Raw genomic sequence first — 144179 nt, forward strand, 5'->3', positions numbered from 1 at the left:
ATTCTGAGCAGGCGCACCTCTTGCTTTCAGATCTTCTTTCCTCCCAGAGAACCACTTTTGAGGCAAAATCAATTTGGTACATAGTTACAGCCTCCTTATTCAGAAGGAATCATCCCCTAATTCTCTGATCTTCTCCAAATCTGCTCTGGTCATCCTGGCTTCCTTGCTATTTCTTGCCTTTCCCCCCCTCAACAAACCACCCCCAAAACTTTGCACTGTTTCCTCAATCTGGAATTTTCTTCTTCCAAATATCCCACAGCAGATCTTTTCTCTTTTTCAAGTATTTGATCAAAGATTGTCCCCTCTATAGGCTTCCTGACCTTCCTATCCAAATGACAACTTTCTACCAGCTCTTCTGATGCCCCTTATTTATATTACTTTTCTATAGCATACATCACATTCTATCATATTACTTATTTATTATAAGTTTACTGGTCATTTCTTGGTTCTCACCCTTCTTCTCCACCATCAGTAGAAGACAGTAATGGCAGAGATCATAAATATTGCCACGCTGTTGGAAAAATTCCTATCCCATGGCTGGGTTTTGTAAATGAATGAATGCATATAAATTCAGGTATCACTTCAGAGAGGTCTGTAACTGTTCTAATAAAAGAAGCACTCACTCCAAACTTCTGTCCTCACCACTCTTTATTATAATAGCCTATTACATTTCTTTATTTTATATCCCTTATTCCCTCCCTCTCTCTTCATCAATCTCTCTTTTTCCTTGCTCCCACATATACACATATATAATTTTTCTTTGTTTTTGAGTTTATTATCAGAATATAAATTCTTTAAGGATAGTGGTAGTTTTTCAGAGGTACATACTAAGCAAACATAACATTCCTAGCACAGACTAGATGGGTAATAAATATTTTCTGACCCTTTAAAAAAATAGAGGTGGGGGGAGTTTAAAGATATTTTAGCTTTTCTGCATTGCTATACTGTAACAAATAATTTCCATTTTACATTTCTCTGGATAGAAAAAACATTGACCAGTGTTCATGGCTGATTGAGTGCTCTTTTAACCAAGTGAGCAAGGGCAAACGAATCAGTTAGGCATTTATTCCCAACATTTATATGATGATCTTTTCACTAGGTATGTTTGGAGTATGATTGTGTCCAACTGGTTTGCTTGTTAAAAAACACCCAGGTTTTGAGATTCCTCCTCTCCTGCCTCCAATTTTCTTCTCTCTCCTTCCTTCCTTCCTTCCTTCCTTCCTTCCTTCCTTCCTTCCTTCCTTCCTTCCTTTCTTTCTTTCTTTCTTTCTTTCTTTCTTTCTTTCTTTTTCTTTCTTTTTCTTCCTTCCTTTTCTTTCTTTCTCTTTCTTTCTTTCTTTTTCCTCACTCCAAAAGATGTGTACCTAGAGTTCTGCTTATGAGAAATTAGCACTGTGGAATTCTAGCTCAGCTCAAGGCAAATTCACACAGCTGGCTCAAGTAATCACATAGTGGGATGCTGTTTTTATACTTAAATACACTTGCGGTCCATCAGGAGCTCACTATTTCATAGTTGCTTACTTTTGATCCAACGAGGTTTATATTTTCCTTTATATAGCATTTCAGCAACTGACGAGAGCTGACAAGATTGCCCACACTGCCATGGCCGGATGATCATTGATGCAAAGATTTGCTAAACAGACTTGAAACTGGTGTCTGTGTGTTGTTTCCTGACCTAGTTCATCTGGTTGTGTTGATTTATTTCCATAGTCTGTGGCACAGGGGACCATGCTCAGAAGATCCAAAGATAGATGTGCACTTCTTTCTGTTGATTCAGCTACAAAAACAAGTAGGTATATGAAAGAAAAAAGGGCTGCAATTTCAACTTTGAAACCTCATCGTATTATGTTCTAAAATTATAGTAATGATTAAATCAAAGCAGTCATTTCAAAGTTGACAAGACAAGAGACAAATGCAGGTCGTTTGGGGTCTCTTGCTAAGTCTCTTGCCTAACATGTAGAAGTTACTTTATTCAGTCATTTGTCTGTTAATTCACTCAAGAGTTAGTACTGAATCCTGCAATGTATACAGTGTTGTGCAAGGCACTTAGGGACAAATTTTCAACAGTCTAGTTATGCAAAATACGAAAAAAAATGCAGAAGGAAGAAAAAACCATGGAGGCAATGATTTTAATGAATTAAAATCCAGTTCAAGAAATATTTATTAAGGTATCTATTTGTGCTCAAAATGTAACACTTGGACATACACACGAATTGTTATTAGCTGGTTTGATGCATGCACATGAGTTTAAAAGCTATCAACAGTTTGGATGGAGAAAAACCCCAGAATTTTAGGGAGAAACAATGCTATAAAGTCACACTCTATAGCATCATTCCTTTGCAAAGGAGAATAAATGATGAAAAGAGAGAGAGCAAGAGAAAGCTAGGGTAGAATCAGTTTCAAAAACAAATGTATTTGGCATCTACTCTTGGCCAGAGTGTGTTAGGATTTTGTGGCGGTTGTGGTGGTAACAGTGGGATTACAAGGATAAATTATCATTTGGTTTTCAAAGAATTCATAATCCTTATGAAGAGAGGACTTAGTTATATCCCACATCCAGGGTCTCAATGTACTCAGCTTCTCACTCTCCTCCCAGAGGCAGATATGGGAACTGCCCCCCCCCCCCACTGGAATCAAATGGCTAGATATCAAGGAGCCCTTTTTAGGCAGACATGCGTTCTGATATATTAAGGAAATCGGTACTCAAGGGTAGCCAGACAGACATCACAGTTAAATCTCCAGGCACACTTGCTTCACTGGGGCAGTTGGCAAGTGAGATAGTGGTTTAGAAGAGTAGTTGAGCTTTGGTGGTCAGCCTGGCTGAAGAAAATCAGGTGTCTTATATCCCGGGTCCTTTGGACAGCAGGTCAGAAAAACCTTAACCTTTAAATTTTAAGTGAACAAACGAATGAATGTTTCATTCAGTCAGCACATCCCCAGCAGTGAGATTCCATGTTTTTCCCTTCTGTACTGAATCTTAATTTGGAACGCTGTGCTTGGGTTCTGTCCCACATTCTTTTTACTCCTCCGTAAGAATACTTTGGAAACAGACCTTACTGGTCCATTAAACAATTGTCTAAGTAATTAGTTCCTAGAGAAGGAAGGGGCCAGTCTTCAAGCACTTTCTGGTCACTAAGAAATACTTGCAGGGGCGCTTGGGTGGCTTAGTCATTAAGCATCTGCCTTTGGCTCAGGTCATGATGCCAGGATCCTGGGATTGAGCCCCACACAGAGCCTTGCATTGGACTCCCTGCTCAGCCGGAAGCCTGCTTTTCCCTTTCCCACTCCCCCTGCTTCTCTTCCCTCTCTCTCTCTTTCTCTGTCAAATACATACGTACATACATACATACATACATTCTGAATGGTGATGGTGTTGTTGGGGTGTTTCTTCCAGAGTAAAATTAATCTTAATATAAGGTCTTCAGAAAATCAGATTAGCTGCTGAGAACCAAACAGGAATTAGAGCTTTTGTGGAGTAGGTTTCTGGTTGTCCCTATCACTTTTCTCTGCTAGCATTCGGGGCCTTCCATCAGAGAGCTAGAAGTCCTGGAATGGTGGGGAGAGTTTCATGCAAAACACAATTTCACTGTGTCCTTATGACTTCTAAACAGGTACATAGTCAATTTTGCAGATGAAAAACTCATTTATAATTGCTCGAGACTAGCACCTCCCCTATATGTTACATATAAACACAAAAGAGGTTTTTTTCGTTATTTTAACTTACACTGAATTTTGTGGAAATGGAACTATTGTAAAAATCAAGGAAGAAGCACATACTATTCTGTTTTGGAGTTTACCAAGAGTATTTCATACTGTGGGCCATAAAATAAATAATAATGGGTCAAATAATAATATTTAAGATAATATATACACTATAGGTCAACATCTGTGGTTATGAGTCCACTGTTACTCTACATATAGACTCAACTCTTTTACCATTTCATATATATCATTTAATGTAGACTGCCATCTTATGTAGCATTAACATAAGGAAAGAAAGCAGTGTTTTGGTATAAACTTTTATTTTAAATTATTTTATTTTTATTTTGCAAATGCCAAAATACACACATTATATTATTTTTATAGGTAAGTGGTTATTTATCTATGAATTTAATTTCAGGAAAGTAATGGGGTATTAGAAAGTTATAACAAGAAACTTTTACATATCTGAAAAACTTGAAAACTATAGTACAGAGTCAATAAAAATATTTTTAAAAGTTACATTTATTTTTAATTGAAATTATTTCAAAATCCACATCCTGCTACATATAAAATCTGGTAAAGAATACATAAAAATGTATACAGGTAGCAATAAATTATGACAAAATACAATATGTGGCTTCATAAAGAAGAAAAAAAAAAGCTGGTAAGAGAAGGAGAAGCAGGCTTTGACAGGGGAGTAGAATTAACCAGCAGAGCTTTGGAGAAAATGAGAGAACTGTGAGGAAATGTCACACGTAAGACAAAGTATAGGACATATTTAGGAAGAGGTAAATGGTCCCAATTTTGGGGGGAAATTGTCTTGGTAGATAAACACTCAATTTTTTTCACTGTTATATTTCTTGAAGAACACAGACAGGAATAATATTTGGAGTTTCTCATGTAGAAAAGAAATAAATGAATGCACAGAAAAGAGAAAAGGCTGCTAGAAACAAGTTACACCAAAGCCAGTAAGACTAAAGAAGTAGAAAATGAACCCACTATCAGATTTTTAAAAAATTAAGAATATTTGCATATTTTGAAAATACAGAAGTAATAAAGCTGTGTTTTAAATAATTGCATATGATTCAAATTCCAGACCAAGGGAATGAGTAGCATCCTTGCCGCTATATTTCAACTCAGTACCTATTGAATTTATGACTAGACTCAAAACATATTTCTGAAACCCAAGTTCGTCTGGCTTCAATCATCCTGGTCTGGACTATGTAGAGGCTATGAGACAGTCTGGCTGACCCAAACAGAAACCATCTATGTTCTGGCCGCATTTATAAGGGTTGAGTCATTAGTGGTGAAAGTACAGATTTGGAGCCTGTGGGAGGCAGAAATATGCCCCCTGCAAAGATGTTGATGTCCTAAACCCCAGAACTTGTGAAGATGTTACATGGCGAAGGGGAAATAAGTTTGCAGATGGAATTCAGGGTGCTAATCAACGGGCTTTAAAATAGGGAGATTATCCTGAGTTTTCCAGGTGGGCCCAGGTTAATCACAAAGACCCTTAAAACTGTAAAAGAAAGGCAGAGAAGACCGAATTAGAAGCTGTGGTTAGGGCCCAGGTCAAATGAGATGTGACATGAGAAAGACTGGAGACTAACACAAATTCAAAACATTTGGATTTAAATCCAAGAAATGCCTCCACAGTAACTGTGGGACTTTGGACAAGTTGCTAAACTTCTCTTCTTCCTTTTCTCCTCTATGAAATAGAGATGATGATGGGGCGCCTGGGTGGCTCAGTTGGTTAAGGGTCTGTCTTGGGCTCAGGTCATGATCTCAGGGTCCTGGGGTCAAGCTCCATGTCAGGCTCCTTTCTCAGTGCAGACACGACACACCTTATAGGGTTGGGGTGAAGATGCAGTGAGTTACTTGAGTATATTTCTGTAAATCTCTCTAAGAACAGTGCCTAGCACTACCTGAATCATCATTATGACTATTCTTTTGTGTTACTCATCTACATAGTCTCCGGACTCAAGACAAAAGCTCAGGGGTCAGGATGTTGAATGTTTCTTTCCTCTGCTTGGAACATACTTCTCTAAGAACCCTTGCCCCTTCTCACACCCCTCTTTGGGACCCCTGTTTAAATGCCACAGTGTCAGTAGAGCACGCTTAACTGCCCACTCCCAGAATTTTGGGGCCCCCACTTTTCTCTAGAGCACTTACCCTTCATCTGCCATACCTATGATTTATTTGCTTTTATAAATCTTCTCCAATAGAAGGAAGACTATACTTTTGTTCACTGTTGTATCCCTAATGTCTAGAATAGTGCCTGGAAGAGAGTGGAACTCAACCAATATTTGTAAACTGCTTAATAAAAACATTAATCCAGTTAATGCTGGAGCTTTTATATTGCCGTGATTTCATATTTCAACACAATTTCTTTAGCATCAGGTTGCCGCAGTCCAAGGGCCTGCTGAATCAATCCCCGAAATCCCTCCCCGCCCATCCCTGAGTCTTGTGTTACTGCTGCTTCTGGGTGCTTGGCCTCTTCACTGTGAACATTGCATTGCTTTTGCTTGACTGTAATTGCCTCCCTCTTCATTCGACATCTGCCATGTAATACACTTTACTTTTTGACCACCTGGTCTCCTAAAATCTGTCAGGCTCCATGCTTTTCCTTTTATTTTTGGCACCGGGTTTATAAGGCTCGGGGGAGGGGGGGACAAGTTTCCATATAGAAATCCACAAGGAATGGTTTCTCCCCAGATAAATCCCTGTTGGTTTTCTATAGTCTCTTTCAACATTTCATTTTCAAGATGAAGGAGAATGACCATAAATTTCGGGTCCATCATGGTGGATTAGAACTCAGGCTCTAGCAGGTGTTAGATCAGACCATTAGAGCTTATCTTCCTTGGAGCTAAAAGAGTTTTCTTGGGCTGGTCCTGCTTTTCCTACCCCCACTTGCCATCTCTCTTTACTAGTTAATTCTTGATGATGGTTTGCTTTCCAGCTCAGTCATCATTTATTCAGGAATATCTTCCTTAAATGCCCAACCACCCTTGTTCACTTAACCCCTTACATACTCTTACATGAGCCACCATACTTTTCCTTTGTGGCCTGTGTCAGTTTGCATACTTGTGTGTTTGATTGGTGTATCTTCCTCAGCTGTGAAGGCAGGCAGCCAACCTGCTTCACTTACTATTGTATCTGAGCACAAATAACAACAAAAACAAGGTAGAGACTGAAGAACTACTAGTTTTCTTTATTTTCCCTTTCTATCACAGAACTTAACACAATGTATAAATACACTTTGTCTGACTCCTCTTCTAAACTATAAATTCTTGGAACACAGACTCTTGTTCCATTTCCTAAGGGTTAGTGTAGTTTCACAAACTTAACAAGCACTCAAAACCATTTGTTAAATGACTGGTTAAATGAAATCTATGAATTTTCCTCAGTAAATTTCCTTTACTAACACCAAAATTCTTTCCAAGTGCTACTTCAATCTATTCAAAAGAAACATTTACTTCTCTCCTTCTTCACTCTGTTGAGATTCCCATGACTGTTGCTTCTAAAGTCCCCTAGAACCCAGGGGAGAAGATTATCTCACAATGTTGGGCTCAAAGAAGCCTCTCCACATTTAGGTCTTAGTTCCTAATTAAACCCTACCCTCAAGCAAGCCTACTTTGAAAGTTGCCTTCTATTTTTTTTTTTTTTGCCTTCTATTATTTTTAATAATATAGAGCTTAGACATTCTTCCCAGTGATTTTCAGGCTTTCTCCTCAGTGAGTCAGAGGACAGGAACTGTACTTCGTACTTCTTAGTTTTGCCAAGTACATAATAGGCTCACAAATTATTTTGTTGAATGAATAGATGAAGGACCCATACATAACCACATAAATAGACCCAAAATAGACAGATAACCAAATGGAATTAACATTTTGGCAGCCATTACATACATTAGGGGAGGCTAACACTACTTTAGTTATGGTTAGTTCCAGGCAAAAATACACTTGCTACAGGTTGGGAAAATCATAACTTGCATCTAAACACACAGGATTTTTACTTAGTAATATCTATTAGTGCATGGAGTAGATATTAAACAGAATTTCTGAATCCCTGATCAAGGTTAAAGATTCCATTTAACGAGGCTTCTAAATACATAGAAAAGATGACCTGCTATAATACTCAATGTACACTGACAGTTAGTTGCACAAGTTACTTATAAGAAGGATGACCCAAATTTATTGTGAATTATTTTTAGAACAGAAAACCATGTTTAAATATTACTAATAGCATTTTTAAGAAGAGAGCATATGTACCCACTCTTTTTTAAATTTTATTTTATTTAAATGCAATTAATCAACTATAGTATACTATTAGTTTCAGAGGTAGTATACTATTAGTTTCAGTGATTCATCAGTCTTATCTAATGCCCAGTGCTCATTACATCACATGCCCTCCTTAATGTCCCTCACCCAATTACCCCATCCCCCACCCACCTCCCTTCTAGCAGCCTTCAGTTTGTTTCCTATAGTTAAGAGTCTCTTATGGTTTGTCTTCCTCTGTTTTTATCTTATTTTATTTTTCCCTCTTTTCCCTTGTGATCCTCTATTTTTTTTCTTAAATTCCACATATGAGTGAAATCATATGATCATTGGCTTTCTTTGACTTATTTTGCTTAGAATAATACCTTCTAGTTCCATTCACATCAAAACCACAATGAGATACCTCTTCACACCAGCCAGAATGGCTAAAATTAATAAGTCAGGGAACAACAAATGTTGGTGACAATGTGGAACCCTCTTACTGCTGGTGGGAATGCTAGCTGGTACAGCCACTGTGGGAAACAGTACGGAGGCTCCTCAAAAAATTAAAAATAAAGCTTCACTGCAACCCAGCAACCGCACTACTAGATATTTACCCCAAAGAAACAAACATAGCGACCTGAAGGGACATCTGCAGCCCAATGTTTATAACAGTATTGTCCACAATAGCCAAACTATGGAAAGAGCCCAGATGTCCAATGACAGATGAATGTATAAAGAAGATACACACACACACACACACACACACACACACACACACACATGGATTATTATTCAGCCATCAAAAATGAAATCTTACTATTTGCCACGACATGGTTATGTACCCACTCTTAATCATATCTTTAGTCACAGATTTTCAAGTTTTCAACTTTTTTGCTGCTAAAAACTTTTGTTTTCCTTTTCTTAGAGCAAGCACAAAATACCATACCAATAATCATTAAGTACTGACTAATCTTTTTTGATTTTTTTTTTTTTATTTCCAGCATAACAGTATTCTTTTTTAAAAAATCAAAAAAGAATTCCAGAGGAGGTGATTCTTTTTTGATTTTTTTAAAAAAGATATATGTATTTATTTTAAAGTGAGGAAGAGCATGAGTGAGAGCGGCAGAAGGAGAGAGGATCTCAAGCAAAGTTCATGCTAAGCATGGAGACTGATGCAGGGCTTGACCCAGGCTTGATCCCAGGAGCCTGAGATCAGGAGCTGAGCTGAAGCCAAGAGTTGTTTGCTCAATGGACTGCACCACCCAGGTGCACCAAATATATACATATATATATATATATGTTTTAATCTAAAGCTCAAGTGTCTACTTTGATCTAGAATGGAATGTAAAGGAAAAATGCTTGCTGTTTTTGTCAATGATGAAGAGTCACAGGGTTCTGAAATATTATAATGTAAATGAAACTCTGATGAAGCAAAAGACACAGAGAAGGGTATGAGCTATTAAATTCTTCTTCTCCTTGCCTCTCTAGAGGAGAGAAAAACGGGAAAGTTGCAAAATCTTGTTCTTCTGGACTACCTGTTAAGAAATAGGAAAGGAAGGTTGCAATGATTAGTATCAGACAGTCTCTGTGGTGAGTCATTCTGGAATCTATATCCTAGAAAAATGGATCTCAAAGGTTGGGAATGAAAAGGTGACACACAGAACTTACCTCTCCTCTCAACTTCCCCTCCGTCCTGAAATTTTAATCCAGCAGGTTTTATATGACTTCTAGGCAGGTGTATTTTGAAAACAAAACAAAATAAAACAAAACCCCCCTTGATTCTGGCATTTCTCCACATGCCTTATCCTTATCTGTCTTGGTTTCAAAGATCACATACTGATAAGACCAGAAAAGGCTGATAAGTAAATACTCAATAATTTATAATATTCACAATTTTAGATTTCAATTCCACTTGTTTGTGTGTTATATACAAATAATTGTAGGAGTAATAATACAGGAAGCACTGCTGTAATAAGCACTTCACACACACGAACTTCATGATAAACCTCTGAGATAACATTATCCCCACCGCATAGATAAAAAGCTGTGACATAAGGAAGTTAAATGATTTGCAGAAGCATTTGGAGACAGGATTTGAACTCAGGATGTCTGGCCTCGGAACTTGCCATCTTTAGCAGCACTGTATATTACATAGATACACTGCCCATGCCATATATCTATTAGTCTAGTTTACAGCACAGCGACTTTTTCTGATTTGCAATAACAGTGATAACATTCCAGTTACTATAAAAGAGAGAACAAATATTTAGAAAAAATACAGTTACCTTCATTTTTGTTTTTGAAAGTTTTTACCCCATCATTTTTCTTTGCTCTATTGTTCTTATCTAAAAATACTGAAGAATGAAGCTAAAATCATTTATTACCTAGTTTATCTACCTTAGGTAATGGAATCTAGGGCAGGTCCATAAATCAAATGTAGACAGTAGTTGGTTGGAAATTTTAGGAGCATGTAAATGCCAAGATTGTGTGTGTGTGTGTGTGTGTGTGTGTGTGTGAACCAAATCTCTCTATAGGTCTTTCAAAATGGAACACTTTTTTAAAATTATTTTTTATGTTTTTGTTATTTGGTTAGGGTTATTCATTTTTATACATTTAAGATAGAAAATTCCATTCTTCAATTCTCTTAGGATTCGGAATGAAGACTTCTTTAACATCATAGGCTTAAAAAAATTACATTCTATCATAACTTCATTCCAAATCTATCTAAACAACAAGTTCTTATAGAAAAAAGGAACAAACAAGAGTCTGTTTTTTATTTAAGTTACATATATGAGGCCAGGGAAGTAAATATGTTATAATAAAATTGAAGTTTGGAAAGCAATGAATGTCAAATGATATTCTTTCCTCTCTCTAGTGAGAGCATATCTTTACACTGTCAACTTCCAAGCTGTATTTTTTGGAAGGGGTGTATTTCAAGCACCATTTATTTCATCTTGTTATAGACCATTTACCTCTGTTTTCATTTGGTGCATATCTTTTAAAATTATATTCTAACCAATTTAGTCCTAATTATTTTTTCCAGTTTTAACTGCAGTTAGCTATCTGTTTAACGAAGCACTTATATCAACTGGACATTACATTCAAGTGCCCTGTGATGGGCCTTTACTTCTTTATAAGTGAGTTCTGTAATGTTCTTTTCCCCTCATAAGTTGTATTTGATTTCATTGTGGCAAAGCTGGTTCTTATTTGGTTTTCATTTATTTGCATTTCATTATTTTTTACCTTTTAAACTTTTTAATCTCATAACATTCTTTCCTGTTTTCTAATTCTTTCCAAATGCCAGTCTTAATCTTTTTTTTTTTTTTTTAAAGGGCACTTGTGGTTTTCTTTCTTATGGTTGTGCTCTCTTTTTCCGTGTCTCTGTGTCTATCATTCTTCACTTTTAAAAACTTTTAGTAATCCTTCTCTGTATAAATTCTTGCCTGCACAGCTGGGTACTCGAAAAAATTGACTGCTTGGTGGAATTGCTGTAAAGACTAATCCAAAACAAATTTTACATAATATGTTAAAACATTTAGATACTTCTTTAGCTATATTTGGCTAATTTTTGGTAAAATTTATACAGATGTATAAATTTGATAGGTTCACTCTTGTTCAGATGTTTTGGCATTAGGTATATAAAAGCAATAACGGTGGGGAATTGAACGATGTTAAAGAGCACACACTTGCAACGAGATGAGGAAGTTCTGAGGTGTAATGGACAGGATAGTGATTACGGGAACTACACTGTATGAAAGACTTCAAAATTGCTAAGAGAACAGATCAATACTTTCGTAATGTGTATACATATCAGATCTCTATGTTGTACACCTGAAACTAATATCATATTGTATGTCAGCTATACTTAAATAAAAAATAACTTATTATGGCAGATTCGTTGACTTTTGTAATATTTATTTTACTGTACTAATATTCTACTGTTCCCCTGTTAAGTTTATAGAAAGTTACAGATTTACATATGAAAGGGCTTAAAGGAACCATTTTGTATTTAGAAGTATTCAAGAAGCAAAAACGTTTTTCAGTCATAATTTTTTGACACTTTTGGTATCTTTTTCTTAAGGCATTGGCCTTAAAGTGGCTATCTCTCAGATAACTGAGAAATTTTTAAAGTACATATAACCTATTAGGCATGGGAAATATGTCCAGTTCCAAGAAAGAAAAGAACAAAGAATAGTCTTGTTTTTTGGATTTTTCACACATTTGGCAAAAACTTATCAAACGAAACAAAACAACACAACATCTTTTCTTTCTGAAAATACTTCAATCTTTCCACTACTGGTTCATATTCTGTTAACCTCGTCTTTTCTATTAGATTTATGAAAACAGGAAAATTATTACTAATCCTATTGAAAAATCAGGGTGTATCACAATGTGTTTTATTGGTGAAAGAAGTTAATTACATAGAAGTGTTTGTAAGAAACGAATGTATGAGTTCCAGTTCAGCTATGATTGCACAGCTTCTGTTGGAATACCATAGATAATAACAACAAACCCTGGTAGAAAATATATAAAATAACGACCTGCAGGGGGAGAGGGAACCAAAGTAGGTAGAATCTGAAAAACACACGATACTTGGAAAAAGAGAATGATGCTGGCTGAATTTTTTATTTTTATAGCTTTTACCTGAAGGGTGGGTCCCAGACTATACATGCGGTCCGTTAAAACTTTAATGGACATTGGGGAGGGTATGTGCTTTGGTGAGGGCTGTGAAGTGTGTAAACCTGGCAAGTCACAGACCTGTACCCCTGGGGATAAAAATACATGTTTATAAAAAAAATTAAAAAATTAATTAAAAAAACAAAAACAAACAAACAAAAACTTTAATGGAAAACCCTCTGTCTTGCTGTGTTGAAGAAAAGGACAGGGTTTGGGCCAAACTTACTTGAAAGCTAGAGGTAAAATCTTAGGTAAAAGGAAAGTCGGAGAAAGGAACCGAAGTTCTGGGTACAAACACTGCCAATATGTCCACTGACCCCCAGGTATGTCTGCGTGGGAAAGACTCCAAGCAGCCCAGGAAAGGCCGAATGAATTGATCCAAGATTTAATCTATCTTCCGCTAAAAGGGAAACAAGAATTTTCAATTTTAATGGTCAAGTTGAGTCAAGTCCCTGGTTAAAAACAAAAACAAAAACAAAAAACAACAAAACATTAAACACTTTGGAGGAGGGGCACCTGGAGTCCTTAGGCATCTGCTTTCCACTTGGGTCATGGTTCCAGAGTCCTGGGATGGAGCCCTGCTTTGGGCTCCCTGCTGGGCAGGAGGCCTGCTTCTCCCTCTCCTACTCCCCTTGCTTGTGTTCTCTTTCTCACTGTGTCTCTGTCAAAAAAATAAATAAATAAAATCTTAAAAAAAAAACAAAAACTTTGGAGGAATATAGAAGGTAAAACTTCTACAATGTATCATTTGTAATGTCCAAGATAGTCTGAAAATACCATATAATGAATCACAGAAACATGGGGAGGGAGACTTGTAGGCTAGCTTTGTCAGGATATTAAAAAACAATTACCATAAAAGAGTAAGATGACAAATTAGACCTCATCAAATAAAACTTTTGTTTATTAAAAATATATCATCAAAGAAATAGATATGTAAGCTATATGTATGAAAAAAAATTGAAATATTTGCCAAATTTATACCTGACAAAGGACTGGTATCCAGAAAATATGAATTTTTAAAAAAGATTTTATTTATTTACTTGACACAGAGAGAGGGAGCATAAGCAGGGGGAGCCGCAGGCAGAGGGAAAGAGAGAAGCTGAGTCCCTGCTGAGCAGGGAGCTTGACTGGGGGCTCTATCCCAGGACGCTGAGATCATGACCTAAGCCGAAGGCAGAGGCTTCACTGACTGAGCCACCCAGGAACCTGAAGATCTTCAACTGCTCAAAAATAAAAAGATGAACAACAATATAAATTAGCAAAACATTTTAATAGATGCTTCAAAAATAAAACATGTAAGAATGAGCAATAAGCATATGCAAAAGTGTGCAATATACTTAGTCTTCATGAAAAATCAGACTAACACTACCATGAGAAACGTCTGCATATGGCCTGAATGGCGAAAATGAGAAAGACTAACAACACTGACTATTGGCAAGATTGTGGAGAAACTGGAACTCTTGTATTGGTGGTGGGAGTTTAAAATGTTATAATTATTTTGGAAAATATGTGTGTTTATTGTAAAACCAAACATATATTTACCCAGAAATCCCAATCCCAGATATTTGTCCTACAGAATTAAAAGCATCATTTACTGACTACAGCAACAACAGAGCAGCTATAAGAATATGTAAACCCTTTATATTTATAACGGCCTAAATTTTCTGGAAATATTTCAGCTATCTATTAGTAAGAGAATAAATAAACAAATTGTGATTTATTTATAAATTGAATGTTACTCAGCAATAAAAAGAATGAACTATCGGTACATGTAATAACATGGATGAATCTCAAAACATTGAAAGAGAAGTTGCACAGAAGAGTAAATACTACAGGATTACATTTATTTACTTATTTGCTTTAGATTATTTATTTATTTGAGAGAGAGAGAGAGAGTGTGCACGCATGAGTAGAGGGAAGAGCAGATGGACAGGGACAGAATCCCAAGGAGACACCCCCTTGAGCAGGGAGCCTGACACAGGGCTGGATCCCACGACCTTGAGATCATGAACTGAGCCCAAACTAAGTCCGACACTTAACTGACTGTGTCACCCAGGTGCCCCTGCATGATTACACTTATAAGAGAGACTAGAATAAGTAAATTAAAAAAAAAATTTCAAAATACTATTTGTCTCTGGAGAGTTGGTGCAGTATTGATTTACTGTGCAGAGACATGAGAGGACTTTCTGGGGTGCGGTAATATTTCATATCTTGATTGAATCATACAAGTATACGCATTTGTGAGAACTCATTGAATGGTACACTAAATATTTATGCATTTCATTGCTTATAAATTTTATCTCGAAAGAAACCAAGCTCAAAGTCTAGGTAATTACATTCACCCTGAAGTCTTAAAAGGAAGTGTACTGATGTCTGTTACTAACTTTGTAGTCCATCAAAAATAACATGGGCTGACAGATAGAGAGATGAATTGGGCGGGTATGTGATGAAGGAAGTATAATAAAATATTACCTGGTACTAGGTATATGGGTATACCTATACCCATCTTTCACTTTTCTGTTTTTCAACATCTTTCAACTTTTCTGTAGGTTAAATAGTTTTTATTATAATATGTCAGAAAAAAAAAATGAATCTAGAATGTAAGTTTTATTTTACTTAGTCATTTTGAACATACTTAAGCCTAATGAATGTGCTACTGTGTTATTCTTGGTAATACAATGAACAACTGTAAACAATTGTTATTTTCATCAATAGACATTTAAGTGGGATGCCTGGGTGGTTCAGTCATTAAGCATCTGCCTTTGGCTCTGGTCATGATCCCAGGGTCCTGGGATCGAGCCTCGGCATCAGGCTCTTTGCTCATTGGGAGACCTGCTTCTTCCTCTCCCACTCCCCCTGCTTGTGTTCCCTCTCTCGCCGCGTCTATCTCTCTGTCAAATAAATAGATAAAATCTTAAAAAAAAATAAACATTTAAATACTGTTTGAAGGTGGCATGAAAGTCTTTGATCTATTAAGATCAAGAAACCCCAGTAGAAAAACATGCAGAATGCATGTCCACAGTTTGAAAGAAAATTCTGAATAGTTGTGAACCCTTTAAAAAAATGCTGCATCATGGATGTTGGTCATGGCATAGAGGCTGATATTGTATGGAAAATATAGATACCAATCTATTTAAGTTGAGAAATGATTCTGAAAAGTCAGACTTGATTCAAAGATGTTTTAGGAATATGTGATAAAGACTATAAAGAAGTATAAAATAAGAATTCTAATTGCTAGGGTTATTATTTTCCTTCTTAGTGATATGTAATATAATGATACATCTCATGTCAGATGACATTTTAGAGTTAATGAAATACGGTATTTATGAGTTACTACTATGTTCTATATATCATGCTATGAATAAAACACAATCCCTGCCATTGAAAAGTGCAAATTTAGGGGAGGAACTATACCAGGTACAATCAATAATACAATACAATACAATACAATATACAATATAAAAAATAAAATAATACAGTTAATACTAATTGTGCCTTGTGAATCCACTCTGTAGGAATCTAAACTTACCTAGTCTTATCTGGGAAAATTCCCAAGAAGAAGTAGCATATACTTAGTTAAGAAGGGTGATTATCAATTTGCCTGATTAAAAAAAAAAGAAGAAGGCTGGAAGACAGGAAAGAGCTGTGTAAACAAAAGAAAGCATAAGAACGTAAAGGCAAGAAGAACAGAGTTCTTATTTTTTATTTTTATTTTTTTTAAAGATTTGATTTATTTGTCAGAGAGAGTGCACACATGTAGGGGGAGCAGCAGGCAGAGGGAGAAGCAGACTCCCCGCTGAGCAAGGAGCCTGATGTAGGACTCAACTGCGGGACTCTGGGGTCATGACCTGAGCTGAAGGCAGATGCTTAACCGACTGAGCCATCCAGGTGTCCCAGGAAGAGAATTTTTTAAAGGTGATGAAATCTTTCATATGTGAGAGCCTGAGAGTTGTGGGAAGTAGTGTACCAGAAAGGGAAGTTAGATTAGCCTTTTTGCAATATGTCCTATGTCATGGTAAGTATGTTATTATTATAGGACAAATGTTGCTAACTGTGGAGTTGGAGTATCTGCATCATGGTGAGGAGCTGATGGAAATAAGACTATTCTCAGGACCCCTGCGTGGCTCAGTCAGTTAAACATCTGACTCTTGATCTCAGTTCAGGTCTTGATGTTAGGGTTGTGAGGTGTTAAGCATGAAGACTAATTAAAAAAAAAAAAGAGAGAGAGAGAGAATGAGAGAGAGAGAGAGAGAGAGAGAAACTGTTTTCTTATTTAGTTCTTACAGTCAAATGATACATTATCCCATTGCCCTTTATTTTTAGGTACAAGCAATAATTTCCTGCAAGTAATCAATGAAGTCTTTGAGAGTTACTCACTTTGCCATTTATACATTGAAATTACAATAATGCAGTGTTTCTGAGAGCAAAAATCCCATATTCTTCTGTATATAGAAGTATCATTTCATTATTGTCAGCCCTCTGCGTTTCCCAGGACACAGGCATACATACAAGCATAGAGTTGTCATTCCTACAGGCAGAAGAAAGACTGTATCTATCTGCCCGTTGGACATCTCCTTTTTACTGACTAGTATGTTTTCACTCTAGCATCCCAAGTTTTCTGTAGGTAATAAACCTACGTCCAGGATCAGTTTGTGATGATTTAGTTGCTTTGTCTTAAATTCTAGGTCCAGAATCGGCATGCAGATTAGACCAGGCCAGGCAGAGCATCCCATTGTGCTGGGCACATTGATGGGGGCAAGATGGTTTTATAACAATTTATAACAATTTTATAACAGAGACAGGCTTGGATTTCTGCCTAAGCACCTTGCTGGGTTAACTATGCCTTCCATTGTCTTTGATGACTTTTACTGCTTCAAGTTATAGAAAATTGATTAAAAAGTAAATCATTTATGTCCATAAGAATATAAATGGATTCTGTCAGCTGGATGAAATTGACTATTGCCCTATGGATATTGAAGTTCTGCATTCTGAAAAATTTACTTAGCATTCTTGGTTGTCTATATATTGTGTATTCTTTTTTTTTTTTAATATTATGTATTCTTTGAACTGGGTATAACATCTTACTTACTTCATTAGCTAATGAGAAAAGAAAACCTTTAACATATTTTAATTTATATGGTAGTGAAATTTGTATTTCAAAAACAATATCTTTTGACACTATTGATGGCTTGACCTATTCCATTATTTTTATGAAGATGCTATTCTGTGATCCCACCCAATATCTGGTCTAATTTGGACTGCAAAACTGTCATGTTGGAATTTTAATGTTTTTTCCTTAAATGGGTTTTGCTTATTTTTTGGTGGGAGGGTAGGTAACCACTGATTTTTAATTTCTTGTTTTGGTGCATTATTTTATCTGAAAATGAGATTAAGTACATTATTTGTCAGGAAAAAAATTTATTTTCATGTCCTAACTTGATAGTTACACTGAATAGACTATCTGGTCCAAAACTCATTTTCCCTTTGTTCTGATGTCCTCAACCATCTGGTATTCTACTGAGAAGGATAATGTCAATTTGATTCTCATTCCTTTATAGTCAGCATTTTCTTTTTTCTCTTTTTGATAGCTTATAGGATTCTCTATGTTTTCTTTATATACTGAAATTTCACTATGATATATCTTTTATTCACCCTTCTTGGCACTGTATGGACCGTTAAACTCTTTAGACTTGCAATATTCTTAAGTCTGGGATATTTTCTTCAATTATTTTTGATAGTTTTCCCTATTGTATCCATTCTTTCTTGTTAGAATTTATTATTCCCAAATTGTTGCTTTAAAGTAATATCCTGTTGCTGTTTTATGAGAACAAAATATTCTGGCCTGAGTATCCCTGAGGATGCTTGATTTAAAAAAAAAAAAAAAAAGTTGTTTTGTTCCCTGAATTGTCTGTATTGTGTAGTGTGAATTGCTATATTATTTTGGTCTTCTCATAATTCTGATTTTCTTCATATGTCTAGTGATTTTTAATACTTTCATCATGTTTTAAAAGAACTTAAGCTAATTATTCTTGGTGACTGGCATAGGTTTCCTTTGTGGGTATGTATATGGTACTCTAATTTTCTCTGGAGTTCTTTCCTCCAGAAGATTGGGACTGCCTGGGAAAATAGCTGAATATCATGTGCTGATCTACTTCTGGGCTTCACCCTAGGTTATGCAATGCAGAGCTGGTCTTCAGTGAACCACAGACCCAAACCAGATTGGAAAGGCTTTGCCCTGACCATGAATAATACCCTGATCTGATTTTTCCCCAGTGGTTTGTCCCATTCCTCCAGAGAATACTTTGTTCTTTTTGACTGAGAGCAAAAACTTAGCTACTTATACCTAGGAAACAAGGTGGTTTCTACCACTAGGGAAGACGAAGAAGTAGAAACACCACTTGCCTTTTACACATGCTCTTTATTCACCCTCTTAATTTTTTTATTTCTTCTTTTACTTCTCCAATGATTGCAAGCTCAGAGTTCTTTCAGGGTGACCTATTCACTCTTGTTTTTTTTTTTCTAAAGACTCTGTACTTTCTTTGTGCCTTCATTCACTCTATTAAACTGTTAATAAGATCCTTTTTGCTTTTCTTTCCCAGAATTAAAAAAAGAGAAATCTCCCAGTTCTATGAATGATCTCTTCCTTTCTCTTTACTATGATAGAAGTAACAGTCTCTATACATACGCAGAAGAGGGAGTCATTCTCATGGTGGTTAAGTAACTTGTTCAAGGTTATTATGCAAAGTTATCTATGCCTTTTTAATTGTCTATGATATTTCCCTTTTGGGAACTGCCCCCTTAACCAGCTGGAGTTGTCATTCTGGTATCTGGATGTATGTTACACACCTTTCTTGTCATCCAACTATTGTGATTCACTTCAAAGAGGAATATATAGAAAGTTCCAAGCCATTCAGAGTCATTCACAAGAAATGTTTTTCCCTGAGTTATAGGAATAGTGCAGGCTTGAAGAGACCAGTGGCCATCTTTGATAGCATGAGGAGTGGAACTGTCTGAAAATAAAAGCTGTATAGGAGGATGAAAAGCTGGGGCATGGAGCATGACAGAGTTCTGGTGACTTTGTGTCCCTGGATACACTCTGTCTCTTTCAGTTATAGAAGTCAATGAATGTTCTTTCTCTGTACAATACTAGGTTGGGTTTTGTCATTTGTGTCATGCCAGTTCTGATTTACACAACTATGCAGTACAAAATAAGCATTAAGACCCAGGCGACCTGCCTAAAGAACCTGTATTCTCATTCACCACTAGATACAGCTTCCCCTGCACAGGTAAAGACTAAGAGATAGAGAAGAATTAAGAAAGCCGATTTGTTGAATTAGCTTAAAAATTTCAATTAATCAAACAAAAATTTGTTGTATATGTAAATATATTCAAGTGAGACAGAAAAGAAGCCTACTAATTACTTGATTTATCCATACTTTTTTTAATGCACTCAAGATATTCATCTCTACATCCTAACCTAATAAAAAAATCAACCAGGATTCAAAGTAGGTTATGCATTCCATAACTGGGTACAGATGATCTGATAGAAAGCAGCTAAGCACTTGTCTGATAGCAGAGTGTTCCCATAGGGAAATTGTAGTAGAAAATCATTCCATCTCTCACACACACACACACACACACACACACACACACACACTTGCCCTCCAATGATTCAATTTAAAACTAAAATGAAAAAATTTCTAGCTAACTATAATAACTTGGAGAAAAAAAGGAAAATTGGGTATCTTGCCATGGAATAAATACATAAATGTTTGGCAGTCTTTCTCAGTATGTTGAAGGGTAATGAAAACTACATGTAAAATCTCTAACTTTTCATTTCGTTAGACTTTTCCTCATTTATTGACTCAGAACATTATAAATAAAAAGAAAAAAATAAATAAATGCCTTAGGTACCAGCAGGGAAAAAGAAAGCTATAAAACCTAGTGATTAATGAAATAAACCTTCTGTAGGGAGCAGTTGATTTCTAAACTGCAGACGTAGAGCAAATCAGATGAAGATACTTTCTTAGACTTTTGAAGGTATTAACTTTTGGCATGGAAGATATCTCCTGGAGAAATATACCACTAAGTTAACCAAATTACCAAAAGAAAGAAAATTAATTTTCAAAAATTTTTGTGAACTAGAGGAACAAACTAACCATCAGTTCTGTACCATCCTAAGAAACTGTAAAATTGCTTCTGCTTTACTGACTTAGAATAAGTGTTTGTATAATTATACGTAGCTCAACTTATTGCAAATTAATGCTCTAGGTTTATGCTCAATTTATATGACTGAGTCTTATATCATATTGTGCAATAAAATTCTCATTTGATTCCTCATCAAGTTTAAAGACGTTCTAGCTTAGAGCAAATGTAAAAATCATGTTGTCAAAAGCTGAGCCCATCTGTTACCACCGGAGGTCATCTGGTTTCATTATTTATTCTGCTGGAATGTGTAGGCAAAAATGTATGTTTTAGGACCTAAAATGTTCCATATATATTTATGGTTGGGACTATATTTATAGTTTTTCATTGTTTTTACATTAAAACACAACCTTAATGCTAGTAACAAAAGAGTTTCTTTTCTCTGAAGTACAGATGTATATTTTTAATATTTCCAGAAAAAGAAGTTAACTCAGAGAGGTATCAAGAGGACATGTGATATATGATCCAAGATTTTGTTTTCTTCTTTCATTTTTTTCCTTTAAAAAGGCTGTGTCTTTAAGTAAAACATCCCCCTCCATCCTCTCTACATAGCTCTCAAACAAATGTGATGAGTCTGTAGAGGCAAGAGTACAGTTTGTAAGCTAGGTTTCAGTAAATGGCTATATTATTAGATGGCTATAGCTTTTTATATTCATTAATTTATGAATATGTCACAATGAAATATATCCTAGGCCATATACAGTCATCAAATTTTGGCATTTCTGCAGTGACTTTCCATGATTCCAGTGATAGCATTTAAACTCACAAGTTCAGAAATTATCCTGGGATAGCATTTACTAAGCAAGTCTGAGATAGTCATGAAAGGACATTAATCTTACTCCACAAGTGAAGTGTGAAAGAAATATTACTTTGTATATACCATTAAATCAATTTAGATTTATCTCAGAGTTGTACTTCTCCTATGCTGGATGGGAATTTCATCCCAGTCATTTTAAGGGTATCTTCTTTGACTTACACTCAGAAATCAGGAGATCTAGACACTACCTCCAAAAATGAGATAATGACTTGTAAGCTCCTGTTGACTATTTGCTACTAGCATCTTTTTTTGTCTAAGTCGGCAGTGTTCTTTTGATGTCCAGCCATGCTATGTTTTCATGCTAGATATGGGATATAGAAATCTTTGCACCCAGAATCTATTTATTCTTTCTGGAATCCATTTTTGCTTTAAAAACTATCGCTTCTTTCAATCTTACTCTATGTGTTTTGGTGAAGCTGATTTTATCCTCCAGACCCATAAATATACCTATTACTATAGTCTGGGCAATCAGCAGAGCACATTTCTTTGATTTACAGTGATTGGTTCATAGATGAACATGGGACACGTTCAATGTTAATAAAATGCATGAAAAGCCTTATTTGGAGCCTAAGAGACTCTCACTCTTTCCTTTAAAATATGAAGTTCAGAGCCTGTGCAATTTGAAGCTAATTAAGCTGTTTTAAAACCAAGAGAGGAGGGCTTGCTGGAGAACAGTACTGAAGTTATGGTGCACAGAACTGAAAGAGAATAGGTAACTGAATCCAGGGATATTATTTCATTTACTGATCAAGTGATACCTAAACTTTTCCATCATGTAAGTGGATAGATTATCTTTTTGTTCAAGATTTGGATCTGTCTTTCTATAACAGAAATAGCACCATAAACAATTCTGTAAAGATTGTCATAAACCATTCTGTAAAGATTAAGTCACCTCCCCTGGTCCAGCTTGGAGCAGTCCTTGGATAACCATTACCTGTGACTTAAAATCTTCTCTTCGATTCCATAATCCATTTTCTCTGCCTCCTTGATTCTTAAAGACACTTTTTCTTCCAAACCCTGCACTATCATCTAACATCATCTTTTTTATTGGCTTAGGGCCCAGAAATTTTGAGCTGACTTATCTCCTGGAATCAGACTGAATATATTAGGGAATGGTGAAGCTGTTGTGGACTTCGTATTTTTAACTATATCAACACTCCCATTGGCCAGTTTCAGCCCCCAGATTTTCAGAAACAGCAACGAAAGTTTTTCATTCAAAAGATAAAAAGTATCTGTGATATCACTTTACTTCTGAGAATTTCCATGCATCAAAAATCTCTAGACTTTTAAACTTTGGTTATCTACTTTGATGGAAGACAGTAAAGGTGATAGAGCAACAAAACAAGAAATGGAAGAACAGAAGACACTACTGTTTTAATAAGATACCTTCATTCATTTTTCTGGGGTGCCAACCAACTAATTTACAATAGGAAATTTTTACTGACATATATAATTGAATAATTACTTTTGATGTGGAATTTTATTATATCTGAAAAGGTTAACCTATATATTGATTTAATAAGGTCACGCTAGGGGTGCCTGCGTGGTTCAGTTGGTTAAGGGTCCAATTCTAGATTTAGGCTCAGGTCATGATCTCAGTGTTGTGAGATCAAGTTCCCTATTGAGCTCCCTGCTCAGCAGGGAGTCTGCTATTTTCTCTCTCTCCCTCTGGTCTCCCCCCGCCCCCACCCCACATACACACTCTCTCTCTCAAATAAACAAATAAATCTTTTTAAAAAATAAAAATGTGAGTAACTCCCATGAGTTCTTGTTCCAACACTCAATAGTCAAATGTGTCTACCTTAAGATGAGGAATATTATAGAAAAATTCCCCAAGAAACAAGAATAGTTAATGATTGGTTCCAAAATAACACAGAAAGAATTTTAAATTAGGACCCTCAAAAGATCAGGAACAATTTATGCCACAAATAACCTTTTGAAGACCTACGATTCTTGGAGACCAGATCAGAGTCCTCTTGTCAAGAAGGAGGTAACAGTGGCACAGGATGACCTTGGAGGAAGTGAGACATCCATTTCTTCTCTCTCCTGCTCCTTCTTTATCTCTCCATATTAGTTTAATAAGGGTGCCATAGCAAAGTACCTCAGATTGAATGAGTTAAACATTTATTTTCTTGGGGCGCCTGGCTGGCTTAGTCAGAAGAGCACATGAAGCTTGATCTCAAGGTCATGAGTTTGAGCCCCATGTGGGGTGTGGAGATTACTTCAGTAAATAAAGCTTAAAAAACAAAACATTTATTTTCTCATAGATCTGGAGGCTAGAAGTCTGTCAAGATATCTGTGTCTGCAAGGTTGATTTCTTTTGAAGCCTTTCTCCTTAACTTGCAAACGATGGCCGTCTTTTCTCTTTGTCTTCATATGGTCTTTCCTCTTTGGGTGTGCATGTCTGTGTCCAAATTTCTTCTTAGAAAAATAACAGTCATGCTGGATTAGGACCTTCCCTAAAGATCTCATTTTAACTTAATTCATTCTATAAAGACTTTATCTCTGAATATTATTGAGTCTGGGGTACTAGGGGTTAGGACTTCAACATATGAAGGTGGGGGACACATTTAGCCTCTAACACTCTTTTACTCTGTTCTTTGCCTCATTTGTTATGGCACAAACCTAAACCTCAGTCCTGGACTTTCTCATTTTATTCTCTATAGCTAGTTTTAGAAATCAAAAAGGGTGAGCAACAGAAGATCATTGCTTTATTAAGACTTTTCTTTTACTTCTAGCACTTGGTGATTGATCAGACTCAATACCCTCCCATCCTCACTCCATTTCCCCACATTTATTATTGACACCTTACCCCTAAAGCTTCATTAATACTTTGCATCTGGATAAACTCAAGATTCTTGCATGTTTCAAATAGAATTTTTTTTGACTGCTAATATGGAAGTAGGAGAAATTGTTTTTATTTTTATTTAATCAATATAGCTTCTTGAACCAATAAAGCTACAATTTATGGAGAAAATGCAAAATCAAATAAGGACTCAGCTGTATCTTTCGGAAGTCAATCTATTTGTCGAACTAGTGCTCTACTAATCTTTCCAATTAATTTGTGGCTGCTGATGACATTGCATTTCTAGTGTCACTAGGGATGATAAACGATCAGACACCAGGGGAACTGCTGTCAAAATAACACTGTTTCTTTGACGAAAAATATCACCTTAATATTATATTGCTGAAAATACTTCTTTTCATAGAATTCATTAGCTACACATTAAGAAATTACAATGAAGGGGATGCTTGCTATCTGTGAATTAGGGGAAAATGTGTCAGAAAACACAGCATGCAGAAGAGAGTGTTACTCAAAGAGGCAATTTGAGCAGATCTTCAAAATTAATAACAAAATTTTCTGGTCATGAGTCAGTTAATAGCAAACTGTTATAAATTAGGCCATTTGGGGCGCCTGGGTGGCTCAGTGGGTTAAGCCTCTGCCTTCGGCTCAGGTCATGATCCCGGGGCCTGGGATCGAGTCCCGCATCGGGCTCTCTGCTCAGCAGGGAGCCTGCTTCTCCTCATCTCTCTCTCTGTCTGTCTCTCTGCCTATTTGTGATCTCTCTCTCTGTCAAATAAATAAATAAAATCTTTAAAAAAAATAAAAAAAAATAAATTAGGCCATATTTTTTAGGAGAAAGGAAACAATTTTGTGTGATGTTTAAAATGCTGTCCATAATACTTTAATTGTGCCCTTATGCCTCACCTCTACCTTGTTACATTCATGTTCCAATAAAAGCTGTAATTATTTATTGAAAGGTAATATGCACTTTACTAGCACTTTACATACATTATTTAATAAAGCCCCTACATAAATGTGATAGGTATTATTATATACTAATTTTAAAAATGGAAAAAACTGAGGCTTGAGGAGTTTAATAGCCTGACCAAAGTCACATGCTAGCTAGTAAGTGGCAGTAACTAAATTTGAAGCCAGTCTGCTTGTCTTTAAGCTCTAAACATTATCTTGTTGCCTATTAAGTTTTATTTGATACCTTAGCACAGCTGTATTTAAAAATAAATTAGCTACTGTGTAAGTGAAGTGTTTCTTAATAGAATGACATGTAATATTGCCAGAGCTCATTATACCGTAACCTAGTCTAAAATTAACACTGCCTTACAATGGATTGCACTATAGTGTCAAAAGAAATTATAGTTTTGCAGTTCATATGCTTTGTATTTTGCTCTGCTTTTCAAATTTTCAGCTGAATGAAAAACAATGAACAGTTTGTTTTGTTTTGTTTTAAGTTGTCTATTTACAAGGTGCTGTGGTGACTGGGGCTTCAAAACAGTCTCAACCATTTTTCCAGCAAGAAGCTTCACTTCAAACAAGTTGTATGTGACTCTGTAGGAGCCAATAAATGTTCTCTTATCATAAGATGTAACATTTGAGAATCTTACAGTTAACATACAATTCTCAATCTCAAGATGTTGATTGCTTTTCTAATAATGGAAAAAGGGAAAAGTATCTTTAATTAGAAGACTATAATGGATCTAGTGAAAGAAAGCAGATAAAATTTATAGAGAGCTCATTGTTTGGTAATTACCAGATACCAATTGCTACTACGATTTCAAGTTTGGAAAATAAATTTTGTATTGATCACTGGTGAACTTTTTGTGACTTAAATAAGTTGATGCTTCAATGCCAATTGCCCTTAAATTCCTGGTCAATAAAAAAAATTACCATTTTTTTGTCTTATCCCCTCAAAACTGTCTTGCTGATGATTTCAGGACTCAAACAGGTAATCTAGTGAGTTCTGCTATCAATATCGTATTTATTTACAACTTGGGCTAATTCAAAGTATAACTTCATTAAGAATAATTTCAGGCAGTGAAATGGGGAGCATCTGAAGACTGATGTCCTCACTCTACCAGCCATGCCAGGGGCTAACCTTCAAGTAGGTGTCATTGCTCCCCAGCCTGTGGAGTGGGTGATTTATTCATGTCTAAAATAAATTTCCGTGGACCCTGCCAAGCACTTCTAGTCATCAGTCCTCTTCCATGTTCTAAAGTTCAAAGTTTTTTGCCTTTGCTCTATCACTAATTCATTTGCAACTGATTACCACTGATTACCTCTTTTATAATTGGGTGTGTGCTCCATCACCCTAGTTTCACAGTCGATAAATTTCAAACACTTCAACTCTTGGCAGGACACATCCTTTATCTTTTTAATTTGTCTGAAATTTGGATCTCCACCTGGGTACTGCATAAGGATTTCATAATTTACCTTATCCTAAATGATCTGTTTTTCACTCCTCAAAATAATTGCTCTTCCCAGGAGCTTGCATAATTTGGAGGCTATATTAAGGGGAAGCTCATTGTTCCAAGCAACACATCACAAATTTTATAACATACAAGATAATTGATTTTTCATGTATGGCAAGTCCCAAACAGGTGTTACTGTATAGATTGTGTCTAGAATCCATGAGGTAACATAGAGACCCAAGTTTCCTATGTCAGAAAAAAAAAAAAGATTGCATCAGAAAAGCTAAATTAAGGCAAGGACGTCTATTCAAGAGTATAATAATAGGTGTCAAGACTATTACAAGACTCACCTGACCTCCTTAAATAAAAAGAAAAAAGGACCAGAAAGTTTTTTAAGAACAACAGTGAGCTAGTGGAGGAGAATTGGAAGAAATTAGTCTATGTGATCAATGCTATTAGGCCATCTTTGTTTGCTAATTGATGCTTATAAAAGTTAGGCTTCTGGGACCCTAGATGGTTCAGTAGGTTAAGCATCTGACTCTTGATTTTGGCTCAGGTCATAATCTCAGTGTCATGAGATGGAGCCCTGCCTTGGGCTCTGTGTTTGGCATGGAGCCTGCTTAAGACTCTCTCTCTCTCTCCCTTCCACTGCCCCTCCCCCCCCACAAGTGCACATGCTCTCTCTCTAAAATTAAAAAAAAAAAATAGGCTTTTAGTCTCCTACAGAGAATGGGATGTAGAGTCTCCATCTTTCTCGATTATTACATTTCAAAGGGATGGCTCACAGGTTCCTGACAAACACATTCTTGAGTTGGAATGGATTTATATCTGAAAGAGATAGAGGAAGAATTTATAATTACAAATATTCTAAAGCAAATGCTCCAAGGAAAGGGAAGTCAAGGGGTTATAGTCAGGAAACAAATTCTCCAAAGTTTGTCAAGCAGAAGGAAACCTTAAAGGGATTTTGTATTATCTATGCATATCTTTGAAATTTTCATTGTTTTTCTGTATCAAAATGGTGCATGAGGAAAGACCACAAAGGATGCCCACAGGAAGTTTCATGGTCTAGTTCTGAAAGTTTCAAAGTCTAGTTCCGCTGGCTTAATCTCAGGCACGTGACCGCATTCCCCTGCAAATGGGTCAGGGAAACGAGGGGTAGCTGTGAGCCCAAGAGGAGTACAAAACTGGTTTGATAAACAGAAAAGAAATCTCTGCCATTGTAAGACAAACATCTAATATATAATTATACAATTGAACCACATTACATGCTCTTTCGTTATAGACATTAATCAGGTTGCTTTGTTTGAATGTTTGCTTTCCACACTAGAGCATAATGAGAGCTGTGTTTGTGTCATTTCTATTTTTTGTTTTCTTAGATCCAAGAAAAATGTCACGCACATGGAAACCATGTTGCCCAGCAAATATTTCTTAAATGAATCATTGTTGGTGAGAGGTGATATTTTGAGTTGACACTGAAAGTTGCTGCCTTTAATCACAGTTCACTCTACCACATCTAGTCCCTAAAATCTTTAAAGTTAGTCTTGCTTGTATAAATTCCAGTTAAAAAAGAAATGATATATATAGTCACCCCATGTCCTTATTTTAGAATGATTTGCACTTACTTATTTAGACACAATTTTTTAAAATAAGTTGCTTTATAGCTCAGCCAAAATTATTTTTAAAGCATAATTGAATTTTATTTTGAACATTATTAATGCTTTTCTTCCTATCATTTTTCACTAAGCTAATGGCAATGCAGTAAGAAAATATAGTCTCCTGTTTATTTTAAGCAGGTACCCATACTGATCCAGGATCCTACTCTCTGAGTTTCTCAGTTAAATAGCATTTGTCACATTTTTCTGGAATATGAATCACTAGAAAACATCTTTAGTGAAATCCAGAATTAAATAGGGCTATCATCAGAACTCATAGGCAGAGAAAAAAGACAAATCTAACACTCCCGATATGCTCAAAGGAATAAGATATCCTGCGGGGAAATCCGATCACTATTTCATGCTTCCACGTGGCATTGTCAGGCCTACCTCAGAATCAAATTCCAACTGTATCTCTATGACAGAATGTATTTACCATTGCTGTTGATGTCATTCTAAATGTAATCTAATTGATTATTTAACAAAATGTCTGTAACAAAGTATTAGTATTTTAATTCTACTATGAAGGCAACTGAAGCATAAAAAGGCATATGTCAAAGCACCAAGTATTTCATTAGAAAAATTAAAATTGAAAGCTCTCCATATTTTGACAGTTGCATCGTATACGGAGGCATTTTCTTAGCATAAATAAAACATTTTCATTCTTCTGACAATTTGTTTTCAAATATGCACATATAAAGTATTTTTCAGAATCAACTTGATAGGGCTTGATTCTTTCTGTTTTAATATTGGGATAATTTCATTGTATGTCCCATATGGACAATTCATTGCCAAAGTAGAAAGTAATGACTCCAGACAAGTAGTTGGGATCTATGCTCTCAATCCATTTCTCTTCTCCCTTGTCACGTCGTTTAGAAAACATTTATATCCTAATAACAACTTTCATTTATACTATGTTTGAAAATCTATTACTCTTGGGGCACCTGAGTGGCTTTGTTAAGCATCTGCCCTCTGCTCAGGTCATCATCCCAGGGTCCTCGGATCAAGCCCCAGGTCAGGCTCTCTGTTCAGTGGGGGGTCTGCCAGTCCCTCTCCCTCTGCCTGCTGCTCCCCCTGCTTCTGCTTATGCTCATTCTCTCTCTGTCAAATAAATAAATAAAATCTTAAAAAAAAAAAAAGAACATTTATTACCATTTCTCTTATAAATCTAAATAGCTGTTTTCGTAACTCCAGGGTGAAATTAATCATGCAGTTAACATTTCCATTTTACAAGTTGGAGAATGAAAGCACCAAGGGATTCACAAACTTGATCAAGATAACATAGCCAGTATGGTGGATTGTGTTTTCTAAGATGACTGTAACAAGGCGTTCCATTCCACACCCTCTCCTTACACATTGACATTGAGAACTTCAAGTGTCTGTGTTCACTCCTCTTGACTCTGGGCAGGCCCTTGGCTATAGTGGAATTGAAGCTATACGGCTTCTGAGGTTAGGTTTTAAAAGGTAATCACCTTTCTGTCTGATCCTTGGAATTCACCTATCATGATGTGAGGAAGCTTAAGCCTTATTAAAATGTCTCCTGCAGGTGTTACAACCAATAGCTAGCATCAATCAACAGATGCATGAAGGAAGACGCGCTTGAGATTACTTCGTCCTCATCTACCACCTGATAGTGAACGTATGAAGAATCCCAAATGAGAGCCCAATCAACCATGAGAACGGGGGGTAATAGTGATCAATGATGGCTGTGTGTTTTTTTTTTTTAAATTTTATTTATTTATTTATTTGACAGAGAGAGATCACAAGTAAGCAGAGAGGCAGGCAGAGAGAGGGGGGAAGCAGGCTCCCTGCTGAGCAGAGAACCCTATGCGGGGCTTGATCCCAGGACCCTGAGATTATGACCTTAGCCGAAAGCAGAGGTTTTAAACCACTGAGCCACCCAGGCGCCCCAATAACAGCTGTTGTTTTAAGTCACTAAATATTGACATAGGTTCTGTCGCAACACTGAGTGGGAAAGCTAGTAAAGGTAGCTGAGGCTTTAACCAAATTCTTCTGATTACTTGTCGCAACTCCTTGTGATCTTTCCAGTACGCTACATTAGGTGGTGATTTGGGATCATTGAGCCCAACCGTTGAGAAAGAATTCTTGAGACGTTTTTCAATGCAAAAGGTATATTTATTGCAGCATGGGGAGAAATCCCTGGGCGGAAAGAGCTGCATTGAGAGTGTGAAGGGTGACTGATTATGTAGGGTTTTCTATCCTCTGGAGGGGAAGGTGACATTAGAGCTCCAGGAAATTGAGTCTATGGGTTCCTGGAAGTCTGACTATGACTAAGATTATGTTTTTCTTGGAAATCATTAAGACAGTTACAAACTATAGTGGAGTTTCATGACTGTGGTCTTTATCAGTTGATCATTTGTCTTTCCCCAGACTTTGTTCTTATCCCGGCTTACGATATGTATCCCCCCCCTTAAACTGGGGGTGGGAGGTAGTGGGTGGGAATGGGAGGGTGGGGGAGGGTCATTGCGTGGTGTCAGTGGCTGTTTCGCCCTCAGCTTGTCTTTTGTCCTCCCATCAGGTAGCGTGCCAAATCTGCATAGGAATAGTCACGTAAAAAGTGAAAAATTCAGTTCTGTAATTATGTATGGCGATGGTTATTAACTAAACTCACCGTGGTGATCATTTTGCAATTTATATACTGATTCTGAATCATTAGGCTGTATACCTAAAACTTACATAATATTGAATGTCAACTATGTCCCGATGTTTAAAAAAAATGAAAAATTCAGATACCTATCAGAAAGGTTTATTACACTTTTCACAGCTTCATGACCAAATGACATAGATCATTGATGTAGTGAAAGATGAAGCTAGATTTTTTTTCTCAGTTCTTGTAGTGACAATTGATGACCATGGGCAGATCATTTCACTTCTCTTTAGCATTAAAATCAAACACTATGGCACGCTTCTAACTACCCCCTCAGGCAAGATTTTACAAGAAAATTAACTGAAAACAACTCTGGTTTACTTCTGAAATATTCATTTTGTGCCCCCGCTGTGTGCTGACTAAACCAAAAACCTCAAAACCAACCAAACAAACAAAAAAACACAAGCAAAGCAAAACAAAACACCCCCCTCCCAAACTAAAATATACTTAGGGCTGTAGAGATTTAGTAAAATTCTTAGGAGTTTAAAAATTTTATCTTTATTCTCATTACTTAAATCTGTTATGAATTTAACCTAAATAATCAAATCTTTAATAAAAAACTACTGTATTATGATATAAATACTTGCTGTTTTCTAGCAAAAAAATACCTCAAGGATAGTTTACACCCTTACTATATTTATTACATTTTGAAATCGTTAAGGCTAAATCATATTTGGGGTACAGTTTTAAATAAACAAACAAACAAACAAAAACAGTACAAGAAAGGGTACCTGGTAGCTCAGTCATTAGGCATCTGCCTTGGGCTCGGGTCATAATCCTTGGGTCCTAGAATGAAGCCCCTCAGCCGGAAGCCCTGCTTCTCCCTCTCCCACTCGCTCTGCTTGTGTTTCCTCTCTCGCTGTGTCTCTCTCTGTCAAATAAATAAATAAAATCTTTAAAAAAACAGTACAAGAAGAAAATACATTTCGAGGTTCATTGACATTAAATTTGAATGGGAAGTTGAAGGTCTGATTCTATGCGCAAGATGTGTTCCAAATTATGTTGGTGGGCACTTAGGTCTGTTCAAAGTGAGAGGCTCCTTTCTCCCACCCAACAAAATAGTTAACAAACACGATTGTACATACTGGCCTGCATTTCTGTCAGAGATAGATATTCACAGTGACTTCCACAAATGAGTGACACAAATATTCTTTTATTATTTTTTTAAAGATTCTATTTATCTATTAGAGAGAAAGAGTGAGCAAGAAAGAGAGCAAGCACAAGAACAGGCAGAGGGAGAGGAAGAAGCAGGCTCTCTGCTGAGCAGGGAGCCCGATGCAGGGCTCAATCCCAAGACCCTGGGATCATGACCTGAGCCAAAGGCAGGTGTTTAACCAACTGAGCCACCCAGGGGCGCTGCAAAATATTCTTTTAAATACATAAATCAAGTAGAGTCAACCCCTGTTTGAAGATGTTCAGTGGCTTTCTATTACAATTAGAATTTTTTTTAGCCTGTTATACAAATTCCTCCATGACCCACTCTTTGTCTCCTTCTAGAACCTCACTTCATCTCTGCCCCTTGCTCACTGTGCTCTGTCCACGCTTGTCTCCTTGTTATTAGGTCTTGAATAGATCACAACATTTCTTTCACTTCAGGCCATGGCTGAAGTGCTTCTCCCCCTACCTGTAACCCAACCCTCTGTGTCTACTCAGAGAGTCTCCAAAATAACATGTCCCTGACCTCTCTGTGTTATTACCCTGTTGTAGAGGAAAAAACAAAAATAAACAAACAAAAAACTCCAAAAAACCACTTCCTCCACCTTTTGAAATTGACTCTCTGGGACCTGCAAATTAAATTGACAAAAGTCAAGTTAACAAGAGGGGGCAGGGAAAGCACGCAACTTTAGAATGATTTTTTGTTTTATCTTCACAGGGACTTCATAGAAAAGAAGTAAAAAAATCCAGAGAAGTGGGCAGACTTAAAACTTATACATCATTTTCACAGGAAGCGCTACCTTTATAGAGAAGGGTCTAGGCAAAGGAAAGGGAGTTTGGGCTTCTGAGGCCAGCACATTGTGGGAAAGTGACTAGGAGACATATGGGGGGACTAATAATGGCAGATACAGGTTATTTTAGTAAGGTCTGTTTCTGCAGACTCATCTTGGCATCTACTCTTTGTCTTTGGTGATTGAGTGCTTGCTTCTCTTGGTCCAGGGAGGGCACCTTTCTAACAGGAGATATATGACCTGCCTTTAGGCAGATAGGGGGATGACAGAGAGGTTTTCCTGGAGCTGCTGTTTCTCAGTTGCCTTCAGCTCAAAAGGATCAATATACCAAAGTGGCGTATTTTGGGGTGGCATATTCTGATTCCTTTCATCTGGTTTATCTACTTATTACTCATTTAACATGTATCGATTCTTTAATTTTGTCATCATTCCTTTGCGTGATTCCTCTGGAATCATTGCAAACTGCACAGAGGCAGACTTCTCAGCTCCCTTGCCTGCTCCCATATGGGCAGTTCTTAAAACAGCCTAAGTGCCCACTGCTGTGATTTATACATCCCTCTGTTTCTTTCTCCTGCCTCTCTTGCCCATCTGAACATTTCCTTCGATTCTTTCATGCTTGATTGCTTTCTCTCTCCTCTGCAAAGATAAAGATGTGGAAGGAATAGACTGTCAGAGGCAATACTTTTCAGAGGGTATAATTTGGACAGAAAAAAAACAAAAACAAAAAAACATGGAAAAAAACATGGAAGTCATATCATCCAGAACAGTCTAGAGGCCACATAATACAGGAATTAAGACTGAAAGTTCTAGAGCTCCCATACCTGCCTTGAATCCTGTTTGAACCATTTACTAGGGGTATATTGTGGGCAGATTGTTCAACCCAGTTGAAGCTCCATTCTTGTAACTCTGAAGTGAGGATGATAATGGTTTCTGCCTCATAGAGGTGGTCATAATGATTAAATCAGTCAATACATTACTTGTAAAAGTAAAGCTGTTGAAAGATTGCCTGGTGGTCAAAAAGTGTTAGTTTTCTTCTCCTTTTAAAGAAATTATTAATAATTTCATAAGGAATACAGAGCACTAGATGGATAATTTAGCTAAACTGACAAGAAATTTAGCAACTGGTCTGCTAAAACAATAGCTTACGCCTAGGTAGTGCATATGAGATTGTTTCTAATAGAGCTCTGACGGCCTTAAGTGTATTACCTCCTATAATTCTCCTACCAAGCTCTGAAGAAGCTGCTAATATTGTCTCCATTTTGACATTCTGGAATCAGACACAGGTCATACGATGAAGTGATAGACCCAGAATTTGAACCTTAATTGATTGAACTCCAGAGTTTTTGTTCTGAACTAGTAGGTCATACTAGTCTTTCAAACAAACAAACAAACAAACAAATCTAAAAAACCTCTCTTTAATAAATATGGATCATGGAAATGTGATAAAACTGATGAACTTCTTAATATTTTTATATATGGGTATGTCTAATTTGTATTTAGTGACAACGTGTTTAGCATTTTTCCTCCCACTTATTACAGGTGTATCATTTAACAAGTAGATATAGGTTATTAATCATTTATAAAGATAAATAATTAAAATTTAACATTAAATTGTTTTTTAAGACATAAAATTATAGAAAACTATTTAGCACTCAAAAAAAAACTATTTAGCACTCATTGGAACTTTTAAAAATTTCCATTTTATTTGATATGTAACATTTCATATTAAAATGGTCTCAGATCAGGATGGGGTTAGAAGCAATTTAGAATAACCAAATATAAAACAGTGCCTTATATATTACAGGTACTCTTAATAGTATGAGTTCTTCAGAAAAATTCTCTTTCTTGTATAATCCCTTTTTATGTCTACTCCTTTGAGTTAAATTACTTTAACCTCGTAAATAAATATGTGGGTATATATATATGCTTATATAACTTGCATATATATATATATATATATATATATATGCTTATATAAGTTGTTTATAATATGGCTGTCTGGATTTTATAAAGACTATACTAAATAAGAAGGAATGTAATTGGATTTTACAATATAATGTGAAAGGACTTGGTAGGCTATGTGTGCTCTGAGAGTTTAACCTCAAAGTCATGGAGCTATGTTTCAGTTATCCAATTACCGATAAAAAGAAGAGACTAGTATTTCTCTTGTGCGCGCGCTCTCTCTCTCTCAATCCTCTCTGGTGAAGCCCAAGGTCAAAGTGATGAGGGAACAGAAGGCAAGCTGAGGACAAAGCAGGAGCTGACACCCCACAAACCCTCCCCTGTATGGAATATATGTGACATTCCTCAGGCACTCCAGGCTGCCCTAAAGGAAAAACAAATAGTTAACTTGTTGAGATCACAATTCTGCAAGACTTGAGTCTCCTTCAGTTTATAAATGTTTTAGCAAGCTACAAGAATGAAGCATTTCTATTAATGGCCTAGCTCCCAGAAGGAAATGTAGATGCAATTAAATGTCCTTATAACCTGTAGCCCGTGGACAGATACTGGAAGTGGGTTAGAATGTAATGTTCCTCCAGGAAGCTCCCCCGACAATTTTCTTGTTAATTCCTTGCTAGAGGGAAAATAAAGGCAAGGCCTCTGGTATCCTATGAGTCATCTTTAACGGATGAAAGTCCTTTTGAAACCTCCCTTTTCCTTACTTCCCTCAACCCCATAGAATGTTATCAGCCACCCCTCACAACCCTGGGGCAGCAGCTCTTTCTGCCCACAGGTCCTGTCCCCATGCTTTAATACAGCACCATTTTGCACCAAAGACATCTCAAGAATTCTTTCTTGGTCCTCAACTCCGGACCACACCCCCCTGAACCTCATCCATATTCCAGATTCGCATCAGTTGGATTTTACTCTTCATTACTTGTTGTTGCTTTTGCCTCTGCGGATACTTGATTATTTCCCAGATTTCTCAGTGATTTCCAGTCCTTCACCAGCCTGCATTATACTGTTGTTTTGGTTATTTATTTCTCTTTCTGTTATTTATTTATTTATTTTGGTTATTTATAAACAATCCCAAACTGTGGTGACTTAAAATAGCAACCACTTTACTTGATCCAAAATTTTATAGTCAGAAATGTGGGCAGGGAAGGACAGGAGTAACTAATCTACTCCACGATATTGGAGATCTCAGGTGGGCTGCCTTGAATAGGTGGGGGCTGGCTGCCATAGCTTAGTTGAGCCCAGATGTTTAAGGATTTAGTTTTAGTAAAATACCTGGGTTCTTCAGCTCTCCTATATGTAGCTAGCTAGCTTGTACCTTCTTGTAGAAGGGTGGTCTTACAGTTGCAAGAGAGGGCATTACATGAGGACTAAACCCAGTATGTATGTGCTTATCAAGTTTCTGCTGGTGTCATACTCTCTAATGTCCTACTGGCCAAAGAAAGTTACATAGTTGACACCAGAGCCAATGGGAGGAGACTTTATAAGGGTGTGAAAACTGGAGGGCATGGGTTTGTGGCAGCAACCGATTTAACCATGCACCTCAGTCCATCCTTCGAAGTCTAATAATACACAGCCCTTCCATATGCAAAATACATTCTCCCATCCCAAGACCCTTGACATCATATTTTCATGTGGTATGAATATCATACTTGCTTATGGTTATCAGGCTTAGGCTCCCATCATCTGAATTAGGTTCAGGTAAAAATGAAGATCCTCAGGTGTGGTTCCTTGGGGGCAGCTGCTCACGTGTGACTCCCTCCAATCCAGACAACTGTGAACTGAACAGGGAAGCTATCTAAAATTTTTTTAAAAGTCTAAAAAAAGGAAGTTTTCTGCCTCCACACACCCCATATTCTTTTTTTAAAAGATTATATTTATTTATTTGACAGACAGAGATCACAAGTGGGCAGATAGGCAGGCAGAGAGATATGGGGAAGCAGACTCCCTGCTGAGCAGAGATCCCAATGTGGGGCTCCATCCCAGGACCCTAGATCATGACCTGAGCTGATGGCAGAAGCTTAACCCACTGAGCCACCCAGGCGCCCCCCACACCCCATATTTAATGCTGAAATAGTAATAGGAAAATGGTAGAAGACGTTCCTAGTTTAAAAAAAAAAAAAAAAAAGTGAGGGAACATGAAAAACATAGTAGTCACCGGTCCACAATATTTCCAAATTCATCTTGTTCCATATTGTCAGATGGATATTATTTAGGAGGTAGAAAATTGTCCTTGACTAGAGACTGGTTCTACCAATGGGGTGGTTCTCTCTGGGTTTTTTCCACTCCTTCCAATCTGTCTTTGTTTTGCATTAGAAATGATATACATATAAAAGTCTGCCTGCTTCCCAGACCCAAGGCCAATCCATGCTTTAGGTTTTTGTTATAATAGCACCACACTTCTGGCATCCATTTCTCTTAAAGTTTTCTATTGTCATATACCATACCAACCCAAAGCTTAGTATATCAAAGCAAGAAATAATTTAAGTAAAGATAATAATTCTGTGAGTCAGAATTCTAACCCATTAGGGCTTGAATGACTGGAGCTGATTAAAAGGATTGACTTACAAAAGAAAACTGGCATCTGGGTTCTGAAGTCTGGAAGTCCATTTGATTTCCTGGTTGCTCTTTATTGGCTCTTCCATGTGGCTAGCTTGATTTTTCTCATAGATAGTGGTCTCAGATATCCAAAAGGTAAATTTCAAGAGGATAAATCCTGTACAAGCACTTACCAAGCCTCTGCTTGCATCAGCTTATCAATGTCCCATTGTTATGCAAACCACATGGCCAACCTCAGAGTCACCACTGATGAGAAACAAGAGTATAAACAACATTAAGTGAGGTTTATCAATGTAATAGTTCACTGTACCTACCTGAGCAACCACCTAAAGCTGCATTGAACTGTAATTTCACCTGTTAATTAATTCATTTTTAAAAAAGATTTTATTTATTTATTTGACAGAAAGATCACAAGTAGGCAGAACAGCAGGCAGAAAGAGAGAGGGGGAAATAGGCTCCCTGCTGAGCAGAGAGCCTGATGCAGGGCTCCATCCCAGGACCCTGAGATCATGATCTGAGCAGAAGGCAGAGACTTAACCCACTGAGCCACCCAGGTGTCCCATTACCTGTTAATTTAGAAAGACCCACATCTTGAAGATAAAGAACACATCAATTCACCTAATGTACCAAAAGTTTAGTTGTTAACTTGACTCAAATAGTGCTCAATTCATATTTATTGGATAAATCGAATGTATAAAATCATTATACATTAGCATTTCTAAAATGTGAGTTGCAACTTTGATCTTGGAAGACATGAAAAAAGGGTTTCCCAGTCAAATTCTATAGTAAATTGGTTGTAATATTTTTTCCCATAATCCATTCTCTGTATATCCATCCTTTATGATATAACTTTTATCAAGAAATGTTTTTATTGAGAAGTGGGATCTATTCCTCTATCTCTTGAATCTTTGCTGCACTTGTGATTTACTTTGGCCAATAGAATATGGTGGAAGTGATATTTTGCCATTTTTACATGTAGGCCGTAAAGGCTTAGTCTTCTTTCTTTCTCTTTTTCGTAATCTACCTCTGTTAGCACAGCAAGCTCAGGCCTGCTTGCTGGAGGATGAAAGACAGGAAGCAGAGTTAAGTCGCAGCTGAGAATACTAGACTATCTAGTCTCTCAACAACATGCTGCTGATGGGAAGCATGGCGAGCCCAGAGATCAGTAGAGCTTGATGCAGATGAGCAGAACTGTTCAAAAATCCATAGATTCAAAGTTTTGGGTTGGTTTGCTGACATCAATAAATAATTGATATAAATATCCTAAGAATTTACGACAGCCATAAACATAATATTAATTATAAGAAAAGAAAGTAGAGACTGAAAACAACAGTTAAAAGAACATGATGCCGGCAGGCTAGGTCTGAGGATCCAGATGGGGTCCTGCAGAATCAGCTAAGAGGGTGCCTGGCTGTGCATAGAGTGGAGACCAAACACAAACCTGCAGGAAGTGAAAGCAGTTTATTGGAGATCTAGAGAGAGTAGAGAACAGACAGAATGTCCTGCAGACACAGAAAGGAAAGGAGAAAATCTGTGAGTTTTTGTTGAGGATGGTGGTCTCCTATGCATGATCCCTCAGACCTCCAGGAACTGGTAAGAACAAAGATGAGGGCTCAGGTGTAATTGGAGCCAGGGGGCCTTGGCATTGAGATGTCTAGTCCCAGTGGTATAGAATACACATGTGATAGTTTCTCCAGTCATTCTCACCTGGTCCTTCCTTAGATATTATCTTTCCTGGAAAGACCATTAACTCATTGTCCTTTCCAAGGAGGACATATGCTATTTGCATTCTGATGCATGTGTAGAGTGGGGTTGGGGTGTAGGTCCTAGCGAGAATGGAAGCAGGTGGGGTCCCTGGGTGGCTCAGTCATTAAGCGTCTGCCTTTGGCTCAGGTCATGACCCCGTGGTCATGGGATCGAGCCCCACATCGGGCTCCCTGCTCCATGGGAGGCCTGCTTCTCCTTCTCCTACTCCCTCGGCTGTGTTCCCTCTCTTGCTGTGTCTCTGCCAAATAAATAAATAAAATCTTAAAAAAAAAAAAAGAATAGAAACAGGAAAAGGAGCAAAAGAGAGATTTTTATAGACTCTTTCAGTTTCCCTGTCTCAAACCTAATTTTTCTTAGTCAACTTTCCTCAAAATTGTTGGCTACAGAACTTCAACAATCCTTCCTTGTTTTTGTTTTGTTTCGCTTTAAAATAGTAAAAGGCTACTTTTCTGCTTTAATAGTCTATAGAGCAAACTTTGGAAACTTCTGTAGAATTCAAAGAACTATTATAACATTGAAAAGATAGTTTACCAGATAATATAAAGTGGTGATTTTGGGGTGTTTCCACTTGCTTTTAAATGATTAAATAAATTAAATTAAAAATTAATTTAATTAGTAAAAATAATTTAACTGAACTTCATCAGGTTTATTATACATATTTTTTTCAAGTATTTATGTCTCCCTTTTCTTTGTTACAAATGCCTTCAATTCTCAAAGGTTTAATACGAAAAATTTTAAAAGGCCATTTTATGCCAGACATACGTGAGGATTAATCATTCACACTAAGTCATGGACATATCTGGTTAAAGTGTTCAATAGTAGATGACTTATGGGTCAATATTAAATTATACATATAAGACATTCTCAAAATGCTTCACACAACTGAAGAGATAAGAAACCAAGCAAATGGAATAGAAAATAATACTTTAGCTATCAGCTGAGGGTTACAGTGCAAACTTTAATTTTCTTGCCATGCAAAAAATGATCACTTTGTGCTTCTAATATATAAAAGCTAATGTACCTTTAGTGAATATAGTATTTCCTGAGATGAAATCTTGCTTCATTTTATAATAATTTCTAGGGTTAAAAAAAAGTGACTAAAAGCACTACTTTTAAGTTTAAAGAACTTTTTAAAAAGAACTTTAAGATATTACTATCTGGTTGAATGTTACAACAAGAATTTAAAAATGGGTTTATTCTTGCAGGTTCTCTTTAAAATTGTCATCTTTGCCATCTATCTGGGAAGCTATCAGGCTTTTCATAGATTTGGAATTTAAGAACTCTTGATTTTGCAAGATTTTAGAGTTGTAAAATTTGATTTTGGGTCAAAAGTCAGGTCTAAAATAGTTTAACAATAAATAATTACAATAAACGTGGACAGATAGTTATGAAGAGATTAAAACCTCTGAACAGAGGTTTGTTACTCTTCACAAAACAATAACATTTGATCATAACCATTAAATCCCATTTATTTAGTTTTTATTAAGTATTAATGCCTATACATCTAAGTTTTGCCAATATACCGGGATTGTTTTACTGATTAAAGTAAAGTTAAATAGGCAATTCTCTATGACTTTGAAATCTACATTTAATGATTAGTGAGTTGGTAGTCATTCAGTTTAATAATAATAATAGATTCCAAATGTAGAAATTGATTCCTAAATATAATTAGATACATGCTCACGTATTTACATATAAGAATATATATATATACATTGTTATTTACAAAAATCAATAAAAGAAATAGTAGGAATTACAAAAGTCAGATTTATTGTCATATATTCTTAGAATGGAATGTTATATATCTCAAAACCCAGTTTTCAAGTAATATTTAATGGCATGTGGAAATTCTGATGGTACACTACTAAGAGAAGAAAGAATACAGTAAAACAATGCAATGCTATAAACCCAATGTATTTATTGAAAAAATTTTTTAAAGATGTTATTTATTTATTTGACAGAGACAGACACAGCAAAAGAGGGAAGACAAGCAGGGGAAGTGGGAGAGGGAGAAGAGGCTCCCCGCTGAGCAGGGAGCCCCATGTGGGGCTCAATCCCAGGACCCCAGGATCATGACCTGAGCCGAAGACAGACACTTAACGACTGAGTCACCCAGGCACCCCTATTTATTGAAATTTAATTACATTCATACAATGGATGCTGGATGTACAGATATTGAATGTTTAAGAGTGATTACGCCTGGATGATGCATTGGAAGCTCTTTTTCAATTTTGTATTTCTACCTTCTTTTATTATATATATTTTCTTCAGAAAATAGTATCTTTATAATAAATCACAAAATGTTATTTTTTAAAGAGAAGTTGGAAGTCAGGTCCAGATATTGAAATGATGAATTGGTGTCTTTGGTATCTAGGCACTTAAAAAATAAATCGCATTATTTTTTTCTCTAGCCACTTGTTAATGTTAACACATTTTCTACATAAGTAAACTATTACAGGGGAAATTTTGTATTTGCCAATATGAGTTATTTGATTAAAAGAGACTGCACTTCCATATTTTGGATCATTAATGCTTCATTAATTTGTTTAATTATGTGTTAACTTAAAAATACTTTCAAGCACTTACTAAGTGATTTAATTTTAGGCATGGTGGATACAGCTGTCACATAGAAGACATGAATCGCTGCCTGTCTTTATTGAGGTTACATTCACAACAGAATAAAAAATATTGACTTCTGGAACATTTCTGTGTGGGCTTATCAATTTGGATTCATCATTGAATTAATTTTTTTCATTTGTGATAAAGCTGTTACCACAAATATGTATGATACTACTTCACGGAACACAGTGGAGTGTATCAAAGTTCAGTAATGGCACAGATCTACCATAGAGGATTATATGTGGATCTGAACTCTGACTGCCACTGTTTAGAAGGTGTTTACTAGTGTATAAATTCTGCTCTAAATTTGGTTCCTTGCTTTTACTTCAGTTTTCTCATATATAAAACGAAGACATGATGGTATTTACCTCATAAAGTTGTAGTGAGTGTTAAATGAGTCAACACATTTAAAGTGCTTAGAATGATGACTCGCAGGTACTAAATAAAACTTACTTATTGACGTCTATTCATTTGACTTTAAAGTCCTTTCTTAACTACAGAAATGCTTTTAGTCTGAGCTCCCTTTTCAATATCCGTGTGACTACATCACTGTAAGATCATCATGCCATTAGTTAGAAACATTGAAATAGATTCCTGGCCAATGTTCGGACTAATAACTGTCCCTTCATGGCTTCTGGAAAGAGTCATATTTCCTTGAGTATAGTTAGACAGGTATGTTCTATGTATATGTGGTTATATGAATTATTGTAAATCTGGAAAGTGCTTAAGTAATTTATTAAATATTTCTGACTTTACATTTGTAAGAAATGTACAGTATGAGATTTCATGGATTAGATGCATAATAAATGAATAGAGATTGCATATTGGTGATGGTTTAGTTTTTATTTTCACATTTGTTATACATTATATATGTATATATATTTACATTATAATGTATGATGTTAATAGTTTCGCGATATATAAGAACATTTACTGATGAATCAAATTATTAGGAGTTTCACCTTGTGATGTTAATTACTATATATACACCAACAACTAACTTCTTTATCTCCAATCAGTATCTCCATCTTCTGTCCCCAGAACCAACCCTATATGTCTAAATTTCTGATTTCATAGGTCCATCAGTTACCTCAGATGTAACATATCCAGAACTAAACACACTACCTTTCTTCAAATCTATCATTTTCAGTGTGAATCAACAGCACACAACTCACCTTATGTTATAAGCTAGAAGCTTGAAATCATCACAAACTCTTCTGTCCTTGCAATTCTTTTCATGCAAATGTTTAAATCATAAATGACATCTTTATTTTCTTCAACCTCTTCTGATACATAACTTGTCTGCCTTAAGCTCCTCTTTCCTGGGCTTTCGTTAACTTGGGACGGATGTTTCTTCTACCTCTAGTGCCATCCTTTTCAAAATTCCTCAATGACTCCCCGTTATCTACAAAATCAAATTGAAATTCCTTGGCATAGCATCTAAGGCCATTTAAAATTAAGGACCCCCTTTCTTATCCTGTTTTATATCTTGATTTTATAAGTTTTCTGTTTACACTTCAGAAATACTAAGTTGGGGGCGCCTGGGTGGCTCAGTGGGTTAAGGCCTCTGCCTTCAACTCGGGTCATGATACCAGGGTCCTGGGATGGAGCCCTGCATCGAACTCTCTGCTCTGCGGAGAGCCTGCTTCCTCCTCTCTCTTCCTGCCTGCCTCTCTGCCTACTTGTGATCTGTCAAATAAATGAATAAAATCTTAAAAAAAAAAAAAAAGGAAAAAAGAAATACTAAGTTGTTTTGGCCCCTTAAACATGCTACACAGACCCCGGTCTTTTTTTTTTTTTTTTAGATTTTATTTACTTGACAGACAGAGATTACAAGTAGGCAGAGATACAGACAGAGAGAGAGGGGAAGGGAAGCAGGTTTCCTGCTGAGCAGAGAACCCGATGTGGGGCTCCATCCCAGGACCCTGAGATCATGACCTGAGCCGAAGGCAGAGGCTTTAACCCACTGAGCCACCCAGGTGCCCCAACCCCAGTCTTTTTATCATGGCTCCTACAGTTCTTCCTGCTAGGGATGTCTTTCTCATTATTTTAGCAAATTTCCATTCATTTATCAAAAGTGAGCTCAGATATTACCTCCTGTACATTTTCTATTCTACTAAACTGTCAATGTTGCCAGTGTATCTTGTCCATATTCTCCTCCACCACATAAGATTTATCACTTAATTTTGTAAATGGTGGCTTATACATGTACAGTATGCACTAGACTTAGGGGTTAGGACCATCCTTTTACCTCCACGTATCAGCAGAGTGTATATTCCAGACCCTGACACAGTTATTCAATTCCAGGCTTAATGAGGGGCTGCCTTTCCAAAGTATATTAGGGAAGATGTTAAACTCCCTAAAAGATGCCTTATACATTCTGCCGGAATTCCAATGAGACTTATCTTCAGGAAGTTCATTTGGCATTTTTGGTAAATTACACACCAGCTTTGCAACAATTACAATGATTACAATGGTAAACTGAAAACAATGAATTTAGGAAGGTATGTATATTTATACACATATAAATATATCTATTCACACTAAAATTTACATTTCAACTCTTGCATTCAAGAATAAAGTCCTGCAGAAGATAAATGTATTCACGATTTTGATGGGCTTATGGCTCTCATGGCTCTCTATATAGCTTTCTGATTTGGGTCACATTTGCTAGTGGTAATGTTGAAAGAGCTGTGGGAGCTGACTCTCAGTACTGAATCCCTTAATCCTGTTGCAAAGCCAGGTCTTTTAGCAATGCAGCTAAGTCAGCTCAAAAACCTATGGTCAACCCAGTTCTCCTGGGAATTGCTGCTTTTATTGAGATAGAGTTGGTGTTCATGCAAGTCAAAACTATTTTGACTTTTGTTATTTCGTTAGGAAATCTTAACTGCACAGATGTGAGAAATACTTTGGAAATAAAAGCTAGTGATTTTGAATTTCAAAGTTATGGACAGAAAAAAAATAGTTGCAAGACTGACATAAAAATGTTACTTATGTTGACTATAATGAAGACAGAATTGACGGAGGCCAGAGTATGGATTTATTGGGTGAACAATGGCACCTTAATCATGAAGTATTATAATTAAATGGAATTGTTACTTAATAACTATTCTAGTTTTGCTGTGTATATTTAAATCAAGAATTTTCTCTTATGATTATTTGTAACTCTACTTTTCCTTCTCATATAAAGATATATTTTTACCAGATCTTTTTATAGTACAGTGATTGAGTCTTATACTTAAAATATAAAATAATTTTTACTCCATTTTATAATGATATATATATATTATAATAATGCATTATAGATGCTGAGAATTAGTCTGAGAGCCTCCTGAATCAACAGTCATTAAAAATTACTTTTCCCAGGGTGCCTGGGTGGCTGACCTGCCTTGGGCTCAGGTCAAGATCCCAGGTCCTGGAGCCCCACGTTGGCTCTCTGCTCAGCAGGGAGTCTGCTTCTCCCTTTCCCTCTACTTCTCCCTCTCCCTCTGCTGCTGCTCTCTCTCTGTCAATAAATTAATAAAATCTTTTTTTTAAAAATTACTTACCACAGGGTACCTGGGTAGCTCAGTCTGTTAAGTGTCTGCCTTCAGCTCAGGTCATGATACTGCTGTCCTGAGATCCCAGGATTGAGCCCCACATCTGGGCTCCCTATAAAGCAGGGGACCTGCTTCTCCATCAGCCCCTCACCCTGCTCATGCTCTCTCTCTAATTCTCTCTCTCTCAAATAAATAAACAAAATCTTAAAAATCTTATCCCAAAGGCAAGTATAAAATATTTTCTGTCAGAATATTCCATTGCTTAAATTTCTTTCTTTTTAAAAATTTATACACTAAAGTATTTAAGGAATTGCTGGGAATTAAATACATTGATTTTCAAGCATTATTCACAAATGCTTTGTTGATTAAATGGAATCCTTGTTAAATGAAAAAAAAATAAACTATTGACAAACTTCATCTTTGAATAGAATCTTGAATTAACTCCTTTTATCTTTTGAAAGATGAGTTATTTGAAAAGTTCTTATTCTGAAAAATGATAGGATTAAGGCATTAATTTTGTACTCCATTTGTTTACAAAAGCTTTACTCACCTGACTGGCTAATAGACACATTGCCTTTTTCCCTTCATAAAAGATCATCATCATTATTGTTAACAAGATCTATAAATGAAGTCTTATGGAGGGCACTGGGCATGCAGTGATAAGATACATTGTTCATAATTCATCTAGAGTTACATTTTTCTTTATATTTAGTATAAGTGTGATATCCATTGTGCATAAACTCAGTTATTTAGTAATTGTCCAATACAAAGAATACTGTGTAACATATTCCAAGTCTAATTTCATAACTGTCTCTGACAGGATGATCAAATAATATTCCTTTTATTATTAAAATCTTAAAAAGAACCATCACATCCATCTCATGCAACTTATAATATTATTGGGACCTAAAGGATCCTTTAATTAGTAAAAGTAAAACATAACAGCAGGAAATTCTTCTAACATAAAACTGTTTCTCTTTAATGTGATCTGTTAATTCTTCTGATGTTTCATTTCATTGAATCTTCTTCACTTTGCATCATAATCTGCTTACAGTTATAGGATTTGGTTAATGAATGGAATGAATGGTCACATTAGTAATAGCTTACCCTGTATCTATTTAGCTTTTACTTTTTAAAATCATAAATCTTTAAAACAGCAAGTATCCCCCACCCAAAGGGACAGAGTAAAAAGAAATGGCCATTTAGGATGTAGATTTTCCACTTATCTATCCATACTAATACTCTGAGGGATTCTTTACTCTTGTATTTTATAAAAACCACAAATAAATATTTGACGATGGCTGAAGTCCTATTAGAAACTGGAAAGTAGTTATTCAGTTAATGAGCATATATACAAGATTGAGCCAATGACAAATGCAAGGTTTTGATATTAATTTTTAATTCCTTCTTAACAATATATTTGAGTGGAGAAAATAACTTTCCTATCCTAGTTTCATCCTTTAGAGGTTTAATTTTTATCAGTGTTGCTGTGACACTAAGAAGTCGAATTTTTAGTTGACTTTCCCTCTGTTTTGGTCTTCTCTGTCCATCCTCTTAGCCAGCTCTCTTGGGTGTCAGTGTATGTCTTCTGTATTTCATTAGTAACCCTCTCTGGTGTAATCTCCTGCAAGGCATTCATCTCGTCATACAAAGGATATGTGGAGACATCCTATTATCAAATTCTTGTCAGGCTTTTCTTCCCCCCTCATTTTTCCTTACCCCACAATCCTTTAGCCACTATAATTTGTAGTCTGAATGACAATCCCATTACTGCCACTAATCTGCATTACACAGAATGCTGAATTGTCAAGCAGATACACACATAATAGATCTCTCACACCAAAATTGACTAGTGCTTATTGCTTAGTTTCCTAAGGCTACCTTAATAAATTACCACACACGGGGTTGCTTAAAACAAGAGAAATTTAGTCTCTCACAGTTCTGGAGGCTAGATGTTTGAAATTACTACCTGCAGGGCTATTCTCCCCCAAAAGGCTCTAGGGAAGGATTTGTTCCACACCTTTCTTGTAGCTTCTGGTGTTGTCAGTGATGTTCGATGTCCCTCGGCTTGCAACTGAATAATGCCAATAACTGCTTCCATCATCACATGGCATTCTCCCCCTGGATCCTTACATCATCATCTTATAGACACCTGTCATTGTATTAGGGGCCCATCCTCTTCCAGTGTGATGTCATCTTAAGTATTTACTTTTGCGATGTTTCTATTTCCAAATATGTTCACATTCTGTATTACTGCATGTTAGGATTCCAACATATCTTTCTGGTGGACACAATGCAACCTGTAATATATATCAAATGATACAAACAGAAACTGAGCAAATCTTCAGCATTCTTTCTGGAGGGATCGCCAAACTCATTAACATAACTTTTTTTTTTTTAAGATTTTATTTATTTATTTGAGAGAGAGAGAGACAGTGAGAAAGGGAACACAAGCAGAGAGACAGAGGGAGAAGTAGGCTTCCGCTGAGCAGAGAGCCTGATAGGGGGCTCGATCCCATACCCTGGGATCATGACCTGAGCCAAAGGCAGACACTTAATGACTGAGCCATCCAGGTGCCCCAGATGTAACTTTTTAATGATGTCTTTTACCACAGTAGGTCATGGTTTAATTTCAGAGTAATAGATGAATGTTATCAAAGCCTATAGTATATCTAAATTCAGAAGAGGATGTTTAAGTTTGGAGCTTTTGAGTTTTTATGTTTAATGAGTCATGAAGGACTAGGGAAAACTGTGTGTTACCTTCAATTTTCTAGCCAGATACATTGCAATTGATAAATTCCAGAATTGTTTTGTTTTGTTTTCTTTCTTTTAAGAGAGGGTAGGGGATGAGTAAGGGCAGAGCGAGAGGGAGAGAGAAAGATTCTTAAGCAGACTCCAAGCCCAGCACTGAGCCTGATATGGGACTCGATATCACAACCTGAGATCATGACCTGAGCCTAAATCAAAAGTAGCAACATTAACGCACCCTCCCCCCTTTTTTCAGACTTATTTTCAACAATCGATCTAGACAGACACAGCCGGCTAAAGTAATCTTAGATGAGAACACACCCACATATCTCCCAGGTAGTAAAATATCATTACCACATTTAAAAAGGGCTCTGGTTTATGACAACGCCACCTCAGGTTTCCCTTAGGAAGGTGAAAGTGAATTATCAACTCTCCATGTGATAACTAGATTTCAAGATGACTCCAACAATCTCTGTCTCCGGCTATTCATGTCTTAGTGTAGTTCCTTCTTACATTGTAACATTGTATTAGGATTGGTCTGTTTGGCCAAAAACAAAACAAAACAAAACAAAAAACAACAACAGAAGTTGTTATATGTGATTTCAGAGACTGGTCTATACAAGATGGTGTAACTTCTGTCACACGCCAGATGCCATGTCATATAAACATTCAAAGAACCTTATGAACTCTATATGTTCAGCAGCTATGGCCTTTTTCTCACAACCAGCAAAGAACTGAGGCTTTAAGCCAAAAGTCCTATGAGTGAGCCATCTTCAAGACAGATTTTTTTTTAGCTCCATTCAAGTCTTGTGGTGATAACAGTTGTTGGAGAGGAAAATTTTTTCTTCACCCTGTAAGATTCTCCTAGCTAGTCTAAGAATTAAACTGACATGAAACAGATTACCAAGAGAAAATGAATTCACTTATGTAGGTATGGGGAATCCACATAGACATGAACTTCCCAAGAGTTGGGCAAAATGAGGCATATATGTCATCCTGAACTAATGAGAAGAAGTTAGAAGTCTGGAATTTTAAAGAAGGGGAAGCAATTTATAGAAAGATGACAAAGTAAATGTTTGGTAAATAAATGTTTGCTGGGCCACACAGAAAGGATGGAAATCAGGGAGGAATTTTAACACACTTTGCTAGGTTCTTCCCTATTTACCATACCTCATTGATATTATAATGTGGTTATCTATCTATAGTGATAGCCCTTTTCTTGGAGCTGGTCCTCTCTCTAGATCCTTTTAGGCAATAAGAAGGTAAGTCAAAGTTTCTTCCTGAGTCAGCTGGGCCTTGATTGTTTTCAGCTAGAAATAACCTGCATGCTGAAGTGGCACATCTTGCCGCAGCCTGCACTTGGTCTCTACACAGTCCTAACCTTGACTGCAGTCTCATAGGAGACCCTGAGTCTGAACTATGCAGTTAAGCCACATCTCAAACCCTGACCTACAGAAATGCAATAATAAATGTTGCTTTACTGCTGAATTTAGGGTAATTTTTTTTTTGTGCAGCAATATATAACTTAACACATGTTGTTAACCTCTCCAATATCTTAGAATAGTTTTCCCTAATTTTAAATGTGTTGGGAATCTGTCTCTCTACTTCCAGAATGCATTTAAAATTTGTAGGACATTCTCAAGCTTCATAGCTGTAATTGAAATATGCCTCCTCTAGCTTCTTACTGCTTTGGGAAGACCTCTCTCTGGACTCAAGACCCTTCAACTTTTTGTGTCTATTTTCTGAGTACTATGTTGTCTGGCTCAACTGCCTCTGAATTTACCTCAGTAAACACTGTGTTTTATATGTGTTAATGTGACTAATGAATTACCCAAGGTTTTTTTTTGTTTTGTTACATTTGTTGTTGTTTTATGGGGTGAGTGAGGAGTTACAGAAGAAATTCCTGAGTGGAACTGGAAGTACTAGTGATTTTCTTCATTTGGAAGAAACACGGACATCGCACACTTCCTGTATTTATGTTCTTAAACATGCCATGAAGCGTTACTTTTAAATAATTTTATATTTAATATTTATGCCATTTCCATGTATATATAGTCTAACTAAAACTTTGACTAATATGCTTACTCATTTCTCAGTTTCCTTCAGGAATTAATGCATATAAACAATGCTTAATTGGTAATTCCTCATGGGTGCACATTTTAAGACCGGAGCTTGTTGACACACCAGGTCTTTTTAATTTCTGTGCTCTAGTTTTGGAGTCATTAGGGATGCTCTCTTCCCTTAAGATTAAAATAAATCTTTTGATATTAAGAAAGAAGATTCTAAACTCCAAAAAGCAATTAAAGCCAATGGTATTCATATGAAGAAATGTTTATTTTTACAGAGATGACAACTTATACTAGATACTTACTCCATAGCTCACATTTTGAGTTTAAAATTCTGCACCACTTTAACCTGCTCTCATTGGAATTGTTCTTTCCATTATGCAGTTTTCATTATATTTTCCATTAGTGAAGAAAAGCAATGACCCAAAGAAACCATGTGTCTAAGACATATAATTTCAGAAAGCAGCAACTACATCATTGATTTTTCCCTCCCAAATGATGTGAGGTTAAAGAGAGAAGAGGATATAGAGATTTGGTATAAAATAAGAACATGTTTCTGCAGTATGAAACAATTTGATCTCAGGTTCCCACTGAATATAGCTTATTCATTTTAAAACAAATTTACTCCAACATCACCTCTTTCTTGGTCTGTCTTTCTCTAGCTTTCCTCTCTTTCTCTGCCTTTGGCGGTAGTTTTGTTTTTTCATGCATATACATTGTTTATTCTTATCAACAGGAGCGAGGTTTCTTCTTAAAATCCTATATTCCCTCAATTCATAGATTCTTTCAATTCCCCTAAAACTAGCCATTTTCTTTGTGCTCATCTCTTTTTTGGGGGGTGGGGGGAGAGAAAGAAACCAATATAGTAAAAGCTTTCTATTTCCAATCTCTTCCCTTAGAGTTGAAACATAGTATCTTCTAAGCTTCCTCAGGTATCGGAGTTTACCAAATGCTTTGCCTCTAAAGGACATAGAACACTATCTTCCCAGTCTTTGATAAGTTTCCTGTGACCAAGTGACTACTAACTCCATCTGGATTCTAAGCTTTTATTCTGTAGCACTGAACTTCTTAATACTAATTTCTAGACTAATCAAAATGAGTTAGGTTAAGCTGTAGCAAAGGAACCCCCAAATCTTGGTAGCTACATGCACACACATTCACAAACACACACACATGCACACACAAACACATACATACAACTTTATTTTATTTATTTATTTATTTATTTATTTAATTTCTTGCTCCATGTAGACCAAAGGGGTCTCTGTCATTATAGTCACTTAAGGACTCAGGCTGAGAGAAGTTTCTTTTCTCTTCATGCTTTATGACAGTTACCGTAACAATAGGAAAGGAATATAGTGAACCAAACACAACTAGAAGTTTTCTTCCAAAGTGAGGCATTTATGTCTGTTTACATTTCATTTGCAAAAGCAAGTCACATAGGTGGGTATATCTTACAAAGAGGTCAGGGAAATGCAAATCCATTATGTGGCAGGAAGAAGAAAAACTGAAAACACTTAGTGAAAAACATTTTTAAAAACTTCAAAATAGTGTTTTAAGGAGTTTTAACTTTGTTCTAAATTCTAAGTGAAAGCGTGTAGAGAATGTTAAACAAATGTGTAAAATTATCTGATTTTTTTTCTAATAAAATTATCTTAGTATACTAATATATAACATAAAATCTAACATCCTCTCCTTATTCTAAATATTATAGATAGATAGATAGATAGATAGTTGACCACATATGCCAGCTGACCACCCATGCACGAGACAACCACCATGGGATCATCATCCATGATATATTCCCTCTGGGACACAAGGGGAAGCAACCCCCCTTATCTGGGCCTACCAATTGCCACAGCAGAAGGAAGAAAACAAGAGAGCCATACACTGGTTTGAAAAATACAGCCGTATTGTATATGCAGTTTACTCTACCACATGTGTTGTCTATTGGTGTATGTTAGTATTTGCAATTCAACAAGTAAGAAATAAAACAAAGGACCTTTTTCTCACCTAACCATTTTGGTAGCTGTTCTTGGATGGGGTCATCCGGTACCTAAGGCAGGAAATTGGTGGTGCAAAGAAGACAAAAGAGTCACTGGAGTTGATCCACTCTAGTCTCCAACTCTTATGAAAGGTGCAATGAATCTGCTGGGGTACAAGAAGACTCTGAAAGTGATCAGACACGGCAAAATGAAACTGGTCATCCTCACCAACAACTGCACAGCCTTGTGGAAATCTGAAATAGAATATTACAGCATGTTGGCCAAAATTGGTGCCCATCACTACAGTGGTGGTAATATTGAATTGGGCATAGACTGTGGGAAATAGTACAGAGTATGCACACTGGCTATCATTGGTCCAGGTGATTCTGATACCATTAGAAGTATGTGAGAAGTAAATCATACATAATTTTTCCTTAATAAAATAAGCCAGAGCTTTTTTTTTTTTTTAATAAAATACATGATAAAACAAAGGGGCCTGATTGGAAGAAAGTGTTCAATATAGGGCTAAAAATCATACTCCCTAATATATATCCCTGAATTAATATCTTTCCCTAAGTTATAGGTCTTCTTATTGAAGAGATGGTCTTCCCTGATAAGCTTACAACACGAATTAACAGAAACACCTGGGCACTAAATATTCTCTCTTGAGAACAGAGAAAGCTAGAGTTGTTGTTCTTGTTTTTTGTTTGTTTTGTTTCAAATATTCTATTTTAATGTGTAGACTTCAGCATTGCTCTTTTCAAGGCTTTGCAGGAGAAGCTAGTGATTAAGGCCATTTATTTGATCAAGAAAGACCCTGGGTAGTGGTCCAGGGGTCAGAAGATCCAGATTTAAATATTCCTGGCCACCAAATAGTTGCTTAGTGACTATGAATGAGTGGAATAAGTCATCTGCTGTGTGATATGGACTGGCAGCTAGTTTTCCAACAGGGGTTAACTTGGGCTGTTCTTGAAGGAGGAGGCTTCAATGTGCTGCCCAGGTCTACAGCTCTGGGTTTAGATGCCACTGATTAATTGTGGACCTTTAACAAACTATGCTGTTTAAATTCTCTCGATAACAATCAGCTGCCAAGTTCAATTGCTCATAATATATGACATTCTGATTCATGTCCTATGAACATTATCTCATTTAAATAACTCTATAAGAGATCTATCCATTTTTGGTGATGAGGGGATTCAGACTTACTAAAGGTCAGTTACATGTTCAAGACCACAGACTCAGTAAATCTCAGAGATATGACTTAAATTGAAGCCAGTAGGACACCAATGCAACTGCTATCCACCACCACCCTAAAAAGAGTCTCATTGTTTCCTTTGTCAAAAAATGGGAGAAATAATTGTAAGCAGGAGAAACCAAGATGATATTGGAAATATGTTTGAGAAAACAGAGGATGTATGGGAAGTACAGTGAATGGGGTAATCACTTAATGACCGGAAATGTTTAGAACCATGTTTATGTGTGGGGAGTCCATAAAGAGGCTATGTTATAGCCCTTTAATCAATAACTACTTTTTACTTATGGAGGAGTTGGTCCTACTAAAGCAAGCTTTCAGACTTGACAGAAAAAAGATGCATGGCATATAGTTAGGGCTCTTTCCACATGGGAAATTAGTATTTATGTTTAATACTTTCTCATCTTTTGAAACAGAATGCTTTCCAGACTCTCCCATTGTTAAATGTGGGGGAGCTGATATAATTGGTGGGATGGAGTTTAGGGGAAGATGGTCTGCAGTGACTGAGAGCAAAAACACATTTTGACCTAACTAACCACATTGGATTATGACAATATTATGTAGTTTTCTCTTGAAGAACATCCTATAGATGAAATTGCATTGATCTTATATTAGAAAAACTCCAATCAAAGAAATTCACTAAACCACTGAAATTCACTAACTTTCACTACCTTTGTATCCTGGACTCTCAGTAAACATAAAATTCTAATGGTCTGCCAACCAGTCAAGAAAGAGAATGATTTTCTGTCAGGCAATAAGTGGATGATATATGAACTTTAGTCAGGAATAGAATTAAAATATGCAGTTCTAATTTAGAGAAAATTTCCATTAATGACTTAAAGGGACTTTTTTTTTTTATGAATGATACACTTACCTCTTCTTTCAATTAAGATAAAAGTATATAATTAAAATGCAAAATTGCCTCACTAGAAAAGTTGCTGATATATTCAAAAGCATGCACTTTACATAGTAATTGTTTCAATCTAAATGCTGAGAGAATTTTCTTGCCTCCAATCTTATCCCAAAATATTATGTCTTTCATAATACATACATCTCACATAAAAAGTGATTGTCATGAAAAAAAAAAGTCATGTAAAACTGAACTTGATCTTAGCCATTTCTGCCTTTTAAAGAGGCAACAGAGGTATGTAGTGGTTGCATAATTCAGATCAGGGAAAGAAATAAAAAATACGTTCACTGCTCTCTTCCTATCATGGAGCCTAAATGTCAGAAGGGATAGGTCTGACATTTTAATGTCTTAGACAGTGGAATGGTAAGGGCTGGCCCCTGTTGTGGGTGGCCTGTGGTTTCATAGAACACATCAGTGAGTCTTTAGACCTGCAAAGGCAGGACTACACTTAGTTATAGGAGATGGAGAGCCAGATTTCTTCTCTAGGTGAGGGAGAGAATGAAGTGTGTGCACATGTGCAGAACTGGTCAATGGGACAGACCTGGAAGGAAGGGAGGGAGAGAGCACAGAGGCAAGACGGCTGAGAACAAGAGGACAAATAGTTGAAGCCCATTCACAAAGCGAGGTGACAAGACATTTCCTATTGTGAGGTGGCCAGAGTTTTAATTTAAAAAGTCTTTAAATAACATTTTTGCTATGGGAAATACCAAACATAGATAAAATATAGAGAGTTGATGATCTTTAGATAGTTGAATGATCAACTATAGAGAGTTGAATGATCTCCCTGTACCTCTCATTCAGCTTTGATAATTATCTATCAGTGACCAATCTTGTTTTCTCCATATCACCACAAACTTTCCATTCCTTCCTCCTCCTGGATCCTTATGAATCAAATTTCAATCAAAATATATTTTAATTCATAAATATTTCAGTGACTTCTAAAATGTAATGGCTTTAAAAAAATTGCTGTAGCACCATTATTATGCCACAAAAATGATAATAAATTCTCAAAATTATTGAATAGCCAGTTAGGGTTCACATTTTCCCAACTGTTTCATAATTTGACCTTTTAAGAGTGTAAAATTGGTTTTATGTCCCAACTCTTACATCCTCCTTTTCTCTGTATTTTTTTCTTTTATGATTTGTTGAAGATACAGGGTCACTTTTCCTTTGAATTTGCCACATGCTAGATTTTGCTAATTGTATATATGTGGTGTTGTCCAATGTATATTCTGTTCCATTTCCTATTAATTGAAGATTAGATACAGGGACTTCATGAGATATAGCTTTGATATTTTTGTCAAGAGTAGTTCATAAGCGATACTGTGTTTTTCTGTCAGGAGACAAAGATTCTGCTGATGACTTCCCTTTTTTATATTAGCAGGCATTAATATATTCATTTCCTATATCCACTATTTAATTAGAGGTTGCAAACTGGTGACATTCCAATTCTATCATTACTTCTTAATTTTTTATCAGGGATATTTCTATACAGAGAAATTTGGAAAACTTTTAAGAGTTGTCATCATAAATCTTCAATTTGTCTTGTTCATTTAATAAATCCAATGATATTTAGAGAATTTAGCCTCAGTGACATTTTTGCAAGAGAGATCAAAGAAAGTGTACCATATTCTGTCTTTGCACAATAGAAACCTAATAGAAGTGATAGTAAAGTGATCCAAAATTAATATTTCAGCAAAAAGGAAGAGCTTGGAAACAAAAAAGACTAATGAAAATTTAAGCCAACCTTGTGATTCTAAGAAACTAAAAGGGCTGCAAATACAGTATTTTGTTTGATGTAACATCATTTGAAATGTAAAGGATGTGGTATCTTGGTAAGAAAGCCTGACATCAAAAAGAATACTTTTCCAAAGTTTAACTGTTGATATACTTTTGTATTTTTAGATCATAGTGCTAATTTGTATTTACAATTAAAATCCTCAAGCTATGTACTAGAGAAGTATAAAGCTATATTAATTAGTTTATTTATTCATGCAATAAATATGCTAAGTGCTTAGTATAATAACCAGGAATTCCTTTACCTTTACTGTACTATTGCCTTTGGAGAAATTCAATCAAACTTTTGATACTTTGATCTTACCATTGATACTTTCAGCTATGACAGCAAAGCAGAAAAAGAAAAAGGGGAAGGTTTCTTTTCAACTTGGTTGTTTCCATTAAAATGCTGTAGTAAAAGATCCTGAAAAGTGTACAGATATCCCCTGGGTTTTTGAAGATTCACCTTACTCCACTTTGATTTCACTAAAGACTTACATGGGTACCTGTTTTCACTACTGAAAGAAATTCAAAGAGGATTTTAGCTTTTACAAAGAAGCAAAACAAAACAAAACAGTGAGAATGGCATTCCGAGTTCATTTTGTAGTGACCTGTTAGAGGGAGCGACAGGACTGGCCCTGCCAAGCTCCTTCCCCGGGAAGGAGCACCCCATTCACCAACTCAGCATCAGGGTCCAACAACTCTGAAGATTGTGTATGAGCATGGGTGCTTTGTCTCAATTCATTTAATACATTCATTAGGAAACTGTGTCCTCAGGTATCAGAAAAGCAAAGGAGAGGTTACTTTTGGAGTCTGGGAATGCTAAAAAATTTTCCATATTAATAATAGCAATCACTTCTCTTTACTTTGCACAATTTCAGCTTATGAAAAGTTTCTTAGGAAAGGTCAGTTTTGGATAGTGGGAGAAACCTGTACATTTATATTCAATTTATTTTTCTAAGATTTTCCTTTAGAAGATGCCTGTCTATAAAAATAATATAAGGCCTGAATCTTTGGGCCTGTGGGAGTAAAACTTTCAGTATCATTCTAAGGAATCATGTCCCTCTTTTATGGAGAAAATCAACCGATTACTTGGGAAGAAAGGGACTATAATCTCTGTACATCTCAGCTTAACACTTTATTTGTAATGGGCTCAATGAGCCACAGGAAAGAGAACCTTGTTTAGCTTATCCTATTACCTTCACCCCAAGTTGTTTTCTCCTCCAGGAAAAATAGAGTCGCCATGGCTGCTGAAAGAAGGGGTAATCTATATCTATTTTTATTCAAGTAGCGAATTTTGTCATTTTGTCACTAGATATTATTTTTTTTTAAAAGATTTTATTTATTTATTTGACACAGAGAGAGAGAGAGATATCACAGGTAGGCAAAGAGGCAGGCAGAGAGAGAGAGAGAGAGAGAGAGAGTGAAGCAGGCTCCCCGCTGAGCAGAGAGCCCGATGCGGGGCTTGATTCATGGACCCTGAGACCATGACCTGAGCCAAAGGCAGAGGCTTAACCACTGAGCCACCCAGGTGCCCCTAAATATAATTTTCTACACAGTGCTATCATTGGTTCAATCCCTTCTCCTCATCACTGATCACATTCTATTTTGCCATGTGTCTGCCAAATGATGTAAAATACCATTGATTTATTCACTCAGTCAAATATTTGGGTATCTAGCATGTGACAAGCCCTTACTAAGATTGATGTCTTTCCTCGAGGGCTTATAAAGTGCAGTTCATTCTGCTAAATATCAAGAAAGGGATGTAGAATTAACCAGCAGGAAGAGCCAGTAGCCTGTGCAACGTCACAAAGTCACAAACAAAACAGAGGAACCCAGACATTCTTGCTCGACCTTGGTCACTTGTAGTAGTGCAATGCTTCCTTCTTATAGGAATACAGGAAATAAATAAATTGCAACCAGAGAGGTTGAGACCACATGATTGGTCTAATCCATTCCCAACAGACAATTTATAAAATTTCCAAGTGGAAGAATCAGAAAACGTGATATATAACATTGTACTTGTATCTTATGCTGTATCATGAGAAATATTATATGTTGGTTAGTTTTCATATCTCTATGAAAGAAACTGGTATAATTTAATATTATTATATCCTTAGTCATCTTAGGTATAAAAGAGAGGAGGAATGCCACCTTCTCAAGGAAAAACACAATGACTAGTTTATGACTACGGAGTTCTCTCTGGGTAAGCCTCTTTCTGTCTACCATCATAAAATAGTGGGTGGCCTCACTTCTCAGAAATATGAAAGGTCTATCATTAGTTGAGAAAACAATGTCCATAAGTAATATCTGATCATCTGCTATTCCGTATCCTGAATAGAGAATAAAGGAACATTAAAAACAACCAAACAAAAATTTCTGAATGATGTCTGTCTCATGTTATTCTGCACTTATGACTTGTTGCCTTAAAACAAAAATACAGATGCCAACCTGTTAATTAATCAGTATCCTATAAAGATAGGGGTTTCTGCTTGATTTTTTTTTTTTTTCCTCTGCCTGATCTTTGGCCTAAAAAACATTCATGTAATTGCTTTTGTTCAGTAGTACTTAAAATGTAGGGTGTTTAGAAGGAGAAATGAAAAACTTATGGGAGCCCCAAAGGAGAGGTATGGTAGGTAGTTTTAACTTTATGATTTCTATTACAACTCTGAAGCAGGATGTAGGGAAAGAGGTGAGTCCATTTTGGGATCAGGACAATTAATCACTCAGCTTGAAAGAGTTGGATTTGGGCCTCCTACAAAGCCCCCTGCCTCCAGAATCTATCTTCGCAGTCATTTTTCTATGCTCTTACCCTAGAGGAGGTACCCCCATGGAAAGGTTTGCTGCTGCACTTAAGATAACATATATGGTTGGTATACGGTTTTAAGAAATTTGGAAACACAAGACATTTTACCATTGAGTGACATACGGTAATGTGCAATAGTCAAAGTTTTTACCTCTTTTTCTTTCTGAAATACATTTCAGTTCCCTCTTTTATGTTTGCTTTGTTTTGCATTAGAGGTGTTGGTATATATACGATTAGGTATTTTTTTGCTGATGTTCCATAAGACTCTTTTTCTGCTATAGTTAGGGTCAAATATTATGGTCTGTATTGAACTTCTCCAAAAAGTACCGCCAGGTAAAGAACATCAGAAGAATTAACAAATAATTAGATATCGTAGCTTCTAAAGAAGCAGAGTGGTTAGTACTTTAAAGTTTTGCATACGTATGTTACATGATTAACAAATTTATAAAGCTGATCGAATTATTATGTACTTGCTTAGCTAGACTCATTAATGTCTTGTGATATGCAGGTTTAATCTTTAAGACGATGGGTATACAATGACTGGAAACTCATATTATGAGCAATTAGAGACTGAGAAGATGTTTACTTGCCTTAAAGAGATAATATGTGTATGTATCTCCCTTTATTCCAATGATACTTAATGGAGACCTAATATATGCCAAGCCTTGTTCTAAGTATCGGAAACAGGGATATTAGGGATTACAACTCAGCTCTGTGGAGTTAATACTTGCTTGTAGGAGACTAACACAAAGTTTACAGTCAATACAGATGTTACGCTTCTAACAAAAAAAATAGAACTTAAATTTTATCATAAGTTTGTGTGGCAGAGAAGAGTGAATTATGGACACATATTAAGAAACAGAAAACAGAGAACACTTATTGAATTTTCTTAAGGACATTTGGATGAGTAAGAAATAGTCCTTACTTAGAAGTACTTAGAGACTAATGAGGTCACATGAGACACAAAAACAAATAGCTTCTAAAGTTATATGATAAATTTTACCCTAGACATAGTTTGGAAAGACCTGTGAGCACATGTCAACGGAAATATGTCATACTTCGTATTAAGTAGCTAGCAAGTGGTATCTTTCAGATTATTTGTAATATTGTTAATAAATAGTTAAATGGAACTTTAAGGAAATATAAATATATACACTGAAATTTTTCTGTATTTCAAATGACTAAACTAAACTTCAGAATAGCTATAGATTCTGAGAGAAACTACCAAATTCACAGCCTCTGTGGAAGGAAGTGGACTGGTTTTAAACATATTTGGTCATGACTTTTGTCACATGGCCCACATTCATGGAAGGAGCTCATTGCATAAAACGAGATATTTGACTCCAAAGCACTCAATTTATAGTCTTGGTGGTGGGTGCCCCACGGATAATCCTAAAATAAGATGACATTTTCAATAAGGCTAATTGTGATTAACTGGATCTAACTCAGTAATTTGTATTTGAGATGCAGAGAGACTCAATTAGTTAGTAATTGAGGTAGAAGCATAAACAGCAATGCTAATCTGCAGATACCAAGAGGCAGAAACAGCCGTGAGTAAGCAGAAGGTGTGAGTGACTTTTGAAAGACTATTATCATAGAGGGGATATGGTTGATTTGCAGCGATAGGAGACATAGAAACAGGAATTGGTTGAATCTAAGTCAGCATTATGATGAGAAACTAGTGTACAGATTAACAAACAGTGTCTGCTGAGGGCCAAAGATAGAACCCAGTCCCCAGAACCCCCAGAACCATGTCAGTCCTGAGTGAGCCACTTCCTGAACTACACTCCAGTCTCCTGAAACCAGAATATACTTGTTGCTATTTCTTCCATGATGTCTGGTAGGATAGATTTTCCTCACTCCAATGAGGTACCCATCTTTTGTCTTACTTGAACATATTTCTTTGAAACAAACAAACAAAACAACAATAAATACATGTATGTAATATATACATATACATATGTGTATATATTTTATGTTGAAGGCATAAGAATGTCTCTGTTCCTTGAAATTAAAACTACTGAAAAAAAGTGATATTATAGCTCAGTTTAACAGTGGATAAAAATGAAACACAGAAAATAATCTGTAGAAATTGGGTGAGGAAGAAAAGAAGGACCCGGAGCTGCAATGAAAAGCACTTTTTTTAATGGACAACTACATGACTGGTTGATGCAAAGCCATTTATATATTATCTCACTGATGTTTTATAACAGACTTTGAACAATTAGAAAAAATATATATATACACTACTTTTGGGTTGATGAGGAAATGAGAGAATGGTTAAGCAATTACTTCAATATGAAATAATTTATATTTCTTAAATATACCCACTTTTTAAATAGACCCTCATGTTCTTCTTTTTCTACAATAAAATCCTGCTTTCTGGAAGAAAAAAGTTCTTTCTCCCCAGGATAAGTTTCACTTTTCTTTTCTTTCTTTCTTTTTTTTTTCTTTTTAATGAGAAAGAGAATGTAAAGTAATAGTGAGAGTTTTTCTTACGGATTTCCCTGGTGATTATGCTTCACTGTTTAATAACGTATAGGTAGTTCTCATTCTATAATATGAGTTCAACAATTATCAACTAAATATATCTTTTTTTAAAACATAAAATTCTGAAAACCCCAGGAGTGAGTGTACTCTGATATTTAGACTGTTGAGTTCCCACTGGAAGTTTCAGTGAAAATTTTGGTGTTTCCTTTGGCAGGTGAAATTAAGAGACTTCCTGTTAGACTACTGTTCTAGCATGGTGTGATTCGGTCCCTAGATGCTGCATTTCACACTGGAAACTGAAAATAAACATATCACTTAAATAATACTGCATTGAAAAAAGAAATATTCACTCCAGAGCACTCAATTTATTGGTGACTGATGGATGTCATAATAATTGAGCAACAGATATACCCATTTTACAAGTGATGGCATCTAACTTTCTGATAGAAAGGAAATGTTTATCAATTTCTAAAGGACTGAATTGCTTTGAAGATTTATAGTCTGTTTAGAAAAAAAAAAAAGACCAGGTAAATTTCAGGCATGGTTATATTAAGAGATTTGTCAGTATTTCCTTCTACTAGAAACTAAAGGCATAATTTTTTACTAAAACATGTTATAATGCAGTATTAAGGTAGTCTACCTAACTTGAGAAGTATGCCATGACATATACTGCTTATTAATTAATGTTTTTTCTTTTGCCTTCCCATTTTTTATGCTAACAAAAAATAAATGTTATAGCTGAATTGTCTACTTCTAACTACTTTAACAGAAGACTACATGGTATGATACATAACTCAGGTGTTGATGTAGGGGACAAGGAACCTAGAGAAGTGGATAGAAATATTCCGTTGGTCAAGGCATAAGATCAGAGAAAATAGTGAGAAGCCAGTCTTTCACATAAAATTTGAACATTAGAAACCAAAATTTATTTCAACCTGCTACTGGCAAGTGCCTGTGACAGGGTTGGTATTCTGCCTTCCATAAAGGTATATAGATATGTAATGATAGAAACAACAGCTAAATTTCAGGTGTTTTTTTTTGTTTGTGGTTTTTTTTTGTTTTTTTTTTTTGCCTTGGCCAGGCATATTGCACAGAGATAGTTTTTTTAAAAATAATTTTTCATGAATTTTGGTCAAACTCAGCAGAAAGATAAAAACACCAAAATTGCAAGAATGACGCTAATGAATTACCAAAGTAAATATCAGAAAGGTAAATGGGTCTCGTCCACCGAGCATGTCAGAGGTAAGCGCAATTAGATTGGTGGGGTTTGGAGCAGGCTGCCGCCGAGTGTGCCACGTTGATGTGAACGTTGCTTTGAGCTGAAGACAGCCCAGGGCCAAAGGAACTCAGGTGGAGCTTTTTGCTTCTACCCTAGTCCAGGAAGAAAGGTCACTACAAAAACTATGAGCTGAGTGTGGTATGCCGGTAGGCTGGAAAGAGCTTGGTAAGGCCTGTTTGTTCAGATTCCTCTCTGTGTCCCATTGTCTCTGCACAACCTGGCAAAACATTTGTTTACCAAACATTCGCTCTTCCCATCTTCCTGTGAATTATCTCCTTGCCCTTTTAATCCCCCGACCCCTATCCCAGTTCTTCTTAGCTCATGATGGCACAGAAACCTCAACTGCCAGGAGGTTCATATTTTGGGGTTTTCTATATTACAAAATTAAGATCTGTTTTTCTCCTGTTAATTTGTCTTATGTCAATGTCATTATCAGATTAGCCAAGGAACCTAGAAAGGAAGAAGGGGAAAGATGTCTCCCCGCTCGAAAAATGAAATGCTTAAACTGAGACCATGAATTAAAGGTAAATTCTAGGTTTGGTGACACATAATGGTGACACATAAATTCTAGGTCGGGGGTAGAGCTCCCATTCACAAAAAAACAATAATATAATCCTGTCCAAAAAAAAAAAAAAAAGACAAAAAAAGAAAAACAAAAAAAGACAAAAAACCATGATGCCCTGATGATTAAGAAAAAAACAAAACAAAAACTGCCCATGGTAGACTTCAATTAAGCACAAAGGGCGATGAGTGCAGATAAACGGAACCCCTGCAATGTTCCACATGCTTCTCATGATTTAGCTTACCCAGCTCTCGCAGGGTCTTTTACAAGAAGTGATTGCTATTCCCACTGTATTGCCCCCTTACACACAATAGACACCTGCTAGACAGTGAAGCTCAGAATAAAATAAGATGGTCCCACACCGTGCCCTCACAGGGTTGGCGGTGAGTGGAACTTACAGGCTAGTAACTATAGAATGCCAATGCAGGACGTTGAAGGTAGTAGGAGCTGAGATCTTTTGTGTAAGATCTAGTAGCCAAAAGGAGAAGTCCTGAGAAAAGTGTGAGTGCAATTATTTATTCCAGACAGAGAGATATGAGAAAAAGCCTACAAGAAAGTCCCTGCATGGGGTGTTTTAAAGTGTCAATACATCTTTTATTTGTCATGGAACAAAACAAAACAAAATAAAATCCTTTTCCTTTGATTCCCCTTCTTTCTTCCTCCTGCTTTTGCATGTTTTTACTTCTCTCTGTTAGGAGTGGGGGAAAGAAAAGAAAAGAAAAAACAAAACCTAAAGAAAATAAAACAAAAACACCAACCTTAAAAACTGAGGTATGTGGCCTGTGGTCTTTCTTTATTTTTAATCCTCTTAGACTCTCTTCAGCATTTTAAATTGGACTTCTGTCCATACCGCACCACTGACATTGTCCCCATCCAGGTCACTAACCTTGATGCTGCAAATCCACTGGTCTTTCCTTTGTCCTCACTGAGTAACCTATTACTTCTCCACTCCTGCCTTCTTTGAAGTCTCATCCCTTGGGTTTTTAAGATAACACAGTCTCACCTCTGCTCCATTTGAGCCTACTTTTGATAAAGCTTCCCCCTTTTCCCTCTCACGCCCCAGGCTGGGTCTCTGGGCCACTTCTCTGACAAACAGTTTCTTCCTGGGTGGTTCTAATCAGTTGTAAGGTTTAGCTCTTCTCTTTAAGCAAATGATTCTTTTTTTGTTTTAAGATTTTCTTTATTTGACACAGAGACAGAGAGAGAGAGAAAGAGAACACAGGCAGGGGGAGCAGCAGAGGGAGAGGGAGAAGCAGAGTCCCTGCTGAGCAGGGAGCCTGCGGCGGGGTAGGGGGGTCGGGGGGGTGGGGGGTGGTCGGGGGTTGCTGGCTCCATCCCAGTGTGTTGGGATCATGACCTGAACAGAAAGCAGATGCTTAACTGACTGAGCCACCCAGGCGCCCCTAAGCAAATGATTCTTAAATTCATAGGTCTTACCCTGAAAACCTGGAGTTCTAGATGTGTACATTCAACTGTTTACCAGTGGTTTTTAAAAGATATAGCTCTATTCTCACTCATCCATATTAAAGATGACTTCTCAGGAGCCCAGGTCCTGGATATGACACCCACTACTTCTGCGTGCCATTGTTCAGAACTTAGCCTGCTTTCCTTCCAGTAGGAAAATGTAGTCTTCATTCAAGACAGCTACACATCCAGCTAAAAAGCAACTAGTTCTACAAGTAAGGAAGATGGAAAGAACAGCTTTAGAGACAGTTAACAGTATCTGCCATTTGGACTAAACATAGTAAGAAAAGTAACTTGTGACATGTAAGTGTACTACGTGCAGAGCTCTCGTACAGGTACTTACTTTAGTTGATCTCTAGTATTTAATCGCCGTGATAGTAATTCCTGTCTTTTATATGCAGTTCTTTCTCTTTGCCAGGCATTGTTGTATGGGCTTTTCCTGCATTCTTATTTAATTTCATAACGAACCTATAAAGTAAGTATTATCAAGTTCCTATTTATAAATAAGAAAGCTGGTCTGGCAAAGACAGTCTCACCTGGGTCAATAGGTAGTACATGTATCGCAGTAGGAAGAAACTTGAAATTCGCCCAGTACAGGATGCTATTGCGAGGCAGGTGGACGCTGGAGAGAATTTCTGTATTAATAGCTTGTATCCAATCATATAAAAATAAGAACCTAAGCCTCAGGGCATTTAAATAGTTAGCTTCAAATCAGGAAACAAGGGGCGCCTGGGTGGCTCAGTGGGTTAAAGCCTCTGCCTTTGGCTCAGGTCATGATCCCAGGGTTCTGGGATCGAGCCCCACATCGGGCTCTCTTGCTCTGCAAGGGAGCCTGCTTCCCAGTCTCCCTCTGCCTGCCTCTCTGTCTACTTGTAATCTCTGTCTGTCAAATAAATAAATAAAATCTTAAAAAAAAAAAAATCCATACTGTTACGCTGAAAAGAAAAAAAAAAACATCCAGGAAGAAGAAAGTAGAACTGAAATGTTGATACAGCTTTCTTCAACTCAAAGATTTATGCTTTTTGTTCTTCTTTTTTTTTGGTGGTGTGTTTATATTATGGGCTGAATTACGTTCTACAAAAAGTGATGCATTAAAACTCTGTCAGTATTACTTCTTTGGAGACAGGGCCATGCAAGAGGCGATTAAGTTAAAATGAAGCCTTTAGGATGGGTCCTGATCTAATCTAACTCTACCTTTTTTAAAAAGTGAGGATAAGGATTTACAGAGAGGCACCAAGGGTGTGTGTGCACCGAGAAAAGGCCGTGAGCACAACAGCAAGAGAATGGCCATCTGCCAGGAAAGAAGAGGCTTTGGGAGGAATGAAACCTGCTGACACTTGATCTTGGACTTCCACCCTCTAGAACTGTGGGAAAATAAATTTCTACTGTTTATACCACCCAGTCTGTGATTTAAATAAGTTTAAATAGGGCTGCATTATTTTTAAGAGAAACCTAAAAACTAATATAGTATATATTATCCTTTCTTACTCCTAAACTTTTAAAATCAGGTAAAATATTTTTTTTCAAATTTTATTTATTTAATATTTTATGTAGGATGAAAATAAATTATTTTTTATCTTAATAAAAACCTTCTTTTAAGACCTATGTCCCTTTTCTTAGGTACTTATAAGGGATCCTACTACTCCCGCTTCTTCCCCTAGCCTGGCTTTCTGTAGATTTGTTATGAAGTTACATTTCTATAACATGAAGAATGTTCAAATGCACACTTTTGGCATCTATGTTATATGCCTGTAATAACTGCAGAAATACAGAAATCCGGAAAATAAGGGAAAATCCAGAGAACATTTCTAAGTAAAAAAATAAAATTTTATTTCAAACACAAGCATTCTCCAAAACAATACAGATTAATGCAGAAACAATATGAGGATTAATGCATTTTTCAAAAGAAAACTACTCATATGTGTCATTTATTTTGCTCTCCTGCCTATATCATTTTTGCTTTGGTTTGACGTTTTCTTCTGACTGTGAACCTAAAAATCCTCACCTTACTGAGTGAAGTTTAATTGCCTCTTGCAGTTAAGATTAATTACCTATTTAATACCTGAGAAGATGAACCCCTGCTGCTAAGTTTTATGATTTCTTCCTCTGCTATAACATCATACCTTCCTCTGGGGGTGCGGATAATTAAGCTCTTAACAAACTGCCTTATTATAACGTATTTCAACTAGTGCCTTATTTTTCCCTCCTTTTAAATCAAAGTTTATTCTCACTGGGATTTTTTTTCTAGGTATGTGTGTATTGGCATAGGAGAGGTCATTATCTTTCCCTTTTGGGTAAAACAGCTCTCTACTCTACTATGGTCTAAATAGTTGCTTTTTGTTTCCTATTCAAGTTATCGAGCCAAAATGGAATTTCCTCTGAATAAAAATGGATGCGGTCCATCCTAGATCCATGATCAAATTTCAAATATCGCCCACCTAGCATGCATCTCTCTGTGTCTTCCCATTTTGGCATCTCATAAATGTGTTCAGACACCAACAAAGAGACAACACATATTGAGCTCTTTTAATGTACCAGGCAATTTGCTAGGGATTACTCTCCAAAGATGATTGAGAGGTGACTTCTAACCCTGAGCAGTTTATAATATTTAACAACACCAACTGTCACACAATTTCTCTGCATACAGTCCTTAAATAACTTTGATGGGATATAACTTTTCAGTTACGAATGGACAGCATCCACCCCACTCCACTTCCTGTGACCCAAGACGTTTCTCCCAAAATCAGGCAACAGCCAGGCATTTGGTATCTGTTGCTTGAGATGAAGGCCACTACTATAGGAAAGCAAGAAAAAGGCAATTAAATTTCAAAAGTCTAGACTTTTGAGAGGTAGCAAGAATTCAGGACAGAGGACAGGAATTTGGAAGAATGCACGATGATGAAAGATCATATCTGACCTAGGATGGAGGGAAGTCAGGTATCAACAGAAGGCTCTGAGGAGATCTGGGTTGGAACTGAAACCTAAATACAAGGACTGCAAAGACCATAGCAGAAAGAGTCAGTCCAGAGGCTCCCCAGCCTCCCCAGAAGCATCTGCAGAAGATAGCTCCTGTAGGACAGGCAAATGTGACTTAGTCATTCACCCTAATTTTAAGGGAGAGCTTGCCATTACTAACATTAGATGCCTTCTCAAGTTCAAACCAGAAAATTCCATATAGGATAGAATAATTTGATTAGAAACTTAATGACTGTGAAGACATACAACAGATCCTCAGTATTTGGGATTTAAGCATACATCATTTTGCACACAGAATCTGATGAGCAGCAACTCAGATGAGCAGCAAGTTGGAAACGTACCCAAGCCCAATTTTGAGTCACATGTTAGTGTGGGGTTTGCTGACTGGGAGAATGATTATGAAGGGGATTCTGGGTCAAGAGATGAGGCTGAATTGCTTTTAGTTGTGAGGGGCTGGGGCAGACCAGAATAGTAGGGGCACGGGGCTGAGGGACAGGGAGGTCAAGAGAGAGGTCAGCTCTGTTCCAGGGATCAGGATGGCATTGGAGGCATTAGACTGAGAGGTGGAAGCAGAAAGAGAATTAGGTCAGGAATTTACTTTATAATGTGGCAATCTAGCTTCCACATTTCAATTCAGTTTTATTAATAACAACAGTGATCATGTTCTAAGTGCTCTGAATATTATGTAAATTCCTCTCCATAATAGCTCCATGTGGTGGGTAAGATTGCAATATTCATTTTACACATGAGGACATTTAGGTAAAGAGAGTTTAGTGGCATTGTCAAGGTAGAGGGAGAGTTGCAACAGTCTGACTCTGGAGTCGGTGTACTTAACCATTATTCATTTAATTTTTTCAACTCTATTTTATAGCACTTCATAAGACAAAGGTAATGCTATATATCAATTGAGGGATTTCTGAATATATTCTTCAGTATTTCAGAAGTCCAGCATATGTTACTGAACTATTTCTGAACTGTTCCTGAACTATAGGCTCCTCCAGAAGCCAACCCTGAAATAAGGACTAAAGTACTCCAGGTAAGGCAGTGGGACCATGACACAGTTGAAGGGACAACAGCCAACAGACCACTCTTGACTGTACCTTAATCTCAGCAGAGAAGCTCTAGTAAAGCTGCAAAACACATATCTCAAAGTTATGTCCCTGAGGGGCCAGGGATCCATAGTATTTAGACACTAACTTCTGTTCATTCTTTGGTTGAGAGCAGCTATTTGGTGTGTGGGGGTGGGGTGAGAGGTTGTCAGTTGTCTAGTGTTTCGTATCTGTTACGGAATAAACTATGAGGAGAGTGCTGGGGTACTTGGAAGTAGGAAGGTCCAGGGGATGTGGGTGGACATCTGAAGCTAACATGTCATTATTGGTGAAATAAAGCACCTTAGCCATTTAGAATATAACAGTAACTAATTATTTATTGCTTCTGGAACCTGACTGCTCAGGTTGATAAGAATAATAATTATAATAACATCAGCTGATACCTTTTGAGCTCCTAACAGCATACCAGTTTTATTTCTAAGAACATTAAAGGTATTAATGCCTTTAATCCTCATTACAATATTATGAAATAGAGACCATTATTATCTGTATTTTACAAACAATGTTCTAAATTTACATAGCTCATAAAAGGTAGAACAGAGTTGGGAAACCAGCCGCTGAGCTAGGGTCCTACTCCCAACCCACAGCTATTCCAACATTTGTTCTGTTTTCTCACTGGCCATTTACTGCATTTACTTACTCAAATGCACTTAGGATGTGAAAAAAGCTGCAAAGATTCTGATAAAACACATTCCTCTGTCTTTCCAGCAATTTCCCCAGGGTCTTGCAACTTGGAAATAGTCAGACAATCATTCTATCAGGACATCGCTTTTCTGAAGTAGCATCAATTACAGAATAATACGGATCTTGCACTTCACGGGAAATATACCATAACTCAGTCTTTTATTCTATGGATTGGTTTGAGTACCAAAAATGGAAATAAAAATTTGTCAAAAATAAAAAAGATAGAATGAGTAAACCATGATTATTTTTATCATAATGAAGTAGCTAAGGAAAGGTTGAAATATCCCATAAGGTGACTTTGAAGTAATAAAGTCTGGCTTTCTAATATACATGATACCTACTTAGTTTGGTACACAGGACTCTAATTCATTTTATTTTTACTTTTTAAGAAATAATCAACTTTTATTTTTCTGTTCTCCACACCAATCCTCTCCATATGAATAACTCAGTATAAATTCCTTCATATTTCTCACTTTCATCAAAATCGTGTGTGTGTGTGTGTATAATTAATTTATATACACATGCCTATACATGGGAGTTCCTATTTTCCATGTTATCGATATGATATGATATTAAATACAATAATATATTCAATTATTCCCTTGTCAATAGATATTCAAATTATTTTAATCCCTTTCTTTTTTTTTTTTTTGTTTGCTCTTTTCCTTCATTTTGTTCGTGTTTGTCTATTTACTATTGAACAGGCTGTTTTGAGCGATCACCAGCAATGTTTGCATAAATACTGTGCTGGGGAGATCTCTTCTTGTCACTACCAATCACACAAGGTGGGTCCCTTTATGTTTGGTTCCAGTCTTGCTCTAGATGTGAGGACATTTTCTGTAATATCACACAAGAACACTTAAGAAAATATTTAAACCAGAGTTCAACCGGAGGGGACGTCCGCAGATCTTGGATCCTCATTATTTCCCAGGGAGATTCCTGCCAGCGCTAGAACAACTTGCTGAACATGCTTCTAGGGTCTAAATGTTCCAAGAGAGGGATCCAATTCACTGTTGCAATCTTGGGGTGGATTAGTAAAAACAGTGGTTCTTTCCAGGTAGGTTTTCAGTGTGAGATGTTTACACTTGCTTGGGAAAACCAGCTGCCCAGCACCTGGAGAACTTGAAGCCATCCGAGGTTTCTTTTGCCAGTGTTTGAAGGTAGCTAGAAGCGTCGTGAGAAGCAGGGCTGAGGGCCGGCCCTGTTTCCCCGTGCATCAGAATGGGCTCCCAGAATCCTCTTTTGAACATTTGTGCTAGTTGCTCACAGTTCGTTTTTTCACAACATCTCAGCCAGCCGTAGGTGTTTCTGTTCTTTGAAACTTTTGCCTGTCGGATGAGTACACACATGTTCCATTATCTTTTGCTATGTAACCAACTACCCCCCAAAGGTCAGCAGCTTAAAATAATGAGAGTGCTCGCTGAGGAGTAAGCAATGTGGTTAGGACTTGACAGGGGTTGCTCATCTCTGCCACATTCCACTTCAGTTGGGCTTGCTCAAAGGCTGTGGACTGAAATCATCCAAAGCTTCCCTCAGTCACAATCTGGCAAGTTGATGGTGGTTGTTGGCTGAGATGTGAGCTGGGGCAGTGGCCAGAACACATACGTGTGGCTTTTTCAAGGGCTGTTTGGCTTCCTCAGAGTGTGGTGGCTCCATTCCAAGGGCAAACATTCCAGGAGAGAAACCTCAGCCTCCAGGAGACTCATTTAGCATCACTTCTACCTCATTATAATCATTAGAAGTCAGTCACTAAGGCCGGTTTATATTCATGAAGAACTAGACTCCACCTTCGGTCGGGAGGAAATTCAAAGTTGTTCACAGTTGCTTTAAAACCATCACAATAGAAAGAATGTATTGTTTCCTTAACTTTCATTCTCCTTCCTCCTTATTATGAGCATCTTTTTGTGTTCTATTGCAGCATAACAAATTACCACAACAAATTACTGCAAAGTTCACAGCTGAAAACAACAGCCATCTTATATATCGTGCAGGTCAGAAGTTCAGGCATGGCTTTGAGAGATTCTCTGCTTTGGGTCTCAGAAGGCTGAAATCAAAGTTTTGGCTGGGTTGCAATCTCATCTGGGGGCTTGACTAAGGAAGGAGCTGTTTTCAAGCATCCTTGTTATTGGCAGAATTCATTTCCTTCTGGCTGTATAATTTGTGTCAGCTCTTTTCTTCAAAACCAGCAATGGAGAGAGTTAGTCTCTAACTTCAGAGAAGGTCTAGACTCTCTTAAGCTTATGTGATTTGGTCAGTTCCTGTGAGGATAATTTTTTTTTTTTTCCCATTAACTCACAGTCAATGATTTAAAAACCTTTCTTTTAACTTTACCATATTCTATTCGTTAAAAAAAGTCACAGGATTCACTTCAACCCAAAGAGACAGATGGATATGAGGAAATCAGGGGGCCATCTTAGACTTCTGATAAACACAGTTGGCTTTATGTATTTACTCTTTGTGAATCCACAAAAGAAATCCTTTCTTTCTTTCTTCCTTCCTTCCTTTCTTTCTTTCTTTCTTTCTTTCTTTCTTTCTTTCTTTCTTTCTTTCTTTCTCTCCCTCTTTCTCTCCCTTCCCTTCCTGTCCCTTCTCTTCTCCATGGTGGCTTATTTCCTTCTGGCCAATTTGTAAAATCTCCTTGTATATTTTAGATATTACCCACTATCTTTATGCTTCATCAAAAGTTTTTTTTTTCCAAATCTATTATTTTTACATTGACTTTGTTTATAGATTTTTTTATTCATAAAAACTTTTAAAACTTTTATCTCTTTGTTCTTGTGTTAGGCATGTAAAAATCTGTGTTATTATCATTGGAACTAGTCACATGACCTTTAAGTTTATAGTTCTGTTGATTGAATTACATAAAATTGAAAATTTAGTTCCTCAGTTCCAGTGGCTACACTGTAAGTGACACATGTAGTTAGGGGATACTGTGTTGGACAATAGAGATATAAAAGACTTCTATCCTTGTATAAAGTTCTACTGGACTGTGATAATCTAATTATTTTTTATAAAGAACTCCTTGAAACATTTAATTTTTTTTCTATTTTGTTTCCTTTATTTTCTATTTATTAAATTTATATTTTAACTATTAATTTCACATTTTAGTCATATGAATTTCCTCTTTTGATTTATTTTGTTTACTTTGTATTTTTGTGAGCTAAGTAAGAAGTTCCTTCCTTCTTTCTTCTTCTTATTTTTTCTTTATTATTTTTATTATTTCTTCTTTATTATTAAATTTGTTAAGCTACACATTTACTTTTGAGTTCAGTTTTTCTGAGTTTTAAAAGTTTTACAATTTAGCTTTCTGATGGAAAGATCATATGATATGCATTTCATCATTTCTAAATGGTTAAACTATTTTTCTGATTTATTTTTAATTTTTCTAGAGTGACAGAAAACAGAACTGTTGTTTTAAATATGTGAAATATTCTTTGTGATACTTAATCCCTTTATTATAAATATTTATATTCATACCAAGAATAGTGCATGTATTTAATAACAATACTTAATGACTTAGTAACAACTGCTATTGAGATAGATTTAATAATTTTTAATATATTATTTAACCCATCTATCATTTTACTTATTTTATTTTTGTGTCCATTATATTTTTCCAATTTGGAAAACTGTCTTTCAGTATAAATTGTATTGTTATAAAGGTCTTTCTAGGGTGGAGGGAATGGGTTAGCCTGGTGATGGTTATTAAGGAGGGCATGTATTGCATGGAGCACTGCATGTTATACACAATGAATCTTAGGACACTACATCAAAAACTAATGATGTACTAAAATGATGTACTGTATGGACTAACACAACAATAAAAAAAAGGCTTTCTAAAAATAATTTTTGCTTGACTTATTAGTTTTTTGTTATTAGATACATAAATGTCTACTGTATATCTTATTAGATGATTGCATCGTATTTTGATTTATTCTCTTTATTATTATTACACTTAAATGCAACCTTAGCTCATATTAATATTTCTGTTGTTTATATTTGCTTATTATTGATTTATTTATTATCTCTTGGTTTCCACCTTTTATTTTGTTTTGTTACTAGGTTTTTACTAGTGAAGAATCTATACTTAATTTTATTGTTGTTTCTGTTGTTTTTAAAACCAATATAACTGATAACTCTCTTGACATTTTTTGGAAATAACATATTATTATGTTAATACTAATATATACTGTAGATGTTAAATATTATGTATATGTGTGTGTGTATATACATATTTTTTCCTTGTTTTCTGCCTATGTCTCCAGGCTCTAAACCACCATGTTCTTTTAGTTATCTCCATATGTATGCCCATGTATAGTCATGCTTAGTCACACGTCACAGGCTACCATTTCAATTTTGCTGTCCCATTATAGTAATTATACTCAATGTGCTTGCATGTGGTCTCTGCTATTCAGAGATTTAATCATCTCCATTGTTACTAAGGATTTCAGTCCTATAACAGCCTAACAACTATTTCAGTCTACAAAAAGGAAAATGGTAACTGAACATTTTACCAATGCTGCTGCCTGCTCACAGTACATTCCTTTTTGTCCCTCAATGATATATCAGTCTTCTTGAGGAATAGACAACTGATAGAATTTGTGGGCTTTCATAATATATCCATTCTAGCATGCTCACTTCAGACATGACTACTTTTCTCCATGATCTTCCCTGGAAGTTCTAGCATCTTCTTCATTTAGCATAGACAATCTTTTTCCAAGTGTCCAAAAGCTATCTCAGCAACAACATATTAGAATTGGTGGCAGACACCTAATCCAGGGTTTAAACTCTCTCAAAAGAGAGTTTCCTCATATAGCATACTTTCTTCTTCACTTTATTCTGTGAAAATATTCTGACCCCCTTAATTCAGTTCCCTCACATCTGGTTTTAGTCATTCTCCTAGTCCTTGCTGCTACATTCTAGGCAATATGGCAGTTCCTTGAAAAATAACATTTCTCCTTTGGCAGGACTCCCCTATTCCTCAGTTAGTTATGTTGTGATTTGATTTGTTAAGCAGGAAGGATCATGGGAACAGATCCTAAAGAAGGCAAATAGGCTTTTGAAGACATCTGCCTCATTTGAGGATTCCACATAGTCCTAAAGCAAGGAGGGGTATGTTATCCTTTAGCATGAGCTTTGTGCTACTTTTCTCAGCCTAGAAATTTCAGGAGAATCCGGGCCCTTGAGGTTTTTTTCATCAATCTACCTTATGAGTAATCAACCTTCTTCCAAATTTTGCTATTCTTAAATAAACCTCTATGCCCGTTTCTCAACATGATCAGCCCTCCCATTTTTTATGGTGTTTAAATGTCTTCTTAACCAAATTTTTATTTGAATTATTGGAATTAATATTTGACCAACAAGTGTCTGCTATTTTCTGTTTTCACAGTATCAGTGTTGCTCCCCTATACTTAACTTCTCAATTGATATCACTACTCTAATAGTTGTACTTCTCAAAGGCAAGAGATGTTATACCAACTGTCAGATGCCAGTGCACCCTTTCCAACTGTAATTTAGCCACATTCACTGGAGGTGAACGTCTTCACAACTGCAGTTTTATAGAATACCAGTGACTATCAATTTTCCACCTTCTGTTTGAGATGGGGTCCTCCTACCAGCTGGTCACCGGATGTTCAGCTCCAGAATTCCATCCTAGAGTTGGCTTCCTAAGGATCACTCCTTAGGTCACTTCCTTAGAAGCAGAGAGTGAGACAGAAATTCAGGTGTTTGTGATTTATTGAGTGAGTGCCATTCAGGAAAATCCTACAAGGGAGTAAGGGAAGCAGGGGAGAGTTGGGGAACAATCTGAGCAAGGATGTAAACCAACCTTGGTGTGATACACAGAGGGAATGGGCGATATTTCTGAAAGTAAATTACACTATGGAGTTGTACCTCCTTGAGGTTAAGAGACAGGATTTTTAAAATCTTTTTATTAGGCATTAAATGGCAAGGGGTTTGTTTAACTACTCAGGTGTCTCCAAGCGAGTTGGTTCCTTTCAGCCAAGCACAATTCTTTTGAGAAGGTCACAATTATAAGCCCTTGGCTTCAGTATTCACAGCAACTAGAGGATGACTGATAGTGAGCTGGTAAAGGGGATCTAGGTGAAGCACTAAGAACTTCTACCACACAGTAGTGTCTGAACTACTGCCTGAAGTGCAGTTAAGAAGTAGGAATGCTGGCAAACTATGAGTGTGGAATAATTCAGACAGAACTGTCTTAAAGAGAATTCATTATGCTATTTTGAACATTTGATTGTAGGTCTTAGGCACTTTATTACATGTGGTCATTTCTGACTTCATCATTTGTCAGAGACCCACTATATGCATGAATCTACTTACGTACACAGAGCTACAAAAGAAATGTAAGGCTTAATGCCACTCTCATGAACTTTGTAAGAAGTGTCACCATTTCAAGATACCATGTAAATATTCCAGTAGAAGTCTTATAGTAATTACTATCATATGCCAAAGAACACAAGAATCAATGTGATATCAGATTCTTTGATAGAAACATCTTGAGCACTCAGAAGGAAAAAACTTGAAACAGTTTGGCTGCATCTTTTTAATCAGTAAAACTGTAAAAATATTTCTGTTTTCTGAAGAATCAATTTTAGTTCTTTAATCTAATCTATCATCACATGGATATATAATGGAAAGTGAGACTAGATATTTGGTTATGATTTGGAAAGGAATAGCAGTCTTTGCAGTTTTAGTCTAAACAAATAATGATCACATCGTCATTACACAGTGTCACTTTCCCTTATTATAGCAGTTAGCATCGATTTTTTTCAGCCAAGCTCACTCAGCAGTGGCTAGCCACAGATATGGAGTGTTACAGAGCAACTTTTCTATTTAAATCCTCTTTGGATGAGGGAGAGGTTAACCAGACTTCAGTTAGGAATTTATTTTTGATCAAGAACAAGTCATAATAAATAGAGTGACCAGTATCACACATGGTGAGCATTAGTATGAGATAACATGAACTCAAAGCTCTCTTTTTTACCCCCCGCTATTCACAGTTTAAAGATGCACTTTTAAATTGCACCAGATTATATTCAACGTGAAGAGCAGTGCATTTATGAGAAAGTGGGAAAACTTTCTTCCAGTCAAATTTTTTCATGGCATCTGCAAAAAAAAAAAAAAGGGTCTTAAAAAGGGCACATGATGTCATGAGGATACATTTTTCATGCTCTTCAAAACCTTTTTTGTTGTTGACAGAGTAGGGTATTATGCTTATATCTTTGGGAAAACATTTTCTAAGATTTGTTTCCAAGTCTGATGTTTCACAAGTTAGTATGGTTGTTTTTGTTTAACCAACTATTTTCAAGGCCAGAGAGGTTTAGGAAATGCTAGCTTAAACAAGATTAAATAGATTATATTTACTGCAGAACCTCTGGGAGAATTTGAGATGCTCATATACACTATGAATCTCTAATTGAAAGAGAATTCTTTAAGCTCTTGGCCCACAGAACTCATTTTTCTTGGAGCACATCATGAGACAAATTCTGAGAAACATTTTTGAGAGAAGCTGCTTTAAGGCAAATTCTATAATTACTTCTTAAAAATCACTGTAACTTCATAAACAGTACTTCAAAAATGTGAGTAGAAGCAAATGGAGTCAGGGTCTGATCAGAAGAGAGAATCATACAGTAATATGAATGAAAAAAATTAATATAAAGAGTATTTAACAATGGTGGGGATTAGATTAATGACAGATAGGCTGGTAAAAATGTAAAGAGAATTGTAAAGAATATTCCCATAGCTGATACAGGAGTCAGCCACGACCTCTAGGCCCTGGGAGAGTCCCTATCCTCCACTCTGCCAGGACTGAAAGCTAGAACCTGTTGGAGACTGAATGACAACTCACTGAATAGCAGAGAGGTCTCTGCGATGAGGCACTGGTGGAACTTGCCAGAAATCTTTCCTCTGGAATTTGGTAGAAATTAATGCCATAGGGTGTGGAAGAAAGCTGTTTAACCCACTGAGCCACCCAGGTGCCCCAAGGAAGAAAGCTGTTTAAAGAAAGGTGTCTCGGGGCACCTGGGTGGCTCAGTGGGTTAAGTCGCTGCCTTCAACTCAGGTCATGATCTCAGGGTCCTGGGATCAAGTCCCACATCAGGCCCTCTGCTCAGCAGGGAGCCTGCTTCTCCTCTCTCTTTGCCTACTTGTGATCTCTCTCTCTCTCCCTCTGTCAAATAAGTAAATAAAAATCTAAAAAAAAAAAAAAAAAAAGAAAGAAAAAAAAAAGAAAGCTGTCTCAAAGGGATGCCTGGGTGGCTCAGTGGATTAAGGTTCTGACTCTTGATTTCAGCTCAGGTCATGATCTCAGGGTTGTGAGAATAAGCCTCACCTCTCGCTCCATGCTGGACATAGAGCCTGCTGAAGAGTCTCTCTCCCTTCTTCCTCGGCCCCTCCCCACTTCTCTCTCTCTTCTGTGTGCATGCTCTCTTTCCTTCTCTCTTTCTCTCTCTCTCAAGGGGGAAAAAAAAAAGAAGGTGTTTCATGGAAACCTGCCTTAGAACCACCTGAGGAGGTTCTTGGGAAAGCTGCTGGCTATTAAGTCCTGCTGGATGCCATGCTTGATAGGAATTGGGCACTGGAGAAGCTGAGAAGCCATCCATGCCACAGCTCCTCAGTGCTGGAGAAGCCAAATATGCTGCGTAAGCCTGCCAGGTGAGCACACCTGAACCAGGAAGGAAAAGCTCCTTCTGCAAAGCTTGACCAGCACCAGCTATTGACATAGCTCATGGCCAGCTGGCAAAGGAAAAATATATTTAGAGTGCCATATCCAGTTTTACAGAGTAGGCAAAGAAGGTAAATTTCAAGATGAGAGTCATTAAGTTGATAACTGACATGAATACCTAAAAGAAAATTAATTATGTGCTTTTGTTGTTCTTTGTTTATTCATGATCTTCTATAGACACTATGACTAGGACTTGGTCCCCAAAAATGGTTTTCTTGTAAAAAGTAAGAACAATCAGCAGTAATTAATAGCACTTGGATGGTTTTTCCAGAGAAAGTCTTGAATGCTTCTAAATTCAAGATAAATTAGATATGAGTAACTTTGCCTACTAATTGCAGAATACTCAAGTTTGGTGGCAAGTAACAGAATAGACTACTAACAGTCCCATAAACAAATAACTGTTGATTTTTCTCACATGAGACAAATTCTTGGGGTAAGTAGCATCAGGCATTGATTTGGTGGGTCAGACATTTCGAGGCTGCTGTATCTGTGATGTTCCCAGCCTTTTTCCTCATGCATGCCACATGGGTATGTCATCTTCAGGAACTGTATCTACAACCAAAACAAAAATAAGAAAAGATACATGAGAGTAGTTAGGTCTGACCTAACTTTTAAAAGCAAAGGGAAACTATTTTACAGAAGACAAAGCAGATTCATTAGCCAAAACTATGTCAAATAATAACTATTCTTCATCAGGATTCTGGCTAGGACGGCAAATTGTAAACAGTGTCAGTCTCCACAATGGAACCTGTGAGGAAAATGGGGTTTTGGGATCTTCATTTGGCAAGCCAGTGAATAGTATCTTCTTCACAAATGTTTCTTTGAAGATTTAACTATGTCCCTAAAACAATTTAGCCAATGATTTTAAAAGGAATACAGGAAAAACAATTGGAGGGAGGGTTCATCATCAGGGAAATAGTCATATCCTAATTCTTGGAATCCGTGACTACATTAGGTTATGTTGCAAAGGGAAATGAAGACTGCAGGTAGAATTTAGGCTGTGAATCCGTTGATCTTAAAATAAAGAGACTAGGCTGGGTTATCCTGGTGGTCTCCTAAGTGTAATCTCAAGGGTTCTTATAAGAGGAAGAGGGACACACAACACAGGAGGATCAGATGGTGATGTATGTATGGAAGAATGTTGCTAGAGAGGCAGTGTTGCTGGCTTTCAAGATGGAGGAAGGGGCTCCTAGCCAAGAAATGTGGTCAGGCTTTGGAAACTGGAAAATGCAAGGAAATAGAGTCTCCCCTAGTGACTATAGAATGGAATGCAGTTCTGTCAACACCTTGATTTTAGTCCAGTGAGACCTGTGTTGGACTTCCTATCTACAGAACTGTGAGATAATAACTTTCTGTAATTTTAAATCATCAAATATGTGACAATTTGTTAGAGCAGCAATGGAACACTAGGGAGAAATACAATGTAGATACAACATTGGGATAGACTGAATTTTTTCAGTCTTTCAACCACATATTGTGATATTTTCCAGAAACATTCATTTATATATTATACAGATTCAAAGTTTAGATGTGGCCAACTAAAATTCTAGAATTAAGTCCATGCATAATTATTTATTTTCTATTGGAGAACCACAATGAAGGTATATCATTGGATAAATTAGACATAAAAATTAAACTTAGTTGACCTAAAGATATCTGGATATTTGTTATTAGGTCTTTTTCTTGATTTTTTTTTTAATCATCATAAAAACCTACTCTATTTTTAGCATATAGATTGATATATCCAAAATGTTTAATAAGGAAGTTTAATATTAGTGGTAATGTTTTTAAAGTTGTTTCCAGCTGTGATTCAGCATTAAAGGAAAAAAAAACCTTAGTGGCAGATGTATTTACCATGTGGTTGTATACATTATTTTATAGCAAGGTTTTTCCAGATGCTGGGTAGCTTTGATGTTACATATGATAAAAAAATATTCATAGTCTCTGAGACTCTCTGAACTATAATATTAAAAGAAATAACATAACTAATAAATAACATAGACTTTTATAACTTCATACTGTACTCATTTTTTTTAAATTGAGTAAAATGTAATGCCTGAAATGTAATGCCTGAAAATGAATTTGCAATAAAAATATTTTAAATATTACATTCTCATACAGGAACTTTGTGCATCTTAAGAAAAAATTTTAAAAATAAAGCATATATCACTATACAGTAGACTTAACTATGCTCTGTCAATTTTTTTCTTTCATAGAATATATATCTCCTCCTGTCCCAGATGAGTTCTTTTTTTTTGAGGGGGGCATAACATTTAACTTTTATTCTGATCATACAAGTAACAATTACTTGTTATACTTTGTGAAAATGTGAAAATTTAAAAAAAAAAAAAAAAAACAGAAAAGGATCGTTGCAATTCCAGGTACAAACTTTTGAAATTTTAGCACATTTCCTTCCAAAGCATTAAAATAATTTTTATAGTTGAGATTGTGTTATATAGTATAGACAACTTTTAGGCTTTGGATACATTCTGACATGATTTGAATTCTTTGCGCTATCTTTTATTTTCATGTAGATTTTGGCAAGTCTTGCACCTCTCTAAATCACCCTTTTCTCATTTGTAAAATGGGTATGATATTAGAAAGTATGTAAGATTCGGGAGCTTTTTTTTTTTTTTTTTGCAAGAGAGACACGAAATCAATTGTGACAATTATTCTTATTAAAATATAATGGTAATATTTATAGTTAGAAGTAAAATAAAACAAATGCAAGTTGGGTGGTTTTATATAAACATACTCTGTAACAAAATATTTCTAGCAAGACGTGTTAAATATACTAGCAATTTAAGTTAGAGAGTGCATACTTTAATTTGCATATATCCGTTCTTATTTGAATGAATGACGAAATGTTCTAGGGCAGATACAGGCCTCACAGAATTCCAGAGCACCCAACTTAGTAGTTTAAGTACATAGGGTGTATACTTTGGAGTAGTATACTAGTTGAGATCTGAAATAAAGTGTTCTCAGCTAATAATTGAAAAACAAAAAAAGTAAAGCAAATTTAGAATATATAATTTGTGATAAAATTTAGAATATATAATATGTGCTTTGGTTTATGCACACACACATACACATCTCTTCTGGAAATGTATAATCTAATTTAAATAAATCAATCAAAATCATTTCTGACTCTGTATTATCATTGGCTTTGGATTTCTGTAAACCCTTCTAGAAAAGTGGACTATTAAGTTAAATCTCACTATACTACTACTATTAATAATAATTACAATTGTAATGCAAGCACCCAGTATTTTTATAACATACTGAGCTGTTTTCTAAGTGGTTCATATTTATTATTAGCTCTTTTAAATTCATAGCAAAGCCATTAGGAAGTACTATTACTATCATGTCACTGCACAGATGAAGGAACGGAAGCACAAGGAGGATAAATAATTTGCTTAAGGTGAAACAGTATAGTTAGTAAGTGGAGAAGGTAGGATATGATAATGTATGATAGTACTTATTTTGTATTTATTATTTAATTACATGAATTGTTAGATTAGGGGACAATATGAGTAAACTATTATAGACAGTTAAAATTTTAGTTCAAATACTTTGTATGATTCTTCATAATAATTGATGAGATATGAGGTGAAATTTGTACCATGCATTTTCTATATCGATAGCTAAGAGTCTAGCAATATTTTTATTACAAATCAAATGTTGCTGAGAAAACTTGTATTTATTAAATAAATGCACTGATCTTTTAAAAATATTTATTTTTTTTAAAGATTTTTTTTTTTTAAATTTATTTGTCAGAGAGACAGAGAGAGCACAGGCAGACAGAGTGGCAGGCAGAGTCAGAGGGAGAAGCAGGCTCCCTGTCGAGCAAGGAGCCCGATGTGGGACTCGATTCCACCACACTGGGATCATGACCTGAGCCGAAGGCAGCCACTTAACCAACTGAGCCACCCAGGCGTCCCATGATCGTTTTAAAATTTTTAAATGCACTGCCATTTCTGTGGGCAAATAAATATTTGGAGGATCCTGTGGATAAAGGGATGCTTTGCCCTAGGGCAAAACTATTGAAAATATTTTCTAAAACCCATTGAGGAAACCACGGTACTCTTTTAAATAAGGGATGGTATGCTTGAAGGAATGGCTACCTCGCATGCCCATGTATGTTCATGACTGGCTAGCTGGTCCTACTCTCATGCTGAGACTGGTATTGTAATTATTTAAAATGGGCCTTCGGTGGAAAGAGAACAAGAATATAGGAAGGAAAAACTATTTCCTGACATGGAACTACCCAATTAGAGTCATGGATTTTTGCTCTTTGTACGCTGAATCTTATATCCTGACATGCCACGTTGATACTGAATGATTTTCCGTACAGGGCAAAACTCTAAGGGAAGCTTTCACAATTCAAGAAGAAAGGTTTTCTGAGAAACAACCAATTTTTAAAAAGTCAAGTTATCCATATTCTTCTAATTTTAACCTACTTTTATTTCCAGGGCTTGAACAGAATATGCGCTATTCTAAATTGAATACTACTTGCATTTCAGTTTATGTCTTTAAATCTGTGCTTTCATTTGGCAACAATGATAGGCCCTTACCTATAATAAATATCCTTGTTCTCTTTAAGCAGTTCAGTTTTAAGGAGAAAATCTCAAATTAAGCTATTAACTTGTTAATAGTTACTTCTCTATAGCACTCTGTTTTGCTTTTTCTTTGTTAAGAAAAATTACCTAAATTTGAAACATAACAGGTGGATGGTCTTTACTCCTTCCAAATCTTGCATATATTTTCAAGTCGTTTTTAACAGTTTCACCCCCAATTTTTTTTTTTAAGATTTTATTTATTTATTTGACAGATGGAGATCACAAGTAGGCAGAGAAGCAGGCAGAGAGAGGAGGAAGCAGGCTCCATGCTGAGCAGAGAACCCGATGTGAGGCTCAATCCCAGGACCCTGGGATCATGACCAGAGCTGAAGGCAGAGGCTTTAACCCACTGAACCACTCAGGCGCCCCACCAATTTTTAAAGCTACTTATGTTTGACTTATTATTTAATATCTTATTTGAGTCTTAGAAACTGTTAACTGTAACAGGTGAATTTTTTATTTTGGTTTGGTAGAAAAAATAACCAGTTTTCAGTCAGAGGACATAAGCTAGTTTTGTGTCAGGTAGCAATTTTAATTTAGCATTCTGTTAACTAACTATATAAATCCTTGGTTCTCAAATTCTCCTTTAATTAGTCTTTTTTTTTATTTTTAAAGATTTTTATTTATTTATCTGAGAGAGAGAGCACAATCTGGGAGAAAGGCAAAGAGAATAGCAGGCTCTCTGCCGAGCAGGGAGCCCGATGTGGGACTGGATCCCAGGACCCTGAGATCCTAACACGAGCCGAAGGCAGACGCCTAACCACTGAGCCACCCAGGTGCTCCCCTTTTAATTAGTCTTATCATCTTACTGGTTACAATCTGAATTTTAAAATTAAGTAGATTTTTTGACAGATATTTAAAATTTATGTGAAAGGCATGCTTCAACTTTTCAAGAATGTTTCTCAACATCTTTTTATTATTTAAAAAATTTTCCCCCAAATTTACCCATTGAATGAGTTTTTCCAGCTCTTGGAGTGTTAAGCATTCTATTTTTTGATATAATCATCTGTTTTTATGAGCCACAACAATAAAGTAAAAATCTTTATAAAAGCAAATGTACCAGGACTATAGACACAAAAATACCATCAGAACCAGTTTGTTAGCCACCTAGTTTTTGAGTTACAGATCATTTTCATTTTGAGTTACAGATCATTTTTATTTTGAGTTACAGATCATTTTTATTTTTATTGTGGTAAAGGCACATAACGTAAAGGTTACTGATCATTTTCATTTTGAGTTACAGATCATTTACATAAAGGTTACTGTCATAACAATTGTTAACTGTACAGTTCAGTGGTAGGAAATACATTCAATTGTACAACCACCCATTTTCAGAATAGAGATACAGCTCATTTTAGGCCCAGATCAGTATTACAGAGCTTGCATAACGCTCTCATTTAATATACTCAGTTGTGAGTTTTGGTATTACCAAGAATTAAAGCCAGTTTCAAATGTAACAAAAAGCCTCATCAGGGAGTAAATTCCTAGTTTTGTTTTTCTTTAACTTACCAAAAAGAAAAAAAAAAAAAAAAGGAATTCAAATGAAAATCACCAAAAACTTACTATTCTTTTACCCTAAGGGAAGTGGAAAACTTCCAAATTTCCCTTGGAAATATATAGGATCATTGAATTCTAGAAGTTAGCTCCCTCAGATGGGCATGGGAAGGAATCTCTGTCATTAGTGACATTCTTTTCTTCCATCATTTCCATTAACGGCTTTATGTTTCTTTGGCTTCTACGCTGAGTCTTTACTGAATTTTCTTGTATAGCTGATTCCCACGTTGCTGAAGTCCTTCCTAACTTTTGACTTTGACATTTGCCATCCGTCATTCTCTTTTCCTCAAACAAATTTCTCCCTGAAGTGGGTGTATGTTTATCATTTCCATTATTAGGCTGCAAAGAAGACATCTATTCACATATTGCAGAAGCTTAGCTACTAAGTCGTTTTAATTTTATTTATTTCTTATTATACCTCCTTATTGTAGGCCCTCGGTAGGTGCATGAATAGGTCGATGTAAGTGTAGCACTATATTTTTCTTAAAAGCTGTCAGTGTGAGTGCAGCACTATTATTTTTTTTTCCTATATTTTTCTTAAAAGCTGGCACGCGTCATGTGGAACCTCCAAGAGAAGTGAGCATAGTGATTCTGGATTTTCTGAGGTGTATGGACTTGAAAGGAGTCAGTAATAAGAACTGAAAACATGGGAACACTAGCATGAAAAAGCATCCTTGGCTGAGTTGAGACTGAGGAATAAGGTGATTTCCTGTCAAAGAACTGCATGACCTATATAGGGACCTGGAGTACGAACTGCCTGTTTCACTTGAGTGTGGAGGAAACAAATCAAAGGAGAATCATACCAAACTAACAGTCTTTGTCTTGGGTCTGGAAGTCAGAACAAAATTATTTCTAGACACTATCCCATAGGTTCTTTGACAGTTAGAAAGAAGAAGGAAACATTGGTTTCCTTCTCGTAGAGTATGTGGGAGCCCAAATGATTACCTGAAAACAAATTGTGCCGTGAGAGTCACAAAGAAGTGCATTCTAAACATTAAGTCTCATGCTCTAAAGACAATTCTAATGGTTTGCATTTCTAGGAGTAGCCTTTGCATAGTCATCAAAGGTTTTAAGTAAATAACACTCACTTTCATATGTGAGCTCTGGTATTTTTGCTAAAGCTTGTATAATATTTAAAAATCACACCTAATATCTATAACTACATCCATCATTTTGTCTAAAAAGAATACCTTTAAAACTCTTCTAGGACTTTTCTATGTCTTCCAGGACTTTTCTGTGTTTCTGACACTTATCTTCTGTACTATGGGGCTTGCCATGGCAGGTCAAAGAAGGAATATAACGATAAAGGAGAAAGAATTAAAATGGGGAAAGAGTGAGCATAAAGGGAACAAATCCTGGTATCTCAGGGATCTTCTACAAACCTATGACTTATTCTATTTTTTTTTCAATTTTTTGTTTCCTGGTATTTTAATGCCACAGATGTTTTTCTTCTAGATATTTCTAGTTTCTTTTCCACCTTTTCTTTCCTTCCTTTACATAAGATAGTTCAGAGCAGTTCCTAGTTTAATATCATAGCACAAAATAAAAACCGCATCTTTAACACAATCTAAGTTTATTTGGAAACAGCACTTAAAGTACAGGGTAAGGAACACACTCTCTCTTCTTTCTTGAGGTACTAGTCTTGCTTTGCAGTAGGCAAAGTACCTACTGGAATATTTTAGACTGGTGAGATGATATAAAGAGAATTTCAAAAGCTTTGAGGACTGGGGCACCTTGATGGCTCAGTGGGTTAAGCCTCTGCTTTTGGCTCAGGTCATGATCTCAGGGTTCTGGGATCAAGCCCTGCATTGGGCTCTCTGCTCAGCAGGGAGCCTACTTCCCCCCCGCCCACCCTGCCTTGTGGTCTCTGTCAAATAAATAAATAAAATCTTTAAAAAAGCTTTGAGGAATTATTTTGGGGGATGTTAGTGTCTTACATATACTTACAGAGACAGATAGTTTTTCAATAATGAAGAGAATAAGAGACATATTTGGAAACTATGGTCAATGACAAGCTGTATGATTTTGCAAGCATTTTGTTTTAAAGCTCAGGTTCCTTATCTTAAAAAAATGGAGACAAGTAGGCAAATGATGGATTTTGGAGCTCAGACAAGATACTCACATATCAAAGAGGATTATCCTATATGGGTTCACTTGCCTAGACCTGTTTTCCATTAAGAACTTTCCCTAAGCATTACTGGCTTCTTATTTGCACCCTCTATCCTCCTCTTCTCAGAGTAGTTAAACAATGTTCAACTTCTCTTTGGTTAAGATAATACATAATTATTAAGTGTGTTTTGTGGTTGCAAGGGGACAACCATCGGGAATAAACAAAGGGAAATAAGTTTATGGGCAAAATTGACATACAGAGTTCATGGATTCTGATTTGCCAATGGCTCTAAATTTTGGCGATGCTTTATTTGGGTTTCAGTTGTACTGGCTCTGGATAGCCAAAGCAAGGAGCTCAAAATAGAAATAAAAATTAACATTTGTATATAAAGGAAAGACAACACCTCAAATTAGAACAGTCAATTGTTGTTTTCATAGTTTGAATTAAAAAGTGGTCTTAAATGCCACTTTCTGAAGAAAGACTGGTTGGGTCACTATACTCATAGATGAGGTATGTGCTTTTTTAAATTTTTTAAATATAGATGAATATCCAAATCTATTAAAGCCCCCCCACCTCCAGCCTTAAACAATATTTAGAGCTTTAACAGGCATCAAGAGTGTAGGCTTGGCTAAAGTAAAGATTTTAGGGAAAAGAGAAACTTTTTACAGTCACAATTTTAAAGCCCTAAGGAGGCAGACAATTTCTTGCTGCATTGTATCTTGTGTTTCCATGATGTCAGTGGAAGATACTAATTCCAGGCCTAGAAGAATGGCAGTAGATTGGTTGCATTTAGTTTGACTCCTTCTAGACTAAAACTATGGACAGACCAATCTTGAAATAATGCTGAAAAATAATCACAGTAATTTATTTAGTGAATATTCATTGAGCAACAACCATGTACCATGAATTGTTCTAGACACTTGACACATCAGTAAACAAAGCAGAAGAACCCAAAAAAACATACAGAAACTGACTTTTAAGTGGTATTAACATCCACAGTCAGAGAAATTGGGACACATCTTTGCACGACTGAGGCACCTATATGAAATAAGAATCTAAACATATTTGAGAAAAGACCATGAATGTCAGTAAAATAAAATCAAAGAAATATTTTTGAGATTCAAAAAGTCCTAGTGTAGCAAAGGACCCAGGTAATGTTTGGGTCTTGAGAAAATATACTTTAAAAGTATGTGGAATTTAGACTCCAAGGAAAGGTACAGGAATAATGACACAAAGACAAATCAGGGAAGACAATGATTGCAACTTGAGTCCAAGTTGCGGTTGAAAACAATGAACGATGGGAGGATATCTCCTGAGGTTACAACGGTTGATGATTTTTGGCAGTCCCAGAACTGATAATTTCAAATCTCTCACTGCTGGGAATCAAAAAGACAGGATTCTGCTGGAAAATGTTGATAAAAACATCTGGAACAAAAGCCAAAAAGAGGCTCCCTGGTCCAGGAAACCTTACCTGGATACATTAGGTAAAGAAAGAGGCAATATTACATGGATTTAACTGTACACACTTGGCTGTGCCTTCCTGAAGCAAAGATAGGAATAGTAACAGGAAGTCACACACTAGAGTTTTCTCCCTCTACTGTAGAGGAAACCCCCTCAGAGATGGAAACATTAAAACACTGAAGAAAAGATAACATGAGGACTGCCTGGCTGGGGCATTGACCTGAACTGCTCCTCTAGTGGATCAGATTCACAACTTTTAACAGTGGCTTCATTTAAGAAGCTGAAGGTGATTTTTCCGATTTAAGAAAAAAAAAAAAAATGAGGATGATGTAGTCTCTTCCCTACCAAGCAGTTCTATTAGTTACAAGTTATTTAATAGACACAAGCACACAAAAAGAATTCACCTTTAATTCAACACTGAAATGCCAAAAACAGAGAGCTAAAAGGGGAAACAAATTAAAATCTGAATACAGCCTGGAGAACAGCACCTCAAATTAGAACAACCGGGTTCCCATGCCCCCAAAGGTCTCAATTAGTTGCAAAAGCAGAGGGGATTTAAATGTCTTTTTCTGAAGGAAGGTAAGACTGTTGTTCCTCTTCAAAAGTAGGTTAGAGGCAGAGTATAAAAATGAACTAGTTCTGGGACATTTCTTTCAATTGATGGCTTCAAATTGGTGGATTCCAGTCAACTATAGATGAACTGAGATCCTGCTGAGGCTAAAGACAGCCTTCTATCTCTGCCTACCGTCTGTCACCAACATAGCAATGAGTCTGTGGCAACCCTAATTGTGTTCTAGGAATAATATTTTGTTTTCTGGGGTGATTTCTTGTAGGAGGTACACATTGGATTATTTTCTAAATTTGGTGGATGTTGAGCAGTGCAGTGATAATCTTTTGAGACTGATTAATGTTTTTAGACTCTTCAAATGTTTGGCCCATGAAAGACTTGGCACTAAACTCACGTCAAAGAACCACAAACAATTGAAGGGAGAGAACACAGACTGCAGCTTCTGGGAAAAACCACAACTCTATTTGGTTTTGAGAAACACTATAGCTGAGACTAAGCAAAATACAAAATAGGGGTGGGTAGAATTTGGCCGTCAAGCTCTCTAAATTCATAGGGTAAAATAATTTAATATTTGACTTTAATTCCTTTTCACTTTAAAATTAAAATCAATGCGATTTTTGATATTTTATTTCTCCTTGTGAATTTGGTAAGGCAAAGCATCAGTATTTTACCATGGGGATGTCTTCATGAGTTTTATCTTAATGTTGTCACTCTGGTTTCATAGTCTCATGGGCTATAGTGGGCAAAATAACCAGCCATATTTCGGAAGAGAAATGCAATAGGGAATTTATTTTTAGTCTTGATTAAAAAGTGGCCTTGGGATGATCGTTTTCCATTCGCTATTTTTATTCATCTCAGAAATTTTTGAGACCTAGATGTATACCACCCACAGTGGCTAACATTTGGGAATTGCTTCCAGAAGGCTGGATCAGTATTCTGAGAAATCACTGATATCCTTCTAGAATGTTGGACCATACTTCTGGTATACCATTGACTTCATGGTTAAGCTCAAATGATTAAGACAGCAAAATGATCTTAGGGAGAAATGACTTTTCCCTCACTACTAACTTCTATATAGAGAGGTTTCCCTAAATACTCTTGCCTTCTTTTCTTACTTTTTACTCTTCTTTTTAAAAATGAATAAGATTAGTAGGTGTACAGGACAAAATGAGAAAAATAAAGATGGTGGGATGACTTCTTATTCCTCTTCACAGAAGAAAAATGAGTAAATTAACACCAGGGTTGAAATTAATTTCTATTTCTTTCTTTCTTTTTTTAAGATTGTGTTTATTTATTTGAGAAAGAACACACAAATAGAGGGGGAGGAGCAGAGGGAGAGGAGCAAGCAGACTTCCTTTGGAGCAGGGAGCCCAACAGCCGCCTCCATCCCAGGGTCCCAGGCTATGACCTGAGCTAAAAGCAGGTGCTTAACCACTTAATCAGCTGAGTCACTCAGGCATCCCAGGGTTGAAATTTCTTGATCGAGTATGGAAAATTTGAAAGTCACTGTATGAAGGGAATTTGTTATCTCTCAAAGTCCTTTTATCCTCATTCAGACGAATAAGAGTATATCACAGGAAATGTCTCTTCATTTGTGCTAAGGCCAAGATTGGTGATTAGGGAAATGGTTATACTGTTCGACTGTCCTAATACACTAAGGATTTCTAATGAGCTTAAGCCTCCACTTCCTAATATTTCCTTTAGTCAGTGCTATTAGTATTGTAGGTAGAGAAGCAAGGTGTGATTTTTGGGCTCCCTCGAGACCCTAACGTTTTATGTGGAACTTTGGCCTGTGTGTATTCTACTCCTTTTCTGCTTGTAAGTTTTCCTCCCATGGAATCTGTTACATCTGCATGTAAGTGATGTGTGCCTGCGACCCTCCTGAATGAAATTGCATGATAGATATCCACCCTGGAATTATAGAAATCCAGTCTATCTATCATCTATCTATCTATCTATCTATCTATCTATAAATGTGTATGAAATTGATAGACTAGCTGAGAATCCTCTAGGCCACTAGGGGGAGCATCTTTCTCTCCTGTCATTTCTGTGATGGCCTCATGGGCAAGATGGCCCTAATGTATTAGTCAGAATGGCATAAGTTATGGACAATAAAAACAAATAGAAACTTTCATTACTTAAAACAATAAAGTTAATTTCTTATACATGCCACATGTGTGTTGTGGGAAAGCAAGAAAATTATGCTTGTTATAGTGATCTAAAGATGCAAGGTGATGAAGTCTCTATTGTAACATATGATTCCAGAATGGCAGGCACTGGAAAGCAAATGTGGTAAACCACATTTAAACCTTCAGACTGGATGTGGAACAGGTCACCTTGACTCACATTTCCTTGCCAAAGCAAGTCATATGGCCATGCTTTAATTTAATAGCTGTGGATGTCTAATTCTCCAACTGGGAGAATCACCAAATATTTTTGTGTCCACATTTTTGGAGTACTCATATCTTTTGATAGTGACTTCGGCCACTTTGACACATAATCAACTCTTTATTACTTTTCTTCAGCATATTTCTCATTGTAGTAGGGAAAATACCCTCCATCTTCTCTTGTGTCTTAATTTTTTAGCTAAAAAGAAATGCTTTATGCTCTGAAACTTAACTCTAAGATTCCTTTCATTGCTGTCAATCTCTGCAGACTTCCTTGCACATACTTGGCACATTCAGCTCCTAAAGTTTGTTGTCTTCTGCCAAGCGATGTATTTAGGGCTTAAAATTTACTTTGGGAATTCAAGATTCACAGAAAAAAAGTTGTATGATTATCATCACAAGCTAAAATTTAACATTTAGAAAATCTAATATTCACTTTAATTTATTCTTCTCTTTAGGATATCTTCCATAGTTTCTTTTTGTTCCATCTTATATTTCCCTATTTAATTCTAATGGAACTTATAGCAAAATTATTCACCCTGAAGTAATCAGAATATATCAGAATGCCATAATTCATAAAAATAAAAAGTGTTGGAAGCTCTCCAGGGAGAGAACTTAGCTTGCATCAAGGCTGCAATGTTTGGAAAAGAGTAATATACACTATGTTTAAATGTAACTATTAGAAACATGGAGGGAAAATTATTTATCCCAATTATGTAAATTTTAAAATAAGTTTTCAAAATACATAGGAACATCTTCAGGAAAACTTGAGATTATATCCTTGTCAAAATGGTTTGAAGAATTTCAGAAAATTCACCCTTATATAAATGACAGTACAGCACCATTTGAAAAGACCCACAAAAAGGATTTATTATGAAGAATATGTATGTCTCCTTCATATTCAGTAGTCTTGCTCTCTTACTATGAAGCTACCAATTTTATACTATCTTTGTGAAGTGGATAAATGACCTCCTAGCATCAAATCCATTCAACAGTTTGAAATTTGAGCCTCTCTAACACTAAAATGCTAGTACATTAACCTGCTAGAGTTGTTTTCTTCTTTTGCTTTAAGCACAATTCTAATAGTATTGCATAGAGGTAATATGTCAATATCCATCAAAGATCATTTTCTTGAAGTCAGGAAATATGAAACACTACATAAAGATCATCCAAACAAAAAGAGTTTTGAGGTGGAAATCTAGCAAAAGCATAGTGTTGGAAGCTGATTTTAAAATGTAATCCGAAGCTTACTTTTAAGTAATATTTTTAAACTTTTTTTCTAGGTTTCCCTCAGAATTTCTTCACATTTAAAATGCTCTATAAATAAGAAAATAAAAACTTCCATTTATGAATCTGAAGGGGTCTTATGTATACTATTTGTTCCATACATTTCCTCATCCATGAAATTTGTAAGAAAACATCCCATCACTGGAAATCTGGACTGTTGGAAAAAGCAAAGTAGAAAGCTATGTTGGCAGAAGAATTTTTTATGTTACTTCTCAGATTGCAATAAAAAATAATGATGATTCTAGTTATCAATTGTTAAAGAAAATATGATCCATAAGGCTTAAATAAAGACCCTCTAAAATATAGTTTGGGAGGAGGGAGAAACAACCCATTTTTAAAAAATCATTTATTTTCTCTATTTCAGTCTTAGTCCTTTTCACCCTCCTCCATTATAATGCTTATTATTCTCATTAGGTAATTATACATTTGTATTAGGATAAAAGAAACAGTGTGATTCATGACACCATTTTTAAGACAGCCTTCCAATTTGAGAAGTTTGAAAGAAAGCAAGACCCTGTCTCTAAGAAACTCACATTCAAAACAATGAATCATGGAAACTGCATCAAAAACTAATGATATACTGTATGGTGACTAACATAACATAATCATAATAAAAAAAGAAATTTACATTCAAACTGAAGAATCACAGATGTTTTTCGGCCCGAATAGAGGTTCTATTTTCCAATTTAAATCTAAGGTAGATGTCACTGTAAAAATTAGTTACATGATTACTACTAACTTCTTTTAGTGACCAGTTCTGCATTTGATGGGGAAGTTTACTGCTACCTTTGATAATTTCTTGGAAGTTGATTTTTATTGGAGCTCAAATTGTTTCAGTTATATTTACCCTTTTGGTCCTAATTTTATTTTCAGAAACAGCACAGAATAATCTATTTGTAAATTTCTCTCTCTCTCTCTCTTTTATGAAGAGAGAGAGAGTGAGTGACAGAGTGGGTAGAGGAGGTCAGAGGAAAAGGGAGAGAGAGAATCCTCAATCAGACTCTCTGCTGAGCCCAGAGCCCCCCACGGGGCTCAGAGCCAGGACCCTGAGAACATGACCTGAGCTGAAATCGAGAGTTGGCTACTTAACCAACTGGACCACCCTGGCTCCCCAACATACCCCCATCCTATATGCAAAAATCATGTATTTAGGGGCGCCTGGGTGGCTCAGTGGGTTAAGCCGCTGCCTTCGGCTCAGGTCATGATCTCAGGGTCCTGGGATCGAGTCCTGCATCGGGCTCTCTGCTCAGCAGGGAGCCTGCTTCCCTCTCTCTCTCTGCCTGCCTCTCCATCTACTTGTGATTTCTCTCTGTCAAATAAATAAATAAAATCTTAAAAAAAAAAAAACATGTATTTATATCTCCAACCCACTACTGGCCATATGGTCTTGTTAGCACTGAGTTCCTTCAACCATATTTATTATGCTACATTACGTTTTTTTTTTTTTTAATTACTCTGGATGTCTTTTCAAAATACTTTCTTTTGAGAGGAGGTTCAAAATTAGACAAAGCTCTCTGAAGCCTACAGAATACAATTTATTGATATATATATTTTCTTCAGACTGTTAGCATATATTAAGCTTATGGCTAAATAAGTATATTTTTCATTTACACTGCTTTATCTCAATCATGCTGCCTACATAACTAGTTTTGAAGTTTATCAACTTTATGATTGTGCTAAAATTTTTATTAAATTTCAACAAAGTGATTCTGCATAATAAAGTCTTGAATCAATAATCTATGCTATTTTCTTTTCTTTCTGGCTTTTTTTCATCTGAAAATTTCATACTTTTTTTTTTTATTCATTCTTAAAATTAGAAGTTTGGATTATAAAAGCACTGTTGATTAGTAGGAATAATAGTTTAAGTACATTGGTTTAAAAATATTTTATGATATTCATAAGATAAAGGTGGTCCTTCCAAATATCTCCACTTGTCTTGGACTGGGTGAGACTGTGAAGCTGCTAAAAGCTACCAGCTGTGAGAAGGGTGAGTTCGGATCTCAAGGGAAGGAGAAGTTAGCCAGAGAGCGCTTGCTGCTCTAGTGAGTGAGAACAGACTGTGGAGAGATGGGGAACCTCCAAGACAAGTGAGGCCTTGACTGATTTGATAATCCTCTCCGAAGCAAAAGGCCGCCATGTGGAAGTCCTTCTTTGAGGATCCAGAGGGAAATCCTGAGGAGGCTGAAGAGTTCTATTCCAGCTCTGCCCAGAAAGCTGTTCTCCAGATTTTTAAAGAGATGCTTTAGCTCTGATGAAGTGACAAGCTTGGAGGCAGAACAGCAGAGACCAAAGCTGTAAATGGCTGGCCTGGGGCCCTGGGTGGTAAGGGTCCGGCTCCTTTGAAAGTTAAAGATTTTCTACGGAAGCATAATAAGAGCCAAGTTTTTGACAAACTGTTATTAAAATTAGGGGTGGTATAAGTTGAGACTAGTTCTTTTAGATCTTGTTTCAAACTTTATCTTCTGATATGTATAGGCTATAAAGCAGCGTTTAATTTACATTATATATCTTTATGATACCTCTCTAAAAATGCATTTAGGAATTCGGAAAGCTATGTTTAATAAAGAAATCTGGAGTTTGATAATATTTTAAGCCTATCAAGTAACACCACTCTCCAGTGTTAATTAAATTGCAGTGTATGGCAGTATGATTTCTCAAAGGGTAGATGTAATTAAGGAACACAGGTTTATAGAGAACCTAACGATTACATCTGGGATTAAGAAATTGGTCTGGGGAAGTAGTTAAAATCCTTAAATAATTGTAATTTAGTTTTCTTCATGAAAATATGTGCAAACTTAATTTCTCCTCTATCTTCCTTCTTTCTCAGGGATAAGCAGTATGTATGTTCACCACCTCCAAAAGAAAATTGCTTAAGAAATGTAGTATAAGGAACTGTTTGCTGGAATGGTAACACTTTTGAGCTGAAAGAGAAGGTGGATGTAGATCATCTGGTCTATTTTATATTTCAGAGGAGAAGAGAGAGAGGCTGAGAGAAGTGTCTTGTACAAGAGCTTATAAAACAGATAGTTACAGAGGGGCGTGTCCAGGATTTCAGCCCAGTAACTGGCCCACTGAGGAATATGAAAGTTTATCCAAAATATTTAACAACCACAACAAAAGGCTTGCTGAAACTTCTAAAATGTTTGTGATAAAATATTCAAATTGGGCCCACTTAGCTCTTTGATAAAATATGTTATCAAGGTCCTCTGAGGTTTGAAGGTTATAGATCAAGATTCCTGGAGGTTGAAGACCTTGTGATCAAGTCCCGGAGCTGCACCAGAGTTCAATCCCAGGCTTAGTTAACTCGAAGGCACATGGGGTAACTTTTTTTTTTTTTCAAGATGGAAACGCTATGGTGCTTCTCATTTTTTACTTCTTTTTCCCAACGTGATGTAAAATGACAGAAAGCTATCAAGCAATCAAGGACCCATTAGGCATCCTTTGAAAGATAGGTGCGGGCAAGTGAGAGCATGAGTGATAGTTCAGAGGAAGAAAGCAGTTGACACTGCTTTTCAAAAGTTGCTTCCTTTGAGGAGATTTATCTAATTTCCCAGACATGATGCTCCAAATAGCATGTAAACAGCTGGATATTTTCTTCAAGATACATGTTTTTATGAAACCTGTCTTCTGCCTTTTTGATTAATCCCAAATTTATATTGCAAAATAATCTAAAAATGTAATTTCAGAAGTCAAAGCAAATAAAAAAACCCCAAAATCTTGCATTCTGTATTATTATATATAGAGAGAGAGATCAAAAGAATACATTTGATAAGATGCCCACTATTAATTTAATCTTTTACTGGAAAACAAAATAATAATTTTACTTAAAGGGTGTTGTTAAAAATGTGGTCCCTGATAAGGACAGCATGAGCACTGTTATATTGTTTAAAAAACTAATTCTCTGACCCAAACCCTGATCTACTGAATCAGAATCTCTGGGATGTCAGAGAAGAACTTGAGTTTTAACAACCACGTGAATCTTATGCATGCTCAAGTTTGAGAAGCCCTGATGTAGAGCATCTGACACTTTTTGTCCTCTGTAAGACCGTATTTATCCGGGCCAGGCGATGAAAACAGGTGTAAAACCAACAATCCTATTGCTAGAAATAGTAATTTTATGAAATGAAAAGATGAAACTGCTCCATGGGGTGTCTTTCTAATGGAAATACATATGGAAATACGACCTAATTAATTTGAGGACTATTTTTAAAGTGAAGTAGGTAAATTAACAGCCTTAATCCATCTGGAAGGGAACTGAGAGTATAAGTTCATGTTGCATTTAAATAAAGCCTTGGGGCACCTGGGTGACTCAGTGGGTTAAAGCCTCTGCCTTCGACTCAGGTCATGGTCCCAGAGTCCTGGGATGGAGCCCGCATTGGGCTCTCTTCTCAGTGGGGAGCCTGCTTCCTCCTCTCTCTGCCTGCTTCTCTGCCTACTTGTGATCTTTGTCTGTCAAATAAATAAATAAAACCTTAAAAAAAAAAAAAAAAGCCTTTTTGGGAGCACCTGGGTGGCTCAGTCGGGCAGGCATCCGACTCTTGGTTTCAGCTCAGGTCATTTGTCTCATGCGTCCTGGGATCCAGCTCTGCATCTGGCTTCTTGCTCAGTGGGGAGTCTGCTTGAAAGATTTTTTCCCTCTGTCCACCCCCCTTCCCCATGCTCTCTTTACCTTAAATAAGTAAATCTTAAAAAAGAAAAAAGCCTTTTTTGTTTTAGTAAAAGGGTTTTTCTAATTACAGAGCAATAACAAATAAGATCAAAATTTATTATTTTAATTTCAATTTTTTCAGGTTTCAAAAATATTCATCTATACTTAAAAAATAACTTATTTTGATTTCAAAGTATGGTATCACCTTTGCCATCTGTTCTAGTTGTCGCATTACACCTGACAATTTGGTGTGAATGTAATTCTTTAATTTAAACATGGCCTCTATGCCCCCTTCTTTTCTGTAATAGGACTATAATGTAATTACATTTAGGTGAAATTATTTGGAAATGCTTCAAATATACTACCATCTGCTGTGGCATTTAAATTCTGAAAACAAAAACTAACTTGTATCAATATAAGAATATTTCACTACTAGGTTTGAAACGGTGGTTACAAATATCTTTTAAAGTACTTAATTAGAATAAACCTTAATGCATACATGAAGCCATTATTCATTTGGTATGTAGGAACAGTCAAACGCTGTTTTCACTTATTGGAAAAATTCCAATAAGAGCAACATTATCTGCATGGATCTCTGCATGCCCCTTGTTCATGCTGAGAAAGAATGAATGCACCTTGGACAGAGTTTCTGTTTGCTCTGGACAAGGACAATCATTTTGCCTTTGGTAGGCCTTCAGTAGCAGAGCTACAGGGCAAGAGAATTGTCCCGTTGCTCAGTCCTTCAAAATGTGATAACTTCTTTGGACGCAGGGGTTAGGATGAAGACTAGGGTGAAAATGCCTTATCTTTTCTCTTTAGCATCTGCTAAATTGCCGCTAAACTACAAGTTGCCTTTCTAATGTTAATTCCTCAGATGTAGACATAGATAAGGTTTTGGTACAAGGGATTTATTTAAAGGGATGCTTATAGTATAACCCAATGAAAGAGTGGGGGAAGCAGGACAGAGAAAGAAAATAAGTTTTAAAAACATGGTGTGCTTTCAGGGAAAGCCTCATCCTGGGCCTGATCCTACAGGGCATCTCGGGAGTATAAGTGATGTCTCAGAGTTCGTCATGTCTTAAAGCACAGGACTTGAACTTGCACACTTCTACACTAGTCAATATCGGCTCAGAGTACCATAACTGGAAGGCAAGGAGTGCTTGGTGAAACTTCCAAACATTTCCATTTGTTTGCATATGTTGGTAGACAAAGCTGCCCCAGCAGACAAAAGAAATCCTCCAAAGAGAGTTGCAAATATGAATAATCGACAGAAGCTGGGGGACGGCCCGACAGAATCAGTTAAAGAGAGTCAGGGGATCTGGGCAGGGCATCCACGGTGTCTGCTATAGTGTCTTTGTACCTGAATTATAAAATATTGTGGCTGTTACTTAAACTATTATAGTGTTCAATATAATAGCCATGTGTATTTTAAAAAAAATTTTATAAACATATAATGTATTATTAGCCCCAGGGGTACAGGTCTGTGAATCGCCAGGTTTACACACTTCACAGCACTCACCATAGCACATACCCTCCCCAATGTCCATAACCCCACCACCCTCTCCCGTACCCCCTTCCCCTAGCCCCCCTCAGTTTGTTTTGTGACATTAAGAGTCTCTTATGGTTTATCTCCCTCCTGATCCCATCTTGTTTCATTTATCCTTTTCCTACTCTCCAAGCCCCCCACGTTGCACCTCCACTTCTTCATATCAGGGAGATCATATTATAGTCGTCTTTCTCCAATTGACTTATTTCGCTAAGCATAATACCCTTTAGTTGCCATGTGTATTTTTAATACATATTGAATCCAGTCTAAATAAGGCTACCAGTTTTCTTAGAGGCATTCTAGAACACAAAAGTAATTATTACATTTGAAATTATTTCAATTAAATAGCTATAAGATTTAGATATTACTATTTAGCTTTTATGTTTTTAATAATAAACTGGCTCATATGTCAATTTAAATTTGACACTTCATAAGGGGAATATTTGTATCAATTTTGAATAATCGAAACTCTACAGTTGGAAGATTGCTTTTGCAAGTTTAAATCCTAAGACTTAAAAAAAAAAGTGTTCTAATAAATGCCGTTTAAAATGTAAATGATCTGTATAGCCAAGGTTATGAGAGAGCTACCAAAAAGCTTTAGTAATAGAATATCCCCCCAAAAAGGAAAGGCTATTGAGAACCAGACTGCTCTTTTATATTTATCAAATAAACGTAGTAACTTAGAAATACACTTTGTACCTAAATGAAACACACGCATCCACACAGACATAATAGGAAGTTAACCTAAGGCTATTTGCTTCATCTTTATACTTTATTTCAAATTATGGGGTACCTGTGCGGTTCAACTGGAGCGTCCAGCTCCTGGTTTCTGCTCAGGTCATGATCTGACGGTTGTGAGATGGAGCTCCACACTGGGCGCCCTGCTCGTGGATTCTGCTTGAGATTCTTTCCCTCTCCTTCACCTTCCAAACCCTCTGCTCCTCACCCTGCTCGCATGCTCTCTCATTCTCTTTCTAAAATAAATAAATAAAATCTTTAAAAAAAACCCTTTTTTGGCAATTATTAACTAAATTAAACTATATATAACAAACATATAATGTACAGCTAAATATACGTATAAATATATTCCTCACCGGAGGATCTATTGATTGTACAAGACTTACCCATTTATTTCATTTGTCAAGTCGTTGCATATAGAATAACACTTCTGTCAATGGGTACTACAATTCTAGAAATGAATTATATTATTCAGTGTCGTCATCTTACAAATAGAAACTTGAGACATTGAGAAGTCAGAGACTTTCCGATATCACTCAGCTAACGGAATCAGACTGGAAGATAAATCTTGTAACGTCCAGGTTTTTCAGTACGGCATTTTCTCATCGAAGCTTGCCTATTAATGCACTTTCCATACGGACAGAATTTTAGAAGGTAAACATGTGTTTCCTTCATTTTCAATTCTGAAACAAAGAAGCTCAATTCTTGAATTTGTAATGTCACTGAAAGAATTCCACTGGCAGGATTTTTTTAATTTAAAAAACTTGAAACAACCCTTTCAATCTTGGTTTCATTTCTCCCTCAAAAAGAATGTGGCTGATGGCCACCTGGGCTTGGGTGGTTCAGTCAGTTGAGCATCTGCCTTCAGCTCAGGTCGTGATCCCGGAGTTCCACGATCGAGCCCTGCATAGGGCTCCCAGCTCAGTGGAGAGCCTGCTTCTCCCTCTGCCCCTCCCTCACCCAGATCACACTTGCTCTCTTTCTCTCAAATAAATAAAATCTTAAAAAAAAAATTTAAAAACTGTATTTTTATTGTATGAATGTATTTTTTAAAAGGTGTACAATAAAGTAAGGCTAGTTTCTTAACAATATAACTTGGTGATGTTTCTCTTGGCAGGCTTGTAAACCTGCTTCATTCTTTTAAATCACTGCTCAGTATTCAGTTGCATGAGGGCACCAAAATTTCTTTACTTTGTCACCAGACAGATTAAAAACAAACAGTGGAACTGAATAATTCTCTTAAATGCCCCCAAGGACAATAACTAGAGAAAACTAACTTATCGAACGATCTGTTAAAGATATCACAAAGGTACAGAAGAACTGGGACTGAAGAGGTCGGTGTTCCAGACAGAGCAGAATCACAGAGATTTGCTGGTGACAACAGCTGCTTTTGTCCTGATGTCATTAGCTTTCTGTGAATAAGCAAATATCTGTGAATTGAAGTATTTTCCTCACAGATGAAATATACTGAGGAACAGATGACCCATGAGAAGGTGGTCATCAGTGTGGACATCTATTTAAAAAAATAGAAATAGAACTAATGTTGGACCCAGTCTCAATCTGGTAAATAAGTTACAGTCATCCAAATATACATAACAACTACTAAAAAAAAATATGCTTCTTTCATCACATTTAAAGGGAATTTTAAAATTCTCAAACACGTGTGTTGCATTTACGAAACTGTTTCAATCAATAGTGTATGGGTGAGTTTTGTAATAATAACTTAAATCAGAAGAAAACTTGAGCATTTCTCCATCACTGAAAAATGTCAAATGTTGACTTATAATTTTGCATCAGAGAAGAATGACAGATAATCAATAAAATATTTTCAGGCATCAAAACACATTTTAGGATAATATTCTATTGGAGAAGTATACTGGAAATATGAGTTCAAGAGAAAATGATGTAAAAGTTAAAAATGTTAGAAATAGCTTTTTCATGCATTTTAAAAATGTGTAATCATTGGAATAAAATACCCATGGTATTTAGGATCTATTGAATTCACTTTTTAAAGTATTGCAACTAATTTATTTCAAAAAGTCAGTATTTACCATATGCAGCAATGACTACCTTTGCTAGTATTTAGACTTATGAAATAGTCTATGCTAAATATCTATGAGGAAATATAGGCTTCCAAATTCCTTTAAGAAATACTTGGTTTAAAAAAAAAAGTACAAAACTCCTTTTTTTTTTTTTTAAGATTTTATTTATTTATTTGACACAGAGAGAGATCACAAGTAGGCAGAGAAGCAGGCAGAGAGAGAGGGGAAAGCAGGCTCCCTGCCAAGCAGAAAGCCTGACGTGGGGCTCTATCCCAGGACCCTGGGATCATGACTTGAGCTGAAGGCAGAGGCTTAACCCACTGAGCCACCAGGCTCCCCCAAAGTGGAAAACTTCTTTAATAAATTTGGTATTATTCAACTAAAGAGAATGGTCTAAATTCTTAACATTTCCTCAGGATTTCGTATTTATTTGACTTAATTGGATTTCAGGAGAAACGTATAACCTGGAGGTTTGCAAATCCCATTTAAATTACTCTTTGGATTTGTTTTTTAATGAAGGTTTCACATGTGGGTAAAGCCTTTTGATTTTTAAACCTGAATTTGAATCTAATGTAATAATTATGTTAAGCTTTTCAGTGGAAGATTATTTATTGTCTTCTTAAACACAAAGTTGTTAGCCAGATGGCTATTTTTGTGAGTAACCTGCTTCTACTCAGACTAAGGAAGCAGTCAAAGAGAAACTGTATCTTTATCGCCAATCTTGCTCAGTTCTGTGGATTTTATTTATTGATAGGAAAACAGGACTTTTGCTTTAGAGTTTCTAGACCAGGTTTATTTTTATATATGGAATGCCTTGGAATCGTTATAGAGTTTAGAGGCTGGCTGAGACAATTGTTGTAGGCATTTAGTGTTGGTGAAGGAAGTGCTCAACAAATAATAGGAATTGTAATTAAGATTTAACTTTAAAAATTAAGGGTTAATTTTTCCAGGGCAAATCTCTTACAGACTGGCCTCCCAGAAAAGAATTGAGCTCTTCCTAAGCTCCATGGAGAGCAGCAGTGGCCCGATGCTTAAAGCAATCAATTTTGGATTACTACAGGACATACATAACAGCACTCCCTTTTCATCCCATACCCCAGAAAAAAAAAAAACTGTTTCTTTTCCAACATCTAGCTTAGAAGTCACATAGCCCAAATTTGAGGTCTCTCTCCCAGAATCTGACTTCTGATTTTGCTGGACCACAGTGCTTACTAGGGACCTGAACACATGCTTTTGCTTTTTTTCCTGAGCTTTCTCCAATAAATGCTATTCCATTGGTGTGTGGTTTGGTGTGTGCAAGCCCCCAGACACGTGTCTTCATTCCCTGGACACCTATATCCAATTTATGTGCTGAAAATGCATACGCATATGAGTGAAAGAGAAGAAAATAAACAAAGATATCCAGATTACGAGGCTGATGCCATCACATTATAATTCTTAATATCTCAGCCTCAGAAAATTCATTTGTGAAATAACACTTCATAGAGTTATTGAGAGGAATTAATAAGATACGTCTTGTAAAGTACTTTCAAGAGTGCTTAGTGCCCATTCATTCATTTACTGATGAATTTATTCATTCATTACTATTAATTCGTTCATTACTAACATTGATTCAGTACCTATAACGAGCCAAGAGAATTTCCAAGTAAACACTAGCCATTATTGGGGTGCCTCTGTGGCTCAGTTGGTTGAGAGTCTGACTCTTGATTTCAGCTCAGGTCTTGATCTGAGGGTCATGAATTTGAGCCCCAGGTTGGGGTCCATCCTGGACCTGGAGCCTATTTAGAAAAAAAAAAATACTAGCCGTGTTCTCAGTAAATACTAGCCATTATTTCCTTAGTAGAGTTTTAATTATTTACATTTCTATTAATGAAATTTAATTTGTTATTTTTAAGGTGTGCATAAAATTAAATTAGCTGTGGTTTTATATTATTTATAATTTATTTAAGTCTATTTCAGTAAAACCTATGTGTGTGTATATGCATGTGTGTGTCAGCCAGTGAGTTTTACTATTTGTTATACACTATGGACAGTTGTCTAATATTGAAGTGCCTTAATTTACAACCTACATACCAGGCATTATTTGTATTTATTTGAAATATCACATCATATTTTCTTTGTCAGTCTATCCATGGACATTTAGTTTGTTTACATATCTTGGGTATTGCAAATAATGCTGAAATAAACACAGGAATGCAGATATCTCTTTGAGATTCTGATTTCACTTCCTTTGGATATATCCCCAGAAGTAAGACTGCTGGATCATAGGTAGTTCTTCTAAATTTTTTGAGGGGACTCCATGCTGTTTCCATAATGGTTGTACTAACCATGAGGGTTTTTTCTTTTTTCTTTTTTTTTTGTTTTTTGTTTTTCACAGCAAGGATGGGTACCAAATCAGTGATTCCCTATTTTGATGTCAAAATATAGAAACTCGGGGTGCCTGGGTGGCTCAGTGGGTTAAAGCCTCTGCCTTCGGCTTGGGTCATGGTCTCAGGGTCCTGGGATTGAGCCCCGCATGGGCTCTCTGCTCGGTGGGAAGCCTGCTTCCCTTCCTCTCTCTGCCTGCCTCTCTGCCTCCTTGCAATCTCTCTCTCTGTCAAATAAATAAATCTTAAAAAAAAAAAATATAGGAACTCAATCTTAATCTAAAGAAATCATTGTTCTTTAAAATGTGAATATAAATATGCTCTTCCTTATTATCTTATTTTCTAATTTTAAAAGCAGCATGTGGGTGCTTTAGAGAACTTAAAATATACCAATAAATACAAAGAGAGACCTATAATTATCCCCAATTCCAAATTACTACATTATTTGTTAACTTTGAAAATTATTTTTCCCTGTTAAATATTTTAACTGTTCTTTAGACTTTTGTCATAATATTTTCTTTTTTAATAGTCGAATGCCTACATTTTCAAAATAAAATATTAATTTTTCTGCCTGTAACTTTGAGGACAAATATTACTGTAAAACATTCTTTATTTGGATTCCAAAATGATTAGATGTATAGCAGTTGTGATCTACAAAGTTAAAAGCACACTAGAAGTTGATTTAATAACAGGAGTTCAATCAACATTTATTGTATGTATGCCTAGGCACTTCTTAGGTGCTGTGAAGAATGCATATTGATTACCGCATGGTCCTAGTTTTGAAGAACCTCAAAGGGAAAACAAAGGCATAAATACCAACATGTTACTCTGTGCAAACTCTGAATGAACCTAGAAAAACATGGATTAATTCATCAGGCAAATGGGACTTGAGAAGCACAGTTGTAGGAAATCCCAGTTAGACCTTGTAGCTTATGTAAAGGTATGGACACATGAAAGGGTATATTGAGGAACATAGGCAGATTAGCATGGTTCTTGTGTGGATGTGGAGTGGGGTTTGCCAAGACTGGATGCTTAAGGGAAGGTGGGAGACATGAATAAGTGAAGACAGCTGGATGGAGATGATAACAAGTGGTGGAGGATGTGGCAAACTGGAAAGCATCTGAAGCATCCAGAAGGGGCAGACAATCAACCAAAACACATGTGTTTGCCAGATGTGTCCCTTAAGCTACAAGTTGGAATCCTATGTGAAAGAGGTAGAAGGAGCAGTAAGATTTCATTTGGGTTGTATACAGATTTGAACTTTATCCTTTGGTCAGAGTTTCCCAGCCTCGGCATCACTGACTTTTTCGTCCTGATTATTCTATACCCTCGAGGGCTCTCTCATGCATTGTCAAATGTTCTGCAGCCTCCTTGGCCTTTACCCATTAGAGTCAAGGAACACTCCCTGCTTCCCCAGCTTGGCAACCCCAAATATCTCTAGTCACTGCCCAATGTTCCTTGGAAGGGAGAAATTGCTTCCCACTTGAGAACCACTGAGTTTCGTAATCATGAAAGTGTTCCAGGTAGCAAGGTTATATGATGAAATTTAGGCTTTAGAGGCAGAATTTTGGTGGCAGGACAAATAAGAATGATATGACAAGTAGAGAGGATAGAGGTGAACTGCAGGCTGATGGTCCAGAGTCGGAGCTATTGCCATAGCCTTCTTCCTTGCTGAGTAAGGACAAGCCAAACAACAATGTAACCAAAGTAAATATTTAACGTTCTCTGAAAGGCCAACCCACAGACATGTTGACTATTACCTCATATTCTGAACACAAGTATTATTGCCAAATACATAATATTATTAATCGTGTTATGGTGCTTAACAAACAGCTCTGGCTTATGTATCTAATATTTTGCATATTGTCTAGAGCTATTGTTTTTATAGACACAGCTATCCTAAATATAGTATTTCCTATTCTCTGCTATTATAATAACAAAGGTTTGGTTACATTGGAAACAGAACACTGCCATACATAGAAATGGTTCACAGTTAGGATTATGGAAATCATACTGGAAGCAGAGATTATCGGTATCTTGGAGCATTTATTTCTTTGCACTTATTTATTGAAAAATATGTAAGTCAACTATATTTCAGGTACAGTGCTAGGTTTTGAGAATGCAACAGTGAGGAATATCGATGTCCTTGCCCTTATAAGTTCAGAGTCCAGTGGAATGATCAAATATTAATCAACCATACAACAAAGTGAAATTACAACCATATAAGATGTTATGAAAGAGAAAGTAGGACACAACCTTCTAAAATAATTATACTGATCATATTAACTCAGAGAGGTTTAAACACATTTCATTAAAATTGTCTAGAGTAGCATCGTGAGAACTATGGCTACGGCACAAGGATATACTTACACTTCGTGTAAAATGCATTTAGACTGTATCTTAACTGATTTATTACTCTATGAACCTTTATTATTCTATAAATTCTTATAAAAACAAATTTGATATAGTTTATGTTTCACGAAATGAGTCATTCTATGTAAATGTAACCTACAAAGCATTGGGAATTAATTAGCTGAACGGCTATAGACAGAGTAGAGATTTAATGCTATTATATGGGAAGAATTTTATATAAAACAAGACCAAATCTTTTCTGTAACTAATACTAACAGCCATGATGCAGAGTTCTGTATCTAAGCAATTGTTTACTTCCCAGCACATGGTAAGTCATCACTAATCTTAGTTAAGTAAATAAATAAATAAATAAAAGAATGAATGGATTAAAAACATCAATAAGGTCCTGTGAAAGGCATGGCTCTGCTTTCAAGAATTTCAAAAATAGGAGTAGAAAGACAACAATAGTCATGCTAACATGTATAATACTGCAAGCATGAGAACAATTTAAAGAGCTTTCTAATGAATGTAAGGGCAGAGAAAGTTGACTTCCTGTGGAAGGGTGAAGATGATCCAAGAAGTTTTTAAAAAGTGTTCGCACTGGATCTTGCAGCATGAAAAGTATTTGAAAGGCAGAACTGTAGGGAAATGACATTACTGGCATAGGTAAAAATATAAGGCAGGAAGATGATGTGGCTAAGCAGTGAGGCAGAGAATCACTGACCTTTGGTGACCTTCAAAAGTGATGTGATCAGTCTTTAGGAGGGCTCCTCTGGCAGTGGCAATACAGATGGCTAGCAGTTGAATAATCACAATTCTAGAAGATAGGTTAATGTTTAATATAAATTACTACTTTTTATGGCTTCATCAGTGGTATTTTTAAGTTAATCATATATTTACCATGTGCATGGTGCAGAGCAAAAATTAGAATGACTACTACAGTTTGGTGCCATTGCCGTGTTTCATGCTTGGGCAACAGCAATTTTATCCATCCACTAGGGGTAAATCAGGAAAAGGCAAAGGCAAAAAAAAAAAAAAAAAAGTCTTAATAATCTTGACCTTGATGACCTCTGAAAAGCATTTTAGGGACCCACCAAGGTTCACAGACTACACTAAATAAATAAATAAAATTATGTTTTTCTCCTGTTAGTGTTGCCATTTCATGTAAAACTTATATTAAATAAATTTGTATGATCTCCTCCTAATTTGTCTTTGCCAGTTTAAATTTTAGTCCCAGCCAGGGACCCTAATCCCCTACAATACAATGTTATAAAATTACAAGTGAATTCAAAACTTTGTACTTTTTGCTTAAGGTATAAGGTATTATGACTAACTCGATCATTAGGAAAATATCAAGTTACAGTTCTTAAAAAATGTGATACAAAAATTTAAGATGGAGGAGAAAATCAGATTAAGTTTATTTTTAAAAATCTTAAATATCATTCTAATGTAAGGATCAAGAGACTTAGCTATTGTTTAATTATAATTTTATTTTCAAATACACATATGTTTACTGTAAGACTAGGAAACAGAAACATAGATTTTGTTTTTAAGACTTCCAGAGGGTGCTACTGGAGCAGAGAATGGACAAATTTTCCCATCCTTTTACTTGCCTGGGGGGACATCATAATCCTTCTTACTTTAAGTAAGTTTTCAAATTCTATAATTTTTTAAAAAGATCTTATTTATTTATTTGACAGAGTTCACAAGTAGGCAGAGAGGCAGGGGGTGGGGTGCGGGGGTTGGGGGGGAAGCAGGCTCCTTGCTGAGCAGAGAGACCGATGAGGGGGCTCAATCCCAGGACCCTGAGACCATGACCTGAGCTGAAGCCAGAGGCTTAACCCACTGAGCCACCCAGGCACCCCTCAAATTCTATAATCTTTAACAAACTATATTGTCATTAAAACAATTAGAAACAGCTTTTTTATACATATATAATTCTATCACCCTATGACATGGAATGGTTTTTTTTCTTCTTATTTCAGTTGTTTGCTTAATTCCCTGATCAATGAAAAAATTGAGGGTTTAGATGTTTTACTTCAAAATAGTTTTATGCCTCTAAACTAGCTGCCAGTGTGAAATAGTCAAGTACAGATAAATCAGAATGCAGTGTTGATGTTTCTTTTTGTTTTTTGTGGGTCATAATTGTTTTTGTTTTTAGATTTATTTATTTATTTATTTATTTATTTATCTGAGAGAGAGGGAGGGAGGGAGAGAGAGAGAGAGAGAGAGTGAGCACATAGAGGGAGAGAGAGAAGCAGATTCCTTTTGAGCAGAGAGCCTGACAAGGGGCTCAATCCCAGGACCCTGAGATCATGACCTGAGCCAAAGGTAGGTGCTTAACAAACTGAGCCACCCAGGTGCCCCTGGAGGTGTTGATGCTGACAATGAATATAGTAAAAGAGTATTTGAAAATAATCACTGCACAAGGCCTTCTTTTGGTAGGGTTTGACATCATTGTTATATGTAAAAAGGTATGTGATATGAGGCTTTTCTTCTCACTAAAAATAGAAAATAGAGTAAAAAACAAATAGGTGAAGTTTCAGTGTGTCTGTTTGCTTCTTCTACAAAATGAAATGTTCATTTTAGGATTTTTTTAAAAAATAATTTTGTGTCCACAATATTTTAAAGACTTTATATTTTTAAGAATGTTTTAATTTTATGCTGCCTTTTATATGCTATTGTATTTATTGTAAATTCAGTTACATTCATTGAGCATTTAATGACCATATAATATGTGCGCCAAGTCCCTTGATAAAGAGATGGTGTCTTGTCAAAGGAAGTGTAAAGTGAAGGGGGAAAAATGGACAAATAACTGGATTAAAATATACGATTATCTCTCAGGAGGTATTTTTGTGTAGGTTTATACACAGATTGTTCCATATTTACAGGCTATCATCTATACAAAATTTAGATTTGATATTTAATTTCAAAATCTTAGCAGATAAGAGATATTATAACATATGCATATTTAATTTTCTTCCTTCATTTTCTTGTTTCTTTCTCTTTTCTTCATTATGCCTATGATTTATTTTCAAGAAGGAGCTGGATTATGAGCCAGAACCAGTTTAGGCATCAGGTAATTTCCCTTAGAAGATTACCCCTCAATTTATTTCAATCAGTAAAATAGAGATATTAATATTCCCTCCTATTTAGAGGGTTATGCAGAGAGCTTTTGGTTATATCTACATTGTTTCAGCTATAAAATGAAATGAAGTGTGGCAAAACACTTGGATATGATAGAGTTCTATAGCTGTGTATGGTTGTTCATCATTCTGTTCTCTAGACTTCTCTCTGTGTTTGAAATATATCATTATGCATTCTATATTCCAATAAAGATAAATATATTATATAACAGTTGCCTAATTGATTAGACCATGCATTTCTTCATTCCTGGACTATCACATGGTAATCATATTCTGCAGTATAAAATTTGGTAAACACTGTAATGCCAAATGAATAAGAAATTAAAAAAGATTGCTAAGCAATATTTTCTGTCAAATTTAGATTAGATGACCATACTTTGCAATGGAGTTAATTAGTATATTTTGCTTTCTTCAGATACTATCAAAAGCCTAGGACTGAGCACATGAAATAAATTTTAACGGGGAAAAAAGATAGTAAGTTTGTTATGATCTATTAGGGCTATTATCAAAAGAGACTTCAAAATCCCCCAAGAAATTACTACATGTAAAATGAATTTTTCTCCATAATGTCCTTTAAATTGAAGCTTGAAGACTTTAAATAAAAAGCAGACTGAAGTAATTTAATTTTAATGGGTAGTTTGAATTTGTCTCAAATGAGATGTTTGTAATGATAGGCTTGGATTTGGCACACAAAAAGTTATTTTGTATGCCACAGACAAAGGAAGTCAGATGGCTAAACCCAATATCTATGGGCTGGGAAAGTATACTCTTGCCACAAAAAAGTTACTGCTGGACGCATAGCAATTGGCAAGGATATCTAATCCTCTTACAGGAAGAGAGAACAAACAGCTAGAAATAATAATAGAAACCATGGTAATCCCCTCTGTTCTACACAAATATTTACTTACCTTCTGCATGCAGAATTCACTTTTTCCTAAGGAAAACACCCCTGAGTCTTATCCAATCATGGCATTAGGCTCCAAACCTTGGATCTCATGATACTCTTTATATCAAATTAGATGCGGCTTCTCTTCCATCAGACATCACTCAATTAAAGTTAAAACAATAAATTAAAATTATCTTTCTCCCTCTTACATAATACATAGTGGGAAAAAGTTACACAGTAACTGCAATGCATACTCCAGTGTCTAGTGTATTAAGGCAAAGCATGGAAGGCACAAAGCAGTTGCTTATTGATAGTAATTCTGAAATTCTCTGGTCAAGTGTTGTGAGAGCTCCTTACGTGATGATAAGGGAATGTTCACAAATTAGGCCTCAATTCTATTCCTTGGGAGTCATTCCTCCATGGTTTTCGGATTCCCCATCTGTAAGGATTGTCTTGTTTCTTTCCATCTGCTATAGTAAATTACCTCAAGCTAGGTAGCTTATAAATGATGGAAATTTATTGCTCATAGTTCTGGGGGCTGAGAAGTTGAAGATCAAGGTGACAGATCATTGCTTTTTGATGAAGGCTTTGTTCCTCCTCATAGCCAGAGCTTTTCTGCTAAATTGTCACATGATACAAAGGCCAGGGACCTCTCTGAATCCTTTTTTTTTTTTTTTTTTTTTTTTAAATAAGAACACTAATCCCATGTATGAGGGCTAGGCCCTCACAACTTAAGCATCTTCTAAAGGCCTTAACTCCTAAAATCATCTCATAGGGATTTAGAATTCCAACGTACAAATTTTAAGGGGACGAAAGTATTCACACCATAGCAAGGACTCTCTTTGGCCATCTCTGCAAAGAACATTGAGAAATACACTATTCCTGAAAGTTGAGTAGCATTTTCATTGTGCATCTTTGTCAATATTTGGAATTCTAAAAGTTTTTTTTTTCTTTTCTTTTTTTTTTTTTTTTTACATCTTAACCTATGCTATTGGCACCTTTGGTGGTACAACTTTGAAAATTTTTTTCATGTTTTGTACAAATATACACACCCACAATTCATTTGAAAAGTACCTTTTGGCTATATTGAATACAATAATAAAAATCTATCTCATTTCCTTTTAATGGATTAGGTGACCTAAGTCCTCTAGAGACCTCCCACAATCTACAGGAAATATCCCTTTCCACTATCACTGTCAATTTATTCTATTTATGAAAGCAATAATTCTTCCTTACTCCTTTACTAAGAATCTTCCGACTTCTTTCCTATAGGTTTGTAGACAATGGGAAAGTCTATATTCTTTCTGTAAGACCTTATCATTTAAGACAAAGCTCTGTTTTTGTAGCTATAAAATTAGTCTCAGACTATAGTGGGGAAAAGGGATTTCATTCCAAATTGGTTATAATAGATAGATAATAGATAGAAACATTTAGGGCACTGAAAAGTCATGGTTGATATGATCGGTGGTTGGCTCCACATTAAATGAGACCAAAAAAAAAAAAAAATAGTTCAGAAGAAAGTTCATAAGTAAAATAAGGAAAAACAAGAGAACAAATATTTTAAGTATAATAAAGAGGGAGTGAGAGAATGAGAGAGATCAGAATAATAGGTAATAGATAGTGGTGGTTAGAATAAGAATTTTGGAAGTCACACAATGATAAGTGTTACACATGGTCTGTATTCTGAAGAAAGAGAACAAGCATTTGTAACTACATCTTAATTATCCCTATTTAACACTATTTAGAATATATTATATCTAAAATATATTATTTCTTGCACATTCTCTCAAAAAATCCTTAGCATACACCTCATTTTTAAAATGTAAAAATGAGAATACAAAAAATCAGTTTATTGAATTCATATATGTCAGAGATTAATATTAAAATTAGATTAAATGTTATATGCCATGATAGAACAAGGAAATAATACATGCCCCTTCCTCTCTCTCTTTTTTCCTACCTTTTTCTCTATTACTTTCTCTCTCTCTCTTTCTTTCTTTCTTTTTTTCTTGTAGCTTTTATTTATTTATTTGAGAGAGACAGAGAAGGAGAGAGGACATGAGTGAAGAGAGAGAGAAGCAGACTCCCTGCTGAGTAGGGAACACAATGCGGGGTTCAATCCCAGGACCCTGAGATCATGACCCCAGCCAAAGGCAGATGCTTAACCAACTGAGCCACCCAGGAACCCCAAATGCCCCCTTCAATACAAAGATCATTTGCTAGAAAATATGGCCTCAGTCTGAATTAAAGTAAGTTTTTATAAAATTAAAGTAAGGTTTTATAAAAACTTACTAATATAGTTTCTTTCTAAATAATGTGTGTAGCAAATCCAAACCAGGGGAAACAATGAGTGGATGATGTGATTGAATTTGTAGAGAAAAGAATTACAGCTTTAATTTACCCTGGGGTTTGTCTCTAGCCTAGTCAAACCTTAGTTCACAGAAAAATCGCCCATTTTTTCAGACCAATACAAAAGATTTTTCCAAAAAGATTATCTCCAGATGATTAGATTCTCCACTCTGGAATTTATAGAGAATTGTAATTGCTTCTGAACAACTCTGTTACCAAAAACAGTGGTAAAAGATTAAGGTATAATAAAATCTACTATCCCTTAGAAAATCTTTATACTATACTTTGTCCTTTTTGTGGAATATTTCTTGAAACAAAATACACAGAAAAGCTTTGGGAGTGAATGTTCTGAAAAGAGTATTATAATTTGGAGATTTATATTCAATATTCCAACTGTATTGAGACATTTATTTATTCATTCTTTCAAAAGGCATTGTGATGGAGATTGGGAATACAAGGCTGAACACAATGATGTCCTTTCCTGACCTTTTAAAAACTGAGGCACAGCCTTCATAGATAAAATCCTCAGGAGTCCTTATGCTCAAATCATTATTTCTTGTCAGCTTCAGAGCTGGAAAGGCTACCTGACATGGGAGAAGGGGGTTTTTATTAATCAAGTGCTCCTTTGGTTTTCCCTGAGGTTATGTGAAAATGTAGAACTTATTGAAATGCATTGAGTAAACTCACGTTACCAATTGTCTAGGTCTACTTTAAATTCAGTAGATCTGATGTGAATGTCTTTCAGAAATATATTATTAATTCAAAATTTTAATTGAGAATGTGAAAATATGTGTATGGACAAATACATGTCCCTGGTGAGGAAGGAGTGATTGATGGCATTTTTCTACTTAGTGCTGAATAGATATGATTTTAAGATTATATTCTAAAAGAATATTTGTGTATTTCATTGAATCTAAGACACCATAAATAGTGATTGTATCTTTATGTGCAATTAAAAAGAAAAAACAGCACCGAATAAAAACATACAGTCATTGTTTTAAAAAGAAATCATTTCAGAGACCTTTAAGTGGGAAAATGAATTTTGAAATAAATAAAATATAATATATATACATAATACATAAACACACACATTATACTCTTAATCTTCTTTTGGATAATTATAGATTCACATGCACTTGTCAGAAATAATATATACAGATCCTATGTATTCTTGATCCAGTTTTACATTATACCATCTCTCAAAACCACAATATAATATGCCAACCAAGAAGTTGATACTGGTACAGCAACTATCTTATTTCAATTTCCCTAGGTTTTCATATACTGATCTGTGTATGTGTGTGTGTGTGTGTGTGTGTGTGTGCATTTTGTAGTACACAAATTTTTTTAATGAATCTATTTGTGTATCCACCACCACATTCAAGATATAGAATAATTCCATCACATCATGGGTACCTCATGTTGTCCTGCTTCCTATCCAGCCTCTCACCCCTCAAACTCCTACCATAATCCTATTGACACCTAATAATCTGTTCTTCATTTCTACAATTTTTTAAATTTCAAGAATGTTATATAAATGGAATCATATAGTATGTAACCTTTTGGTATTAGCTTTCTTCAGGAGGCAGAATTCCCTGGAATTCATCTAAATTGTAGCATGTACCATAGTTCCTTCCTTTTCAGCGCTTAAATGGTAAGAATGTACCACAGTTTGCTTAAACATTCACCAGTTGGAGAACATCTGGGTTGTTTCCAGTTTGTGGCCATTAAAAGAAAGCTGCTCTGAAGACTCATGTACAGATGAACAGAAGTGTTTTGTGAATATAAGTTTTCATTTCTCTGGAATGAATGTCTAAGACAATAACTGCTGGGTCTTAATAGTAATTATACGTTTAGTTTTACAAGAAACTTTCAGGCTGTTGGCCAGAGTGAAAAACATTTACCCTTTCACAATCTATGGTCTCACTAGCATTTTGTGTCATCATTATAATTTTTCTTCAAATTTTAACCATTCTAACATATGTAGTGATATAGTCTTATTTTAATTTGCATTTCCTTAGTGCCTAACAATGTGGAACACTTTTTATGTGCTTACTTGCTTGCTGTGTATAGTGTTTGTTGAAATATCTCTGTCTTTTGCTCATTTTCCAGTTGAATTTTTTGCTTTTTTGCTGTTGACCTCTGAGAGTTCTTCTATATTTTCTAGATATTAGTCCTTTATTGGGAATGTGGTTTGCAAATATTTTCTCACTGTATGTTGCTTGTTTTCTCATCCTTTTCACAAGGTATTTCATGAAACAAAAGTTGTAAATTTTGATAAAGTTCAGTTTTCAATTTTCTCTTTTATGGATTTTCCTTTTGGTCAAGTATAAGAATGCTCTGCCCAACTCCTAGATGAGAAAGATTTCCTTCTGTTTTTTGTTTTTTGTTTTCCTTTTTCCCTTAAAAGTTTTGTGGGCTTACACTTTAGTCAGTGATCCAGTTTGAATTAATTTTTATATGAAGTATAAAGTTTAGACGGAGGTTGTTTTTTATTTTGTTTTGTTTTGTTTGCCCTTGGATATCCAATTGCTCTAGTAACTTTTATTGAAAAGGCTGCCTTTTCTCCTTGGAATTGCTTTTGTAACTCAGTCGAAAATTATTGGACATGAATATATATTTTTTTGAACTTCAAAATAACAAAATAAGACAGGTCTTTTGGCCAGACCTCGGTGCTATTTCTTTTTTTTTTTTAATTTATTTATTTTCAGCATAACAGTATTCATTATTTTTTCACCACACCCAGTGCTCCATGCAATCTGTGCCCTCTATAATACCCACCACCTGGTACCCCAACCTCCCACCCCCCCGCCACTTCAAACCCCTCAGATTGTTTTTCAGAGTCCATAGTCTCTCATGATTCTCCATGCTATTTTTTATCTGTGACACAAACTTACCAATTTAATATGTAAATTGCCTAATCTCTCTCTGTTTTACTTTCATTTTTTATAAAGATAGGACTTATTTAGATTTTATAATACATTGTTTTCCCTTAAAAAACATTAAACAAGGGAGACTAAAATGATTTATTAGGAGTTTGAACAATGCATACATTCTTTTGTCACTAGATTGTATTTATTAAATCAATAATAAATATTTCATAGCTCTCACTATAAGAGAAGATTTTAAATTAGGCATAACGGAAACAAAGGCATTCACTTCATAGGAAAGACTGACTGAGATACTGGCATCACTTTACGCATGCTTAATAAAATTTTTCATTTTTCCAAGCAATGGTTATTAATCAAAACAATAGAATAGGCAGAACACTTCTGATAAAGTTTCCAGACCCTGTTGTCAAAGTTTCCATTTTAAGTTTCAATTTTAACCCTTCTCAGAGTTGGCAACCTATGACTTGTGAGGCAATTTGTCCCACCTCCTGTTTTTGTAAATAAAGTTTTCTTGAAATCTCACTGTGCCCATTGGTTTACATACTACCCATGACTGCTTTCATATTACATAACAGAATTAAGTATTTTCCAGAGACCAGGTAGCCCACAAAGTCTAAATTATTTATTAACTGATCGTTTATATAAAAAGTTTGCTAATCTCATGCTTTATCAGTGGTGATATAGTTTCCTAAATATGGGAGACATCAGACAACATTCATTTTTTTTTTTTTTAATTTGACAGACAGAGATCACAAGTAGTCAAAGAGGCAGGCAGAGCGAGAAAGGGAAGCAGGCTCCCTGCTGAGCAGAGAGCCCAATGTGGGGCTTGATCCCAAGGACCCTGGGATCATGACTTGAGCTGAAGGCTGAGGCTTTAACCCACTGAGCCACCCAGGCGCCCCAACACTCATCTAGAAAAGAAGGAGGCTACTGAACTTGAAAAAAGATTGATATAAGCTTGTATTTATCTAGAGAATACTGAACTTCTGAAAAAGGTGTGGTCCAAAATACAGTTGCGTGTCATTTACTCCTCACAAGAACATATTCATTAACTCATAAAATTACTTTCTCGCCTCTACTATAGAGAAAATAAGGTTTGGGAGCCAGTCTATACTCTAACTAGCATTTTTAAGCATTTTTTTCTGCCATTTCTCATGAACTCTTGTGGGTCCTGAAATTACTTATAAGGTGTCAAAACAAATCTTACGCATAATAATCTGAGAAATATTTCATGGCTACAAAACCAGCAAATTCCATTTGGAGTGAGCAGTGTAGTATGTCTAGCTTGTTTCAAAGGGATATATTTTACCCAGGACACAGAAATGTCTTCTTCACAGTGTCTATCAGGAAGATCTGTATTAACCATGTTTTCTAGGGGTGTATGTTTTTTATGATATTCATAACAGCATCCTCAGATCTTTTCTTACCTTCTCAGATTTTCTTTTATTTGTCGTGTGTTCAAGTATATCACTTTGCACCGTTTTCTTAGTGCTTTCTCTAATGGTTACATACATAACTTATCAGAGTTGACTGATACTGATGTTTAATATGGCCTTGAAGTGAAATGTAGAAAACTTACTTCCATTTAGGTCCCAGTACCTTCCCCATCTTGGGGATATACTTGTCTTAAGAATTTCTTCTGCATATCTTTGGCACTGCATGAGTTGATATAGTAACTGCTTCAATCATCAAATATAATTTAAGAGACTCATGAGAAGTATTTTTTTCTTTTTACTTTTTAAAAATTCCAATTCCTTTCTTCCCTTTTTGATGTTCCAGGTCTTTCCTTGCTCTTGTTTCCTTTCTAGTTTGAGAATCCCCATTAACCATTTTTTTTTAAGGGTAGGTTTGCTAAGCAACAGATCTTTTTTTTTTTTTCCCCTTCATCTGAGAATGTCCTTATTCCTCCTCCCTGCCTCCATGATACTTAGGAAAGATGCTTTTGCCAATGTGAGTATTGTCCAATACATATCCCTCTAATTCTCTTCCATCCTCAGAAGATTTGTACCTGTCATCTTGCCTCAACCGTCAATATGCCTATATTTTCTATTGTTTTAATTTTTAAAATGTATGATTACTTATTAAATATGGAGAGTATAGATTTGAAGGACTTGGTAGAGTTTTGTAACTTAGGTAGGAAACTTTTCTGGACTAGAATTCTGTCATTTCCATATAAAGGGGGAAGAACTGTATGAGCTCTTTCTAGGTTTGTAACCCCTTGTAGCATTTTCAATATACTATTATGATGCTATGCTCTTACTGCTTAACAATTTAAGATATTTTTCAAAGGTCTGTTTATTTATTTGAGAGAGAGAGCACATGAGTGGAAGGGGTAGAGAGAGAGGGAGAGAGAATCTCAACCAGATTCCATCATGAGCGCAGAGGCTAAAGCACCTCCATCCCATGACCTTGAGATCAACACCTGAGTTGAAACCAAAAGTCAGCACTCAACTGACTGCAGCAACCAGGTGCCCCTAAGGTTTTTTACATCAAATATATTTAATATGCTGAGAAGAAAAAAATCCTTATTTCCATTTAATTTTTTTTCCCATTTGAATGCAGTTTTATCATATTTTCCCCTGGTGGATTATAAGATTACAATACAATATTTCCATCAAAAATCTAATTATACATACTTAAATAATCAGAATTACATCCATAATTATTGAAATTTGAGCTAAAACAAATTATTTTCTCAGGTATTTATTGTAACTTACAATGCTAAGTTTGGAATCATGACATGTTTTACTAATTGTTCTGTTCCTGCTATAAGGATCTTAGGAATTTATGTTTGAGTGAACTATACAATAGGTACATTGGTAAATAATGGTGCATTTTAGTTAAATCAATTTTAAGACTTTTCTTGATCATGACCATTTTCATCATATTGATATTTTTATCAATCCAATAGTAATAATTTAATAATCAAATATTATAAAAATATTTTAGCAACTAAATACCAATTTTAATGTCATCATAAAATAAATGAACATAATTACCTGAGAAAAAATGTGTTTCTGAATATAAAGTTACATATGAAACTAAGAGGCAGTGTAGGAAGTTGAAAATTAAATTGATTGAAAAGGAATGAGAAAATGTCACCTTGCTTGGAAAGACCTTATTTTCAAGTCAAATATTGGAAATCCATTTGGTCTAATGTATATTCTTTCTTGCCTTTAAAATTGCAATTCCTTTTCCAAAACTTTGAATGGAAAATGGAGATTCTAAAGAACCATTCTTCAGTTATGGGAAAGCTAAAGCCATTGTTGAATTTGTTGAATTACTCAATTATTCCGAAAACGTCCTACAGGGATTGCCAAGGGTGATGGTAATGAATGAAATTGATCTAATCTTGCAATATGAAAAGAATTTCTTGGAGTGGAACACTTGTTTCACAGAGGAATCTTCAGGGAAATAACTGGCAAAAGCATTCTTTTTTTTCATGGAAGGAAACTTATTAACGTGACATATAAGAGAAAGCATGGACGTTTTAAATCCTAAAGCAAAATTTGTCTATTAGAATCTCACAATAATACGGGCTTCAAGGGAGTTTGCAAGCATCCTGAAAAAAAGAAAATGCTACAGTCCTTGGCTCAGTTATATATGTATGTTCTTGGCCGGGTCCTTTTAATTCTTTTTATGCTGCAAAGTGAAATTTAATTTACTTTATGACCTGTCAGGTACAGGCTTCAAGACTTGTGAGGCTACTAGGCATCTTTGAACTACTTTAAGGACTGGCACCAATAATTGGCAGTCTGACTTTCATTCATAAAACAAAACTTAGACTACATGGGAACTTAGAGTATTGGGCCCCAATGATAAACTATACTTCCACGGTACTTTATAGCTTTCAAAGTTCTTTCATATATGTTTGGTTACTTGAGTACTGTAGCAACCTCAGCAACTGTTATAACAACTGCAATATTTCTTTAATTCATTTGGCCACCTACTCAACTCCATGACAGCAGCTCACTATATCTACAGAAAAACAGAAAACCATGCTAGCTGATCTCACTTTAAATTCATGACCGGGAATCTCCAGTGGGCCCTTAGCACTCCCAGGCAATTTTATCATTTTTCTCTAGTCAATTTACTCTTACTTTTTTCATGACTATTCCACAACTCTTTCCACACTCTCAGCTGGTAATTTTGCTTCTCAATAACTGAGATAAATAGACGCAATTAGAAGAGAATTTCTAAAATTCCTATCATTAAATAGATCATTCTACCCGAGTCTGTACCTACACATTTTTCCTTCCCTTTATTTACAATGGATGAACCATTCTTGCGCTCAGGCTGACTCCTCCACTTGTCCATCTTATCTCCTGTCATCTCCTTGAGAGTATCACCTCTGATTTTCTTCACTTTCTCTTTGGTGTCGTCAATTTTCCCTCTCTGCTATCTCTTCCATCAGAACACAAATGTATTAGCTCTCTTCTTAAAATACTTCTTCCTTAACTCCACACTCCCTTTATCTAACATCACAATTCTCTAAACTTCTCTAGAGAGTTTCAATGGCTCGATTTCATCTTCTCCCATTCATATTACCCACTTCAATATATTTTTTTTTGTCACCATCATTCCACTGAAACCACTCTGACCAAGGTGACAAGTGATCTCTACATTGTGGAAAACCAAGGGTCAACTCTTATCTCACATCTTGTTTGACCACTAAGCAGACTCTGCCATTGCTAACCACACAACTACTTGGAATTCTTCTATCATTTGAATACAGAGTATCAATCTCACTTGATGCTCTTACTTTACTAGTTATTTTTTCTTTGCAATTTTCTCCCTCATTTCCCAGATTTTAAATACTGCAGTACCATTTGGTTCAGTCCTTGCACTTTTTTTTTTTTTTTTTTAATCTACAACCTGTTTTGACCTTACCCAGGATGTATATTTAAATGCCACCCAAGGACTGACTGCTTCAAATTCACATTTACAGCTTTGTCCACTCTCCTAAACTCCATATTTAAATATTGCAACTGCCTATTTAACATTGTTTGCTTGAATATACTTCTAGGTATCCCCAATGTTAATGTATATGATACTGAACTTCTGCTCTTTCCCTCGCAAAGATGTTCATTCCTGAGTGTTTGGCAGCTCTATCTTTCCATTTGCTTAGATCATATTTGATGTACTGTATCAAATGCATCTCTTGAAGTTCCAATTTTCTCATTCTTCATGTTCAATTTTTCTACAAATCCCACTGATCCTACCTCTGTAACTCATATAAAATGAGATCAAGCCACTATCATGTCCTACCATGATTATTATAATCACACATAACTCCTTTCTCTATTTCTATACTTTGCTCTAGTTTCAACATAGCAAAATTACATAGAAAACATAGAAAATTACATTTTCACACCATTTTCAACCATGGACCTCTTAAATTCTATTTACAACTTACAGTTTAAGAAAACCAGACTAAATACTTTTTCTGAATATAACAGGAAACTGCATCTATTCTGCATATTGTTGCTTCTGGCTTGGATGCTCTGCTTTCTAACTGCTTGTTAATATTTCATTTATCTTTCAAGACCTAATTCAAATGTTAGCTTCTCTTTGAAACCTTTCCAGGCTTCCCCATGCAGAATTAATTACTCTCTGTTCTGATATTTCACAACTCATTTATGCATTCATTAGGCAATTATTTATTGAATTTTCCAGGAAACATATTATGTTTCCAGGAAACATTCCAGGAAACAGAAACATACTAGGCACTGTGGAGAAAGAAATGGTTGCCTAGATGAATGTTTTTCTGTGAATGCCCTAGAGCAGGTTTTCTAGTGCATTATAGAAACTGCACATTGTTTTATATATGTAATACCAAAATTTTTCTATGAATAGTTTCCATGAATTATCCTGTTTTTAATTGTTGTCGTTCTGAATACAGTGTTTAATATCTAACCAATTCAGAAAATTTTGTCAAAATGAAATTAAAATATCCATTCATTTCAGGGCTATTTCTATTACTATATGCCAAAACTTACCGTTTCCTTGTCATGCACATTATTCTCTGTAAGAAACAAAATCTGATCTCTCTCCAATCAATTTAAATGGAGCACAATTTCAATAAATAATACCTTGTTTCATCTCTGCTTCCTCTCTGACTGCCCATTGGCTCTTCATTCAGTTGAATACTACTGAAAGGTAAAATACTTCTGAAAATTCTATATTGAATTTTGTATAAATTATATGCCTATCAACTAGATAGACAAATAAAATTTGTTTTTGACCTACAGATTTGGGATTGTCCCATCTTCTAGATGTATTTTATTTACTCACTTTACAAGGTATTCCTTTTCTCCCAGATAGAACAGCTCAAGAGTTAGACTGGTATAAACTTGAAAGATTTATTCCCTTTAGAGATATCTAAGCCAAGATAGAAGCACTGCTTAAGATGCTCTGACAGGCAACTTACACCTGTTCAGCCAATAATTTATAATGAGTTAGAATACTCTTCAGAGAGAGGTGTCAAGATTTTCACCACTGATATAGAGTGAAATTGGAAAATTTTCAATTGTGTAAATGCTACTTTCTTAATCTAATTCAGCCAATGAGTGAATTTAAGATTAGATTTCTTACTGTCTGCGGTTTTCCTTTTTCTTAGACTGAAAACCACTGTTTAAAATGGCAAGAGTCTTGATCTTTGATTAGTCAATCTCGCTCATGATTCTTCTATGTGCCTTCCATTTCTGATCTTTTTGTTTGATGTCAAGTTAGGTGTGTGGGATTCTCCTCTATAATCAGCTCTTTTCTTCATGAAGATAGGTATCAATATATAGCAGCTATGGTCAAGATATTTAAAAGGCGATTCCTAAAAATTTATTTTCTTTTAGTTTTGTAACATTTTATATTATAAAATTTTATATTTACATACTAACATTTTATATTACCTTTTTTGAGCATAGCAGCATTCTTTTCAGTTTTATAACAATGTGGGTTTTTTTTTTAATGAAGATACAACTTGAAAATTATACTTTCTAGTGGAATTGTGGCTTAACTTTGATTTTTTAAAGAAAGCACAGGAAAACATTCACTATTATAGTTTGTCAATAAAATTAGAGCATTTTAATTTGAGAAAACTAGGTATTAATTGGAATTATGTTACAGGAAATGGTCATTAAAAAAGCAGCTCCTTCTATCAGTATTGATTTATAACTGAAAATATAGGTTCATTTACTGTGAAAATCAATAAAGATTTGATTAACAAGATCACTGTCCTTTTGGTCTCTTCAGGTATATGCTTTTGGATAACATACACATCTGAATGTATGATTTCTAATTTATATTTTTAAATCTTTTCTCCTTTTAGGTTTTTAATTTTAAGATTTTATTTATTTATTTGTTAGAGAGAGAGAGTGCAAACAGCCGGAGTGGCAGGCAGAGGGAGGGAGAAACAGGCCTTCCTCTCAGCAAAGAGCCCTATGCAGGAGTTAATCCTAAGGCCCTGGGATCATGACCTGAGCAGAAGGCAGTTGCTTAACCTACTGAGCCACCCAGACATGCCCTCCTTTTAATTTTTGAATTAGTAGGTTCAATATACCATAGGGCATATTCCTCTGTGGTAATAAAATCGTCACTAGGCTGGGGCACGTGGGTGGCTCAGTCAGTTAAGTGGTTAAACATCTGTCTTTGGCTTAGGTCATGATTCCAGGGTCCTGGGGTCAAGTCAGGCTTCCTGCTCAGCTGGGAGTCTGCTTCTCCCTCTCCCTCCACACCTCCCCCTGCTTGTGCTCTCTCTCTTTCCTTCTCTCTCTCTCTCAAATAAATAAATAAATAAAATCTTCAAAAAAAAATTCACTATGCCATCGATAGACAAAATTCGTTATAGAACAAGAAGGTTTAGCAAAGGTTTTGTACAAAATATTCATTGTAAAACTATTCACTATTCTATCCCATTACAATTCGGCTGAGGAAAAAGTGACAGTAAGGATGGGAATTTATTTTTTTGTTTGTCAGACCCGGTCAGTATAGAAATATAAATGCCAAATGTGTAGAAAACTAAGAACAACTCCTCTTGATTCACCCTATAATACAGATACAAAATCAATACTAGGCAGAGCAACACCTCATTGAAGGAAATTGGAAGAAATCTTCAAGGGTAGCACATCTCACTGAAGCTGAGCCACTCTTTAATGAATGTTTTGGTACTGGAATCATCAGTCAGACATACAACAACTAACTATTCGCATACTTTAATACTTTTATTGCACCTTTAAAAATATCTCACTACAAGTGTGTCAGAAAAATGCTATAGAATTCTTTGTCTGTTTTACATTTTTCTGTCAACCATACCTTTCACTGACTAAAGCAACTGCAATTTCTTTCTTTTCAAAGTAGGGTTGACAATTTTAACAAATAAAAATATCATAAGACATACTTCTGTGAAACATTATTTTTATCTGCAATTCAAACTTAACTGGACTTCCTCTATTTTATCTGGGGATATTACTTGAAGTAAAAAACAAGAAAGATCCTTGGGGCACCTGGGTGGCTCAATGGGTTAAAGCCTTTGCCTTTGGCTCAGGTCATGGTCCCAGGGTCCTGGGATCAAGCCCCACATTGGGCTTTCTTCTTGGCGGAGAGCCTCCTTCCCCCCTCTTTCTTTCTGCCTGCCTCTCTGCCTACTTGTGATCTCTGTCTGTCAAATAAATAAAATCTTTAAAAAAACCAAAAAGACAAAAACAAGAAAGCCCCGATTGTCACTCTGATTACTGAAAATGGGAAAGGTGTGATTGGGATGCTTAGAGGACATTTTCTTTCTGGTTTATTTAGAGTTCTAATCCACTCAGCTGAAGATGGATGCTAACGATGGTGCCCAGAATGCTTTGGTTCTGCTGTCTTTATGGAATCTTAAAATTCGAGCCTCAGTGAGCAAGGAAGGCATGAACTACTTTTTCTTCCATTCTTGTCCCAAAGAATACACATTTGCAAAAGAAAAAAAAAAAAAGGAAGGAAAAATCAGTATGAAAAGTAGGCTAAATAATCTGGTTAACATTTTTCAGACATTCAGATTTCAGGGTGTGAATCTTTCCAAACATACTGTGGAACTTACTTTCATGAGGAACTGAAAGGAAGGTGCTAAGGTAAAGAGAATTTTGGCTGTGGTCTCGGGAGCTGTGTTTTATCCTTGCTTCTGTCTTTAACTAGAGTAAATATAATGCAATTTTTAAGAAACTCAGTTCTTTAAGTGAAGGAAGGTCTTCCTTTAGGTAGGCCCTTACAAATTTAAGAAAGTATAAAAATGTATTTATCACATTATAGAAATTTTAATCAAGCCATTATTTGTAAAGTCATTTAAAAATTCTGTTATCCTTGAAATTCTGTTTTGTGTTTTCTTTGCTTCATTATGACACAAATCACTATTTCCTTTTCAATACTTTATACTCAGGATCAAGCACATAGCTCTCACACTTAGGAGGCACCAAATAAATATGTGCCCAAATATTGAAGGAATATTAAGTACAGAATCATAAGGTGAAATTGATATCTAGCTTTCTGTTTGTTTTGTTAAATTTTAGACCTTTTTCTTCCCCCAAAGTAGTCAGTATCATGATCTGAATGAAAGTTCCATGAGGTCTGGAATTTCTTTCTGTATTATTGATACTATATCTTAGAATCTAGGAGACGGCCTGGCACTTACGAGGCATAAATAATCAATTGCATGAATTAAGAAGTCTTCAGAAGCCCTTTAGAGCATCCAAAATGCCTCTTTGTTTTGAAAGGAAATCCAACATAAAATTCTTGATATAGGAAGGAAAATGTATGGTTTTCCTAAATGTGGTCAAACATTTTTAATTTTATGAGAAATAAAATTAAATTTCTAACTTAATTTCATCTGCTATTAAAAACTATAAGCTATTGTTTTTAACTTTTTAATCTTTATAATTATAGAAGTAATAGCTGTATACTTAAAAATATCTTTTTCAGGGGCGCCTGGGTGGCTCAGTGGGTTAAAGCCTCAGTCTTTCGCTCAGGTCATGATCCTGGGGTCCTGGGATTGAGCCTCGCATCGGGCTCTTTGCTCAACAGGGAACCTGCTTCCTCCTCTCTCTGTCCCTGCTTCTCTGCCTACTTGTGATCTCTGTCTGTCAAATAAATAAATAAAATCTTTAAAAATATATATATTTTTCAAACTACTAAAATAATAACCATTTTTTATTAGCACATCTTTTGATTTTATACATTAAGTTTTAATATAGTCATAATCAACAGTTGAATATTTATTTTTAAGAGACTTATTTATTTAGTTAAGAAAGAGAGAGCATGTTTGCACACACAGATGAGCAGGGGGAGTGGCAGAGGGAGAGGGAGAGAGAATCTCAAGCAGATTCCCTCTGAGCATGAGCATAGTGCACAGCTCAATCTCACAACCCTGAGATCATGACCTGAACTGAAATCAAGAACTTAACTGACTGAGCCACCCACAGCACCCAAATGGCTGAATATTTAAACGGAAATGTCCAGCACTGAATTCCCTGATAACTTTTTCTCTGGGAACCATTTTCATAGCATAATTTCATAAATGTATATAACCTAATAAATGTAGTACACATGCTTTATGCATACACAGAGTTTTACATATATAAATTTACTGAATAAGTAAAGTAAATTCATAATAAATTAAGTAAATTTATCTAATCTGCTAAATTTATTTCATTTAGTTAGATCTTACTATAAGGTGACAGTTAAGACATTGGGAAAGAGACAAATCTTAATATACATTCTCTGTCTTCAAGGACATTCTGGTATAATCTTTTTGACATGAATCTTTTTTCTTTTTCTAGACATTTTGTATAGTTTTAAGAGATAGTCTATCTGATCATCCCACAGCACATCTAATATAGTGAATTTCGTATTAAGTTAAATAACATCAATCAAGAGCTGCTGCTTCTTGAAAGGAAAAATTATTTAATGAATAGTTTGCCTGGTCTGTACTAATCTCTGTAAGGTTAATAATGATGCTTGATTCACTTCAGTGACTCTCCCATTTCAATGACAATACCTTTCTACATCAAATCACAGTATCCTCGATAATAAATGATGATTATTAAAGATTTTAATATATTAGGTGCCCTTCAAACAACTTTTCATCCTGATTTCATGAGTGAGGGAACAAGTGGCTGGACATCTGGGCCCCTCCTAGACCATCTATCTCTTCTTTTGGCTGATATTTATTTGTATGCTTTTTGCTATAATAAAACTGTAATTGTAAGTATAACATTTTTCTGAGTCCTATAAATTATCTATATTATAATAACTATAAATTAACTATATATTAAAATATTAACTATATATTATTAACTATATATTAATTATATATAATATTATACTATATTAATATATTAACTATATATTAACTATATATTTATATAACTATAAATTATTATTTCCTAGTAAATTATCAAAACTGAGGAGGTAATGAGAACTCCAAAATTGGTAGATAGTTTGACAGAAATTGCAGGTGGCCCAGGAACCCCCAAGTTTGAGGCTGGTGTTTGAAGTGATGGCAGTTATGTGAAGGACTGTGCCCTTAACCTATGAAATTTGGCCCAACTTCACATAGTCATCCTCAGAAGTCCTTGAAGAAAGGTTAAGTGTTCTCAGGGCAGTTAAACAAGGTGATATGAAAAAAAATGTCTGTAGGTTGGAATTTAGGATGGAAATTTTTTTTAAAAAATGGCTTCCTGGAAATGAGAGCTAAAGGATCAGAAAGATAAAGGAATGAATAATCTAAAAGTAGACTATTTCAGGCAAGAGGAAGCTTCAAGTTCAATGCCATAAAAATACTTAAAGCAGAAAGTATACTAAATCTAGAGCAGAAGGAAACTGATAGATGAGATAAATAGATCATCAAAATCTAGATTTAATGATTGTAGTAAAGATTGTTTCTGTTGGGGCACCTGGGTGGCTCAGTGGGTTAAAGCCTCTGCTTTTAGCTCAGGTCATGGTCCCAGGGTCCTGGGATCGAGCCCCGCATCAGGCTCTCTGGTCAGCGGGGAGTCTGCTTCCCCCTCACTGCCTGTCTCTCTGTGACTTGTGATCTCTGTCTGTCAAATAAATAAATAAAATCATAAAAAAAATAAAAAGATTGTATCTGTTTACTAAAATCCATGTTCTCCTTTACTTTATGGGTGCACAGCTAGAGTATGTTTCCCAGTGTCCTCTGCAGTAAGGAGGTCTACATGATTGAATTCTAGTGAAGGGAAATGAAGATGAAGTGATGTGTGTCCTTTCTAACTCACCATTCTCTTTACTTTTGAAGGGCTTCATGTAAATGACAATAAAATATAAAGAATGCTGGAGCCACAAGATGGAGAGAAACTGCATTCTTGAATTACTACAGGGAGAGGAAAATTTTTAAAATTAGAAAAAAAGAAAGTTATAATTAATTAGAATTATTAGAACTAATTAGAATTAGTTATAATTATTAGAAAAAAGAAGTTATAATTAATAAAAAAATAAATTTCTATTGTATACAGCCATTATACATTTGGGAGTATCTATTCTAACTAAAACAGAATTAGATTTCTTACCCAACATAAGTCATTGTGATGGGTTTTGCAAAACCTTTGACACTGAAAAGCTTTTAGGTAAGCAGAGATTTGATACTGAGAGTTAAGAAAAAGGTATCTTTAACCAGAATTTTAAAAAGGAATTTCTAAGCCATAAATTTTTGTGAGTGTTAGGAATCAAGCCAGTAAGAGAATAATCAGAGGTAAGTGAAATAGGCAATATGGCAACAACAACAACAAAAAAGAATATAACCCAAGGGCCAGAAATTTGATGAAAGAATAAACTAAGAAGGAGCTTGGATACAGAGTGAGTCACTGGCAATTGCCTCCAAGATGCTAAAATGTCCTTAGCTAAAATGTCCTTGTTATTCTTGGCTTGAGCTGTAGAATTCTATTATATGCTAGATGTGAAAGAATGGGTTTGGGTAGGCAATAATAGTAACTATAATTTATTAAATATCAAATATCACTGGATACTGAATCTTTACATATAATGTCTCAAAGAAATTTAATTAGTCAAAATATATTAAGCTGAAAGAACAATGGCAAGTTAATATAATGAGTTTGGGAAGTTTGAGGTTAAATAATTTGTTTGATGTTGTCTAACTATTACGTAGTAAAGTCTAGATTAGATCCCAGTTTGACTGACTTCACTGACTTTATTCCTACAAAGCAACTGCTTCTGAACACTGAACTTAATCAGAAATAATCACTTGTGAGTGATGAGGTAAATCTATCTGGATAACTATCTTGTCACTTTCGGTACTCGTATCTTGGCATTAAAAAAATAACCATAGTTGTATTCCTCTGTCTGTATAATTTCTTTTCTACCTCCCTGTCTCAAATTTAATTTATAGCTTCACTAATGGAAAAGAGAAAGTAGGAAGTATATCACATGATCATAGATCTTTATTTTACATCACCTTAAGAAAAGCTGTTCAAAAGTACTCTTCCTACTCCCATATAAGGAAGGATTAATAGGGCGCCTGGGTGGTTCAGGGGGTTAAAGCCACTGCCTTCAGCTCGGGTCATGATCCTAGGGTCCTGGGATCGAGCCCCCCATCGGGCTCTCTGCTCAGCAGGGAGCCTGCTTCCCTCTCTCTCTCTGCCTGCCTCTCTGCCTACTGGTGATCTCTGTTTGTCAAATAAATAAATAAAATCTTTAAAAAAAAAAAAAAGAAAGGATTAATATACTCTGACAGTAGGCATAATGATACTGTTGCTATAATTATGCAAGGCACAAAATCCAAAGTGAAACTGTATCATCTACACAGCAGGCCTATATTTGCAAGGTCATACATGATGTGGAATAGGTAGATTTAAGAGAATGATAGATTATTTTTTCTGCTCAGGGTATGCAAATACATAACTTCTCAGCTACTTCAGTGGTGTTAAGTACTAAAAAGACATCCCATAAAGTAATATTATGTTTCCATTTGGCATTTACTAGTAATTTTGTTCCCTTTTAAGTGATTTCCCAATATTTTTGGTAGTGAATGAAAATTATTTCTATTTGAGCATCTACTTTTTGCCAGGTATTTTTGCAGGAAATAAAAACTCAGAGAAGTTAAATTGCTTGCTTAAAGTTATTGAAAGTCTGTGGTAACAACTAAAATTTATACTCAGGTCAATCTGATATAAAAACTTATATTTATTAGTTGTTTGGATTTATAAGCAAAATTGTTTTCGTGTTAGACCTTGGCATTTAAATTTTTAAAACTGAGGACTAACTAAATAGTTAAATGTGACCTGAATCCATGAAACTCCTAGAAGAAAATAATAGGTGGTAATTTCTTTGACATTGACCTTAGTAACATTTTTCTAGATGCCTGCTCAGGCAAGGGAAACAAAAGCAAAATTAAACTATTGGGACTATACCAAAATAGAAAGCTTTTGGATAGTGAAGGAAACCATCACCAACACACAAAGGCAACCTACTAAATGGGAGAAGATATTTGCCAATGGCATATCTGTTAAGGGGTTAATATCCAAAATATATAAAGAACTTATACAATTCAACCTCTCCAAACAAATAATACAAATAAACAAAATGGGCAGAGGACATGAATGGACATTTTTATTTTCTTTCTTTCTTTCTTTGTTTATTTATTTGACAGAGAGATCACAAGTAGACAGAGAGGCAGGCAGAGAGGGAGGGAGGGAAGCAGGCTCCCCGCTGAGCAGAGAGCCCGACGCGGGCCCCGATCCCAGGACCCTGAGATCATGACCTGAGCTGAAGGCAGTGGCCTAACCCACTGAGCCACCCAGGTGCCCGAATGGACATTTTTCTAAAGAAGGCATAGAGATGACCAACAGGCACATGAAAAATGATCAACATCATTAATCATTAGAAAAATGTGAATGAAAACCACAATGAAATATCACCTTCTATCTGTTGGAATGGCTAGAAGAAAAAGAGAAGAAATAACAAGTGTTGGTGAGGATATGGGAAAAAAAGAATGCTCATGTATTGTTAGTGGGAATGCAATTTGGTGCAGCCACTGTGCAAAACAGTATGGAGGTCCAGCAAAAAATTAAGAATAAAATTACTATATGATGCAGTAATTCCACTACTGGGTATTTATCCAAAGAAAATGAAAACACTAATTTGAAATACACGCCCCTGTGTTTATTGCCAAATGATTTACAATAGCCAAGATATGGAAGTAACCCACGTGTCCATCAATAGGTAAATGGATAAAGGTGTAGAATACACACACACACACACACACACACACACACACACACACACACTGGAATATTATTCAGCCATAAAACAGAATGAGATCCTGCCATTTGCAATGATATGTGTAGACCTAGAAGGCTTAATGTTAAGTTAAATAAGTCAGTCAGATTAAAACAAATACCACATGATTTCACTCATATATGGAATTTAAGAAACCAAACGAATGGACAAACAGAGAAAAAAGAGACAAGTGAGAAAAACAGAGAACAAAATAAGGAGAACAAACTGGCAGTTGCCGGGGGAGGTGGGTTGGGAGGATGGGTGAAATGAATAAAGGGGATCAAGAATACACTTAACTTGATGAGCACTGAGTAATGTATAGAACTGTTAAGTCATTCTATTGTAAAATGAAAAGAAGTGAGAGCAAACTATCTTTTTTTTTTCTGGAATCATATTTGAATAGACTTTATTCACTCACACACTCAGTCATTCAACCAATACTTGTGTGTCAAATACATTCCAGGCATGTTCCTACCTATAAGGCCTAACACAATGAACATAGACAAAATTCTGGAATTTCATGAAATGTACATTTCAGGTAGGGGAGACAGATAATGAATTAACAAAAGGTAGATTACATGGGAAGACGTTTTAAAATTCTAAATATATAATAATGGAATTTTTAAAACTTCTGTTAAAATGAACTATTTTGTTGTCTTCAACTTCAACAGAGTATGAAATTATGTAACAGCGCAGGGCGTTAAATTGATCTCTTTTTAAAAATTTTATGCATTTATATATTTATTTGAGAGAGAAAGAAAGAGCTCTTGCACAAAGCAGGGAAGGGAGCAGATGGAGGAGAAACAGACCCCCTGCTGAGCATGGGGCCAGACATGGGGCTTGATCCCAGAATCCCAAGACCCTGAGATTACAACCTGATCTGAGCCGAAGGCAGACAGTTAACTGACTGAGCTACCCAGGCACCCAATTTCTTAAATATTTTTAAGCATGTTTTGCCTTACAGTAGCTTACTGTCATTGTTCTTGGTCATTAAATGACAGAAAGGAAAATAGATTCTGTAATTGTTCTTCTGAAAGGAGAGATGCTTCAAAGATTCAAGCAAAGTTGTTTCGACTGCTAAATGAATTCCCTGGATATGAATAATATCACAAATAGAGACAGCTATTTTTAATCAATATTGTATTTATCTACATTTTAGATACTCTTGTATATGTATATTTGTAACCACCTTGCTGGTTAGTCAAAATTAAATATTTCTAAAAATCCAACTAACAGAGTGTGAAACAAGGGCAATTATTAATAATAAGAAAAAATGTTGCATCAAAAATCTAAATTGATTCACTGGGATATTATTCCAAAGCTGTTTGAACATCTGTTTAAAATGGCCCTTGAGAACATGGTTCCTGTTGGATTAAATGAAGACACTTTAGTAAGTTTAGGAAATTATAGCTTCTAGGGGACAATACACATATGCCATCATCCCTACTTCCAACTCTTGCTTGTCTTACAGAGTCCAAACCAGATGCAAACAATATAATAGCATTTAATGAAATCTTTGGAGACACACAGTGGAAAAGTGCCCCACTGGTCATGATTCAGGCTTGCCTGGAATTCCATTTATTTTACATTTGTTCCTCAATGTAGAAAATATAATGATCAATATGTCGTAATCACAGTTGCTCAACACATTGTACTTTTTGTCTTTCTTTTTTTTTCTTCCTCACAGATGAGATTCCCCCCTCCCTTATTTCTTTTTATTCAGGTGAAAGAAAATGGCTTTAAATGATAGGAACATCATCTGTTAGCTCTGTTTTCTCCATTACAGGAGACATAACTGCACATGCAAAATTGCTCTGCTCAGGGAATTGTTATTTGAAAGCTCTTTAAATCCACAATGAGAAAACAAGCAAGTGGACATAGAAAAGTGATTGAAAAAATTCCAAATCGTTACCTTTGAAGCTGCATTTGCAAGATAAATATAAGTCTCCATGTTTCCATTTATTCCATGGGGTTTTTTCTCCCTCAAGACAGTAGTAACTTAATATGAAATATTTTTGCTTCTTCATTTAAGTGAAAGCTCAAAAATGCCTGGATTATACTTGATATTTTTATATAACAATATGCTTATATCAATTTAATTTTCTCAGAAATCCTTTTAGTCATCTCAGAGAAAGTCAAAACAATATTCGTATAACTTAACTTGTTAAGAATAAGCATGTTATAGTTACAAATTCTTTGGCTGTGGAATTTATTATGATTTTGGAAAAATTAAAACAGATTTTTTTCATAATGTATTTTTATTTTTCACATTACATATGGTGGATTTTATTTTTCATATGGCAGGGCTCATTAGAAGGATTTGATCAGAAGTATGAAATTACATTCAGGTTCCACTGAAGAGAGCCAGGGACTGACAGTCTTCTTCAACTTATATCTCCAGAGATGGAAAACAAGGAAGGATTTATCTTCACTGAGAATGAAAGGAGAAGATTGCATTTTTTTTTTTTTATTGTGTGATCATCACACAAATCAGATAAAATAGTCAATTTGAAATACATTTTTCAGTTTCAGGGAAATATTCAAAAGTGACTCTTTAGTTCCAGCAGATTTGAGATAATTCAACGTCACTAAGGCCATTGTTTCCCAAGCAGGATGGTTTCCACACCCCTTACTTTTTATCCCAAAGACATTTCATAATTGTTGATGTGGGAAGCAAAGGCAGAAGAACACTTATCAAATTTCCTTACTACCTACAGCCTGCTGATGAGTCCTTGAAACAGGCAAAGTGATATTCTTTGAGGGACTCAACTGCCTTTATGTTGACACTTTGCTGAGGGGAAAAGGCAATCCTGACTGACCTCCCCGCAACTACGCTGCTAAGGATCCTGTAAGCCTACTTTAAAATATAAAAATTCTTTTGGAAACTTCCTTTATCTCTACCCAAAACATCCATGTTGGCAATCATCCCCCAAGCATACGGCCCACCGATATACGTCTGAAGGGTCTCATGACTCATGTTTAATGAGATGGTAAGAAATGACCTTTTCCCAAGAATACCTAGCCCCAAGGTCCTGGAAACCTTGCTTCCAAAATTCCTTAGCGACTCACACTATCCCTAACCCTTTCCCAACTTGAAAGTATGCAACCTCATGACCCTGGTGCAGCTCTTTCTGCCCATAGGTCCTGTTCTAGTGCTTTAATAAAACCATCTTTTTTTTTTTTTAAGATTTTATTTATTTATTCATGAGAGACAGAAAGAGAGAGAAAGAGGCAGAGGGAGAAGCAAGTTCCCCACTGAGCAGGGAGCCTGATGCAGGGCTAGATCCCAGGACTCTGGGATCATGATCTGAGCCGAAGGCAGATGCTTAACCAATTGAGCCACCCGGCTGCCCTAAAATGATCTTTTTGCACCAAAGATATCTCAAGAATTCTTTCTTGGCTGCTGGCTTCAAACCCTAATGTCTTTCCTACATCAGTTGTCACCTCTGGGGGTATCATTTGCATCTAGTAAGTAGATGACATACGTGCTATGTATATAATGTACAAGACAGCCCCCACAACAAAAAATTATCTGGCATAAAATATCAAGAGCATCTAGGTTGAGAAACCCTGACTACCCTAAGGTAAAGATAATCTTGTTTTTGGCAGTCACTAAAGCTAATTGAGTAGCTCTATAGAATCTGTAGTTTTGCATGAAAGGAAACAAATAAAATAATACTTTGTTATTTGTGTTTGAATTCAAACATCAACAGCAACAGTATGCCATATACTTAATATTTTATAGCAACTACTCTAGAAAAAAATTATGCAGAAAAAAAAAGCTGTGCAATTAATCAGTTTTTCAATCAGTTAAAGAAAAGGTATTTTCAGAATTCTCTTATCCTATGAAACTCTTCCCTATACCAAGTAACTGCAAATTTTTGGTTTAACAATTTTTATTGAGCTAAATTATCAGAGAACCCTGGTACATGATAAAAGTTTTGACATTTCTGACTAGAAAATAAATTTAATTCCATGACATTAACTCATGTATATTTGATACAACATGTAAATGATATGTAAATTTCCACTCTTCATGGACCTTTTTCATGTTTCCAAAATGACTAGAAGAACTCACATAATAAGAAATTCACCTACAGTTTTTCATGAAATGATCTTAGTTTAGATAGTATCATTTTATTTATTTATTTGATCTTATTTTAGATAGTATCATTTTATAAATGATACTATCATTTATATTTTGAAAATGTGCAAACCAAAGAATGACTCATGTATTTGCAATGTATTCTGTTACATATACATTGTCAGTCTTAGACATTTCAAATGGTTATAAGATCAAAAGGGAAAAACATAAAATATGGTGAGTGGGAAATCGTGGCTTATATAAAAAAGTATATGATATAACGCTGTCTCTAGGATCTTACACTGTGAATGTTTTTGCACTGATACCCCAAATATTTCAACATTGAAAAAGATAAAGTTGTGATGATTCATCCATTTATCAATTAACTTACCCAACAAATATTTATTGCAAAAACTCTATATGGCAATTCCTGTACTATAGTGTACATAGTCTACACACAAGGACATTATACTTGGACATAAATGTTCCATGAAAGCAGGAAATAATACTTGGTGATTTGTTCAGTGTTGTATTTTTCAATTAGTAGATAGAATCTGAACACATAAGGCTTAATAATTATTTGTCACACTAACAAAAAATTAATGAATTTATTACTGCATATAACATGATAAACATACAGCAGCTACAAAAACAGCTTAGAAAAGGAAATCACCTACATAGTCCGGTATGTCATAAAGGTCTTCATGTATAAAAAAGTATTTGACTTAGGCCTATTGGAATGATAAAAATATTGAAAAATAATGGGAAAATTGGAGAAAGGTGATGATAAAAAAAATGATGATAGATGTGGGTTTTGTACAAGTTAAGCTTTAGAGGGTACAGTATTTTTGCTGAAATGTCAGGTGGATTATTACAAACGTGGGTCTGCAGCTGAAAAGCAAGGCTGGGGCCAGTGACCTCAACTGAGGAGAAAGCCAGCCACATGGTAGAAGAAGAAGCTTGAGAGTAGAAGATCATCTGAGTGAGAGATTAGAGAGGAGAATAGAGAAAGAAGGGGACTGGGACACAGTGGAAGGGACAGAGAGAGAGAGAGAGAGAGAGATTCAAAGACTCAGTGTTTATAGAAGTGAAGAATGCAGATACAGATCAATCTTTCTACTGTAGGGTAGTAACATGAGGGCCAAGAGAAAAATAATTTTTAAAAGAATTACTGGTTCACAGTGACTAATAACAAAAAAGTCAAAGAAAATGAGGCTTTGGAAAGTTCACTGGGTTATTCATTAGGTGGTCCAATCTTTTATACACATATGCCAGGTCATAGAGAGAAGGTACAGAGGTCAAGAGAAAGCTACATGAAAGAGACATGCAAATTTCAGTCTTCATACCAGGAGCAGGGCCACATATTTCACCTGGGCTACAGCCATAGCATTCTAAATAGCTTTTTCCTGGTCCAATGCCTTTTATGCATAGCTGCAATATAAACTTTACAAATCTCAAATGTGAACATACGACTCTCTTGCTCAAAAGCCATCACTAAATAGTCACTATTTATAGTCCCCAGGTTTTATCCTGGCATTCAAAGCCATTCATTACCTGTTTCCAATCAATTTTTCTTGTTCTTATGTTTCATCACAGTTTTAATAGTTATATAACAGGCAGTTTTCTGTGTTTACTCATTATTTCTCATCTCAATGTCTTTTCTCATGTTTTTATTTTGCTCATTTGGAAATACCACTTTTTTTTTTTTTTAAGTTTCTCAATTTCAATATCCTAGGCATCATTCATGTCATATTAAGTACTATCTACTTATATTCACTCTGATTTTCCCCACCTGCAGACCTACCCTTCTGAAGTGTCTTCAAACACCCTTCATGACACTTACACACTTTTTTCTTTATCATATTTTTATTTTACTTGAGTTGATATACATTGCCTGTTCAGCATCCATTCAATATGCCTCTATTAACGGCAGCCTCATTTAAATTTGGTAAACACCAAAACCATGATTTCATGTAAGATTGATCCTATTCTCATGCCCATAGTGAATTGTCTCATAATCCAAGTGAACAGGGCAGAGCAATCAAGTATCAATACCTGAACTTCTCTTTCACTGTAAAGAATGATGTGTTTTATTCTATTGGAGTCACTCTAGTGGCAGAACTAATGTCTTGAACAGGACCAAGCCTGAGAATCAAGTCAACACAGATTAAAATGGAATTGAGAAGAATGAAAGATGAAGAAAGTCCAAATTCTAATAAAAAATTCTTGAGACTCTAAATTTAGGAATTTTGTATTGCTGGGCTGCCTGGCTGGCTTAATCCAAAGAACATAAGACTCTTGATCTAGGTGTCACAAGTTCCAGCACCACGGTAGTACTTGAGATTACTAAAAAATAAATAAAACTTAAAAAAAAAAGGAATTATGTATTGCAGAACACCTTACATTTGTGTTTTTTGTGAATGATGACCCTTGCAATTGTGTTATGCAGCAACTGGATATATCAGTTATTTGAGCCAATAAATTCCCCTTCTTGGATCAATTCAGTTTGGAGTCCTGACACTGTATTTTTGTAAATGAAAGAGGTAAAACATTTATGAGTAGCTTTAAAAACATTTCTTCTACCAGAGAATACATTCTTAAATACTGTATTTGCATATTCATTTTGAATTCAAATGGTTCCTAACAGTGCTTTCCACACAGTGAATAAATTTATGTTTTAGTGTATTCTATTCAGTGGATCAGTCCTAAGATTAATAAGTATATATCAATAGAGAGAAAATTGAGGACTATAAACCAGAGAGGAAGGGTTTCTGTGTGGCTTGAACAGGTAAGGGAAAATATACAACAAAGTTTTGTTTGAGGGAAAGCCACTTGTTTTTGAAAAATTAAATTAGAAACTCAAAACAATTATAATTTACATTTTATCACTGCTTATTTGAACTTACGAATCATTGTCATAGTTCACTGTTTATGCTATTATTTTTATTACAAAATTTTTCTTTGTATAAATGATGAGTCGTGGGCAATATAGAGGACTTCTGATAGCTCAACAACCATACCAACCTATGTATCTATCTCAATAGCTATTTCTTGAAAGAAGTATGATCTCATCCTCAGTGCTTAAGAAAGTAAAATAATTTTATACACTCACTGTTAAGCTCTAGTAGAGTCACAATAATAAGTGACATTGTGTCAGTGTTGGGTAAGAAGTCTAAAGAAAATGACTACTGTGATCTTCCTTTTCTCCTAGACTTGCTTGCTAATGTTCAAAATTCTCCCACCCAGAGTCCTGCTTCACTCAGTCCTCACTATTTTTTTCGTACATGTTTTAAACATGTTAGTGTCTCTGTAGTACAACAAAAATGTATGAGATCTTGAACAGTGTTCTACTGGTTTTCCAAAGATCAGTGAAAAGAAGCAGGACTCAGGGAAGAAAGTGCAGGCAAAAATTATTGTCCTAATTTCTACACAGGTGCAGTAAGTGATCACAAACATAGGAAACAAATATTAATGGGTTTTTTAAATGGCAAAAAAGTATTTGAGTTAAAATGGACAGAAACGTACTCTTTTACGGCTTGGAATGCTAGAGAGGACATGACCATACTTAGGTGTGGAATCATTTTCTTTGATGTTGTTAATGGTAAGTCAGATCATTCTTTTCCTGGCTTCTTTCCAAGGCAATTATGCCTAAAGATGTGGAGATGGATCAGATGATTTCTTGAAACGCTTCCTTTGATTTATAACTATCAAGATGAGTATATGTGGACATGATACACATGTACTCAATTTGAGAAATAGCAGTGCTCCAGATATGTGAGGGCATACCAGATGTGTACTCCCTGAAGAAACCAATGGAAAAATCTCTGTAGACAAAAATGTGCAACAAAAATTCAAAGACGTTTCTCAAGATTACTTTTACCATTCACAATGATAATCTACCTAAGGCATTTTAGTGAAAGTTCTACAATAAAAATATAAAATTTTCTATCCAGCACCCTTTTCTTACTTAGGAAAAAAAAAAAAAAAAGCCGATTCGTTAAATAATGTGATGCAAATTAGTACCATTATAAAGAATCCAAGAATGAGTTTTGCTTATAAGAACAGGAAATAGCCCACTATGTCTTTTAATTACATTTACATGGTTACTAGTCAAAGAGAGGAAAACACTGACATTTCTGTTTCTGTGTAATCCTGACTCGAGAACATGCATTTTTTAAAGCAGCTCTGATATTTCCTCTAAAATGAGAAATACACATCAAATTACCTAAAAATAAATAAATAAATAAATAAATAAGTAAATAAATAAAATAAAAAAGATCCAATCATGGGTTCATACTTGGAAAATTTTAACTTCATCTTTGTATATTCATTCTCATAGATTTGAATGCTGTTATTCACTATCCATTTTACTTAAACAGTAGGACACCACTCTGAGGCAAACCAACATTATTTCCCTGAGCAATTTAAGCTTAGAAAATCCTGAATGCTAATAATGTAAGGTAATGAGAATGGATGGCATAATCGTTATGTAAATGTAAAGAACTTTCCCATGATTTCCATCAGAGTTTAAGTTGCAAAAATCATTGAACTATTTTACAAAGCACAACATTTAACAATAAATAAAATAAATAACCATAATCACAAAAACTTGTCACAAAGATTCTATCTACTAGAAATGAACCCGTTTTTAAACTAATTTATAAGATATCCTTTCTAAGGAGATTTTTTATCAAAATTCGAAAAGGAGTATCCCTTAAAATTTTTGTTATAATTCTTACTTGTGATCAAATGTGGTAAGTTTCAGGGTTCAGGGGAGAAAGCGATTCACTCCACCATCTTGTATGATGATGTAGCTTACTTTTTCAATTCCTAAACCAATATTCTAGCACATAGCACCCTTGGTTAGATAGTTTACTTTGTTCTTGAATGTAAGTACTCTATTTTCTTTGTTTATGTTGTTTGCAAGGGAATCCAGAGCTTTTCAGTAAACCCCCCCCCTTTCCCCCACTGTCAATAATATTCTCATTTTATGTCCATTTTTCTCTATCCCAAAATGTCTGGGACCCATGACTCAACTACAAGTTGCGTCTCAAGACAACTTCAGTGCTTAGCAACACTTTGCCGACCAGGTACCTAAAGGACCACCTGCTATTTCTGATAACTAAGTCACAAAACTATCCATCCTCAAAGAAACTTTGGAATGTCTAAGTTTATACAATACTAGTTGAGCTCTCTGGCTTAGTCCAGCCATTCTAATTCTAGTTTTGTTTTTGTGATTGATTTCTAAATTATTTGCCTTATTTTTAAATAATGTAGAGCACTGTTTCGCTGGTAATCCTTGCTGCCTAAAAATCTTTTGGTGTTATAATACTGTGGCTACTCTAGCTTTCCTTTGATTTGTATGCATCTGCATATTTTCCCAGGATTTTACTTCTAAAATTTGTTCTTAGGTTTGGTATCTCTTTATAAACACTATATAGCTGAGATAGGTTTGTTTTTGTTTTTTGTTTTTTGGGTTTTTATATGTGGTTATTTCATCAGCTAGACCCAAGACCCAACCCTTACTGCTCTCCTGACTCTACCCAACAGCCTTTGTCCCACACTTTTCCTTAAGCTCTTCTTTGCAGTTTATCTCTTAACTCAGATGAAAGACCTCACAGGCATAGCATCCTGTGACTGAGACCAAAACTACCCCTTCAGCAATAATGACTGCCTGGAGGAAGAGCTCTGGAGTCCCAGAATACCCAGACCAGTTCGAGCTTAACCACCAACACACACCTGCACAGATGGACAATGGAGTGGCTGACAGTTACTTTAACCTCATTATAATACTAAAATCTCCACCCAAGGAGGAGCCTCATTCACATAACATGCAGTGTATGCATGGACAGGTTTCCTTAAGGCACATGTGCGACCTTATGCCTGCCTCTACGTATGATAACAAGGTTTTCCTTTCTGAATATTCAATCTTAATCCTAAATAAAAGAAACCGATTTATCCTTGTTCAGGGAGTCATGGCTTTGGAAGTTACTTCCCATAGTCTTATTTGCTGCAAATGAAGTTTTCTTTGTGTGACAACTTCACCTGATGTAGTTTCTATCTTGACTCTCCAAGGTGAAAACTCACATGAGTTCAGTTGCAGTTATTAAAATAGGACTGATTTTTACCATTTTATTTTGAGTTTTCTTTTTGTCCTACTTTTTCATTCTCTATACTGTAACCAACCCCCCCCCACACACACACATTACTCCTTTCTGTTGACTAGGAGATACATTCATATCTTCTACCTAAACAATGTAAGAACACTTGAAGATATTAATTCCAGTTAGAAACATATAACTGATAAGGTTGTACAGTATTTTAATTATATATTGTTTCATAATCTCACAAAAGAAATATCATTACTATTATTTTGTACAATTAAAGTTTTTAGATCTCTCTTTTTGGATTTGGAATTTTCTTTACTCACCATAGGCTTTGTATTTCAGACTTATCTTCTGGGTTCATTTTAGTAATTCCTGCTGCATAATCTTAAAAAAAAAGTCCTTTAGTGAGGTTCTATTAGTTGTACCATCTCAGTTTTTACTTTTCCTAAAAATGTTTTTAATAGATTCTCATTGCATAATAGTTTCTCTAGGTATATGATTTTAGATTACCAATTTTTTTTATCAGTTTCTCCAGAATATAATTCTGATTTCTATTGTGGCAGCTGAAAATGCCATTGTCAATTTAATTTTGTGTGTGTTTAACTTGGGGGTGGTTAGTTTGTCCTTTTGATCCTGGTTTCTCTTAAGATATTCTCTTTATTTGCATTCACATGACGTTTCATTCTAATGTGTCTTAGTTCAAATTTATTTTTATTCATTGTAGTAAGATGTCTTTGCTCCCACCCCTAAATCTGATTTTTTTTGCATATTTGATAGGTTCTGGACATCTCATCCAATAGCTCTTTGAATTTCATTTCTCTCTCATACTCTATTTTCTCTTTCTCAATTTTATTTTTCTAATATTTAGTCTTTGTTATCTTTTTCTGCACTATGGGAAAAATCTTCAGATGCATTTTCTAGTTTACATGTTCTCATTTCGGTGTTTCCAATGCACTATTTAGTCCACAAAGTGATTCTTTATTTTAATTGTTATTACTCCTTTTCCATTTCTAGAAGATCTAGTGGATTTTTTTTAAATAGTCTCTTGTTTCTTTGTCCCAGATTTTAAATACCTTCTTTTAAATTTTAAACCTGGTCAATAATTCTTATTTCATATTCTATCTTATATAATGCTAAAATCAGTAATCTTTGTGGCTCTGTTTCTGTTTGTCATTATTTCTTACTTTCATGCTGACTTGTTTCATTATTTACTTTATGACTTTAACTGTGGACTCAATTTCCATGGGACTTTACCTATGGTAAGCCATTGAGCTCCAGGCTGAAGGTGATTTCTTCCAGAAAGGAGTTATATTTCCTTCTGCCAGGCATCTGGGACACTACCAATCTGTAACTATTTTAAATTCAATTCTGGTTTGTGATTAGTAAATCTTAGGGGGAGATTTTTTTTGTCCCTCCATTTATCCAGAAGCAAGACTGAGACACTCACTCATAACATCTCCTTTTGGGTCATGGAATTATGTAAAGGCATCCATCCAACTTTCCTTTCCACACAGGCCATAGACATTACTTTCCATCCCATACTTATGTAACCTTTTAAAATAGAAAGCTGTAGACAAAGAATGGCAGGTGTCTTAAGGATAACTGTTCGCTTTAGACCTTGATTACCTCTCCGGGGTCATATTTTCTTGTAATTTGCTTCTCTGAGAATTTCCTTCCTTTTATTGCTAACTCAGTTATAAATTTAACATGCTTTAATAAATATTGTAATTAGCATTTAAAATTTTCCAGTTTTGAGTGGATTTCTTCAGCTATTTAGTCTATCATATTTCTAAAAACATAACTGCCTACACTAATTCTGTATCTCTAATATGGACAGGTAAATAAGTCTAGCTCTATAATGAGTATCTGTAGACCATCCATTTCATGAGCTTAACTGTATATTGTGCTGAGTTGAATAGTATCCCCCCAAAATTCATGGCTATCTGTAATTTATCTTACCTGAAAATAAATTATTTGTAGTATAATCAAGTTAAAATGAGTCATACTAGATTAAGGGGGGCCCTTAAGATCCAGTTTGACTGATGTGTTTTTAGAAAGAGAGGAGATGCAGCAATTGATCCATGTGGGAAGCATACCATGAGACAACAGAAGGAGAGATTACAGTGATCTATCTAAAAGCCAAGGAACACCAAGAATTTCAGGCAACCAGAAGCTAGGACAGAGCTGAGGAATAGATTATCCCTCAGAACCTCCAGAAGGAACCAACCTTGTGGAACCCTTGATTTCAGATTTCTAACCTCCAGAACTGTGATAGGATAAATTTCTGTTGTTTTAAGCCAACAAATTTCTGGTAATTTGTTACAATAGCCCTAGAAACTAATACATATTAACTATGGAACACCTTGACATTTTTCTAAGGTGTCTATCCTAAGTTTTATTTGCATCTGTGAATATGCATTAATATTGACTCACTTTATATATGAAAAGCACTGCAATGCTTAAAACCTTGAAGTATTATTGTAGGAACTTCATTTTCACAATTTAGTAGGAGATTAAAAGACTATAAAGCTCATAACATATGTCTAAAGAAAGATAATAAATATCAGGTATTTATTTTGATGTATTAGTCACTGGTTGATTACAGAAACAAACTCCAAGGAGTTAAAATCAGAACTCTTATGGTAACCTTTTAAAAATAAAACAAACTAAAATATTCTATAGAGTAACCATAATAGGGAAATTTCCAGATAAAAACTGCCAGAATAATTTCCAAAATTTGTTAATGTTCTCAAACCTATGACATATATACATTGACATATGATGCCACAGATAAGTTATATTGGTTTCTTGCTTGAGGAAGTATTAAGATATATTGTTGCTCAAGGTAAATATTGACTTCAGAATTTGGACATTCAATATTTGCCTCATCCATCAACATATTCTGAGAGTTCCTTCAGCATTCAATATTTCTTTAGTGTTAAATGAAATGACAGGAATAAAAGCAGTTTATCTTTGTGTTCCCTCTAGCACATTTTATAGAAGATTTATTTGGAACTGGAAACAAACTACTCCAATAGGATTTTTTTTTTTTTTAAATCAGTCCTTTCTTTGAGGGGCGTGTGTGCCTTGTGTGTGTCTACCTGCATTAGCTGCACAAAACAGATGAAACTGTAATGTGGACTTTACTGACCTGTAAGCAAGAGATTTGAGGAAGAATCATATAGTTGTGATATGAAGATAATTTCCCAAAGATGATATACTTTCTTATTTGAAATCATAATCATTACCAAAGTTACCTGGATATGTTTTGGATATGTGGTAAATATATCTCCAATTTCAGGCTCTATTTTACCTCTTATAGATAATATATCTTATATATA

At 35.7% G+C, this 144179-nt stretch overlaps 1 pseudogene; it reads left to right on the forward strand.

The window, feature by feature from the left end:
- The first annotated feature begins 11629 nt into the window (after positions 1–11629).
- On the forward strand, positions 11630–52782 carry LOC116593457 (annotated as a pseudogene).
- The last annotated feature ends 91397 nt before the right edge of the window (positions 52783–144179 follow it).

The sequence above is a fragment of the Mustela erminea genome, chromosome 6 (genome assembly GCF_009829155.1).
Source record: "Mustela erminea isolate mMusErm1 chromosome 6, mMusErm1.Pri, whole genome shotgun sequence".
NCBI classification, from domain to species: domain Eukaryota; kingdom Metazoa; phylum Chordata; class Mammalia; order Carnivora; family Mustelidae; genus Mustela; species Mustela erminea.